Source organism: Periplaneta americana, chromosome 17 (assembly GCF_040183065.1).
Source record: "Periplaneta americana isolate PAMFEO1 chromosome 17, P.americana_PAMFEO1_priV1, whole genome shotgun sequence".
In the NCBI taxonomy this organism is placed as follows: Eukaryota; Metazoa; Arthropoda; class Insecta; order Blattodea; family Blattidae; genus Periplaneta; species Periplaneta americana.
In genome coordinates, this window is record NC_091133.1 from 115,574,694 (window position 1) to 115,718,872 (window position 144,179).

The 144,179-nt window shown below is 35.3% G+C and overlaps 3 protein-coding genes across 16 annotated transcripts in view; all 3 read right to left on the bottom strand.

Annotated features, from left to right (window-relative positions):
* Nucleotides 1-9,027: 9,027 nt before the first annotated feature.
* Nucleotides 9,028-31,139, bottom strand: LOC138693103 (uncharacterized). Its single transcript, XM_069816733.1, has 3 exons — nt 30,863-31,139; nt 29,401-29,559; nt 9,028-19,905 (listed from the first exon to the last, which is right to left on the bottom strand). The coding sequence occupies exons 1-3, from the start codon at nt 31,022-31,024 to the stop codon at nt 18,964-18,966; spliced, it is 1,263 nt and encodes a 420-aa protein (XP_069672834.1). The 5' UTR covers nt 31,025-31,139; the 3' UTR covers nt 9,028-18,963.
* A 6,296-nt stretch (nt 31,140-37,435) lies between these two features.
* LOC138692858 (ileal sodium/bile acid cotransporter-like) lies at nt 37,436-117,354 on the bottom strand. Of its 7 annotated transcripts, none has more exons than XM_069816149.1 (8): nt 117,142-117,353; nt 84,994-85,621; nt 66,847-67,021; nt 57,962-58,224; nt 52,841-53,027; nt 52,252-52,429; nt 45,704-45,745; nt 37,436-37,673 (listed from the first exon to the last, which is right to left on the bottom strand). In XM_069816149.1, the coding sequence occupies exons 2-7, from the start codon at nt 85,597-85,599 to the stop codon at nt 45,718-45,720; spliced, it is 1,437 nt and encodes a 478-aa protein (XP_069672250.1). In that variant the 5' UTR covers nt 85,600-85,621; nt 117,142-117,353; the 3' UTR covers nt 37,436-37,673; nt 45,704-45,717. The 7 variants fall into 7 exon arrangements, with proteins under 7 accessions (XP_069672250.1, XP_069672247.1, XP_069672249.1 ...); XM_069816146.1 differs by having other exon boundaries at nt 37,436-38,127; XM_069816148.1 differs by having other exon boundaries at nt 45,708-45,745; nt 117,142-117,352.
* Nucleotides 117,355-135,749: 18,395 nt separating this feature from the next.
* The window catches only part of Arms (Ankyrin repeat-rich membrane spanning), a 240,880-nt gene continuing 232,450 nt past the window's right edge, over nt 135,750-144,179 (bottom strand). For 7 of the 8 annotated variants that reach the window (XM_069816810.1, XM_069816808.1, XM_069816814.1 and 4 more), the window contains one exon: nt 135,750-144,179. This exon is cut by the window's right edge and continues 1,908 nt beyond it. The gene's annotated coding sequence lies outside the window, so the exon portion shown is untranslated. The other variant, XR_011330235.1, reaches the window with a different exon arrangement.

Here is a 144,179-nt window from a genome sequence, read left to right on the forward strand (position 1 = left end):
TCTAACACTCAACCAGGAATAAAAACTGCGTTACAAAAAACACTACAAATTTACAAGGTACACTACAATTTTACACACAAAACTGAAATAAGATAATAATAATAAAATGTAAACAACAAATAAGAAGAAATCAGACATAATATATAACATACAGAAAGGGAGAAAGAAGCATAATAAAATGTGAACAGCAGGTCAAAATAAGTGAGGCATACAAAGTATAAAAAAATAAGATAATTATTGATAATAATAATAATAATAATAATAATAATAATAATAATAATAATAATAATTTCTTGTATGCGAAATAAATCACAGTATTTTGTTATTTTATGCATACGGTAGTTATTGATGCAATAATAATAATAATAATAATAATAATAATAATAATAATAATAATAATTTATTTAACCTGGCAGAGTTAAGGCCATATGGCCTTCTCTAACACTCAACCAGGAATAAAAACTGCGTTACAAAAAACACTACAAATTTACAAGGTACACTACAATTTTACACACAAAACTGAAATAAGATAATAATAATAAAATGTAAACAACAAGTAAGAAGAAATCAGACATGATATATATAACATACAGAAAGGGAGAAAGAAGCATAATAAAATGTGAACAGCAGGTCAAAATAAGTGAGGCATACAAAGTATAAAAAAAATAAGATAATTATTGATAATAATAATAATAATAATAATAATAATAATAATAATAATAATTTCTTGTATGCGAAATAAATCACAGTATTTTGTTATTTTATGCATACGGTAGTTATTGATGCAATAATAATAATAATAATAATAATAATAATAATAATAATAATAATAATAATAATAATAATAATAATAATTATAATAATAACAATAATTTATTTAACCTCGCAGAGTTAAGGCCATATGGCCTTCTCTAACACTCAACCAGGAATAAAAACTGCGTTACAAAAAACACTACAAATTTACAAGGTACACTACAATTTTACACACAAAACTGAAATAAGATAATAATAATAAAATGTAAACAACAAATAAGAAGAAATCAGACATAATATATAACATACAGAAAGGGAGAAAGAAGCATAATAAAATGTGAACAGCAGGTCAAAATAAGTGAGGCATACAAAGTATAAAAAAATAAGACAATTATTGATAATAATAATAATAATAATAATAATAATAATAATAATAATAATAATAATTTCTTGTATGCGAAATTAGTCACAGTATTTTGTTATTTTATGCATACGGTAGTTATTGATGCAATAATAATAATAACAATAATAATAATAATAATTTATTTAACCTGGCAGAGTTAAGGCCATATGGCCTTCTCTAACACTCAACCAGGAATAAAAACTGCGTTACAAAAAACACTACAAATTTACAAGGTACACTACAATTTTACACACAAAACTGAAATAAGATAATAATAATAAAATGTAAACAACAAGTAAGAAGAAATCAGACATAATATATAACATACAGAAAGGGAGAAAGAAGCATAATAAAATGTGAACAGCAGGTCAAAATAAGTGAGGCATACAAAGTATAAAAAAATAAGACAATTATTGATAATAATAATAATAATAATAATAATAATAATAATAATAATAATAATAATTTCTTGTATGCGAAATAAATCACAGTATTTTGTTATTTTATGCATACGGTAGTTATTGATGCAATAATAATAATAATAATAATAATAATAATAATAGTAATAAAATAGTGCAGTACAGAGGGTCGTACTGAAAGTCATGAGCAGCATATCGCTATAATTTCAATTTCAACAATGTAACAAAAACGATTATATGATCATAATCTACAGACTTTACACTATGTATTGACATTGTGACGTCATTAACTTCTATCATGTGACCACAGAGAACGTTTGCAAAAGGTCGACAATGGTGGTTCGTTTCGACAGCGTGCTGTCATTGAATTCCTTGTTAAAGAAGAAAAATCTGCTGCTGAAATTCACCTCAGACTTCATACGGAGATGTGTGCATGGGCGCCAGCAGTGTTAGGAGATGGGTGAAACATTTCGAAGATGGGAACACGAGCATCCAAGATGAGCCTCTTAGCGGTCGCCCTAGAACTGTCTCCACGGAACGCAACAAGGAAAGAGTTGATGAGTTCTGGGATGCATTTTGGTTGAATTTCTTGAACCTGGACAGACCATAAATGCTGTCCGCTATATTCAGACAGTTTTGAAGCTCCGTCGTGCATTTCGCGAGAAACGCCCTGAAAAGATCATCCTGCAACACGATAACGCGTGGCCTCACACTGATCGTGTCACCGTGAAGAAAATCAGAACATTTGGGTGGGAAACTCTTCCGCAAACTCCCTACAGTCCCGACTTGGAACCCTCCGACTACCATCTTTTCGGTTCTGTAAAGAAGCAGCTGCGATGCCAACGCTACGAGACTCTGGAGGAGATCCGGAAAGCAGTGCATCAGTGTCTCCGGGAAGATGAAACGGACTTCTACAGCAAGGGAATTTTCAAACTTACAGAACGGCGGGAAAAATGTGTGCAAATAAATAGGGACTATGTTGAAAAGTCACAGAAAAGTCTGTAGATTAAGATGATGTACCTGGTTTACCTAAAAAAAAATAAAAATTAAGATTTATAACATGACTTTTAGTATGACCTTCGTAGTAATGAATTATGTAACACGTGGTTTGAAGGAAGACAAAATAAGAGTTGATCTTGTAAAAGAAAATATACAAACTGGAGTAATTAATCATTTATCAACAAGTATATCATAAAATAAACATGACAACAGTTTTACATACGTAGTCAGAGGGACGCGTGCGTACCCCTAGGGTGATTTTGCTGTGAAAGTTATAAACGCCGATGCTGTAATCGAGGTCAAAATTCTATCAAATCCATTAAAAAAACTGTTTCTTTTACTGTTAATAGCATTATTATTCGAGGACCATGGGGATCAAACGGACAGATTGTCGTATAGCACTGATGAAACTCCCTTTTAGGTTGCTAAGGGCATATTTATTGGAACATGTCATATGTAAATGGAGAATAAAGACTGATGTATTAAAAATTATGTTTATTTTATTCCCAAAATAAAATTCTACGTTTAAACAATAAAAGATACACGTAATATGTTTATAATTTTACAGACTTGCTAAAGCTAAACCGTAAAATACGGATCGGGACATATTGGAAGTGAAATGCGTTAATAAATGCGACCTCTTCAAAAATGCAATCCGTTTTGATCCATCTATCACGGTTTAGGAGTTTGGATCATTTTCTTCGGCTTTGGCTGAGAGCATGACGTAATAAACTAAACAACTGAAAGCATGTCTACAGGAAGCACTCGCGCAGAATATATGAGACTTTATAGGATAAGAAAATGTGGAGAGAAGGATATTCCCAATCTAGTAATAGGGTCTTCAAACGATGAAAGAGTAATACCGAATACTATTTGATCGTCGTATATTTTGTAGCAAGGAGGCCATGACATAATTTCTTCTTCACACATCATTTCTAACTCGGAAATTCAGTAGAATCACTTTCAATACACAGTATGCTACGTGTATATGTGACCAGACTACCACGTGAATTGAATTCTTAAATACTGTGTCATAAATTCTGAAGCTGGTTAAATTGTGTTTGTTGTCTGGTTTGTTCTCATGAGAGAACGTCATTGGTCAATTATACACATATAACAGAATGCCTAATAACGACTTTGCATATTGTTATTGAAATACATATCGATATGCATAGCCATCTCCGTTCTCGGTTTATTGTGAAACAAAAATCTTCACTTTCACGTCCTCCGTTTCCAATTCTCGTTCTCAATTTTTTTGTGGACCATCCTTAAGTTTTCATTAACAATGGAAATTTTGACGTTAGGCCTACCACAAGACCAGAAATATATCCGTAAACAGTTTACTGCAATCACGGAGAACCACATGAAACTGCAGTCAAATATGGTTGGTTGGTTGGTTTGTTTCTAATGCCAGGCGTTTGACAATAAAGTCACTTGACCTCTTGCACTCCAATATTTTTCAAAGATATTATCATGGCCAGCCACTGAAGCACAGATTTTGAGGTGTTCCGAATCCATTTCTTGGTTTGAGTTGCACAATGGACAGTTAGGGGACTGATATATTCCAATTCTATGCAGGTGTTTGGCCAAACAATCATGGCCTGTTGCCAATCTAAATGCAGCTACAGACGATTTTCGTGGTAAATCGGGAATTAACTGTGGATTATGATGCAGAGAGTTCAAATTTTTTTCCTTGAGATTGTGTTATCAAATTTTGTTTGTTGAAGTCAAATATTTTATGTTCGTATAAGTATCAATTAGATTCGCACCCGGATGCCCAACATGAAAGGCCAACGCTTTGGTTTCTCGTTAATGGATTTATTAGCAATTGTGCTCAATACAGCAATTTATTATACTACAATCTACTCAGTTCAAAACCTGTGTCTTCATTAAAGCATAATTAAAATATCTATTGTCATCACGATTAAATTTGTTTTTACTTTTTATTGAAGAAGCTCCATGCTGGCTGCTTACTGAGAATGACTTTAGAAAAAGACGCACAAGTTCCTCAAAGCCCCTCCCGACATGTGCACCAAACAAAGCCCTTCGCATCAAGAAACCAAGCAGATTAAAAATAAGCCCAGCTACAGAATTAGAAACAAAATATCGAACTTATTTATAAATGTCTCGATGTTCAGACGCTGTTTATTTACGGACACAAACCTTTTACATGATGTATGACTACAAAGGACTACTATATAATCTTTCCAAAGGTCTTTTGCTGCTATTAGATAAATACCGTAGTGTACTCTTGAATTTATTTATAACGTTGGGATGGGAACCACAACTGCCCACCGTTGGAGGGATGGGCGAGTAAAAACATTATCCTTTTTAGGCCACATCCTGAATTCATCAGTTACCGCGACTTGAACAATTACAAACACGCAGAATCGTCTGTCTGATTTTCAAATACTAATTTGAGTCATTACTTCCCCTTTACGTGAAGGTAAAGCCAACTCCATTATAGGCAAAATCGGCTCAGAGAATGGTGGAAGGTTGAAACGGCCCACAGACGTAACGATCGGTTCTACAATCCGTCGTACAATTATTGTACTTAGTTCGATGGTTTGAACTACAGAAAAACAAATCTAATGCCGCTCTCGCTCGCTATGTTCATTGTACTTGTCTTTCGAGACTCGTCTCGTAACTCTGTGCGCTTCGAGTCTCGCTCATCATTCTCGAAATAGCATTTGGTCGGCGCGGAAAGATTTCGTAACTTTGAATAACATACACTGAAATAAATAACATTAGAGGTTTTTAACTGATACAAAACAGTATCTTAGTTATCAAAATGTTCTGATTCTATTATCAGATATTATCTATGGTGCCATAAATAGAAAAAAAAATTCTCAAATAAAATTTTTGCATTTCTAAGAAACATAAAACATAACGTTAAATAAAGCGTTAAGAGTTTTTTACTTGAGATTGTATACTTGATATCAAAAAAAAAAATCCTAGCCTTTTAATAAGGGCCCAGTAATTAAATAAAGATTGGGGAACGGATTATTATACACTGAAATGTAGAGATGGTTTCAAACAAGCTACTTGATTGTGCATACATTTATATAACAGTTGCCAAAACAGATAAAAGTTCAGTCTGCTATAAACAATTGTGACGATTCAAGGCTGCTTGACGTTCGAGAGTTGATCACTCCCGAAGTCTTGAACATTTGCTTACAAGCAGCAATCAATGACAAGGCAATACTGTTATTTGGGTTTTCGGCTTTGCAAGTGCTTTAGTCTTGCTTTCTCGATCGTTGTTCAACTCTAGTTTGAACGATAATTGCAATGTGTGCTGTTGCAGTAAAACCTCCAGTACGTCCAGTCGAATTGGATAGCAGTATGGAGCTTCCATAAAATCTGTCGTACTACCGGCATATCGAATGACAGGTTGCAACGTATAGAGGTTGTTACCACTGATAATAATATTTGTAGTACAATTGCACATCTCTTATGCCAGGTGCTGTGAATAGCTATATTTATCTTGGCACAGAAATTAACTAAGAATAATATTAGTGTTGAAATAAAACGAAGAATATTTTTAGCAAATAGAACTTTATATGGACTAAGGAAACATCTTACATCTCAACTAGTAACAAGAAACACAAAGACACTAATGTATAAGGTGCTATTGCGACTAGTGTTGATTTACTCAGCAGAGACATGGTCGATGACAAAAATGGATGAAAAGACTCCGGGTACTGTCTTCGCGCTACGAGTTGGCGCGGGGAGTAGATAGGCGGGACGGGGGAACTTTACGCTACACTCTGACCTGAAAACTTCGGTCCACTTACTTGGCTACAAGGGAACGGAGTCTGACATAAAAGATCCCGCATCTTCGGTGTTGTCGCTATGACTGTCATTATCACATTTTTCAAAATTGCTGAAATATGATCTGCCCATGATAATCGTCTATGTTCCAGCCGTGTATATTAATTCGAATCTCTCAAAACAGCCATTAGCCCCACCGCCCTCACCCTGATGGACAACAATGAGTGTTCTGGACACATTTATGGTACGATGAAAGAGTAATGGAACGGAGAAAAATTTCTCTCCGGCGACGGGATTTGAACCCGGGTTTTCAGCTCTACGTGCTAACGCTTTATCCACTAAGCCACATCGGATTCCACCCCGGCGTCGGACAGAATCGTTTCAGTTTTAAGTTCCAACTCTTGGGTTCCCTCTAGTGGCCGCCCTCTGCACTACGTCATAGATATCTATGAACCTAGGACTGAGGACTATATTATTATCAACACTATTAACACGAAAAGCAAAGGATAACTAAAGCAATACAAAGATTTGCGGTATACTGAAAACAATCGTCCTGTTGAAACTAATAAAACACTACAGTAAAAACCCCACTATTATTTCACAAAGTCGCAAAGACTCATAGACACGTGCAGTAGATGTTTGTGGAACAGGAATATTGCAGTGAACAGCGCGGTGCGCATGCGCGACTGTTTCCCCTCCGCCCCGTCTAAGTACTTCAGCCGCCTTCTCCTGGCGTGACAACAGTATATTTGAGAGAAGTTTTACGGCTTATATTTGGACCTGTGGAGGAATGTAATGTATAGAGGAGGTGATATAACCATGAGCTATATAAACTCTTTAAAGAACTAGATATTGTAGCAACCATAAAAATCAAGAGACTACAATGGGTCGGACATGTGTTGTGAGTGGACGATAGAACTATTAAGAAAGGGTTTAGCATCAATCCGGAAGGAACAAGGAAAATTGGAAGGTTGAGATAGGAAGATAATGTGAGAAAGGACATACAAATCTGGGAATAAGGAACTGGAGAAGAAGAGCTCTGTTGAGAGAGGAATGGAGAAAGCTTCTACAGAAGGCCAGGCCTCACATAGGACTGTCGTGCCATTGTTGATTGATTGATATAGGCAAAATAGTTGCTAGCGTGTTGTGAAGTCAGATTATCTTCATAAGCCTATGAGTTTCCTGTTGCCAAATATCTTAGGATAACCTTCCCTCTGCAGTTATTAAGTCCCTCATTATCATATTTTGCTTTGTAATTTTGTCTATTACTAAGTTCAATAAAGTGCTGAATGTTTCGCTATCCATTCTGGGTTAGGAATCACAAGGGCTGAGTTGTAGGTCACATGAAATAAGCTGTAAATCATAAGAACAGGACAGCAAATCACAAGAACTAACAAGCAAACATTCTGATGGGAGCAGATAAAAAAGTTAAATATTTTTCTTCCACCATGTTAATAATGTCAAAAGAAGTGCTTATACAAATTTTGGCCACTCGACCGCAATTACAAGGCTATCCAGAAAGTGATTTTCCCTGGGGCTGTTTATAGAAAAAAACACAATTGCATGGAAATATTTATTGAAACAGATAAAGCAATTGTTGCGCTATTTGTCAACATATCCCCAAGTCGAATTGAAACATTTGTCATACCATGGGATCAATTTTTGTGTCTTAGAAATCAGCCGCCTCAGATCGGAACCAGCGTTTGACTGCGTCTGCACCTCTCTCTGTCGATCCCATGATATGAGAAATGCCTCAATTCTGATGAAAAATATGTTGAAAAATAGCTCAAAAACTGCTGTGTCTGTTCCAATAAATTTGTCCAATGAAATTGTGTTTTATTCTGTTAACGGCCCCTGGCGAACTTATTTTTTTAAGGCCCTCGTAATTGCGGTCGAATGGCCAAAATTTGTATAAGCACTTCTTTTGACATTATTAACATGGTGGAAGAAAAATATTTAACTTTTTTATCTGCCCCCATCAGAACGTTTGGTTGTGAGCTGCAGAATACAAAGATTGGGTTATGGATCGAAATGCGTCAGACCATGAATAAACTCTTCACTACAGTCATATCACAACAATGAAATTAAACAAAATGGAACTCTCTGCATCATAATCCACAGTTAATTCCCGATTTCCCACGAAAATCGTCTGTAGCTGCATTTAGATTGGCAACAGGCCATGATTGTTTGGCCAAACACCTGCATAGAATTGGAATATATCAGTCCTCTAACTGCCCATTGTGCAACTCAAACCAAGAAATGGATTTGGAACACCTTAAAATCTGTGCTTCAGTGGCTGACCATGATAATATCTTTAAAAAATATTGGAGTGCAAGAGGTCAAATGACTTTGTTGTCAAACGCCCGGCATTAGAAAACAATGAAATTTAGCATTTTGTATATATACTCGTACAAACAAAATACAACAACAACAACAACAAAATATAAACTGCTAAAATATGATCCACAGTCTGTAGTGACTGATCTCTTTTGCAGTCTTGAGGGTCAAATTTGATAATGTTAAAATTCTGAGTCACCTTTCATCATTGTTTCAGGTACAAACCCACAAGGGGGCTGAAAGAACTTCAATGCAATCAAATCAGTAGCGTAAGCACTTTAGAAACTGTACTATAATGTAGGGAACAAACATGCAAATTATTGTGAAATAAAAGAGAAAACAGAGTTAGTATTTTGAATATGTATTTCTAAAGTGGTTGATTATACAATGAAATATTCACTTTCTGAAGAATGTCAAGATACATAATTTTACACAAATATACATTTTTTTGGTAGGCACAGGTTCTTTCTCTCTCTAAAATACAGGTACATTATTGTTTTCTTCCAGTCTATATTTACAATACTGTAATCTCATTTTTTTTTTTAAATTAGCACATACCTTTTAGCGTGAGTTTAATACAATGTATTTTCAATATAATTATACTGTCAATACACTAAGGGCCATATTCATAGACATTCTTAGCGTGGGCTTCAGGTGGATGATCAGCGAACTAACGTTTTTCATATTCATAAACCAGTGTTAGCAGTACGATATGATATGAATCCTGTACAAGTAATCAGTCGATAGCCGGGGCTAGTTTAGCACGCTCGTAGCGAAATGTCTATGAATAGCACCCTAAAAGATTAAGTACTGAATTATACTTTAAGTTCTCAAATTTAATTAACGTAACTAGCCTACATAATACTAATGAATAAGTTTAACAATTTAAATGGAAATACTTCACTATCACAAATGAAGTGTTCCACTCTAGAAATAAAACAGCAACAAATACTACGCACTTTATACACTCCTTGTCTAGAAAAATAAGGGCTAACGTAACACTTTTCACTGATATGTTGCGATTATCATTGTAAAAATATTAAGTAGAAACAAATTGGTTACATATATATATATATATATATATATATATATTTGTAGAGAACATTACACTGAAATATATTGTATTGTCATTATTTAAATAAAATTCACAAGAATTAATTTATAAAACAATTATTTCTGTTGTCTAAGAGCGTATTCCGAATCTCAGCGCTGAGCAATCTGATGGCAGCACGGTGCTCCGAATTTCACCGATGACTTCACTGATGCTCCACTAGTGTCGCACCGATGCCATCAGCCTCCAGAGGTGGTGGCAGTCTCCATCAGCCGCCATCAGTGAATCTGATTGGTTCTTGTATAGGGCGGGAATTAGCAGACGAATGACATCGTGCACTGTTGTGTCATGGCGGTGTGTTCTGCTGTATTGTTTGTAATGAACACAACTTAAAAATAAAATATTAATGGCTTATGAGTGAACATGTCAACGGACCAGTTATTACTACCGGTTCAAGAAATAAATTGTTTATGCTCTCTTTTCTTTGAACGAGATGGCAGTACGGAAATTTCGCAAAATTTTGCTAGCGTAGCACAGACAACAACTTATACAGTCGCCATGACAGCCATCAATCCTTCCAGCAGTTTTGTTCCTTATTTCGCTGCAGCGTGACGTCATTGTTGTCCACCGGTCTGGTGAGATTCGGAATACGCTGTAATATTTAAATAGCTGAAGTTAAATTTATTACAGTATTTTTAAGAGAATCAGTTATACAATAAAATAGACATACTGATCTCTGCAAGATACATGACAATCATTATAAACTTGTTCGATCTTTATCAAGTAGTTAAAAAATTCAGTGCAATGAAAGGAAACATTTGAAGGATACACGGGAAAAACGATCAAGGTCCATCAAAAATCGAAATTGAGTTAATAATGCTATCTTATAGTGGAAAAGAAGTACTATCATGTGGTCTAGCTAGTAATAAGAAATCATGGTTCTTGACATTCCACTACGTCAATTTAAGTGCTTAAACTTAAAAATTCGTTTTTCTCAAAACTTTCTAAAATGGACCTTGATCGTTATTCCCGTGTACCCTTCATTTGCGTAAGAGTATCATTGTTGGTAAGGTAAGATATATCATGACTTCCCAGGAAACATTAACAATCCTTCATGTGCCTGCCCCCACTGATTGCAAGCCGATAACCATGGTGAACGGGTATCAGGAAGTTTGCAATAAATCTACCTACAGTTTGTCACTAAGTTATTACTAATAAACACTTAAAATAGACACTAACAAACACTTAAAAAGTCTACCTGCAGTTTGTCGCGTAATTTATTGCTAATAAACACTTAAAAAAGTAACGTACAGTAGAACTTATATTATCTGTGGTAATGAGGGGGTGCACTGAATGGTTAATCTAAAACATCAGCTAATCTGTACTATAAAATATTTTCATAAATTAAGTGCATAATACTGTTTCGTAATTTGAAACTACTACCATACTGCAACCAATGGTGTCTTCATACTACACGCTACACTATACAATATTATGCTGCTTATCTATACTAATAATAAATCTGTAGCCAAAATTTTTCTAGTAATTTTCGATTTTCCAAAAAAAATTGGTGTTAACATGTATAATTAACCATCCTGAAACCGAAAATCGCTTTTTTTAAATTTTTGTTTATATGTCTGTCTGTATGTTTGTTGCCTTTTCACACGATAATGGCTGAACCGATTTATATGAAAATTGGAATATAAATTAAGTTCGTTGTAACTTAGATTTTAGGCTATATGGCATTCAAAATACTTTATTTAAAAGGGAGGTTATAAGGGGGCTCGAATTAAATAAATCGAAATATCTCGCTTATTATTGATTTTCATGAAAAATGTTACATAACAAAAGTTTCTTTAAAAAGAATTTCTGATAAGTTTTATTCTACACAAAATTTTGATAGGACTGATATTTAATGAGATAAATGAGTTTAAAATTACAATAACAATACCAGCTAAGGCGCTGTACTGAAATAAAAACAAATGACTTCGTCTATAAGGGGCCTTGGACAACAACAATCGAAAGCTATTAAACATAGCCTATAGAGAATGTTTCTGTGTTTGTATGAAGTAATATCGGAAGCTTATTAATTGTTTAATTATTATTTCACCATTGGAAAGTGTAGTTTCTCTAGATGGACATAATTCTACAATGTTATTACAGTAACTTCTGAAACATATAGCAAGTAATATAAAGTATACACATTAAAACTAAATGATATGTCAATCTTCATTAAACTATGGTTGCATGTAATAACAATTAAGAAACATGTTAAAGGAATTGTCATTGCATCAAATGATTGCTCTCTGGACCAAAATGACCGCATTTTAATTATTTAAATACAATTTAAATTAAGTAACATATTAAACGATTTATCCTTCTATCAAACACGAATGTTCCCTGGATCAAATGCCCTATTTTAATTATGTAATTACTTTATATTTATTTCTAACTGGTGCAGCGGAGTGCACGGGTATGGCTAGTAACTAATAAAAACAGCAAAATACAATAACATGTAGCATTTTATCCTTGTTCCAATTTATTAAATCACACACATCTCTACTGCCAATCTCGTATTCTGATGCGAGATGAATCGCATAACATATCCCCCCCCCCGCCACATTTTGCATTGAATGATTAAATGATACATAGGTTTGCAATTGTGTGAAAGTTCTTGGGATCATTTCTTTGGGAGCAGATAGAGAATATTTTACAACTTGTGGAAAACACCCACAAGTAAGTGTTTCTACTGCCGCTAATGGTAGCACTCTTACTACATACTGTGTAATGGCAAAGGTTGATAGTAAACAGCATACTGACATAATGTACTGTGCTTCATATTTTTCTGCAGAAAAAAAAAAAGAGAGCAAAAGAAAGACAGTCAGATAATCCACCAATCAGTTAATAGGGTGACGGATAATCGAGGTTCTAGTGTAAAAGTAATTGACTCAGTCATATCAAGCAAGGGTTTTAACTTCTGTTACTTTATACCTGTTCGAAGAGAGCCATAGGAAATTCCCATTTGCTGAGAAAGACGTGAAAGTGATTTTCTAGGGGAATTTTTCAGAGAATGTCCAATGTCATCTAGAGTTTCTTCTGTGAGTACTGTACATGACTGTTACGCATTTTATCAAGAACACTTCCTGTTTACAGTGGCGTAGCGTCAATGTAAGCTAAAAAGCTCAGCTTCCCCAGTTAATAATAATTTCATAATAAACCTGCAATCTATGGACAAAATTATTTATTAATTTTAATAGAATTTATATTTACGCGTTAAATATTGTGATGCGGCAGCTCAGGATGATTTGTGATTCAGCAGTAAACAAGAAGCCTGCACACACCAGCTTCCAAGCAGACTGGTTTCTTCTGTGTAATCCACCCCGCAGATTTTCCATCCCTTTCTAACTTAACTATCCTGGTCGCAAGGGTAGCAAGAAGCTAGCTTTGACATTGAAAATAAGTAGTTTCCGAGTTATCCCTTTTCGTCAGTTGTGTTCAGTTGAAGTGTTAGTGTGCATTGCGGCTGATATAATAAATAATGAGTGAAATAACAGTTCCTGACACCAATTTACTTGAATTTTTTAGGACAATTCTATTATCAAGATTGACTTACGAACAAAAGTGTGATCTAAAAAACGAATGACCGACTCGCTTGCTGTCAATGAAGGACACAACCAAAAGACAGATGCATACTTACGTAATGATACTAATACTGTATCTATTGACCGTTAATATTGTGATTTCTCTAAGTATGACAGGGAGTGAGCTAATGTTACACGTATACGTGTCTATTTGTTAGAGATATGTGTAAACCGTGAAATCATATTTTACTACGTACCATTTGAGGTCATGCCTTATTGGTGTTACGAGGTTCCAACCAATCTTCGACTGCTGACTTGACATTGACTACTGTTTATTTTAAGACTATATTCTTGTAATACGTCTTCTCATATTGCATGAAAGACAACTTGAATTAGCTTCCCCTGCTCAAGATTTCATGCTACGCCACTGCCTGTTTCACGGAATTTATTTACCAATCTTTGAATCGAACTTCGATTTGGAACTCGGACACCGACGAATCTCTCTTGAAATAATCCCCTTACAGCACAAGACGATTCTGTACGCATGTATGAATCATACATGAATACTCTTTGGGGAATAAAATACCTGAATTGAGCCAGATTAACTTAATTAACACACTGTATTACGTTGCCTAAAGAACACGTGCTTATCTTGCAAGAGTACAACTCACACTGATATCTGACACAACCTTCAGGCACAGAATTTATAACTGGCTTAACAGCTGGTTCCGCCGACTAGCTATAAGCTGTGAAAGCTCGGGCACGCAAAGGATTGTTGAACCAGTATTATTAGCACGATCAAAATACAGTACCTCTCTATTATTTTCATCAAAGTAACTGGTTTACCTTTCCTTTACATTGATTGGTCTTTCTTGCCTGGAACTATTTATGCGTACTTGCCATGTATGGAACCTTGACTAAGATACTGCTATCATGTTATAATATCACAAAACGCAACACGAGAATTATGTTGCCTGAAACTATTCACTGAAAATAATTAAAGCTTAGGTAAGGTTATATTAAGTTAGTGTATTTGTAGATTAGGGTAATCTACAATATTTTTACTTTTCAGATAATGTACATTACCACAAATCCGGCAAGTAAATAACATTCATAAACAGTTGCGCGCAAAATAGACTCAATATCAACCTAGGAAAGGGAAAGTGTTTCAATTTACACATTGGAAGTTTAACACACTAATAACACACAAACTGCTGACTCATCTTTATTTGTAACAATGGAAATCATCCATGCAATTTGTAAATGTTTGAATGCATTTATATATAAAAAAATGAATTACAAGAATGAATGTCCAGGATATCATTGTGGATTGCTTGGAGATTCGATCATTAGAATGGTATGGACATACAGGCACAGTCTAGTATATACAGTCACGAAGCTTGAGTTTTGAGGGTGCTAGAAACAATAGACTGTGACGGTACTATTTTGCATTGCCTGTAATGAGGCAATATTAGCGATCCTAGTGGTGAGCAACTCTCTAATGTTTGCATATTTACTACGTATTGAGCTTCGCAACTGTATATACTAGACTGTGATACAGGTATATAGCAGATGTCACAGGAGAGATTGTCCAAGAAGTTGATAATCTGGTTCCCACATAGATTTAGGAAAAAAGGACGTCCAAGATTTGTATGAAGAGGAAATATTAAGAAGGCTGTGAAATCCAGAGGAGAACAAAGAACATAGAATATATGGGAAGACTGTTCACAATGAAGAAGGAAATTATACGGCAATGATTAATGCGTACAGAAGCCTTTAAAAGTAAGTAATTACAAGAAATGAAGAACTAAACTGTTTTAGAAAAATTCTCTCCAGGAATGTGCTTGAAGGGAACAATAAAATTTGCATCTTAATACAAATAAAATTATGTTAATATGAAGAATAAAGCAATTCAACAGCCAACCAACACTTGTGTTGTCAAAAGAAAAATGTTATATGCAATACATAAGTGAAGTGCAATATTTTTACTGTGATTATATACAAGACTACATCATGTAACTTTTAGACATAAACTTCAATGCATCAATATCCATTAGATCATGTCACAGCTTTATTGGTGAATCTTATGGTACGATAATATTATGTGATGGATTAAGATTATTGCTTATACTGTTGTTTCAGTGCGTGTGTATGTAGACACATGCACATAAAAGGAGGACAGATAAATTTCTCACCTGACTCATTATACACAACCATGCTAGATACATTTATCATACAGATGTTCTTGGATAAGCCTGTATGTTCATACAGATTTCCACATGCACACTTACTAGAAAATAAATACCTACGCCATAACTTGCTAGAAAAGGATCATACCACAGTCTACTATATACAGTCGCGAAGCTTGAGGTGTTTTTTTGCAAATCTCGCGATAAAGCGCTCCAAGCGGTTAGCAACTAGAAACAATAGACTGTCCATGGTCGACTTTGGACTTAGAGTGGACTGAGTCGTATTTCCATCGAGTGCTAGGTCGTTGCGTATTTCGCATTGATGCTCGTGAAGAAAAATCCTAACATCTATTTCTTATTTTACTTATAGATGCAAAAAGTGGACAGGAGGGAAGATCTGACAAAGAATGAAGCATATCTTTATAATAATATAAAGTTTTGCTCTCTTCATTTCGAAAACACACAATTTATGAATGAAAACAAAAATAAATTAATCTGGAATGCAGTTCCAACTTTATCTGATGTTTCAAATAAACCTGTTCTGTTATTACCTGCAGCTGAGAAACAAAAGCTTTGCACTAATTCTACGTCTGTATCAGCTGATTCCTTGAATAATTGTACATTTTCAGACAACTTAGGCCTACTTTTTTTTTTTCAAAGGATATGTTTTTAATTATAGCTGTTAATTTTGTTGTTATTTTTATTTGTTACTTTACTAGAGACGTAGAAAAAGTAAGTCTGTTACAATAAAATTTATTGATCACGTTTTATTTCCAATTCTGGTGTGATTATTATTGCTTAACCTCATCCCACTTTGTTAACTACGTAAGCCTACACCACAAGTACTGGTACACGTAAGTTACTCCCATTAATTCATATTTCCATTATTATTGTTATTATATTATTGTTGTAAAGGGAAATGCAAATTAATATTTATTGGTTTCATAGTTCATTATCGCTATAATCTTGAATGAGTGAAGCGATTATAGTAAATTTCAGTTCATTTTGCACAAACAAAAATAATATTAACCTATTTCTTGCAGGTATCTTCGAGTTTATGGTGGAATTTAATATACTTCATTAAAATAATAAATGAACTTTATCCATTTAATATTTCAATAATGGAAGGAAGGTGCTAATTTTTCCAAAAGAACATGACAACGAAAGTGTAACATATTTTGTCATCTACTAGGAGAGATCTGTGATGATGGGGCGATAGTAGCGATCCTAGTGGTGGGCAACTACCCATGTTTGCATTTTTACTACATATTGAGCTTTGCGGCTGTATATAGTAGACTGTGACCATAATATGTTTGATATGGAGGGTCTTCTGAAAACGTACTGGCCATCAAATTCTGATAAAATTAGTGGTAATATAAAGAATTCCTGGAATAATGGCATGGGAAAATAAACTATGCCAAAGAAAACCCTGCTGAAATACCAAAAATTCCATTTGGTGTTGCTCATATCCCTGGTATAAGAATAAGATGCCTTCCCGCCATTTACTTTAGGGTAGAGATTTTGAGAACAGTGAATATGCAAAATTACCGAATGACATCAGAAATATTCTAGACAATGAATGTATTACAGTTTCATTAGGTACCAGATAATGAAATACACGTGGCATAATGAGCTTTTAATAATGGACACCCAACAAGCTTGGAGGGGGGGGGACATTCGTCTGCTTGTCTGTGATGAGTGAAAAATTTCAGTTGATGAGTGAAAAGATTCTGATTTTTTAAACTGCGATTTAAGTAGTTCGATCATAATGGCTAGTGAAATTTTTGCGTGACTGGTAAGGCACTATAAAATTTTTAAAGCCCTGTGCATAATATAAAAAATTTTACTCACAACTTTCAAGTTGTATATTTAGGAAAGCAGTCAGAAAAATTAAAGTAGTAGTAGGTATGATAGTAGTAGGTAGGTTGAAAAGTGCCAGAAAAATATTGAAATAATTTCTAAAGACAACATTATGTTAGAAACATTTTAAAGAATAGGCCCATACTTCAAAATTATGTGACAAAAAACATTTTCAAAATAAGTATAAACATAATTGTCACACAATTGTACATACACTGATTTCACCTTTCTGATACTCCTACTTGTCTTTAGTTTAATAATTATGATGAAGATCTGGAACACATTCTTTTATACTGTCCATTCATAAACCACAAAAGAAGTAAATTGAAATCAACAGTACCAGTTGCAGAAGACACAGCCCTGCAGTATATATTGACTACACCCCAATTCTGGCTACTAGCAACAGGCACCTATAATGAACACCGATCAAAATACTCTTTATTTCTCATGAAAAACAAGAACTAAAAAGACTACAGTGGACCTTATGTTGTCAGCAAATAGCTGGATAAATTAAGAAGATTGATAGTTTCATTATAATTGTCAATGGTGGAGCAATGGAGGGGATATGTGGGTAAGACTTACCTGTCTAAAAAATTCAGTATAGTTTTTACTTTTTTTTTACCAAAATTTCCAGCCTATAATTTATTTTAATGAGATGACAGAACTTCAAAGTCACTTCACTATAATAATAAAAATAACAAAATAAAAACTGTTGCGATAAATCACAGGAAACGAATTTCTTTTTGTATAGGAAGCAATTTCAACATTTTTTATGAATCAAAACACTTTGAAATGGCTATGGTATATTTAAGGTACACTGCCTTTTTTTTTTTTAGGGGGATTGAAAGTGGTCACCCTACCCCATTATCACCTGGCTTAGTTGCCTCATGAGTGATGTCTTATTGGTATCACTTATGAAGTTCAAACCTGTCTTTGGGCAGTTGACTAAACAAACAAAAAACCTTTTATTAATATATTTTAACATTATTAAGTTTTTTTTTTTTTTTTAAGAATTTAAATTTTATCATATTTTTTTTTTTATTTAAGCAAAGTTGAAGTACCAATGTACAAAAATTATCAAATAAGGAGGAGGGGGAGGCAATCATATTTTAAAAACCATATCAATTTAAATAAATGCCCATAAAAACCATGTGAGAAAACAAAAAGTGCCATATCTAAATTTTAAAAAAATTCTGACCTCCAAATGCAAAGAAGTTTTTTTAAGTCTCGTCCACAGCAATATAAACCTTGTCTATGAATTCATGTCATGTTATCCATCAATGTGTTTCACAAGTAATGCACAAACAAATACACACCAACACATCTGAAAATGTATTATTTTTCATTTACTTATTTTGGCCGAAATTTAAGGAAGGGAAAGTGCATATTTAATAATACAAAGTTAGAGGTACAGGAATGTAACAAATAGGCTGGTAGTGAGAAACATTGGTGAATACAATCCCTTGAAATTTTTTAAAATTAAATTTTACAAAGATCAAATATATATTTTTAATGTAATAATTAATTTCCACCTTTCCAACTTGGCACTGTCCATAAACTTACATGTAATGTTTATATCATTATACCTTTTGCTCAAAGTTCAAGTTCCACTCTGTGATTTTTTGTCGCTGCCTTCTTCTGTCTGATGGTATTTCAAGAAACATGGTGATAAACAGAGACCAGGCTTGGAGGGGCAGACCGCACAGCGATATTCCGTCTGTCTTGCAAGGTAATACTTCAGGCACATCACACACCAGGTATTTCGGTTCGAGAGTTTAGAGGACTTGTCTCGAGACAGATAGTGACCATTTATCTTTGCTTCCAAGAAACTTTTAGGCACCACTTGCGGAGAGTTTGCCGCTTTGATGACTGTCTTGCTGCTGGGCTGGTGAGCCCTTAACTCGTGGGCACGGAGCAACTCGGCAGTGGCCCAACACGAGTGGCACTGCTTGCACCTGTATCTACCGTCCAGTTCTGCTGATTCTGAGGGATCTAAATCCCTTGCATCACCGTCATCAACACATTTCGACTTCTTTATGACACTTGTAGGCATCTGTACCAAATCTGGTATGGGATTTCTAATTTTTCTTTTGCAGTTACTGGTCGGTTTTTGAATACAACCATTAACTTTACTATCTAAGTAACTCAACACTTTAGCATTGCTGACCTGTACTGTCGGTTTTTGAATACAACCATTAACTTTACTATCTAAGTAACTCAACACTTTAGCATCACTCACCTGTATTGTGGGTTCTATGGCAAATGTATGTTTAATACCTCTATCAACCAAGATATCATTGATGGAGGCCTCGGAAGGCAGTGGATGATTCTTGACTGCAACTTCGGATTGCTGCAGAGTTACATCTGATTGAGTAAGGCCATTGTGGGTGTTGGTCTGGCTACTGATGATGCCTTCTTCATCAGATTGTATCTCAAATAATTCTGGCTCATGCAGACCGATATCTTGAGTCTGTTCATGTACTTCAATGAACTGCAATTCTCCATCACAAGAGTTATCTGCTTCGTAGTTTGTGTAAGAAAACTGAAAAATAAGAAAGATATTATAAAATATTTATTTATAATTCTACAATATGGTGGAATTTCGATTATCATTATTTCTACTAACTGTTCTTCTATCTATACAGTAGAACTTGAGTTACACATATTCTGATTTGTATGTTCTTACGCACAGATTTTATGTAATTACATATTTTAATGATACATACTTATGCACAAATAAAAGACAAATGTTGATGAGATATACATGTAGGAATCTTGTCCATAAATTTTATTTTACATTTTTTTCTACATATTTGATATAATATTACATATTTCACACCATACTACATAATTTTACATATTTTAACATTACTGCAGAATATATAATAAATAAGACTTTATAATAATAATAATAATAATAATAATAATAATAATAATAATAATGATAGTAATAATAATAAAATAATAATAAATAATAATTTCTCGGTTTATTTTGCGTTTATACTTAATTACCCAATACCGTAGCAAGAAATGAAAAATAATTTGAATGCTATTGAGCTAAATAGTACAGTTAATATTTGAGGAGAAAAATTCGCTCCGGCGCCGGGGATCGAACCTGGGTCCTTGGTTCTACGTACCAAGTGCTCTGACCACTGAGCTACGCCGAATTCAATCCACAGCATCGGACCAAACCCTCCTCCTTCAATGTTTCCCTTTGTGGCCTGACTCCAAGTTAGGCATATATGTTGACGTATATGTCCAATGTCAACTGCCATTATATTAGGAGCGCACTCAGCTGAGTGACTTGTTTGACCGGGATTCCGCAGTTAAGTGCACAGTAATCTGTACAGACGTATGCACTGAAGCTATGAGAATATTATAGATTTATTAATTTGTCCTACAGAATAATATCTGTATAATTGACAATTAATATCTGAGGAGAAAAATTCGCTCTGGCGCCGGGGATCGAATCTGGGTCCTTGGTTCTACGTACCAAGCGCTCTGATCACTGAGCTATGCCGAATTCAATCCACAGCGCCGGATCTAAATTTCCTCCTTCCTCCAGCGCTGTGGATTGAATTTGGCGTAGCTCAGTGGTCAGAGCGCTTGGTACGTAGAACCAAGGACCCGGGTTCGATCCCCGGCGCCGGAGCGAATTTTTCTCCTCAAATATTAATTGTCAATTATACAGATATTATTCTGTAGGACAAATTAATAAATCTATAAATAGTACAAGTTCGATGCCGCCAACAATGACTCATTTCAAATGTTTTCCTTTCTTGTTCTCAAAACGCATCAGAATTTGTAGCAGTGTTGTTAACCAGCGAGGGAGTAATCGGTGAGTGTGTTTCAGTAAGATTTAATGATATATTGGAAAAGAACCCAGGAGGACACACAACTTTTCTGCTCTATGCAAAATACTTAAAGGTAAGTGTGTGCAGATCCCAGAGGAGATTGATCCGAGCATAATTCCTCATCTGAAATACGCTCCAGTTACTTCATGTGAAGTTGAGAGGTCATTTTTCATTTATAAGAACATTGTGACAGACAGAAGGCAATCTATGACCGCAGAAAATAATATGGAAAAATAATTAATTAATTGCGCCTCCAAACAATAATTAAATGAGGTTGAATCACGTGTGCACCTGTATAATTTTTTCAGTTCTGTTTTCTTATCAGTGTGCAAAAATACATCTAATAAGGCTTAGATTTTAAGTTACATATATTTTATTTACTAGCCGTACCCGTGCGCTCCGCTGCACCCATTAGAAATAAATATAAAGTAATTACATAATTATAATAGGACATTTGATCCAGGGAACATTCGTGTTTGATAGAAGGATAAATCGTTTAATATGTTACTCAATTTAAATTGCATCAAAATAATTAAAATGCGATCATTTTGGTCCAGAGCACTCATTTGGTGCAATGACAATTCCTTTAACATGTTTCTTAATTTTTATTACATGCAACCATAGTTTAATGAAGATTGACATCATTTAGATTTAATGTGTATATTTTATTTTACTTGTTATAGGTTTCCATTGAATTATGGTAATAACTTAATTTTAACCCTTGTTTTCTACATATTCAGTAAATGGCGCCTGGCCCACTATGGTTCTGAACCCTTCAAATAACTTATATTATATAATATTACATATTATATTATATTATATCAGAAGTTACTGTAATAACATTATAGCATTATGTCCATCTAGAGAAACTACACTTTCCAATGGTGAAATAATAATTAATTAATAATCAAATCGGTTAATTTAGCTTCCGATATTACTTCATACAAACACAGAAATATTCTCTGTAGGCTATCTTTCATAGCTTTCGATTGATGCTGTCCAAGGCCCTTATAGACGAAGTCATTTGTTTTTTAATTCATTACACGGCCTTAGATGGCAGTTATTTTAATTTTAAAATTCATTTATCTCAAATATCAGTCCTATCAAAATTTTTCAAGGAATAAAACTTATCGCAAATTATTTTTAAAGAAACTTTTGTTATGTAACATTTTTCACAAAAATCAATAATAAGCGAGGCATTTCGATTTATTTAATTCAGGCCCCTTATAACCCCCCTTTTAAATAATGTATTTTGAATGCCATATAGCCTAAAAATCTAAGTTACAACGAACTTAATTTATATTCCAATTTTCATCGAAATCCGTTCAGCCATTATCACGTGAAAAGCTAACAAACAAACAGACAGACAGACAGACATACATACATACAAACAAAGATTTCAAAAAAGCGATTTTCAGTTTCAGGTTGGTTAATTATATATGTTAGAACCAATTATTTTTGGAAAATCGAAAATTAACAGAAAAATTTCGGCTACAGATTTATTATTAGTATAGATTACATATTCATCTACATATTTTGCCATTTTTAGTTACATATTTATATACATATTTCTCATTTTCATATTACATAAAATTTGGACTTAGTTATTATGCACAGATTCTGGTAAAATTACATTTAATAACATATAAACTTATTCTGAATTGTACATAATTGATTTATGTAGCATGTATGGGCAAATCCAGAAATGCATATAGAGTGTTAGTTAGAAGGCCGGAGAGAAAAAGACCTTTGGGGAGGCCGAGATTTAGATGGGAAGATTATATAAAAATTGGATTTGAGGAAGGTGGGATATGATGGTAGAGACTGAATTAATCTTCCTCAGGATAGGGACTGTTGGTGGGCTTATGTGAGGGTGGCACTGAACCTCCATGTTCCTTAAGAGCCATTTGTAAGTAACACAACTGATTTGTACGTAAATCACTTTTGTAAGAAGTAATTTTTTTAATAAAATCTGAAATTTTTAATCTAGTTTGTTTCTTTTGATATGCAATAAAGTTTAATTTTAATTTCACATGATTTGTCTTATGACTTTAGAATATGTCTTCTTTCGGAGATAAAATGTTATTAGTGATTTTTTAAGCAGGTAAATGAATTGTGAGTATAACCTGTGTAAACAGGGTGATTCAAGACTCTGCAACAAACTCTGGGGATCAATAGATCTCGCAATGAGTATAATTTTTTGTAAAACAACCCATGTTCTCCGATGCCTCGTTTAGGAGCTAAGCGACATCGGAAAAAAGACAGGTTTTAGTGACATTCACAATTATGAAATGAATAATTTTTCAAGTATGTTTGCTGACAAGTTACAGGTGTTCAAAGAGTCTACCCTGAACCTGATTACATTACACCGTCGTAGCAGTGGTTATTGCCCTGTGTCGAATTTGATCAAAAGCAGTTGGGCCTAATACTCGCATAGACGGTTTCTCTCTGGTGTCAATTCAAGTGGTTTATTACTTCACATGTTCCAAACGAAAAAGAAGATTAAAGGCATGAAGTCGGGTGATCACGCCGGCCACGCAACAGATCCGGCTCTCCCTATCCATTGCTCCCTGTAGATGTTGTTCAGATCTCCTCATACAACCAGGTTGAAGTGTGTTGGGATGTTATGTTGAATCACATGTCCCCTCACATCTTGAAGGGTACATCCTCTATGAGCAGTGGAAGTGTGTTCCGAAGAGCGCTCCATTCAAACAGGGCAGCAAAATAACAGGACACTTGTAACCTGTCCACAAGGGTAGGCACTTGAAGAAACAAATGAATAATTAATTTCAAAATTAACTGTAAATGTCACTAAAACCTGTCTTTTTTTCGATGTCACATAGCTCCTAATGAGGCATCGGAGAACATGGCTTGTTTTACGAAAAATGATCCTCATTGTGAGATCTATCGATCCCCAGAGTTTCTTGCAGGGGTCCTGAATCACCCTGTATAACAATTAGAACAATCATCAGTGAATATAAAACTTGGCAAATTAGCAGTGTATTGTATTGTATTGTATTTATTAACATTCCATGGTATTCATACATGCTTACAGCTAGAATATGGAACAAGTCAAAAAACTTAATACTATTATAAAGTCTTAATTTATAGTCACAGTCTAGATGAAATATATACAGACGAGATTTACAATATAGTCTACTAGTACAACACATAGTTTTAGTATCAATTTCATGAAGTGTTATTGAATGTCATGAATTCACCTAGAAGGCGTGAGAAATTAGGTACTTCTTTAATTTGGCCCTAAATAATTTTATGTTTTGAGTTTCATTTTTTATATCCATAGGGAGGCTATTAAAATTTTTACTGCCATATAACACACTCCTTTTTGATAGCACAATAGACTTGCCGATGGAGTATGAAAGTCATTTTTTGACGTGTATTTATGCTATCAACTGTTGAATTAGTTACAAAGTTTTCACGATTACATACGAGGAAGATTATTATTAATGAAAAGATATACTGACAAGCCATGGGCATTATTTGTAGTTTTTTGAAAATAGTCCTACACGATTCCCTAGATTTGGCACCTACTATTATTCTAATTACTCTTTTTTGTGATAGAAATATACTGTTACTATCTGTGGAATTTCCCCAGAATATTATTCCAAAACTCATTATCGAGTGGAAGTATGCAAAGTATATTGTTTTTAAGGTATTGATATTTACTATCTTTTGCATAGATCTAATAGTAAAACAAGCTGAATTTAGTTTGAGGGTAATTTCTTTAATATGATTTTTTCAATTTAACACATTATCGATTTTTAAGCCAAGAAATTTGGTTGTTGTTGTTTCTAACAGGGATCTATTTCAGTGTCTGAAACAAGTGAAGTAATGAACGCTCCTGATGACATTACAGTGAAAATGAAGCATTTACAAATTAAACACGAGATATGATAGTTATTAAAATGTTATGGCATTTATTAAGCTTTTCTGTTAAAGTATTGTAAGAAATTTAAAGGATTCTGAGTAAATTAAATCAATGTAAATAGTTCTAAGGGGTAATACTTCTTACAATACACACTGCGAGTTTGTTCAAAATTATACCTTAGAAGAAAGATGTTTACATGGGGAGAAAACTGTCACTCTAACGTTGTTTTAAGTAATTCAGTTACAGTCATTTGGTAACTGTTGGAACAAATTAACAATGATAATCTAAGCTGCAACATACATTAAAATTAGTACAGACTTGGTTAGGAGGATGTGAACTTCACTAGATCAAATAATAACCAATGTTACACGTGAATGATTATGATGGTGTATAAACAAACAGCAGTTTTCAATTTAGCCAAGACGATGATGTTATTTCTTTAACAGCATGCTACAAAGATGATTTTCTATTGTAATATAAATCATAGACTTTGCATGGCAATGACAGAGCAAACACAATGATAACAGGACTTACATTCCTTCTGTCAATCATATCCTGATCGCACTGTACCTAATATTAGGTTAAACATTAGTATAAAAATAATTTTTGAGAAATATGCTAAAACAGAAGGCTTCTTAACAAGTTCAAGCCTGTAAAAGAATGAAGAATTTCCATCCTGACTACGAAAACAGCACATTTGATTCAGATGAATTTGTGAAGCCACTACTATCACCACTAATAGCATGTGTAACGGCAATTCCAACATAAACAACTGTCACTCAACTGCAACCAACTTGGAAGTGTGTCAAAATTGAAACACGGTATTGACAAGTGATGCAAGGTTAAATCTAAACCTTGTTCTCATGTCATCTAAAAACTGCGATTAGAATGCTTTTATTTCAATCTCAAATGTAAACAACTTTCTCAGCATTATTTTTGCACTATTGACTACAACTGCAAACAGAAGTCAGGATCTGCAAAATGTTAATAAAATGCAACATGTTTGTGAAATAGAAAAAGTATGTCTACATTACAGAATTCTTACACTGTTTTCATATTTATCATGAACTTCATTTTGTAGGTTTAAGACTGAATAAAACGAAATCAAGCAAAAAAAAAAAAAAAACCATTATGGGGAAAAAATAGGTTTGAACCATAAGCTGAAATACTGTACTGTAAAGATTTACTGGAGAACTCTCTATTATTAATCATGATGTTGTCAACTTGGAGGAATTATACAGAGTTACCTAGTTAAAAGTCCCGCAACAACCAAAACTGTTAGCAGTTATCACGAACTAATGTTGAATATGGCCACAAAGTCATTTAAATATGCGCTCCTGCATATATGACTTGTATCGTCTCAAATGCAGGAAGTAAGGCCGTAAGAGCATTACGAGAGGGGTTCGGCCGGCGCAGTGGATCATGTTCCGGCATAGCTCAGTTGGAAAGAGCACTCAGCGTGCAGAGCTGAGAGGTCCTGGGTTCGATTCCCGGTGCTGGTACGAATTTTTCTCTATTAAATAGTAATAATACATATTGGCTATTTCATAATAGCCGTGTAGTATTCAATGAGGTGGGCGAGACCTCATATAAAATGAATATGCGATGTATTAACTGTTAGCAGTTGTCACGAACTAATGTTGAATATGGCCACAATCATTTAAAATATGCGCTCCTGCATATATGACTTGTATCGTCTCAAATGCAGGTAGTCAGGCCATAAAAGCATTACGAGAGGGATTCGGCCGGCGCCGTGGATCGTGTCCCGGCATAGCTCAGTTGGAAAGAGCGCTCAGCGTGCAGAGCTGAGAGGTCCTGGGTTCGATCCCGGTGCTGGTACGAATTTTTATCGTATTAAATAGTACTAATACATATTGGCTATTTCATAATAGCCATGTAGTATTCAATGAGGTGGGCGAGACCTCATACAAAATGAATATGTGATAACCAAAATAACTTTTGAAGCATGTGGTTCAGTGACATGAAACTTGATATGTGGGGATAACCATATAGGCCTACTAAGAACTCAATAATGGTATTACCGAGTTTTTTCTACTTCCGGTTTAACAGGAAGTAACTCCAACTCTCTTATTTTAAATGGAACACTATATATATTTATTTATTTTTGAATAAAGCTCATTAAGAGCTTTCAAAAAGTACCCACACTTGATACTTCTGTACAAATTCAGTGTTGCTAAATAAAAATGGAAGTGGTGCAAGATATTCCTAAAGCCTGGTTAAATCATTCCTTAAATGGTTTCTATGAACGAGTGACACATTGTAAAGCAGCTGAGGGCTACCAATTTCAACATATAATTTAGAAGGTGAACTAGCTTTGTTTTGTTTTTGTTAAGGAAGGAGTATTTTATTATTTTAATATTCGAACACTTTTCTGTTTTCTTGACTTAGCAACACTGAATTTGTACAGAAGTACCGAGTGTGGGTACTTTTTGAAAAGCTCTTAATGAGCACTATTCAAAAATAAAATAATATATTGGGTGTTCCATTTAAAATAAGAGAGTTGGAGTTACTTCGGTTAAACCGGAAGTAGAAAAAACTCTGTAATACCATTATTGAGTTCTTAGTATATGGTTATCCTCAGATACCAAGTTTCATGTCACTGAACCGTATGCTTCAAAAGTTATTTAGGTGGTGCAGGACTTTTAACTAACCCTGTATAATGAATTAGCCTACAAGTAGAAACTTCAGCACCAACAATAATTTCTACATTTATTATCGTTTCTCTTTATGCTAAAATAATTACCACAACAGAATATAAACACAGGCACTGTATTACCAAAAGTAGCCACAACACTAAACATGAATGTTTCGTCCTCTTTCTTAATAGTACATTATGCAACGAGCCTATAATGATAGTAATTAAGACGCAAGTATGTTTGTTTATGAAACGAGCGCAAGCGAGTTTCATAATTTTCATACGAGCGTCTTAATTACCATTATAGGCAAGTTTCATACGACTTTTTATGCTCGACCATATTTCTAACTTGAAATTATTCAGAAATATTCATTTTATTTGTATCTGACTGAAGATCGGAAGTGACCTTGTGCATAGCTCGTATATTGTGAGATGTGCGCAGACGCGAAAGTATTGATTTTTTCCGAGGAACAATAATGTCATTGACCTTGATGTAATGTAAAGAATAACATGAACTAATTTTGATATAACCTGGAAATTGATTTAGAATTGAAAAACGAGATGACAAATTGAATTTATTTGAATATTATTTACAATTAACGCTAATTATTATAGTAACAGAACATAACCTTCTGCGACAGTATTGGATTTCCAGCCTCCGTGACGTTTCCCTCGTTGTCTTTCGATTGCATATCCGAGAATAATCGAAAGCCTGAACTTTAATGAATAGGTGTACTTTAATGACATGCATTAAAGGACTGCTACCAGGTGTATAATTACTATATTTTGGCATGGTCGAGCATAAAACATTATAGGATATGCAAGTACTTTTACTTTTGAGTAGCTATCACAACCTCAAAAATGTTTTTTCTGAGTTATAGGTTTCTTTTTTCCAACAGAAGTCCCCCCTCTTCAAATGCCACCAGGTTGTCATTTGACATTTCTGGTCTTTCCTGGCAATGGCTTATTTGGTTATCACAGCCATAATTTAACTACACAACAATTCAATCTACGCAGAACATATCACAAACTCCAATCACAACTACAGCAACATGGACACTGGCATGAAAATACTACACCTCCAGCCAAAAAAAAAACCAGAAACTGGGCACTCTAGAACAATATGAAATTTACAAACATACAAAAACACACCTACAGTATATCCTGAACACACAACCTTTTCGACACAATTATGAAGATAGAGCAAGACCTTCACTAGGCTTTGGACAATCACTTCAAAAGTAGTCAGCCAGACAAAAAAGTTATAAAGTTAATCAGTAAAAACTTTTTAAGTAAAGTTTTTGAGAATAAATAATTAATTAATGGCAATCCACCAAATTCAGTTTAATCTAAATCTTCTGGTCATCGTTCAAGTTCCTTAAAGAGTACAAGTAATTTAATTATACCATTCACTACACTTTTAATTATTCTACATACCTAGGTAAGTTACAGTTGCTTTTGAAATCTTTTGCATATCAGTAATGCTGTGATATTGTTTCAGTGCCTAACCAATGCAATTAAATAACATTTCAGTGTCATTTGTTTTGCCGCATACTGTAGTTTAATTACTTGAAGCAAAGAAACATAAAAACTAAATACTAATGAGTATTGCAAGTTATAGTAAAAATTTGTACTAACCTGGCACATGTCTGGTTCTGACTTCAATTTTACTTTTGAAAAACATTCCCGTAGTATAAGATCTGTCTTCTTGCATACCTCTCTAAATTCATAATACTCGTTCACTTTGTACAAACATCGGAAACAAATCAATGTTGGCAAGTTACGTTGATCGGTTACCTGAACAAAAAATTAAAACAACTGTATAAAATAGAACCAAACAAAATATTATTTTATAATAGAGCAACAGGATATCCCACAATTCAAAGATATGCGTTACTGAATAATAATAAAAAAAAAACTACAGGTGGTAAAATTTAACACCTATTTCTGTGATTGTTAAAACTTTAGCCTGTATCTAGTTACTTAACCAGAATTTTCAAGTCAAAATATATTATGAGAAAGGACATCCTTTAATTTTTAATTCTTAATTTCCTTGTATGTAAATATAGCATATCTTTGCCAGTTTATTTTGCCGTATATATCATATTCGTTCACAACTTCCAAGTGAATCTGGGTCTCTCGAGCAGAAAGCCATTGCACTAATTCAGTCAACAATGCACCATTCTACAGCTTTATAGTTAAATGTACCTTTAATAAAAATAACAGTAACCCTTTAAGATAATTATGTAGGAACCATCAGCCAGACCACCATATTCTCGCAATAGAGGTCCAGGGCACATACTTTCCCGATAACAGTGTAAAGAAGCTGACAATATATTACAAGGAAAAGTTGAAAATTTAATTAATATATAACCTATGTACTGGTATATGTATGGTAATTATGTGCCCTGGACCTCTATTGTGAGAAGATGGCCTGACCAATGTTTTACTACATAGGCTAATTAGGCCTACACAAGAAACAATACAGTCCATGTCATAGATTAAGATAGTGTAGGATAGATAACTCATGGGCTTTAGACCACTGGAACTTTTAAGACTTTGGTATACTAGTTATGTCCTGGTTATCACTGCAGTAAGGTTAGGTTAGGTTAGGTTTGTTACTGAGCGTGTACCTAAATGGCGAGTAAATTATGAGCATTTTTGGACAATTTAACAATTATAAATTTGGTAAACTTCGCCAAAGAGGTACATAATTGTAGCAGTATTGGTTTCAATCGACTATAATAACAAGATATGAATCAATCTTAGATAGGAAGGCCCTACCGGTAGGCTACTATTGCAGCAGTGGTCTACCAACTAAGGTTATCAATAGTAATTACATATTAATGCTAGCTACCAATATAGAATTATCGTTTCATCACATAAAACTGAACATCCAGAAGTTTATGAGAGTTGATGTTAATTAACATTGCATTTTCTTTGAAATTCAAATCGACACCTTAGGGGTTACAAAACCTATCAAGAAGGGATACCGGTATCTTCCATTGCGGTCTTATAAATACTATTACGCATTTGCGTACTTCATTACTGTGCAATGAAACTACCTCTGCAGGTTCATAACAGATAGATCTTTACTTACATCCACTGAAACACAATGCAGTATTCTCTCTGGCAGCGAGACGTCACTTTGGAGTGAGTTTTCACTTGAAAAAATTGATAACCTTGGTCCTACGCTTGATAAACAAAGGCGGCAATTATCTTGAAAGTCGCTCTCGCTAAAATCTGTTTTAGATTCACACATATTTTCGCCTCAAAATCACAAAGAGTATTATAAATATAGGAAGAAACTTTAAATTAATACTATCCTTGTACTGTGCGTTTCATATACCGGATATACCGTCTTTTGTCTCGCAAAATGCCACCTATGACCAATGAGACGAAAACGTCTTCAAACGCCACTTCCTATTCGTTATGAACATGTAAACAAGGAAGCTGATTGGTGAAGTTCTGACGTAACAGATTCGAATTTTCTGTACAAAAGCATACATTTCTGCCATCTCTTTACAGGTTGCTATAGTTTCCATTCAACACCAACTTCGATGGATCCTCGATATGTGGTCCATCATCGTAAGCAACGTCCATCATACAGAATCATCGCCGTAGCGTTGTGGTCTTCAGTATCATGCCTGGACTTGCGTTACGGAATGCGTGCTGGTTGGAGTCGTCATAGGGGAAGATATTTTGTCATGAAATATCGGCCAGTGTATGATTGGTGCTCATCCACCATCATGATGAATTTGGGGAGCTATGTAGCGAAATTCAGTCTAAAACAAGCTGTAACGACTGGGAGGACTATCGTGCTAACACTTTATCCTCGTACTGGTTGAATGAGCGTTCTTCACCTTTGCTAAGACAAGTGAACTTGAGGCCAGCAATCGGCTGGTTGGCCAAAGTCCTGCATGGGCCGTCTCACCACAGATTATAATTATTCAGAATCATTGGTGGTATGATGATGATGATGATGATAATGATGATGATACGGCAAAATAGACTCAGGGACAAAAAAACCGGACACTTCTATATTTGAAATGATGAAAGAGAGATGGAACGGAGAAAAATTCTCTCCGGCGCCGGGATTTGAACCCGGGTTTTCAGCTCTACGTGCTGACGTTTTATCCACTAAGCCACGCCGGATACAATCCCGACGCCGTTTAGAATCGTCTCAGATTAAGCTCCATCTCTTGGGTTCCATCTCTCTTTCATCATGTGATGACGCAGAATATCTGCGTGGAAATATCATATGTACTTCGGTACATCAAAATATATAAAATATATACTTCTATATTTGCTTGCATTTTGTTGCCAATTATTTCAAAATGAAACAAAACCCATTTAAACAAAATAATTTTTCATTTAGCACTTTATATGACAACATTTGAAAAAAAAAATCACTGATGAGAAAATTTACAAAAAATGACAAAGGGCGTATAACTATGGCATCCTTTGGTCTATCTGTTTTTTCATTTGATGGTGCCTTAAACATTAAAAACTCTTTAGTAATGGGTATTACCCCCTCTGGCTTGAATAACTGCATCCATACGTCTTGGCATGCTCTCAATTTGGTTAGCAATGTCTTCTTGAGAAATAAGTTCCCATTCTTCGCCAAGTGCTCGCCTCAACTCTTGTAATGATTTTGGTCTCGGTCGTCTATTCTTAACACGCCGTCCCAGCATACCCCACATGTGTTCAATTGGGTTCATGTTTGGACTCCTTGCTGGCCATGGAAGAACATGGATTCCCACTTCTTGGAGATAATCTCCGACCGCATGGGCAATATGCGGCCGTGCATTATCATGCATTAAAACAAAATTATCGCCTACAAATTGGCCAAATGGCACAACATGATCAGCCAAACATTAATTTATATACCTATCAGCTGTTAGTCTTCCATTTTCAACAAAAACCAACTCTGTACGAGCATCTGTACACACTCCTGCCCAAACCATCACTCCACCACCTCCATACGGCACATTTTCGGAAATGCAACATTGTGAAAATCGTTCTCCCCTCCTTCTCCAAACTCTTTCACGTCCATCAGGTGAGCACAAATTGAAACGGGACTCATCGGTGAACAGAACACAGCTCCACTGTCCATTTCTCCAATCCCTGTGATCATTTGCAAAACGCAGTCGTTCAACTCGATGCATCCTGAGAAGTCTGGGACCAGTTGCAAGTCTACTTGATATCAGTCCACTTGCTTTCAACCTCCTTCTAACTGTTTTGGCCGAAATTGGGCGTCCATGCATGTTAACAAATTGCTGGGCTACACTAGTAGCTGGCAGGTTGCGCTCCCTAAGAACTCTCAACACCATATACCTGTCTTCATTTGGATTTGTAGCTCTTGGACGACCCGAACCTGGTCTTCTGGTATATTCTAGGGTCTCTCTATGCCGTTTTATGGCATCATGGGTTGTGCTTCTAGCCATATTCATAACATTTGCAATGTAACATACACTGCGTCCATCATCATAAAGGGCTACAGCTCGAGCCACATCTTCAGGTCGCATCTTGTTTTAAGACAAATGTTACAACCCCACTTAAAGTCAGAAAATGTAAAAATAAAGAAATAATGAATGATAACAATAATGAAGCACAAAATGGTTGAGACAAAATTGTTATAGCTGAGACTCCGAAAGCAAAATTGGAATATTTGGTTGTAATGGCTTGTTTATAAAACAAAAAACAATCAACAATGTATACACGTCTCCATAACAACAGATGGCTACCATAATATTGTATGAGAAGATAATGTTTTGCAAAATACCAGCAAATATTAAAGTGTCCGTTTTTTTTTGTCCCTGAGTGTATATTGGTAGCAGTTCAGTATTGAGGCACCATTTTTAGGAACACAAAATATCGCAAATGGAGTTTCACGTCATAGAATTTTGACAGTTGCATGATAGTTTGTATACCGTACTCCTACTATTTTAACTTTTCTTTTGTGCTGATCAAGTAATGTTTTCTGTATAATTCGAATCTTCTGACCATGAATATGACAATAAAAAAAATAGTCCGTTACTGGTATGGACTTCGAGAAAATTAAAATTTTATATTAATAAATTATACTACCCTATGTAATGGTAGTAAATATGAATTACTCACCATTTAGAATATCAAATCTTTCGTCTTTTGCATTTTCTTTTGTTTCAGGCATCAGACATCACGAGCTGCAGTCCAACAATATTCTGTTATGTAACATATTGGTACTCTACTGTTCTTGGTATCTTTTTTTCATCACCGAAATTTTTTTATAAAAGAGCTCAACATGCTCGTCACTAACATCATCACAATTCTCAGGAAAAAGTCAAGATGGGAATGAAGGAAGTGAATTTTCAAGGACATGTTACAATCCATATTTTCATTGATCAACTTTACAACTTCTTTACTGAGTTAACATTAGAAAATTACCTGGCTGGCTAGTTTCGAAGTGGTATTCCTCACTGTCCAAAGTCTAGTGAAGATCCCGCACTATCTTCTGGGTTTCTGTTCTGGTGGAGTGTGTTCATGATTGTGTCGAAAAGAGTGTATGACACCATAGAATTTTGCACCAGTTTTTCATAATTTTCATTTCTATGGTTGTCAAAAAAATTTAATACAATTTCCTTAAAAGCAAACCAGGTGACTCTGTCATTTCGTTTCAACAAAAATTCGAAATATTGATCTTCCATAATTTCTATAATTTGAGATCCACTGAAAATTCCTTCTTTTATTTTTGCATCATTGACGTCTGGAATTTTTTCTCAGATAAGCTGAAATGCCTCACTTTCATGTTTCATAGCTTTAACAAAATGTTTCATTAATACTAGCTTAATGTGTAAAGAGAATAAAATTACTTTATTCTGAGGTACATATTTTTCTTTCCTGGCTCTTGTGATTGTCGTGTTGGTCATACTTTTATTTTATACCAGTAATGTGATTTATATAAGGGTATAAAGGAATTTAAGAACGGATATCAGCCAAGGGTAAACGTGATCAAGGATGAGAATGGTGACTTGCTTGCAGACTCTCCATCAATCCTAAACAGATGGAAAAACTATTTTGCGCAACTACTAAATGTACATAGGCCAAATAGAAATGATCGGGACGAAATTGAAATACAAACTGCTGAGCCATTTATACCCGAACCCACACTTTCAGAAGTCGAAATTGCGATAGAAAATCTGAAAAAGTACAAGTCTCCAGGTATCGATCAAATTCCAGCAGAATTAATACAAGAGGGTGGAATTTATAAACTTGTACTTGCTATTTGGGAAAAGGAAATTGTACCAGAACAATGGAAGGAGTCCATAATTGTGCCTATTTTTAAAAAGGGGGACAAAACCAACTGTGGTAACTTTCGAGGAATATCACTTTTGTTGACGTCGTACAAAATTTTGTCCAATATTCTTTTGAGAAGATTAACTCCGTATGTAGATGAAATTATTGGGGATCATCAGTGCGGTTTTCGGCGTAATAGATCGACTATTGATCAGATTTTTTGTATTCGACAGATAATGGAGAAAAAATGGGAGTATAAGGGTACAGTACACCAGTTATTCATAGATTTCAAAAAGGCTTATGACTCGGTTAAGAGGGAAGTATTATATGATATTCTTATTGAATTTGGTATTCCCAAGAAACTAGTTCGATTAATTAAAATGTGTCTCAGTGAAACATACAGCAGAGTCCGTATAGGTCAGTTTCTATCTGATGCTTTTCCAATTCACTGCGGGCTAAAGCAGGGAGATGCACTATCACCTTTACTTTTTAACTTCGCGCTTGAATATGCTATTAGGAAAGTTCAGGATAACAGGCAGGGTTTGGAATTGAACGGGTTACATCAGCTTCTTGTCTATGCGGATGACGTGAATATGTTAGGAGAAAATACACAAACGATTAGGGAAAACACGGAAATTTTACTTGAAGCAAGTAGAGCGATCGGTTTGGAAGTAAATCCCGAAAAGACAAAGTATATGATTATGTCTCGTGACCAGAATATTGTACGAAATGGAAATATAAAAATTGGAGATTTATCCTTCGAAGAGGTGGAAAAATTCAAATATCTTGGAGCAACAGTAACAAATATAAATGACACTCGGGAGGAAATCAAACGCAGAATAAATATGGGAAATGCGTGTTATTATTCGGTTGAGAAGCTCTTATCATCCAGTCTGCTGTCCAAAAATCTGAAAGTTAGAATTTATAAAACAGTTATATTACCGGTTGTTCTGTATGGTTGTGAAACTTGGACTCTCACTCTGAGAGAGGAACATAGGTTCAGGGTGTTTGAGAATAAGGTGCTTAGGAAAATATTTGGGGCTAAGCGGGATGAAGTTACAGGAGAATGGAGAAAGTTACACAACACAGAACTGCACGCATTGTATTCTTCACCTGACATAATTAGGAACATTAAATCCAGACGTTTGAGATGGGCAGGGCATGTAGCACTTATGGGCGAATCCAGAAATGCGTATAGAGTGTTAGTTGGGAGACCGGAGGGAAAAAGACCTTTAGGGAGGCCGAGACGTAGATGGGAGGATAATATTAAAATGGATTTGAGGGAGGTGGGATATGATGATAGAGACTGGATTAATCTTGCACAGGATAGGGACCGCTGGCGGGCTTATGTGAGGGCGGCAATGAACCTTCGGGTTCCTTAAAAGCCATTTGTAAGTAAGTATGTAATGTTTATCTCTGGCATGACTCTCCCATTCACAAAGAAAACAGCAAAATTTTGCGAAGTCTAACTGCATTTCAAGAAGCAAAGCTACCACCTTAAAATATGCACATATAAACCATTCAAACTTCGAATAGTAAATGCACTGTCGAAAGAGTTTAACATTTTTGTACGTTCCTATAATTTTTATGGTATAAGCTACGTATTGGGACAGATGGAAAGACACTGTAGTTATGAAGGCGAACAGCTTTTAAACTAGTTTTCCATGAATCTAATCTAGGAACACTCGTCAGTCTTATTGGTCATGTCGAAGATTGCGTTCATAAGGCTATCAATATTATTGCAAAAAAGAACATCTTCATCGAATAAAATGGAACATAAGGTTTATGTCGAATACGAAATACTCTATTTTTCTGTCCACTACTCTCGTATATACCGAAAATTCTTATCAAACAACAGAACTGTTGTAATGAACTCATTTGATATCCTATTGCAATTATTAAATTCTTCAACTGACGCTGTTGTTACTTCATTTTTGTACCTGTAACACTTGTAGCAATAATGCCAGACAATGAGAATTTCTTCTTACCATATTCATAAAATGTGTAAATTTATTAAAACTGTTAAAATTACCAGTATTGTAAATTATAAAACTAAAAATCATACAAACCTATGATCAGGAAGAAAAAAAGAAATTGGTTGGGTCACTGGTTGAGAAGAAAATGCCTAGTGAAGAATGCACTGGAAGGAATGGTGAACGGGAGAAGAGTTCAGGGTAGAAGAAGATATCAGATGTTAGACAACATTAAGATACATGGATCATATGCGGACTCTAAGAGGAAGGCAGAAAATAGGAAATATTTGAGAATGCTGGGTTTGCAGTGAAAGATTTGCCTTTGGGCAGAAAACTATGAATGAATGATGCAATTTATTATCAAATTGGAATTTTATTGACCATAATCAGGATTAGGACTATTATTAAATGTATTATCTTGCTCATATATAAGTTATTTATTTATTTCAAATGGCAGGTAGGTACCGGTACATAGAAATTCATCTCTGATCCATAACACATCTTGCTACCACTATCAACTATAGAGTTTGCTGGTGCTTGGTCAAGCTGGGCAGTGTTGTGGGTGGTGTCTGTCCATTTCCTCTCCTTGGCTGCAGATAACACAAGATGGTTCAGTGCAGATGCCAAACTGATGTAGGTGCCCCAAAGGACGAGACATCCCTGGTAGATAAGAAAACCTCTTGTCTGAGGTCGATCTGTTATGTTGTCAGTTAAATTAATAATATTTTGACTTCACAATGGAATTTGTAATTAGAGATGTTTTTAGCTGCTGGCATAGCTAAGTCAGCTAAGGTGCTTGTCTGCTAATCTGGAGTTGCGCTTGGGCGTGGGTTCGATTCTCGCGTGGGCTGATTACCTGGTTGGGTTTTTTCGAGGTTTTCCTCAACCGTAAGGCGAATGTCAGGTAATCTGTGGCGAATCCTCAGCCTCATCTCGCCAAATATCATCTCGCCGTCACCAATCCCATTGATGTTAAATAACCTAGTAGTTGATACAGTGTTGTTAAATAACCTAGTAGTTGATACAGCGTCGTTAAATAACCAAGTAAAAAAAATAGAGATGTTGCATTATCATTAATTTGCTCTGTACTTTCATATTTTTGGCCTTCACAGAGCTGAAAGAAAAATAAAATAGCGTATATCAACAGATCTTAAACACATTACTCAAAATTAAGACAAGAAAAAATAAGTACCGGTAGGCCTACATGCATAAATATTGCAAAAACAAGTGAAATTAGAAAGAAAAACAAAAGTAAAATGAATAGCATGTAAGTAGGCCTATTTGTTATGTTTAATATTCGTCAATTACCGGTAATTATTACTCTTGGAATTCTATAGGTAAGAATTAATGATTACGACTCCTGGAATGCTATAAGCAATACGGTATCAGTAATTCATGCTTTAGATCATTGTAATCTTATTCACAGAGACTTAAAGGTTTATTATGCAAATTCATTAATTTTTGACGTAGCTTATAAACACATTTTATATCTATGTCAATAATTGATTAAATGGCGATCTTACTCGTGTTAATTATGTAAGCATGTGTGGCTTACAGCTGTTTCGGTGCTACTTGACACCATCCTCAGAGCCTACTAGATCTCGGAGCCATCTCAACTTCACTGCCTGTTGTGTGGGTGCGTTCGTGTGATGAAGAGTTGTGTCAAATAGTGTGCGTGTTCTGAAATTGATCTGTGTGTTGAGAAATTGATTAGGGTGTGTTTTAGTGTGTCTGTATATTTCATATTGTTCTAGTGTGTTGAGTTTTTGGTTTTTGGGTTATATTGTGTAGGATTTCCATGTCTGTATTTATGTTATTGTATGTGTGGTTAAAAATTCAACACACTAGAACAATATGAAATATACAGACACACTAAAACACACCCTAATCAAATTCTCAACACACAGATCAATTTCAGAACACACATACTATTTGACACAACTCTTCATCACACGAACGCACCCACACAACAGGCAGCGAAATTGAGATAACGCCGAGATCTATACTTGTTTTTCTGAAAGACGGGACATGACAGTTAAGCGGCCGAGCTTCGAACTACAGTACCATGTTGCCAATATGGACTACCACGCTACCAGCTGATGGAAGCTAGCAATTGTCGTTAAGATGACTGACGTTAAAACATTGACAATTGACGCGAAGGTAAGAAAACAATACAAAAATCGACAGAGAATCAAAGACGAAATGTACCAATGCTAACATTGTGTGCACAATAAATGTCGCCAAGAGAGCTATTAAGCACTCGCCATGTAGGAACTGTAAGTTTGGCAACTCAACCGTTGTTACCATAGCAACAGGCCTACCACGCTATGTGACATGCAGTTGTTTTTCCGATCGCAACGCTCCTGTCATGTCCCATCTTTCAAAAAAAAACAAGTATAGTAGGCTCTGAGGATGGTGTCAAGTAACACCGAAACAGCTGTAAGCCACACATGCTTACATAATTAACACGAGTAAGATCGCCATTTAATCAATTATTTATATTCAAGTGTTAAAAGTAGTGTACGAAAGATTCAACATGGAATATCTATGTCCTTGCAGATAAACATTTTTAAATTCTCTTCCACATAAAAACGCATGCACATTTATAAAAATGATGACTTTGAATGTATGGAGCTTTAAAGCAATACTGGTAACTTAGTCCCACAACCAAACACACGCCAACCACCACAGAACTAGGCTACTATCATGGTGTTTAAATGTTTAGTGTGTAGTTAAATTTTTAATTGACTACATACGAATAATAAAATCAATGCCAGTAGCTCTTTAATTAGTTAGCCTACCGATAATGAGTAGGCCTAGTTCTTGTAAATGAAGTTAAGAGGTATTTCGTCTGGACCACAACCTTTTATAAGCATATTTTGGGTTAATTTGATGGAAAACAAAATCTGTCATAACATTATATTTTAAATAACATGTCATTAACTTGCAATCTCATGATACAGGAATCGTGAACGATCTCAATAGTGTTAAATGAACACAAAAACAATTAAGTTACCTTCTTATGCTACAAATACAGCAATACTCGTCTAATTCAAAACAGACTAATATGAAAAGAGCACAAGATTAGTGCCTACAAAAAAAAAAAAAAAAAAAATCTGATTGAGGTTCTAGCTGATATATACATCTAAGAGCATTCCAGCAATAAGTATTGGGTTATTCTTTGATTCCTGGGTGGCATGGTGCTTGAGTGACCGTCGGCAACAGGGCCCTTAATCTCGTGGCGCTTCACATGCATGCTTATTAATCATAATATGTTGTATTTAACATTAATTTATTGGTGTCACTTGTGAGGTTCAAACCAGTCTTTGGACAGTTGTATTTCTGTCTCCCTCACATAAAAACGATGGTTTATAATATGTAAGGTACACATAAATCATCCACTCTTTTTTTTTTCTTACTAAGTAAGTCTATATGGAACAATGCCACTATTAAGTTTTTCCAAAACACAAAGAAAGTTTCCTCCAGAACATGGGGATCCCATGGTATGTGGTCTTTAGTTGCTGGTGGTAGTGCTATGTACCATGGATTCTCCCCTGGTCTCATGGCACCGAGTTTGAGCGACCACAATGACTCCTACATTAAAGTTACTTACTTACTTACAAATGGCTTTTAAGGAACCCGAAGGTTCATTGCCGCCCTCACATAAGCCGCCATCGGTCCCTATCCTGTGCAAGATTAATCCAGTCTCTATCATCATATCCCACCTCTCTCAAATCCATTTTAATATTATCCTCCCATCTACGTCTCGGCTTCCCCAATAGGTCTTTTTCCCTCCGGCCTCCCAACTAACACTCTATATGCATTTCTGGATTCGCCCATACGTGCTACATGCCCTGCCCATCTCAAACGTCTGGATTTAATGTTCCTAATTATGTCAGGTGAAGAATACAATGCGTGCAGTTCTCGTTGTGTAACTTTCTTCATTCTCCTGTAACTTCATCCCGCTTAGCCCCATATATTTTCCTAAGCACCTTATTCTCAAACACCCTTAACCTATATTCCTCTCTCAGAGTGAGAGTCCAAGTTTCACAACCATAAAGAAAAACCGGTAATATAACTGTTTTATAAATTCTAACTTTCAGATTTTTTGACAGAAGACTAGATGATAAAAGCTTCTCAACCGAATAATAACAGGCATTTCCCATATTTATTCTGTGTTTAATTTCCTCCCGAGTGTCATTTATATTTGTTACTGTTGCTCCAAGATATTTGAATTTTTCCACCCTTTCGAAGGATAAATCTCCAATTTCTATATTTCCATTTCGTACAATATTCTGGTCACGAGACATAATCATATAACTTACTTTGTCTTTTTGGGATTTACTTCCAAACCGATCGCTTTACATTAAAGTTACCAAATTTTTTTTCACAATTACTGGAGACGGATATAGACATAATGAAAAACTACTTTTAACATTACTACTAGTTTTCCATCCACCTGTATTGTTTGTACACAATTTAAAGAACTGAAATACTCATTCTATTTAAGTTTTAAAATTAGGCCTATTCATTCTACTTACATACCAGTACTACTTAAACCACTGGTATTTTTCAGAAGACGGAATTTTTAAGCAGATCATTTCTGGATACCGGTACTAATTTTTCAGCAAATATCTGACAGGCCATGTTGAAATTGGTTCTGGTAACAAGCATACCTCGAATAGTTTCTAAACTCATTCTGGATTTTTTATATGTCCACATCATGTTCATAAAATTCTCCACTGAAGCATTACTTCCAGGAAGACATAGATATAGTTCAACAAACTTCTAGAGAGTTTTGCATAGGGAATTATTTTCTCAGATAAAAATTAAAAAATTTTCATTTCATTTTGAGAAAGGAGCAGCATTTTCTTTGTTTCACATTTATATTTTCTCTGAAGTCATATTTCTTCAAGCAGTAAATTTCATAAAATAATTTATCTTCATCCAAATCAAGCCATCTATACTTACTTACAAATGGCTTTTAAGGAACCCGAAGGTTCATTGCCGCCCTCACATAAGCCCGCCAGCGGTCCCTATCCTGTGCAAGATTAATCCAGTCTCCATCATCATACCCCACCTCCCTCAAATCCATTTTAATATTATCCTCCCATCTACGTCTCGGCCTCCCTAAAGGTCTTTTTCCCTCCGGTCTCCCAACTAACACTCTATATGCATTTCTGGATTCGCCCATACGTGCTACATGCCCTGCCCATCTCAAACGTCTCGATTTTATGTTCCTAATTATGTCAGGTGAAGAATACAATGCGTGAAGTTCTGTGTTGTGTAACTTTCTCCATTCTCCTGTAACTTCATCCCGCTTAGCCCCAAATATTTTCCTTAGCACCTTATTCTCAAACACCCTGAACTTATGTTCCTCTCTCAGAGTGAGAGTCCAAGTTTCACAACCATACAGAAGAACCGGTAATATAACTGTTTTATAAATTCTAACTTTAAGATTTTTTGACAGCAGACTGGATGATAAGAGCTTCTCAACTGAATAATAACACGCATTTCCCATATTTATTCTGTGTTTAATTTCCTCCCGAGTGTCATTTATATTTGTTACTGTTGCTCCAAGATATTTGAATTTTTCCACCTCTTCGAAGGATAAATCTCCAATTTTTTATATTTCCATTTCGTACAATATTCTGGTCACGAGACATAATCATATACTTTGTCTTTTCGGGATTTACTTCCAGACCGATCGCTCTACTTGCTTCAAGTAAAATTTCCGTGTTTTCCCTAATCGTTTGTGTATTTTCTCCTAACATATTCACGTCATCCTCATAGACAAGAAGCTGATGTAACCCGTTCAATTCCAAACCCTGCCTGTTATCTGAACTTTCCTAATGGCATATTCTAGAGCGAAGTTAAAAAGTAAAGGTGATAGTGCATCTCCCTGCTTTAGCCCGCAGTGAATTGGAAAAGCATCAGATAGAAACTGACCTATACGGACTCTGCTGTATGTTTCACTGAGACACATTTTAATTAATCGAACTAGTTTCTTGGGAATACCAAATTCAATAAGAATATCATATAATACTTCCCTCTTAACCGAGTCATAAGCCTTTTTGAAATCTATGAATAACTGATGTACTGTACCCTTATACTCCCATTTTTTCTCCATTATCTGTCGAATACAAAAAATCTGATCAATAGTCGATCTATTACGCCGAAAACCGCACTGATGATCCCCAATAATTTCATCTACGTACGGAGTTAATCTTCTCAAAAGAATATTGGACAAAATTTTGTACGATGTCAACAAAAGTGATATTCCTCGAAAGTTACCACAGTTGGTTTTGTCCCCCTTTTTAAAAATAGGTACAATTATGGACTCCTTCCATTGTTCTGGTACAATTTCCTTTTCCCAAATAGCAATATTTTAAGAAAAATAATTGACTGTCTCTTCAAATTTTTCCCTTTCTGGAGGAGATTTTAATAATATACATTCCACAGATATCTTGCGCATGAATAATCCAGGAACTGAGATATTTAAGAGAATTTTCATAAAATTCACAAGAGACAATGAAATATTCTTGTAAAATAAGAACCACTTCTTCTGAAGATGCCAAAATTTGCTTTATTAATGATGGAATAATGTTCTGTTCTTTCCAGGAAGTCAGTTTTTCCACCAACCTCGATAACATTATGGATGACTTGATTACTGTTATATTCTCATCTTCATTTTTGATTATGAAAAAGCGACAGTGTTACATTACAAAAATTCATCCACCGCAATGCGTAAGAATCATTAAACCACATTAATAATTGACACTGAAAATCTGCAGATATCTGGGTACAAATTATTAAATCCGGCGACAAAAAGCAAAAATCATGTAGGCCTACTGGACAAAAAGCAAAATTCAGGAACTGTCTCTAGGAAATGGGGACATCTGGTAACCTATCTAAGAAGTGTCTAAGAAGTGTTTATTTTGGTTTTTTTCATAGCATATTGAAGTATGGAATCCTGGTGTGGGGAAACAGCAATAAACTTATTGAAGTCCTACTGATTCAGAAGAAAGCAATAAGAATTATCACAGAAGTACCAAGCAAATCACATTGTAAACCACAGGAGTCCATCCTAACAGTTGTTAATGAATATATTCCCGAACTCCTTCTTTACATCTAGAAAAATCTTTATGGCTTCACCAGTAGGATGGATAAACATGAATATAATACTCGTAATAAAGAAAAACTGGACATACCATTTTGCAGACTATCCAAAGTTAAAAGTAGTCCTAACATGTTGGGTTGTAGGATGTTCAACATGTTACCACAGGAAGCACAGGAAGTGTCACTTGACATATTCAAAGTCAAAGTGAAAACGTGGCTTCTTAGAAACCCATTCTATTCTGTGCAAGAATATTTTGAATAAAAAAATCAAGCTGTAGATATTTTTTAGGTTTCTTTCTCTGAATTGTATTATTATTTTGTAATATATTAGGAAATTCTCATAAATTGTTAAGTTCATTCTTGTTTTATTGTATATAAACGGAGCAAATCAAATAATATTTGTGATCAGTGTGTTACAATTTTCATCTAGATATTAGCCTATTTTTAATAATCTCGACTCTCAATTGTAAACTCTAAGGAGTATTTGTGATCATTTTGTTTTATGTTTAGTGTTGTAATAGAATAATTTTCATTTTTGCACGATAATTTCACACGTGTAATTTGACAATGTCGTTAGCTTTTGCTATAACGACAGCTAATAAATACTGTACTACTGGGTGTTCAGTTCAAAATGTGTCTTGGCTCGCTGTATGCCGTCATGTGGCTAGCTGATGAGCCTAGAGAATTCAGTCTTCCTACATTTCCGCAGCTCAGGTGTATAATCTAAGAGGCAGAGAAGTTGGCTAGCAAGTACGGCGTTCATTCTGAAGAGTACGTGCCAATACGTACGGTAACGCAGGTAGTGGCAGGAATGTGAACTGTTTGGAAATACGTACTGTCGGGATATGGGGAGAGGGTAAAGACGATTACTTACGTATTTGTTGACATTAACTTCGACGGTCAACATGGACACGGAGCATTTGATTTGTGTTGTGGAATGTTACCGTATGCAACCGATGATAACAAATACCCTGCGTACGACTTGCCGGCGCAAAACACAGTTCGAAAGAGGTTATGGTAGCACACAGACCGTACAGACCGCCATCTGTTGCTACGACGTTCAAGTTATACCGTACATGTTCTCAAGTTCAGATTGAAGAACGCCTTAAATAATAGGCAACTTCTCTAACATATAAGCTGAAACTCTCTTCAAATCGGTGACCCAACAACAGTGACGTCATGACACACTTTGAAATGAACACCCAGTATACTATACTACCTTAACCTATGTAGAAAGATGAAGGGATTCTCCAGGCTGTAGGGGAGTTCAGGGCAGCCCACAAGGGAATCTGTAGAGTGGGAGGACCTTAGGGCATGCCCATCATTCCATCTCCGGTAGCACAATAGGACCATCCAAATGGTCTACTGTATGTGTGAGAGCAGTCCCAGCCTGTGTCCTTCCCCTTAAGGCTGACTAATATAATATTAAAATAGATGTAATTTACACACTGTATGTTGATTTTAATTATTTCTTGTGCTCTATAGTTTTAAATTAAACAAGTTTCACTGTAACCTTACACCTTCAACCCTGACCATTAAAAAATATTAAATACTGTGCATGCATTTCTTACCAACCCTGGACTATTTAACACTGATGGAGGTGTGACCGGTACCTGTATAATGGAAATAGAAGGATTCGCTTCAATAATAAGCGCACAAATAGAGCATATTAAAAAAAATTCTCACTGTGGATTATAAACTACGATCACTGATTAACTTTATATCTTCTTTACTGTGTTAATACGAGGAAATTACCTGGCTGACTAATTTCGAAATGTTATTCTTCATTGTCCGAAGCCTAGTGATGGTCTCGCACTATCTTCTAGTTTCCTGTTGTGTTGGGGTGTATTCATGATTGTGTCGAAAAAGGTGTGTGTTTTGAAATTGAGTTGAGTGTTCAGGATATGCTGGTGCTGTGTTTCTGGCATGTCTGTAAATTTCATATTGTTCTATAGTGTCAAGTTTCTGGTTTTTTGGCTGGATGTGTAGTATTTTCATTTCGGTGTCTATGTTGCTGGAACACGGAACCTATCACAGCCGTAACCAAACTACACAACAATTCAACCTACGCAGAACATACAAACTGTTGTTGTTTTCTAATGCAAGGCATTTGACAATGAAGTCATTTGACCTCTTGCACTCCACTATTTTTCAAAGATATTATCATGGCTAGCCACTGAAGCACAGATTTTGAGGTGTTCCGAATCCATTTCTTGGTTTGAGTTGCACAATGGGCAGTTAGGGGACTGATATATTCCAATTATATGCAGGTGTTTGGCCAAACAATCATGGCCTGTTGCCAATCTAAATGCAGCTACAGACAATTTTCGTGGTAAATCGGGAATTAACTGTGGATTATGATACAGAGGGTTCCATTTTTTTCCTTGAGCTTGTGTTATCAAATTTTGTTTGTTGAAGTCTAAGTATGTAGATTTAATAAATCTTTTCACAGAATAATACCGGTACGTAGATTTAGTAACAGGTCTGTAAGTAGCAGTGCCGCCCTTCTTTGCTAAAGCATCCACATTCTCGTTTCCCAGGATTCCACAATGGGATGGTATCCATTGGAATACAATTCTTTTATTGAGTGATTTAATTGAGAGAGCATTTTAGTTATTTCTGCTGTTTGAGATGAAGGTGTATTTTTTTATTTTATTGGGTTATTTTACGACGCTTTATCAACAGCTTAGGTTATTTAGCGTCTGAATGAGATGAAGGTGATAATGCCGGTGAAATGAGTCCGGGGTCCAGCACCGGAAGTTACCCAGCATTTGCTCATCTTGGGTTCAGGAAAAACCCCAGAAAAAACCTCAACCAAGTAACTTGCCCCGACCGGGAATCGAACCCGGGCCACCTGGTTTCATGGCCAGACGCGCTGACCGTTACTCCACAGGTGTGGACATGAAGGTGTATATTTAGAGACTATTGATAGAATAGCTGCTTTGTTGTCTGACAATGTAACTGCATTCTTAAATTTATTGATGTGGCATGGAAGATTCCTGGGACTTTCACTTACTGCAATGATTTCTCCATCAAAACTTGTTGTTCCATATCCAAGAGAGCTATAAAGTGAGAAGAGACGGCATGTAACACCTGCACAAACTCCAATCACAACTACAGCAAAAGACAATGATATGAAAATACTACACATCCAGCCAAAAAAAACAGACACTTTGACACTCTAGAACAATACGAAATTTACAGATATGCCAAAAACACACATCCTGAACACTCAACTCAATTTCAAAACACACATCCTTTTCCACAAAATCATGAACACATCTCAAACACAACAGGAAACCAGAAGATAGCGCGGAACTTTCACTAGGCTTTGGACAATGAAGAATATCACTTCGAAACTAGTCAGCCACAAGTTAATCAGTGATTATATAAGTGTTACAAGTGTATATAGATCAATGAATAAACTATGATATTAATACAAAGACAATACATCTTCGTTATATACTACGTAACAGGAGGAAGCAAGAGGATTACAGGATATGTTATGTTTTATTTAACGACGCTCACAACTGCAGAGGTTATATCAGCGTCGCCGGATGTGCCGGAATTTTGTCCCGCAGGAGTTCTTTTACATGCCAGTAAATCTACTGACATGAGCCTGTCGCATTTAAGCACACTTAAATGCCATCGACCTGGCCCGGGATCGAACCAGCAACCTTGGGCATAGAAGGCCAGCGCTATACCAACTCGCCAACCAGGTCGACTGGATTACAGGATGGCAACTGGAAAGATATAAATGAATGAAGGAAGAAAATTTAAATTGCATGACAACTGGCCACAGGAAGATTTACAGTATTTACATGTTTACATTAAAAACCTGCATGCTACGCTATGTAATATATATGTATACATTTTTAGATCAGGCCATGATTGTTTGGCCAAACATCTACATAGAATTGGAATATATCAGTCCCCTAACTGCCCATTGTGCAACTCAAACCAAGAAATGGATTCGGAATCTGTGCTTCAATGGCTGGTCATGATAATATCTTTGAAAAATATTGAAGTGCAAGAGGTCAAATGACTTTATTGTCAAACGCCTGGCATTAGAAAACAACAACATTTTTAGATCTCTTCATTCTGAACAACATTTTTTTTAATAATCTATTTACTGATAAGCGTGTTTAGCACTATACAGATCACTTCAAAATTAAGTAAACAAATATAAATACAATGTGTGACAATGAATTGAGAGCAGCCTAGAGAGGGCTTCTCGGTGAACAAAAAATTGTTATAAGAATATACATAGGCCTACTGTGAAAGGTTGATGTGATAATTTGATCTCGGATTTTTAGGCACTTTACGAATTAAGGATTCTGATTAATAATATGCTAATAAAACAATCGCGACAAATCACAAAATAGAGTTCTAATAGCGAAATATGAACACATTAGCAAATTATTACTATTGCGTCGTTTTATAGCGAATTTCATATTCTGAGTTTTTTTCGGATTTTTTTCTTTTGAATTTGTTATACAGTAGAGCATCAATTATCCAAACATTGATCAACCGAAACATCGGTTAACCAAAAGCGTTCCAGTCGGCAAATTCAAATTTGTGCATAGAAGTTGTGTGTAGAAGTTCCAGTAGTGCTGTTCGCGAGATTTGGCTGCGAAGAAAAGAGTCTCAGCTCTGAAGAAAAAAAAAAAATTGGACTTATTTTCCTAAACTGTAGGCCTATTTTAATGGCCATTTAGAACTTGTGAAACTTGGCTAGTCAGTTCTCTATTTTATTTGTAAGATGTGTGATACAAAATATATATCTACAGTTTTGTGTTTAATATCAGTGTTTCTTTGTTCCATACTGCTCCTAAGACACCAGTACAATTTGTTTTTGTAAATGATCGGTTATGCGAAAAATCAGTTATCCGAACAAATTGTTTCGGACATTACATGGCATTTCGGGTGTTCTGATTACATTAGTGAACTCAAAAGACGGAGAATTCAACATTTCAGTAATAATTTGAAAGTGTTAGTTTGAGGGCTGCATGTTTTTTTTTTCTTTTTTAATGAATGTGTTTTAAATAGTGTCTCAATCCAACAAATATCGTCTATTGGCCATACCGCACCTTTACCAGAATCCAACGAACCTTTAATGTTAATTATTTGGAAAGTAATATTCATACTGAGTTAATACTCCAATTTCAAAATAATTGTATTTTCCAAAATTTACGTTAATCTCCGCCAAGAGTACAAATCAATCTCCAACAATCTCTGCCGACATATTGATACAGAAGACAAACAACAGACTGGAAGACTGAAATCATCACTGGATTTCACTGTAGAAGTAATTGTTGCCAATGTTTTGGAAGAAGACAGACGGATGACATGTGCAGATACAGACCATAGGAAACTGTGTCCAAAAATTCGGCAGGACTGACTACAGATATTGGAGTCTGGTGTGCTGCTTCTCTACGATAATACAAGATTGCAAATCGCCGAGCCAGCGAATGCCGTATGACCGATTACAAGTAGGAAATACTCCCTCAGTCAGCCTACAGTCCGGATATGAATCCACCTGGCTATGATATTTTCCGGGAAATGAAAAATGCACTTTAGCGTCAACTTTTTGCAATTTTAAATGACCTGACTACAGCTGTGACTCAACATATCCGACACCTAAACTTCAAAGGAGAATTAAGCGGCATCCAAAAGCTATCACAATGTTGGGAAGCAGTCATAATTAAGGAGCGGATTCCTATGTAATTAAATATTATTTTTGAGTGTGATAAAACACAATTAAGAAAGTAAAAAATTCCGAACATGAAATGTCAAGTTTAAAACCCGAATTTTATTTCACATAAAAACACATATTTTCACAAAAAAATATGTAAATGCATATTTTCAGGAAATCTATTATAAACACATAAATCTTGGAGTTTTTTTACGTAAATAATTTTTTACAAGAACTTTTAAACATTTTAAAACTAAAGCAATTATGTCACTCAGAAGTACGTTAACTTTTTAAGAATTCTTGGTTGCTTCGTGTTTCCAACTGTTGTGTGGTGTATCCGTGAAACATTTTTACATTTTTGTAATAGTATCGCCTCAAAGTTCTGAGAACTGCTAGGCAGCATATCAGTGTTATTATTAGAGAATAAATTAACATGGACATGGAGGAGAGATCTTGCAACACATAATTAGGAACGTTTATTGTTGCTGAAAATGATTTCATTCCACGCCTTGTTTGTGAAACACAACAGATAAGAACTCGGGTATGAACATTATTAAATTTAAACAAATCTCTCGCCTCTCGCTAATGTCCATCAAGTGAGGCAATACATCTTGTTGTGATTCCCAGTTACCGGGCTTCGTCAATCGATATCCTTCAAGATATATTGAAAGATGGTTGTTTAAAAAACGATTTGGCTTTCCTATCAGCAAATCTAAGCTTTTTGTGAGACACCATAAAAAACTCGAAACATCCAAAAGCCTGTTGTCTGAAACAAGGAGGTGCGTGCCGTGAAAATTAAACTAGACTCACTACCAGGTTCAGAAGTACAAGTACTAAGGGACAAATTCCAGAATGTGTTTGGGAAAAACAGTGGATATAAAAAAATGTGTAAAGTTGCTCCAGTATTGGAGGGTGTGCCTGTAGGTGAAATTGACGGTGTTTGTGTTTGTGACATTCCTCTCTTTAAATAGGCAAGTCTGACGTCCTGTGATGTGGAAAGATCGTTTTCACAGTATAAGTCGTTGTTCAGAGATAATCGGCATGCATTTGTGATGGAGAATTTGGAGATGACCTTTGTTGTTCACTGCAATTCTCGACAAACTACTAGCACTCAAGTGTGGTGGGTGAGTACCTAGTAACATTTTTTTTTCAAGCTAAGTAAGGTATTTTTTATCATATTTAAAAGAAATGTTTTTTTATTTTTAGCAAATATTTTCATACTTTTTAACACACAAAAAAAATAAATATATTTAAATTTTTAGCACATAAAAATCCGCTCCCTAGTCATAACACTCCAAGGGGACTATTTTGACCGATCTTGATGTAAGTGGATTGAAAAAATAAAACGCATGCCAATGAAGCAAGTTTCTGCATTACTTCTGGGGTCATCCTCGTATTTTTATTTCTCAATTGGGACGAAATTATTGAAATGATAATAAGAATATTTCCATATTAATGTTGTCACAGAACACCAATGAACAATGATCCGGAAGTAAAAAACTTTTGTCAGATACTGAAAAAAGAATTGTTCTATGTCCAATTTGTTGCTATGAAATGTCTTTAGTAATGAATCACACTCTTTATTTTTGACAAAAATAAATTTATTATTAAAAAAACTGTAAAAGTTTGAGTTTCATCTACAGGAAAGTAAAGTTATCAGGTATCAGACATTTTGTAACACAGTAGGTTCCCAAAAATATGAGTCAACTAGTGGAAAATATTGGAAACTTTAACAAAGAAATGACAATCGTATTTAAAATACCTTTTTTATATACTAGTAATAAAGAAACACAAGTTTTACTACTTTTTCTGAAACAGTAACCATTGATTAAAGGTAATTGTATTGTATGTCATGGATTAATATATCTAAGAATACTGATGTCTCACTACATATTGCTACTTGTACTACCAATGAATGAACTGAAGGATCTTTTGATTTTCCCATCATAAAATGTATCTATTGTTTAAAAAATCGAAACACTTAAAAAATTAAAACAGTGTTAGTTATTTCTTTGAAAGACCAATTACTTACTTTAAGCAAGTTTTAAAACTGTTTAGGATTTTTTAAGTGAAAAGGAACCTAAAAGTATTAAATACATTTTGTTTAAGAGAATTACACATATCACATAGATAATATAAAATATTTTAGGCTAAGATTGGCACAATATGTAAAGGCAAGACAAAACAGAGTACAAGTCCAAAGGATTATGAAACATTAAGTGGCTTTTACTCAGATATAAAACTCAATTTTTTAATATAGATTTAAAATGCTATGTCCAAGAAAACTGTAATGAATTTAAAGAAACCTTTAAATTTCGATCAGAATTAGGAAGAATAATTAAAACTTTTGTCAGTTCATTCATAAGTACCGTTTAACAGGATTATTTTCACTAATCAATGCAATGCATTCTGAACTTTGTTTACTTTGTAGGGCCTATGACAAAAGGTTCTGTGGTGCTACATGTAGCCGAAATTGCCTTCTCTTCCTCGTCTGTATTTAGTTCAAATCCCTTCGTCTTGTACCATCTTGTTGAACATCGGTGATAGATGTACATCACCATTAATGGTAGCGGAGTCATAATTGCAACAGCAACTGGAACAACTGAAAATAAAAGAAATATATATATATATATTTGGTAGGTTATTTTACGACGCTTTATCAACAGCTTTGGTTATTTAGCGTCTGAATGAGATGAAGGTGATAATGCCGGTGAAATGAGTCCGGGGTCCAACACTATAAGTTACCCAGCATTTGGTCATATTGGGTTGAGGGAAAACCCCGGAAAAAACCTCAACCAGGTAACTTGCCCCGACCGGGAATCGAACCCGGGCCACCTGGTTTCGGGGATAGACGTGCTAACCGTTACTCCACAGGCGTGGACAAAAGATATATATATATATAATACAATACTATATGCTACACATTCACTTTCCCTTACACCCTTGCCCATTTATCAATCTTTTGTAAATTTTATGTTTTAATTTCCTCTTGCTAAATGTTTAATCTACTTACCAGTTGTCAGATCAGCTTCAGGTTGCCCAAGAGAAAATCGAAGCAGGAAGATAGCTATGCCAGTATTTTGTATCCCAGTTTCTATCGATATTGCCAAAGTATCATCAGGAGACTGATTACACAACCGGGAAAACAGCAAGCCACAGAGGTATCCAAGCCATGGCAAGCCCAAGCCAGCCACTAAAATCTGGGGACAAACAGAAAGTGTTACTATACACTAGAATGGTTGTCTGGAAAGCAAGAGAAAACGGTAAACTATTTAATGCTTAAAAGTTCTCTGCATCTAATATTCACTTCATCGTGTTGCTGAATTCTGGAAGCAATCTGAAATAGTGTCTCTCCTTCCCTTCAACAAATAATTTGTACCGTAATTATTATATAAGATTATTACAGGATTATGCCAACAATTTACATAAAGCTATGCTGAGGAAAGGTAATGGAGAAATGGTAAGATTTTTATTTTTTGTCCAATGTCATGATGGATGCATTTTGAAGCAGTATCAGTGGTTATGAAAGTTATATTCAATTAAGGTTTATCTTAATTAGTATCGGTCAGTGGCGGCTCCTGCATATTTCTTAAGAGGAGGAAAGAAGTTAAGAGCGCAAAATGACACATTCTTGAGAGAAACAAGCTACAAATTAGCCTACATGCATACATGTAAGACCAGGTAGTGTTAGGGTTGGCCTTCCCTTTTGTATAGCAATAATCTGTTTTTGTAAACTGAGTTTCCTAAATTGTCCAAAATATAATATGTTTTCACTTCCATTAATTGTTGAATAATTGCACAAATTAACAATTACAAGGAAATTCACAACCTCGCAGCATTTTTCACGCACACTAGGCCTACAGCATCACACGTGTTGGAAGAGACCAGCTACTAACACGTAACCGGAACCGTTTTACGGAAATGGTAATGAGAAATAATATGTTAGGAAAGCGAGAACACTGCACCCACCCACGTGGTCTGTGTTACCACATGTACATTTTACAAGTTCAGTATCAAATGCTTTTGAAGAATATCAGTTCTCGTAAAGTCATACTACTATTATTGTTCAAAGCTGCCGGTGACCGATTAATTTTTTTATGTTAAAAATAATGTAGTTTGCAGTACCTTCAATTTCAAATATATTTGTACAAAACTGACAACTTGGCTGTTGTCCTGTCTAGTAGACAATGAATGGAAGTGAATTTCAGAGAAAAAGATCTGCAATACTAACTTAGAACTACTTCCTCTTTGTTCTATATAAATCCAACTTCAACTTTCAAATATCCTCGAAAGTTTCAAACCATGAACATAGCTTATATAAAGTGCAATGAATAATATATTTTGATTTATAATTAAAAAAAAAAAGTTTATATGGTGTCTTTCATAGCTTTGCGTTAAAACTGTTTTTATTGTGTCTCCTCCTAGATGACGTGTTATAGTCTAGTTGAATGCAGTATCGTTAGATGGCAGCGGTAGCGAGCTTGCTGCAAGACCAGTCAGTTTCTATTTCCCGCCCATGCGCTGATTCAGAGGAGGATCTCCTCCCTTTCCGTCCATTTACTTGCTTTAAAACTCTGCTTCTTTCTCTGGCCGCTAGCGCGCTGTTGTCTATGTGTGTTAACTGCAGTAAAGGAGGAATGGATTGACTTTCCTCCACACAAACAATCTCGCACCCTTCTCACAGTTTTCTAGCAGCACATGAGTGTGCGTGGTTTAAAACTCGATCAACCGAGGTTTTCTTATAGCTGTGAACTTAAAAATTATCGAATCTTCCTCGAATTTCAAGGCATGTATTTCATTTGGTATTTACTTTCAAAAGAAGAAAAATGTGAGGAGGACGTTCCTCCCTTCCCTCCCCCGAGGAACCGCCACTGGTACCGGTACAAATAGTTGACAGGGTAAACGTAAGGAAGAAAGGAAATATAATATGATAATAAAAAAAACTTAAATTTAAATAAAAGCCACAATAAAAAGGCTATGATAATAAATTCATCTGGTGGTCAAGAGAGTTCAGTGTTGATGACCAGGAAAGGAAGAAAAAGATATTATTTACAAAACTGTCGCAGAGAAAAGGGCTTATAATTGAAGGGAATCTGAATTGGAAAAGTGCAATCTTACTTTATTTTTGAAACTAGATAATGTCCGATAGTCTCTGACATGAGTTCCAGAGATGAGCTGCAGAGACGGTGAAAGATGAAGAGTAGGAGGATATTCTGTGTTTAGGAATGGAGAGTGTGATATGGTGTTGTAAGCGAGTATCTATTGCGTATGAGAACAAATGTTGAAAACGAGAAGCTAAATAGCTAGGGTTAGAGTTCTGAGTTCTGGTTGTTTAAAAGATAACGTTCATATCATTTTACTACGAATAACAATATTTATGATATTTGTGCACCATGCTTATCACTAAAGTTAATACCTGTAGCAAATATAGAATCAGGCACCTTACAACACATGTTAGCATTACTTATGTTCAGTTCAAAGACTGGTGCTGTAAATTTTAAAAGTACAGAATCATCCGTGCAATGTTATGAATCAGAATCATGGACTATAAATAAACAAATGATAAGAAGAATATATGTCACAGAAATGAAGTTTCTGAGGTTTGTGGCTGGCTACACGATTATAGATAACAAGCGCAATGAAGATATACCAGTATGTAAAATTACAAATCTTCAGCTTGATTGTTAAAATAGAAGAATATAGGGAAAATGATATGAACATGTCTGTAGAATGGACAGTGATAGAATATGTCTGAAAATTATAAACTACATCCTTAGGCTGGTAGCATACTGCATCGAACATTCTGTCTTGGACAGGACAATTTTGTCTCGGACTGTTCAATGTGACGGTGATTACATACTTTCATATATAAGGCTGCAGCATACTGCATCTGGCATTTGTGTAATCACCTTCACATCGAACGGTATGAGACAAAAAATGTAATATGCTGATGGTCTTACAGGAAGAAAAAGGCAAGGTTGACCTTGGAAGAGATGTGGTCGGCAGCTTTGAGATTGGAGCCAGAATGGATCAATGGTCCAGACCTTGATAGAAGAAGAAGAAGAAGAAGAAGAAGAAGATAATGGTATTTAGCCTACACTTCTCTGATCAATCAATCAATCTTCTTAATGTATCCAGCTGTTTGCTGACAACATAAAGTCCACTGTAGTCTATTCAGTTGTTATTTTTCACGAGAAATGAGGGGTATTTTGATCGGTGTTCATTATAGATGCTAGTAGCCAGAGGTGGGGCGTAGTCAATATATACTGCAGGGCTATTTTACCTCTGGAGAATTTTACACTGAGGGACTCCATGAACCATAAGCAGTGAAAAATATAGTGGGACTGCGTTGGTGTTAACGCAGCTTATGTGGGTACCTCTTTGTTACTTGTTAGCTTAAACAAGTTTAAGCTCCTTCACCACGACAAGGTGAGTACCCACGAGAGGATACACTTCTTTGATCTAACAAGAAATGTTAAGAATTAAGTCATTACTCTGTGAGCAAAGAAGAGTTAGTTTCAAATAGTTACCAATTTATGCTGTGAATAGAATTTTGTGTTAGGTATACAATTAAACATTTATTGGCAATTTTCACGTTTTCTTCCCGTCATATAAATACACCCTGTTCTTTAGTTCAAGAGTAAATTCACAATTCACACTTTTCAGGAAAGTTGTAAAAGCTTAAAAATGCAATATATATTTTAAAAGTTAGTTGGGAGTGAATGTAACAGGATGCAGAAAATAATGAAGAAAAAAAACGAAACTCTTATAGTGCAAAGTAATGAATGGTGATAAGAATTATAGGAAAAGATAGTATGATATTAGTTAAAAATGTAAAAAATAAGTAGAGAAATGAATAAGCAGCATAGTAAAATCACAGAAACCTGCAGAAAAGTATATTCTATTATCCATGTCCTAAAAAGGATAAATGTTCATCTCCCCTCTTGCTTAAAAAAGTCCCTTGTGCAGACACTTGCATTTCCCTATTTCGACTATGCGGACATTTTACTGACTGACCTCTCCAGCGACAACAAAATGAAACTTCAACATGCTCATAATTTGTGTGTACGTTTTGTAAGCAATGTTCGTAAATATGATCATATTACCCCATCCCTGGAAGCAATAGGTTGGCTTAAACTAGATAAGAAAAGAAATTTACATTCACTTCTCTTTCTCTTCGAAATCTTGAACTCTTCTATTCCTTCGTACCTGTCGTCTCGCTTCACTTACCTTTCTTCCCACCATAATCTGAACACACGCTCTCGTCATGAAACAATACTAACAATACCATCCCATCGCACCTCCTCATACTCATCTTCTTTCACAATAGCCCTGCCAAGACTCTGGAATTCGCTACCTGCTAGCATCAGGGACTGTCGAAATAAAATTGAATTCAAACGAAAACTTACTAGGCACTTGGTCAGTAATTGATTACTTGTAAATAGTTTCTTTAATCTATCACAAAATACTTCAATATTCAGTAATTTCATCACTATACAATTTTGTTATTCTAGATTTAATTTGTAATTCAGTAAATATAAAATATTCTTTGTTTCTCTATGATAAATTATCTAGCTTTAATTATTCAGGTAATCTTTTCGTACTTTGATTTTATTGTAATTGTAAATTTAATACTAACTGTAATATTATTTGTAATTGTAATTGTAAATTTAATACTAATTGTAATTTTATTGTTGATATTGTAGTTGGAATCTCCTGGTAGAGGGGCAGAGAAGGCCTGACGGCCTTATCTCTACCAGGTTAAATAAATAAATACTACTAATACTACTAAAATTAATAAATGAATAAATGTTACTAGATGATAATGAAAAATAGAATTGAAAAATAAATATTATTTAGTAGAGAAATAGGAGATAAGTTCATGATTGGTATAAAGCAGTGACTAGGCATAAAAACTATATGTCAAGGGCAGGAAGGGAAGCATAAATGTACGTTTGGTATGAAATTTAGGTATAATAGTGCGTTCGCAAGAAAGTGTTTATGTAATAAATGTAATAATCGTGGCACCCTATGCAAAATTGTGAGGTCCACATTACACGAATGTAATTTTTAAAATTATATATACATACATATACGTATTTATAAGAGAAATGTACTCTACATTAAGTCTCACCTTCCAAGTAAACAGTTCAAATAAGTACAGGTTGGTCACTATAGCAAATATGATGATAAACAGGATTAAAAGCGCGGAGAATGGCTTCAGAATTCGAACCATTATTTTGCTCACACGCGGCAGATACTTCTGTATCAGGAAGCCCAAAGCCAAAGGGATAACGAGGCCAAATGCAAACGATCCAATTCTTGAGTAAGGAACTCCAAGTTTATCCTGCTGGAAGATAACATGGCCCAGCGTGAAGATCCACAGTGGCATCATCGCTGTAACAGAATATGATTTAAATCAGAAAGCAATACATCTAAACTTGCACGAAATATATTACACAAAAATGCACAGACAACATTGTACAAAAAACGCTGATACAGTTTCTGCCAAAAAGGCTATTTATTAATGCAATGATCGTCTAATACAGCCACATACTGTTTCATGGCAATATCTTATTCTATTCTATTCGAATTCAGTATTTGTTAGAGTATCTATTACCTTAACGAGAAAACAAGTCACTGTGATGCCACTTCTTCATGAGGAATGAAGAATTGACAACATAGTTTTAAGGTACTAGTACATGATATTTTGTGTGTACTATCTGCAACCTTAACTTAATAAGTATCACATATCTTGAACTTTTTTTTATAACATGGCAACTTTTATTCGCGTTTTTTAAATATAAATCTAGTGTTGAGATCCAATCTTGAATTTAAAACAAAATAAAAGGAGGGGTACCGGTATATTTAAAAATAACACTTTATATAGGGTAATTCATGAGGATTTACCGTCACTTACGGAGCTGATTTCCGAAGACATTCTGAGCAAAAAAGTCATATAAACATGTGTCCTAATCTCAATATTTTCAGAGTTACACTAATTTGAAATTATTTGTAAAATACCATTATTCTTTAGTTTTAAGGATAAAATAATATTACAGATCAGGAATGAACTATTCAGGAGTATCATTTCTTTAATTAGCTAGTATTCTGAAGCTAAAAATGAGTTGTGAATTCAATAGTTGCTTCGTACAGATGATTTTCTTTTTCTATTTTTAATTACAAAACTACATTTTTCTTACTCATTTATCACAATTGCTACATATCACGTCACTCTTCTAAATTCTTCAAGACTGTACATTAGGACGCATAATTAAACTGTAAAGAATTAAGTTGCCAAAGTCGTATGATTCGTAACAATTTTGTGATAAGTGTGTAAGAATGATGTAATTTTCAGTTAAAAATTGAAAAACAAAATCTGTACAAAGCAATTCACAACACATTTTTAGCTTCAGAACATTAGCCAATTAAAGAAATTATACTTCCGAATAGTTAAATCTCTATTTGTAATATTCTTCTATCCTTAAAACTAAAGAAAAAAGGTATTTTACTAACAATTTCAAATTAATGTAACTCTAAAAATATTTAGATTAGGACACATGTTTATATTGCATTTTTTACTCAAAGATCTGTAAGTGGCGGTAAATCCTCGTGAATCACCCTGTATAGTATAAACTGTATCATAATTATGAGTGATGTCATTACGCAGAAATTGAATTAAATTAATTCTTGATATAATTATTTATACTGATAGTAAATTTACTATTCAAATTTACAGCAGTAAGAGTTAAAGTTATGGTCCATTTTGAATCTTGCGTACACTACTTTTAACACTTGAATATAATTAATTAATTAACTAGTGGACTTACTCATGTTAATTATGTAAGTTTGTGCGGCTTACATAATTAACACGAGTAAGTCCACTAATTAATTAATTAATTAAAGTTATGGATTCAAAATTTCTATGTCTAAAACTAAAGTAATGGCTTTCATAGGAAAATGTCTAACACAATTAAAAATTACATTAAATGATAGAACAATTTTAGAACAAGTTTCTGATTTCAATCACAGTTGAGTCTGGAGTATCTGGACTATATGGGTCAAGGGTAATCCGGATAAGCAAAAATCTGGATAATATGGAGGGTGAGAGTGCTATGTGGTTTTTGGTTCTGTAATCTTAAAGCAACAAAGGTTGAACCCAGTACTGTAGAAAGACGTTACTCATATGTACATAATGAACGATTTTTTATTCATAATGCAGTACAGTATGTAACCGATTTTAAAAAACGTTGTTATTGTTCAATACTGTAAATACATCAATCAAACTCCTGTATCTCCTCATGAGGAGCATAAGGCATTCACAAAGTGCCTCCATCGGACCCTATTTGTAGCCAACTTCTTCACTTCGCTCCATGTTTTCCCCTCCCTAGCAATTTCCTCCAAAACTGTTCTCTTCCATATATTTTTTGGCCTTCCTCTTGTTCTACTACCCTGGGGGTTCCAATCCAAAGCCATTCTTTCTACTGCTCCATCTTCTTTCCTGATTATGTGCCCTATCCAATTCCACTTTCGTCTTTTGATTTCTATTGTGATTTCTTTCTGATTTGTTATCTTCCATAGTTCTAAGTTTGTGATTATATCTGACCATCTAATTTTTAAGATTCTTCGTAAACACCTATTAACAAATGTTTCTGTAAATACATACACTACTGTAATTAAAAAAAAAAAAGAAGCAATCTGGATAACACGGAAGGTCGGATAATTGAAATCTGGATAATCGGGACTCTACTGTATTTAAGACTGTCATACCACTTATTACCATGATGAAGATTTAATTACTTAAAAAAAATAACATGAATAATTATTATAGCTAGAAATTGAAAAAAAAAAAAAAAAGAAAACTAGAAGAGATACAATATTAAAATTCTACGAAGTTGTGGCGGAAACAATATTGCTATATGAAATTTGGACATTAAGAAAAGGAGATTGGAATAAAATCAAATAAGCAGAGATGAAATTTCTGAGAATCATGAAGCATTTTTCTAAATTAGTTTTTCGTAACAGCTTGACATCTTGACTCACAGAGTACCGGTATAGAGAGAGATATAACTCCTAAATTGTCATTAATAATGGTAATAACACGCGAATCTTTGATAAAAATCAAATGCCACAAAAATCATCAACGTAACATGTTACAATTCATAATCAATTTAAGAAACAGCAGTATTTCCTTCATTGTGATCGACTCAGTACACTTTGGACGTCGACAGATTGTGTGTGTTACTGTACATAAGTGTATTGTCCAATTGCACTCTGACTTCCTATGTGGTAGGAAACTAACGTCCTGTCATTAAACGTTTAATCCAACACATACAGCAAGTGGGCATGGACGAGAATGGCTATAATAGATTCCACTGGTAATGGAAATACTATTCTTGGCACAAAAGTCTATCTGTGTGCGGGTGGAACAGGAAGGTGAATCATTGTCACTGTTCATACTAACCTGGTTTTCTTTCATCAACTATGAAAAACTGATGTCAATCAACTCATACTCTCGAACAATACGGAACTCTGAGAGGTCATCTTCAAGAAAACAAAATAGTAATATAATTTTTAGCCCAAGCAAATTTTCGCGGGTTGTTTCACAAATCTATAAAATAATAGTACCTTACAGAATCTGTAAATTATAATAATTGAATACCCCCTCCCCCGGAATAAGGGTATAAGTGCACAGGGAAACCATGCACCGTATACCCTTATTCTGGGGACGGGGATATTCAATTAATACACAGGAAATATCCGTTTTCAAGGATACACTGAGGCGAAATTTGATCAATTTTATTTTAAAAAATCGATTTTTCGTTTTTAACATTAAACAATCGTATATGGTTCAGAGAATCTCTCCACGAATTTTCATGCAGATACGTCCATTCAATCAGCTGTTTCTGCCGTCATTTGTAAAAAAAAAAATTGCAAGCTCTGGTCCTTTAAACTTTATAACGCAATTTTCTTCACTGACTAACTCTTAAGTTATTTAAATTAATAGAACAATATGAAATATGCAAATTCAGCTCAGCTTTTAGGAATAACTCCCTGTAAAGTTAATTTGAATAATTTCGAGGGAAAAATTGTTCCGGGGCCGGGTATCGAAACCGGGACCTTTGGTTAAACATACCAACGCTCTCCCACTGAGCTACACGGGAACTCTACCCGACACCGATCCAATTTTTCCCTCTATATCCACAGACCTCAAAGCGGGCTGACAACAGTCAAGCAACCAACATTTGAGTGCACACTAACTCTGTGTGACTTTAAATTGTGGTTTTCTGTTACGTACAGTGACGTGTATTATGCAAATTAAGCTTTCAGGAATAACTCCCTGTAAAGTTAATTTGAATAATTTCGAGGGAAAAATTGTTCCGGGGACGGGTATCGAAACCGGGACCTGCTTGACTGTTGTCAGCTCGCTTTGAGGTCTGTGGATATAGAGGGGAAAAATTGGATCGGTGTCGGGTAGAGTTCCCGGGTAGCTCAGTGGGAGAGCGTTGGTACGTTTAACCAAAGGTCCCGGTTTCGATACCCGGCCCCAGAACAATTTTTCCCACGAAATTATTCAATATGAAATATACACACACTAAAACACACCCTGATCAAATTCTCAACACACAGATCATTTCAGAACACACACACTATTTGACTCCACTTTTCAACATGCAAACGCACCCCCACAACAGGAAGCGAAGTTCGAGATGACGCCGAGATCTAGTACGCTCTGAGGATGGTGTGAAGAAGCACCGAAACAACTGTAAGCCACAGTTGCTTATGTAAATTAACACGAATAAGTTTGACAATCAACAAATCATTTAAATTAATAAATAACAACTTTACTGTGTTAACATTTTAAATAAAGGTCCTACAACTAGGATTCAACAGATGATGTAAAACACATCGAAACTAGCCAGTCAGGTAAAATAACATATTTATTTAAAATTTTAACACAGTAAAGTCGTTATTTATTAATTTAAATAGGCTAACTTAAGAGTTAATCAGTGATTATACAGTGAGGCTAGTTGGAGATGCTCGGTTTTGCAGGAGTCGTTCTCCACCAAGGTATGGCATGATCATCGTCCGCATTCTCGGCGCGCAAGCAATGAATGACACTGTAGTTTCCCTTTAATTGTATTGTGAGAAGTAAGTTGGCGGTGAAAGCTGTAATCTTAAAAGTCCACGTTAAGTTTAAAGTGCTCCGTGCAGGCTATTGTTGTAATGAGTTGACTTATTAATTACGTGAACGTACTTTTCTATACAATATACTGGGTGTTCATTTCAAAGTGTCATGACGTCACTGTTGTGAGTCAGCGATTTGAAGCGAGTTTCAGCTTTTATGTCAGAGAAGTTGCCTATTAATCAAGGCGTTCAATCTGAACTTGAAAACGTGTACGGTATAACTTGAACGTCGTAGCAACAGATGGCGTTCTGTACTGTCTGTGTGCTACCATAACCTCTTTCGAACTGTGTTTTGCGCGGCAAAGTCGTAGGCAGGGTATTTGTTATCATCGGTTGCGTACAGCAACATTCCACAACACAAATCAAATGCTCCGTGTCCATGTTGACCGTCGAAGTTAATGTCAACAAATACTGTATGTAAGTAATCGTCTTAATTCTCTCCCCATATCCCGACAGTAACAAAAAAAAACTCACCTCAGTATATGTTTCCAAACAGTTCACATTCCTGCCACTACCAGCGTTACCGTACATATCAGTAAGTACTCTTCAGAATGAACGCCGTACTTGCTATGCAACTTCTCTGACACATAGGTAATACACCTCCGCGGAAGTGTAGGAAGATTGAATTCTCTAGGCTCATCGACTAGCCACATGACGGCATACAGCGAGCCATGACACACTTTGAACTGAACACTCAGTATACATATGCAAATGAAAATCTTGCGCGGCGACAAGACGCAAATTTCGGGAAAAGTTCCCAGAAAGCTATTCCAGCTGTCAGCACATCAGTTGCTCCTGGTGAGCGAATTCCTCGCACAACACAAATACCTGTCCTTCCACAGCCACCATGTTCTCCAGATCTTACTTCAGCAGATTTCTACTTATTTCCAAAGGTCAAATCCCTACTCAAGGGACGGCGGTTTGCGTCAGTCGAAGAGGTGAATATTCATGCGACAAGCGCTCTGCGAGAAGTGATCAAAGATGGGCCGCAGGAATGTTTCGAGAAGTTGTACGGACACTGGCAGAAGTGTGTTACTGCCCAGGGGGGCGTACTTTGAAGACAGCAGCAGTAGTAGGTTATTTTAGACGCTTTATCAACAGCTTAGGTTATTTAGCGTCTGAATGAGACGAAGATGATAATGCCGGTGAAATGAGTCCGGGGTCCAACACCGAAAGTTACCCAGCATTTACTCATATTGGGTTGAGGGAAAACCCCAGAAAAAACCTCAACCAGGTAACTTGCCCCGACCGGGAATCGAACCCGGGCCACCTGGTTTCGCGGCTAGACGCACTAACCGTTACTCCACAGGTGTGGACACTTTGAAGGCGGTGTTGTGTAAATGGTTATATGCAATCTGCAACAAAGGTATCTACACATGTTTGCACTGAGTCTATACGCCTAGAAAGTAGGTCACATACCACACGGACAAGGCAGAGAAGTTGCCATAGAGCATGGGGTTGCCATCCGAAGTTCCGGTACTTTCTGACTCTACTAGTATGTATCTTTTATATACATTCTCGTGTCCTTTCTGAAGAAGATTAAATTCTCCACGGGAAATGTGCCTCATAATCTCACAGCCAACTAAAGATTTCAGTAATGCTAGATGACTGAATAAGAAGGATAACTGCAATAGTATTTTGTACTGGTAACTAAATTGATCTTCCTGGACCGAGTTTGAAGGTGTAAATAATTCTACTTTTACTACAGGGGCACTTGTAATATACAAGTCATAATTCCGGATTATAGGATGACAGACGAAATTTTTTTTTTAATTTTAGTTAGTTATTTTACAACGCTTTATCAACCTCTTAGGTTATTTAGCGTCTGAATGAGATGAAGGTGATAATGCCGGTGAAATGAGTCCGGGGTCCAACACCGAAACTTACCCAGCATTTGCTCATATTAGGTTGAGGGAAACCTCCGGAGAAAACCTCAACCAGGTAACTTGTCCCAACCGGGAATCGAACCCGGGCCACCTGGTTTCGCGGCTAGACGCGCTAACCGTTACTCCACAGGTGTGGATCCACGAAGATGATGAATAGCAGAATTGAATTTGGAAGGTCCGGTAAATTCCGCGCCAAACCCTCTCATTCCAGCCAGAGTTCTTTCAAGTGCCATGAACCCACGAAAAGGGCCTTCCAAATTTACATATTTTCTAAAGGAAGCCACGCTAAGGAATTTCCTCGGCTGTTGAAGTACGTCAACCAAGATCAACAAATTAAAATTATTAACAGACCTTTTCTCTGTGTTCATAAAGAATGAAATGAGATAGCAACTAATATCGACTTGTAAGAAAGCTATACAAAACAGTTTAGAGAAATTACAGAAAGAAAGTTGTTTCCATTCTCCGTGGTCAAACTCCTTTCGTAGAGTTCTTAGAATGAGCTGCACATTGTCAGCCACATAATAACAGTAGTGAAATGTTAGAACTTCACCTTGACACAGTTCTGTGCAAGTGTAATTACTAAAATGTGCGATCATGACTTGGCAATAATAAAACTACGTTCTCTTGCAGGCACACGGGCGAGAATTGCGGTACTTTTTGTCGTAGCAGATAATTATAAAAGAAAAGGCAATACCGTAAGCAGTGGCGAAGCTAAGGTGTACATACTGGGTAGCCTAAATAAATCTGCTTACCTTATATCTTTTTATACAGCAGATGTTTCTCCGCTTTTCTATCAAATGTTTTGTGACACAGACCTCACAAGATGATGATGATGACCACTCATTTTTATTCCCAAACAGAATACAGGCATAAGAATATAATTTATTTCTCTCAGAGTACCCTGTTAGCTAAGGATATTTCTTATACCTTGAAAATTGAAATTTTCTATTTTGTCTTCCTCCATCCGCTATTTTAACATGTAATTACGTCGATCTCCTATCTTTTTATGCATATTTTGTTTCATACATCCAACCTGAAAACGATTTCTCTTTTAATTCTAAAAATAATGACTTCAATCTTCTCTCAGTATGAGCCATTTTACATAAAATTAATATGTAGCATACATGCATGCACTTTTGATTAAACTAACACTCAACAATACAGTGCATTCACAGAATACTAATATAGCGCAACATATTATTGTGAAGGTGATGCTAGCCACGTTTCGTATTGAGATGTAGCGAATAAATACCCCCTCTCCGGTCCACCCTCAAGCTTGCGAGTCAAGTCGTAGCCATGCATTTAGAGGCTTCTGTCACAAGCCTCGCACTGAACTCTCCATCCTGGAATGACTGCCAACAGTGACCTTAATATATGGAAGGTTCGAATGAAACCAAGTATTACGATGCATCGTTATTACCAACTTATAGGCCTACCGTTACTATGTATAACTCAAAAGTTTTTTAAGAGCTTCGCCACTGCTTGTGTTTACCGTAACATTTAAGAACAATTCTTTGCTCGGCGGGAAAAGGCACATAAGTAAAAAAAAGTCGATTTTTCTGTTGTACCTATTCACATAAGTCTAATATTTTTTCTAATTTTTTAAATAATACATTTTCTTGTATTTTAAATTGAAAAGGGTCTTACTTTAACATACATGAATTTCACTATTATACCTATATTCAGTTAAGAGTAAATTAAAACGAAAGTCTCTCCTGAAAAATTATTATTTTTTTTACTTATGTGCCTTTTCCCGCCGACCAAAGAATTAACAGAAACGATCTCCAAGAGTCCTAGAAAACTATTAAGTAAATTATTCTGAAATGTTTTAATGAAACATTACAATCACATTAAATTCCTTCACGATGATGTTGCGTCTACCTTCCTATTAGGCTACATGCACTTCGGTTGCCTTAATAAAGTGATTAAAAAGTCTGATACTTACCGAAGGCAGCAAAGGTACTAATTGTTGTCATCGTAATGCTGAGATTAAGATTTCCTCCTAGAATGTAGGTCCATATATTGGAAGCGCCACCTGCAGGGCTGACTCCAGTGAAGAACATTCCCAGTTGCATGGGGACAGAGTCGGAAAACAAAGCTTTCCCCAGAGCAAAACTGAGCTGCAACATAATGAAAATACTACCTTAAAGGGGGGCGAATGAGAAATAACATTATGTCACTGAATTGCCTGTAACTTTCACGTATTTTTTTTTTCAGAATTTTATGAATAATAGTTTCTATTTTTTCAAATTTTTTATTTAAAAAGTTAAGAAATGATGAACCTTTTTTCTAAAAATTTACTGAACACACTGGAAAAAGAGATGAACTATGGGTAATTTGACGGCCATACTAGTACACCTTTTTGGTTCCACCATTTCAAGCTTATGACCCAGGGTTGGTCAGATCCTCGCAATGTCAGTTGTAAGATGATTGCGCGCACGGAAACATGGTCAAACATGGAAGTGTGTAGTGTGATCCGGTTTTTGTGTCTAAAGGGCACTTTACCAGCAAAAATTCAACGTCAAATTTTTTAGATGTACGAATGTCATGTTACGGAAACGGCGCTTCCGGTGGGAAGTACTGCACCATTTCCCTACAGCCCAGACCTGGAACCCAGTGGTTTTCATCTTTCCGGGCCGTTCAAGAAACACCTAGGTGGTAAGCGATTCAACACCGATATGGTCGTTCAGCAAGCTATCATGACGTGGCTTCAAGGACTTGACTCAGATTTCTTCTATGTCTTGGTCTGCCGTTAGAACAAGTGTTTTGACAAGCATAGTGACTATGTTGAAAAGTAATGCGTACTATAGTGCCCTACTACTGTGTATCAATATATCTGCCTGTGAAATGAAGTTCGACCATGAGAGCTCTTGTTACAGTCCGCGTCACCGTTTTTGGCGTGTGAAATAAGTAATGGAAACGTTAAGTGCTAGTGTCTTACCTTTACCGCAGTCAGTCTGACAACTGTGTTTGACAAATGGCTGATGTTACGTGTATAGGAAGTGGTACCATTCTCAGCTGCACTAGCAACATGCTCACAAACTGGGCGCTATAATTTACGACCCACGCCAAAAACGTTGGCGCCAGCTGTACCTTACTTTTTGAAGCGCCTTCGTATTTGCTCTACAAAATCCTCCATCACCTCTCCAACGTCTTCCGTTTTCCTAGAATACTTACTTACTGGCTTTTAAGGAACTCGGAGGTTCATTGCCGCCCTCACATAAGCCCGCCATTGGTCCCTATCCTGAGCAAGATTAATCCAGTCTCTATCATCATATCCCACCTCCCTCAAATCCATTTTAATATTATCTTCCCATCTACGTCTCGGCCTCCACAAAGGTCTTTTTCCCTCTGGCCTCCCAACTAACACTCTATATGCATTTCTGGATTCGCTCATACGTGCTACAGGCCCTGCCCATCTCAAACGTCTGGATTAATTTCCTAATTATGTCAGGTGAAGGATACAATACGTGCAGTTCTGTGTTGTGTAACTTTCTCCATTCTCCTGTAACTTCATCCCTCTTAGCCCCAAATATTTTCCTATGAACCTTATTCTCAAAAACCCTCAATCTCTGTTCCTCTCTCAAAGTGAGAGTCCAAGTTTCACAGCCATACAGAACAACCGGTAATATAACTGTTTTATGAATTCTAATTTTCAGAATTTTTGACAGCAGACTAGATGACAAAAGTTTGTCAACCGAATAATAACAGGCATTTCCCATATTTATTCTGCGTTTAATTTCCTCCCGAGTGTCATTTATGTTTGTTACTGTTGCTCCAAGATATCTGAATTTTTCCATCTCTTCGAGGATAAATCTCCAACTTTTATAGTTCCATTTCGTACAATATTCTGATCACGAGACATACCGGTAATCATATACTTAGTCTTTTCGGGATTTACTTCCAACCCTATCGCTTTACTTGCTTCAAGTAGAATTTCCGTGTTTTCCCTAATCGTTTGTGGATTTTCTCCTAACATATTCACGTCATCCGCATAGACAAGAAGCTGATGTAACCCGTTCAATTCCAAACCCTCTTTGTTATCCTGAACTTTCCTAATGGCATATTCTAGAGCTAAGTTAAAAAGTAAAGGTGATAGTGAATCTCTTTCCTAGAATACACATTCCAAAATTCAACTAAAATGCTGTTTTTCTCAAAACCCATTAACAAAAGACCACATTGATGTTAGACTTACACGTTTAACTCACTACGTACCCGCATTCATCTCTCAAGAGGACCCTATTTACTCCTCTTCCACTCTGTATACGGTCTGTCAATTACTCGTGAATTGAATAAGGGATCTTCTAGTTTGTTCAGTAGGAGCAAGTGCAGATTAAGTAGCGGAAATTAACGTGGACAACCCTAGTCTAATGCAATTCAGCGTAATGACCGACATCTAGCATTGCATGAATAAGTAATATGACCGCTATCGTCCGACCTTTCTTTGACCTTAATTTACATTGTAATAGTTTACTAACAAAATTAATGCGTTATTTCATATTTGTGGCTACCAGGTACATCTCACGAATTTGTGATCTAGTTATACTGTATTTAATGTGCAACACAGAATGTAACTGAAATGTGTACATTGAACTCTGGGAGCATAAATCTAATCGACATGAATACCGTACTCGAAGACAGAAGTCTACTTTCCCATTAATTGAGCCTAAATATCATACAAGTGTAGCTCTTAAACATGGTGCTAGTTTCGGCCCAAGACTTTATAATAAAATTACAAACCATTTTCCAAATTTGAAATATTTTAAAATTGAACCTTTAAAAAAAATTATAAAATTATTCACGATATATAATATCAACAAATGTGTGTATTTTTTACCCTTTATTTCTGTCGACTATATTCTGTCCGATCGTCAATTTATATTAAATGTGTTTTTTTCGCTCTTTTTCTCTTTCTTTTTTTATTTTGCTTTTGTGTGTTATTTATCGGTTTGAATTAAGTTCATCATCATCATCATCCTTCACGAATTAGGCCTCTGTAGACCTGTTTCGGCCCCATCTAGCAGTCTTCTAAAAGGTCTTCCTGGTCGACGATGTCCTTTAGGTTTATACTGCATCATAATTTTTGGGATTCTTGAATTTTCCATTCTTCTTACATGATCTAGCCAATTGAATTTGTATCTGCTGATTTTTTCTTCTACTGACTCTAACTTACTTCTAATTGTTCTAAAATTTCTTTATTCCTTCTTCGGTCTAAAAGAGTATATCCTGCTGTCCTCCTGAAAAATTTCATTTCCGTTACTTTGATTCTGTTCATGTCTTTTTTCTTTAATATCCAAATCTCGCTTCCGTGTAAAAGGGAGGGTAATGCTAGTGTATTATATATTTTTATTCTTGTAGATTTTTGTACTAATTTAGCTTTTAATGTATTGTTTATTATTCCTAGAATTTGTGTAAATTTGGTAATTTTCTTCTTCACATCTTTTTCATTTTGATAAGATATTTCACAACCCAGATAATTGAAATTTTGCACTTGTTCGAGGCATTGGTTATTGTGTATTATCTTACTTCTGACTGGGTCTTGTCCTAAAAATGCCATTACTTTTGATTTTTGTGCTGAAATTTCCATCCCAAAATCTTTTAATATTTTATTTAATGTATATAATCCTCTTTGTAAATTATCCTCTGAATTGGAAATTATGACTTGATCATCGGCATAGAGTAAGGTATTTAATTGAATTAAGTTAATTTCTGTATTTAATAAACTGTCCTTGTAAATTTTATGTTATATTATTGGCTAAGACCTCACCGTACACGAGCCTGGCTCTTACGGTAGTGGCTAGAAACATTTTTGTTTTATAATTTTAATTTATACTTGTTTTGCCTACTAGCTAGCTAGTTAGCTAAATTTCTCTCATACCTAGATAGAAAATATGTTCTATGAATAATACAGATCCGGAAATGCTTCCTTGCGGAATTAATTAGAGACTATCAAACTATAGCATTGAAATAATTCACAAGATCATTTTTTACCAAACAATTTTTTTGATATTCAAAATTTATATTTATCTTAGATTTCTTAATCTGAAGAAACAGACCTACATTAGAAAACGTCAGAAATTGTCTGCTGGCTTCAAATGTGGAATATTCTAAACGTTCAACGGTCGGTGGCAGGTTTGCCCATCCGCTCATTATCAGTTACATAACTTGATTTATACTGCCGTTCATTCTGGAGTGAGCTGCGTCTTTAGCTATGCTGGGTGTTCATTTCAAAGCGTGTCATGACGTCACCGTTGTGAGTCAGCGATCTGAAGCGAGTTTCAGCTTTTATGTCAGAGAAGTTGCCTATTAATCAAGGCGTTTAATCTGAACTTGAGAACGTGTACGGTATAACTTGAACGTCGTAGCAACAGATGGCGGTCTGTACGGTCTGTGTGCTACCATAACCTCTTTCGAATTGTGTTTTGTGCGGCAAGTCGTACGCAGGGTATTTGTTATCATCGGTTGCGTACGGTAACATTCCACAACACAAATCAAATGCTCCGTGTCCATGTTGACCGTCGAAGTTAATGTCAACAAATACGATAGTAATCGTCTTAAACCTCTCCCCATATCCCGACAGTAAGAAAAAAAACTCACTCCAGTACGTGTTTCCAAACAGTTCACATTACTGTCACTACTGGAGTTAGCGTACGTATCGGTAAGTACTCTTCAGAATGAACGCCGTACTTGCCAGGCAACTTCTCTGGCACATAGGTTATACGCCTCTGCGGAAGTGTAGGAAGATTGAATTGTCTAGGCTCATCGGCTAGCCACATGACGTCATACAGCGAGCCATGACACACTTTGAACTGAACACGCAGTAGTTCTAGCGCACAGGCGGCCTGGGTTCAACTCTTGGTCAGGCCTGGGTAGAATTTGTGGTGCAGAGGAGTTTTGTCACGATACTCCCTCATCCCTCCTTCATCCCAACAATACTCTCCACTTGCCCCTCATTTCATCTATAATCTGTAATAGTAAAAATAGGCTGGGGTGAAGTGTGAGGGAAGTAGATGCTGATCTAGGTTCTAAGGGCTTGGGGTTCCGGGATCTGGATTCGGGCTAGTCAGTAAATGATGGGATCAGAGCCAAGGAAAGATAGCCCGCCTGTCAGCATCGGATTCACGAATGTCACCCGGACCATCCGTCGAATTTAGACAAGCATCGGATATAGGGCGTACAATGAACCTAAAATTGTCCATCCCGGATCCAGACATCACAAAATCAATCAATAATTCTGGAGTGGTAAGAACTTAAGGCCTGGGCTAGCAGTTGTGTATTGGTTGTTGCTATAACACAGCAGTAGGCCTACCTAATAAGAAGAGTACATGTTTTCAGTATTTTTGTTCGTATGGTATAATTTTAACGTTAAACTTTTAAGCGGAACTCTATGAGATTGTCCCATTTTCTTGTAATAAGATGACGTCACTCGTGACATCATCGAAACAAAAGTTTAGAAGCCTAAGTGGTTTTCCACGCGGTCCTCGCCCTATTCTGTATTCAGTGCACCTGGATGTTTTCTACACAAAATTCATGGAAATAGGCTACTGGGTATAGACCTATAATTCATTTATATCCGACCAGTAACTTACATCATGCTAGGGCTTTAAACAATTTATTATTTATTATGGCTAACTAATATACAAGGTGGGTCAAAAGTTGCTTTCCCCAATATTCATTTTTAGGTTTCACACTTGTACACATATACAGATGTCATAACTTGAAAGCTGGTGTAATAAGTAGTAGGTTGACAACCATGTTCGTGCGTCAACTGTTTTTCCGATTTACAATTCATGTTGGGACTAATCAGCTAAGCCTCGTGTTAATAATATATATCAAAATATAATTAATTATTTATTCCGTCTTATGGCTTAAGCATTGAATTACATATGAAAGGAGAACATTGATGTATTATTTCTGTATTTAGTCTTAATACTAACGTTTTCGCCCTTTGTAGGGCATCTTCAGGTACGAGATATAACAAAATATCATCTAAAATCAATTACAAAACATGCTTTACATTTGGAAATGACATGACTTGAGTAATATGGCATAGTGACAATATTAATAATCCACAGCAACATTAAAATATCCTGTCAAAATATTAAAAACAAATTTAAAACGATGTGAATTTGCATAGCTAGGAAGTAAAACTGAATACGTGAGGTTGGTATGTTTTTCCGATGTCATGTCTTGAAAACAGCCCTCGTTTTGTCGAAATGCAGTTGATATGGCAACAGGATGCAGCACCACCTCATTTTGGTGTAGGAGTGAGGGTCTTCTTGAATCATCAATTCCATGAATGGATTGGCCGTCGTGGCACAAAAAAATGGCCAACTAAATCAAGCGACCTGACGCCATGTGATTTTTCGCTGTGGGGTGTCCTGTTTTTGCTCAGAAACCGCAGGATCTGATCTGCATCAGTTGCGACAGATGATCGAACAGTCATTCGTGAAAATCTATTAAAATCGTGAGTTATGTTCTGCCATCTGTAAATCAGTATCTGAACGTTGTGAATTGTGTATCGAGAAACAGGGCCCCCATTTTGAACAAAATCTGTAAAGGAATGTGTAGTCAAATGTAAATTGAATGTAATTAAATGTAAGGAAGTGTTTGGGGAAAGTCACTTTTCACTCATTCTGTATTATAAGAAGGAACTTTTTCTTTTTCTTTTCACATTAAGTCTTCAGCTTGTTGCGTCCACTGATCAATGCTTTGTAAGCGTATCTTTCCATCTCAAAAAAAAAAAATAACTACAATAATTACTATGAGATAAAACGTTGTATATTACACGTGGCTAAAAGTCCATTAATACCTCAATCACAAATAATGGTCAATTTTAGCCACTTATAAGATACGTAACAGTTTAGCCATAGTGACTCTTAATTATCCATGTTACAATAATACTGTACATGTTGAATCTTTCGTAAACTACTTTTAACACTTGAATATAAATAATTGATTAAATGGCGTTCTTACTCGTGTTAATTGTGTAAGCATGTGTGGCTTACAGCTTTTTCGGTGCTTCACCACACCATCCTCAGAGCCTACTAGATCTCGGCATCATCTCGAATTTCGCTGCCTGCTGTGTTGGTGTGTTCAATTGTTGAAAAGTGTTGAAATGTGGTGTCAAATAGTGTGTGTTCTGAAATTGATCTGTGTGTTGAGAACCCAAAAACCAAAAACTCAACACACTAGAACAATATGAATTATACAGACACACTAAAACATACCCTGATCAAATTCTCAACACACAGATCAATTGTTGAAAAGTGTTGAAATGTGGTGTCAAATAGTGTGTGTGTTCTGAAATTGATCTGTGTGTTGAGAACCCAAAAACCAAAAACTCAACACACTAGAACAATATGAATTATACACACCCTGATCAAATTCTAAACACACAGATCAATTGTTGAAAAGTGTTGAAATGTGGTGTCAAATAGTGTGTGTGTTCTGAAATTGATCTGTGTGTTGAGAACCCAAAAACCAAAAACTCAACACACTAGAACAATATGAATTATACAGACACACTAAAACATACCCTGATCAAATTCTCAACACACAGATCAATTGTTGAAAAGTGTTGAAATGTGGTGTCAAATAGTGTGTGTGTTCTGAAATTGATCTGTGTATTGAGAACCCAAAAACCAAAAACTCAACACACTAGAACAATATGAATTATACACACCCTGATCAAATTCTCAACACACAGATCAATTGTTGAAAAGTGTTGAAATGTGGTGTCAAATAGTGTGTGTGTTCTGAAATTGATCTGTGTGTTGAGAACCCAAAAACCAAAAACTCAACACACTAGAACAATATGAATTATACAGACACACTAAAACATACCCTGATCAAATTCTCAACACACAGATCAATTGTTGAAAAGTGTTGAAATGTGGTGTCAAATAGTGTGTGTGTTCTGAAATTGATCTGTGTGTTGAGAACCCAAAAACCAAAAACTCAACACACTAGAACAATATGAATTATACACACCCTGATCAAATTCTCAACACACAGATCAATTGTTGAAAAGTGTTGAAATGTGGTGTCAAATAGTGTGTGTGTTCTGAAATTGATCTGTGTGTTGAGAACCCAAAAACCAAAAACTCAACACACTAGAACAATATGAATTATACAGACACACTAAAACATACCCTGATCAAATTCTCAACACACAGATCAATTGTTGAAAAGTGTTGAAATGTGGTGTCAAATAGTGTGTGTGTTCTGAAATTGATCTGTGTGTTGAGAACCCAAAAACCAAAAACTCAACACACTAGAACAATATGAATTATACACACCCTGATCAAATTCTCAACACACAGATCAATTGTTGAAAAGTGTTGAAATGTGGTGTCAAATAGTGTGTGTGTTCTGAAATTGATCTGTGTGTTGAGAACCCAAAAACCAAAAACTCAACACACTAGAACAATATGAATTATACACACCCTGATCAAATTCTCAACACACAGATCAATTGTTGAAAAGTGTTGAAATGTGGTGTCAAATAGTGTGTGTGTTCTGAAATTGATCTGTGTGTTGAGAACCCAAAAACCAAAAAGCCAACACACTAGAACAATATGAAATATACAGATACACTAAAACACACCTTGATCAAATTCTCAACACACAGATCAATTTCAGAACACACACACTATTTGACACCACATTTCAACAATTGAACGCACCCACACAACAGGCAGCGAAGTTCGAGATGACGCCGTGATCTAGTAGGCTCTGAGGATGGTGTGGTGAAGCACCGAAACAGCTGTAAGCCGCACATGCTTACACAATTAACACGAGTAAGAACGCCATTTAATCAATTATTTACAATAATAATTACAAATATTTATAGTCTACTTTTATTAACTGAGAAATAAAATTTCGAAAACAGAGAAGAATAAAACTTCAAATGTAATATACGTTTTAAGAATCTCCTTCAATTCACTATCTTCTTTGGAATTCACATTTTTCACTTATTATGACCTCATCAAACAAGTGAGATTCAACAATGTTTGATTTGTTAGAAGTTTGGTTCATAGTATGGATCGTTTTATTTTCTCTCAGAAATTTATTACATTTCTGATAGTTTTTTCAGAATTTATTAATTTTGACCCCGTCATGTTTCCTGAGCTATCGAAAACTATAAACAGTACAAATTTACTGGGATTTCTAAAGAACGCCAATATACAATAGAATGGTACCTTTACTTGTGAATGTCTGGTGTTGGTGAAGGTGAAGAAGCAAGATAGCAGCTTGTAAAACTTCATGTAATTACACGTAAACTATAACTTCCTGCTTTTATGTGAAGGACGCGTCAATCATATTCTTTCAAGGTAGCATCAACAGTCCGGCAATAAAAATGAGTAAAACACATCTTCAACCTTCCTCTTAATACACTAGTAACGCTTACAGCCGTTAGGTATTACCGGAATATATTCTCAAAGAAATAATTCGTGCCCGCTAACTTAACGAGTAATAATTATTGTGTTGTCTATGCCATTATAGTTAGATTAACATGTCATTATACTTAGATTAGTCGGTGGGCATTGCTAGTTCCAAACTCAGACACAGAAAACTGAAAGCTTACTGAAGCGAAGTTTATAAATAAAGGCATCTAAAAGAAGTCCGCCGACTTCGCTTTATGAATAGCGCAAGCGATCCTCATTGAAACGGTCCATGCTTCGATTCCCGGAGTAGACAATGGAAAAGATTGATCGTTCGTCACGAGTGTAAGTATTTGTTCCTTGCTATGCACTGTCCCGTGTTGTCTCACCGGTGAGTCTGTCCCGTTCTGACACACGACCAGGGAGACCCATAAGGTGTCTCTCTTTAATGTAGTGTTGGTCCAAAAAATATACAGTATAGGCTAAATCCACATCTACACCGCATTGGATTTTAAGTCAATATCAAAGGAGATAAAACATGACAAAGAAAAAAGAATATAGACTACAAACGAAATACACTCAGGGACAAAAAAAACCGGACACTTTAATATTTGCTGGTATTTTGCAAAACATTATCTTCTCATACAATATTATGGTAGCCATCTGTTGTTATGGAGACGTGTATACATTGTTGATTGTTTTTTGTTTTATAAACAAGCCATTACAACCAAATATTCCAATTTTGCTTTCGGAGTCTCAGCTATAACAATTTTGTCTCAACCATTTTGTGCTTCATTATCGTTATCATTCGTTATTTCCTTATTTTTACATTTTCTGAGTTTAAGTGGGGTTGTAACATTTGTCTTAAAACAAGATGCGACCTGAAGATGTGGCTCTAGCTGTAGCCCTTTACGATTATGGACGCAGTGTACGTTACATTGCAAATGTTATGAATATGGCTGGAAGCACAACCCATGATACCATAAAACGGTATAGAAAGACCCTAGAATATCCCAGAAGACCAGGTTCGGGTCGTCCAAGAGCTACAAATCCAAATGAAGACAGGTATATGGTGTTGAGAGTTCTTAGGGAGCGCAACCTGTCAGCTACTAGTGTAGCCCAGCAATTTGTTAACATGCATGGACGCCCAATTTCGGCCAAAACAGTTAGAAGGAGGTTGAAAGAAGTGGACTCATATCAAGTAGACCTGCAACTGGTCCCAGACTTCTCAGGATGCATCGAGTTGAACGACTGCGTTTTGCAAATGATCACAGGGATTGGAGAAATGGACAGTGGAGCTGTGTTCTGTTCACCGATGAGTCCCGTTTCAATCTGTGCTCACGTGATGGACGTGAAAGAGTTTGGAGAAGGAGGGGAGAACGATTTTCACAGTGTTGCATTTCCGAAAATGTGCCGTATGGAGGTGGTGGAGTGATGGTTTGGGCAGGAGTGGGTACGGATGCTCGTACAGAGTTGGTTTCTGTTGAAAATGGAAGACTAACAGCTGATAGGTATATAAATGAATGTTTGGCTGATCATGTTGTGCCATTTGGCCAATTTGTAGGCGATAATTTTGTTTTAATGCATGATAATGCACGGCCGCATATTGCCCATGCGGTCGGAGATTATCTCCAAGAAGTGGGAATCCATGTTCTTCCATGGCCAGCAAGGAGTCCAGACATGAACCGAATTGAACACGTGTGGGGCATGCTGGGACGGCGTGTTAAGAATAGACGACCGAGACCAGAATCGTTACAAGAGTTGAGGCGAGCACTTGGCGAAGAATGGGAACTTATTCCTCAAGAAGACATTGCTAACCAAATTGAGAGCATGCCAAGACGTATGGATGCAGTTATTCAAGCCAGAGGGGGTAATACTCATTACTAAAAAGAGTTTTTAATGTTTAAGGCACCATAAAATGAAAAAACAGTTAGACCAAACGATGCCATAGTTATACGCCCTTTGTAATTTTTTGTAAATTTTCTCATCAGAGATTTTTATTTTTTTCAAATGTTGTCGTATAAGGTGCTAAATGGAACATTATTTTGTTTAAATGGGTTTTGTTTCATTTTGAAATAATTGGCAACAAAATACAAGCAAATATAGAAGTGTCCGGTTTTTTTTGTCCCTGAGTGTAGTATTATTAGAGCAGTAATAGCATAATACCACAGTCTAGTATATACAGTTATACGAAGCTCAATACGTAGGGAATATGATCCATAAATAGTTGCTAACCACTAGGGTCGCTACTATCGCCTCATAACAGACAATGCAAAATAGTAACTGCACAGTCTATTGTTCCTAGTACCCTCAACAACTCAAGCTTCGTGATTGTATATACTAGACTGTGACAATACTGTAATAGGCCTATTATAATAATGAGTGATTTTTAAGCTACGAGTATAAAGGTAAGCGTTCACTACATCGTATCGCACTCCTCGTACGAATCGCACGCAACGGATATTTTAAGTGCAGTGCGTTCACTGTAACGGCTCCATCTCATCGCCTCATCGGATTCCCCTATCAGCTGTTTAAAACATGACGTCGTACGATATTGACATTGCTGAAAACAGAGGCGTTGAGGTTAGGTCTATTAATTATGACTGTTAGCGAATAAGAATTTGTAATTGCTTCATGCGTCTTAATTGAAGAGGAAGAAACGAAAGAAATATTGGTCACATAATATAGGCTATATGTAAGAAATGACTTGATTACTGTAATGGGAACGCCTCAAATTATATAATTCTTCGCAATTTTCTACAAGCGAAATAAGATTTCCGTCTGCCATTTTGGCGCGACACTGAACATGGCACAGCATAATAGTAACAGTTGACCAATTAAAATTGATTTATTAAAGAAGGCCATGATCGCACGCATCGGAAAAGTTGCTCATCCGAGAAACGTGGACGGATTTGCCAAGAGGCGATGCGTGCGATACGATGTAGTGAACGCGGTTACATAACAATTACAGCAAAGATAGTCTTTTTCCGATCCGTGCGATTCGTCCGATGGGTGCGATACGATGTAGTGAACGCTTACCTTAATAAAACAAAAGAATAATATCCAATGGAAATGGTACAAAGCAACAATGTCGGACTAAAAATCTGGCAACGATTTAGATTGAAACCTTACCAGAATACACGAACCAAAACCAAACGCAGCAAATAAAATTAATAAAATAACAAAAGAAAACCAGTCGAATCTATGCAACCAAAAAACCTAACAACTCAACACTTCCTAATTCAAGCAAGCAACCAAATTGCTTCGTAGTCAGTAAATCTACATTCACTTCTCGAAGGTGGATTTCCATGACCTTCCATGAATAAGTATAACCGAGAAGTCTCACAACAGGAAAAGACAGTTTCCTTTGACAACAATCGCAATATGTAAACCATACTTTCACAATCTCCGCTGACATTGAATAAGCAGTTGAAAGTTCTTCAGCAGACATAAGCAAATAAAACGCTCTGAAGAGGCGTTTGCGGAAGTGTGCTCTCACTACTGCAAGAAAATCAGTACTAATAACACAATAGTAAACCACGACATTTTCCTGCTTAAAGTTCGGCTTGAAGTTATGAAAGCTAGCTATACTTTCAAGACGTGACAGTACAGGGGAAGAATCATAATTTATTATTCTTCGGAGTCAAAAAATATAGTTGTTTTGACAACAAAACGACGAAAGAAGAAACCGACTTGTGTGTTTTGCTTTTACAAATAAACGAATGGGCAACATTTGTTAGTACTTTACAGCTGTTAGCAGTCAACTTCATTCATGGCTTACAGCAAAATCTAAAATTATCGCAATGAATCTAAATTAATAAGATGTGGGTGGATAAGCAAGGTTTGATTGTGATTCCACATCGCTTTTTGACATGAAGATTGAAAACTGAATTGGAAAATATTTTCAATTTATTGAGCAAAATACAGCTTAACCACGTGTCCACCTGTATGAGAACTGAAGCAAGGAGATATCTCAAAGTAATTAATAGTAATAAATCCGACAGGTATACGATAGTGAGGAGGATAATAATTGCAGACTGAAGGTTGGACAGATCAGCTTTAAACGTTTTCCTTGGAGACGGAACGGTCTATCAAGACCAGTAGCTGTGAGCGCCCTCGAACGAAAGGAAGACTTGTGAACATACACGTGTTTATAGTGTGTCAAAATAGCACGTCCATTTATGGATTGACTGCCTGGCAATTGTGAAACAATAAGAGGCATATTATGTCCATTTCCGTAGCAGAGAAAGGCATGTGAACGACGTGACGATCCACACGTCCTAGTTCTGTTCACACTCAACTCCAAAGACAAATGCAAGTCGACCATCGCAAAATAATTTGAACAGACAACAAAACTGACTCCGGTTCAGATGTTGCGAAACACTCTCCTTCTAATTTCAATTCAGCATAGCTTTCGTAACCCATATATATTACATTCGTGAGTAACAGCTAAATTATGTGTGAAAGTAGACGATATACCAAATCGACTAAATTAATTTCGGTCTACATGCTAAGAAGTGTCCTGATATTTACAAAGTGAGTGATGATAACTGATAAGTCACAATTGTACACACAGTTTATCTTTATTGAATACCATAATTATAATATATAGGCTATATACATATTATATAGGCTATATAATTATAATTGTAATCATGACTATTATTATTACTATTACTATTATTATTATTATTATTATTATTATTATTATTATTATTATTATTACTATTAGAGAGAATATCATCGAAATGATAGCCGTCCAAATCTTGGATTTAAAATATCGGCATCCTAATCAATTCAAATGAACAAAAAAGAAAATGTAAATTAATGTTAAAAAATACATAATGAAATTTTAAAAAAGAATATTCTGCGACAAGATGTGGTAATTATCAAAACGATAAAAATGTTTTGAAAATAAATAATATACATTGAATATTATAAAAATGAATAGAGATGGTGATTGATGATGTTCAATAAAGATTTTAAAATGGTTGATGCAATTGTCTGAAGAGTCTTATCAGGAACCTTTAATTTTCTGAGGATCTTCTATGTAAATTTGGGAATTGTTCCTCGCGCACCAAACATAAGTCCAATGACATTCCAATCTTGAATATTATATTTATGACTGAGATCATCACAGCATGGAAGGTAAATAGCGCGTTTCTCTTCATGTACCTGCTTTGGTTGATCTTCATTAATTTCGAACCTTACAGCGGGCTCAAGAATGAGACCAGTTTTTTTTTATCTCGGTCAATTATTATGATGTCAGCACGCCGTGTAGATCCTTCCGTAGAAAGACATTGAACTTCCTCATATACTTCGTATTCACCATGTTCCCTTAATCTGTTAGCAATTATTGAGCGAATTGTTATGTCTGTCAATTCGCAGTAATTCGCCCTGAGGGCAGAAACCTAGCACGTGGGGTAACGTTTCATGCTCATTGCATTGCCTGCAATGGGTATTGCTAAGGCTTCTACCGGGGAGAGATCTAACTGCGATGACATTGGTGCTCATTTTAATGGCCTCGGTCCATTGGCCACAAGATAGACTTTCTTATTGCTAATCCAGGTGTTACCTTTTTTCCAGTGAGAGTAGAATGTAATTCCTTTACCTTTCCAGGTAATACGCTCCACTGATTATAAGAAGTGACACGAAGTTGTTTACGGATGTTACATGGATTAATGGTTCCAATATCGTTGACATTAATTGGTAATTATTATTATTATTATTATTATTATTATTATTATTATTATTATTATTATTATTGGAAATGAAACCATCTGTCTTTCAATAAGAGTGACCACAAGGATCCAGAAAACAGATTCATACACAGAAGTTTACAAGGAAACAATGACAAAATATACAGGATGTAAAAGATATAAACTGAAAAAAAAAAAAAAAAAAAAAAACTGGAGATAGAGCAAATATTACTGAACAAAAAATTATAATGAAATTTTTCTGTACGGTAACTTTTGTGGTTTCCCTTAAAAAAAATGTGGTGACATCCTTGTTTACAAATCAGGGTAATCTATTGTCTCTTTATTGTGATGGTGTTAGCGTGTGTTGGGCGGAAGTTGATTGCGCAATGACGTTGACATTTACTCGAACAGTAAATATTAGGCTACTATCAATCCTAAAAACATTAAATTTTAGGAATTAAAAACAAAAATGGAAGAGAAAACAAAATTTCACTACACATCATGTTAGTACACCGAGATGTACAACTTGTATAATTTTGGCAGTTTATATCGTAGAATATCTCTCAAAAGAAAATTTAAGAGAAGGTAAAATTATATTAATTGAAATAGAGATGAAATTGCAATCTGATTTTCAATAAATGCGAAGCTATTAGGTACAGCTTTTGAGGTAAGCAGTAACTGTGTGAATTATTGCAAGAAATAATACAAAAGAATGCAAAAAAAAAAGTGATTTCATAAAATCACATGTAAATGTTGAATTTGGAATTCGTTTTATTGAAAATACACAACACGTTTTAAATTTATATTGGTAAAATAATTGTTGGTCGCTCCTAGTGGTCTAGGGGTAAAGCGCTCTCCTCTAGATCCAAGGAATGCGAGTTCAAACCCGGCTGGGATCTGTGGATTTTCGGAAAGCAAAAATCTGGAGTGCAAGTCCTCCGGGAGGGACTTTAAGTCATGTGTCCCGTGTCGGAGTTTTTCCGGCACATTAAAGACCTCAGGGATAAATTTCTCCTCTCTCGCGTTCTAGTAATACCATAATTGCATACTAGGTGGAGTTCGAGGCGATTGAGTTTACCACTTGTTTCTCTGCCTCTGACGGCAAATACGTGTAGACTTAGGTCTACTAAATTCCTTGCAGGTACTGAAATCTCTCGCCCTGTGTATGGGACCTGTGTCCACGTAAGTTAATGAATTTGGGGAGCTACAATGAGCAGCGAATTCCCGTTTCGTAAGCCAGTTATTACGAGTGAGGGGATAATCGTGCTGACCATACGTTACTCTCGTATTTGTTGCATGATAATTCATCTCTGGTGAGGCAAGGATTAAAATAATATTCAATTTCTTTGTCATTTTATATAACAGAGTACAAAAGAATGATTAGTCCTTTTGTAAATAATATAATATGTTCTCCATTGGCATAGTTCTTCCTCTTTCTATGTAAAATTAAAAATACACTTCTTACTTTGAGTCACAAGGCCGCACGTGTGTGAATCGCGCTCGACCCATCAGAAAGTACGTCAATCAGCTGATCGTAAAGCACGTCCAGGTTTTATGAGACTGAGTGGGAGTAGACGACTTCCATTCCATGTCAGTGTTATAGCAACGATCGTCTTGAAAGCAGAAGAAAAAAACTGCGTAACTGTTGCAAATCGAACTAACGATGTTCATTTGAGCTTCCTCGTCAAAATTATATTTAAAAATAAGTTCTATACCGCAGCTCAAACTTACGCGAAAGAGGGGAGGGCGGATTTACCTTCACCCACTTTTGCGGAGCTATGACACGTTCATGCACTCCTCACGGTTACAAATCTCTCTAATATCGCTTTCTTACAGTGATGGCTTCATTTAAGAGGGGAGCTACATCATTGGCCTGGAAAAATTGAGTGAAATGCATTTGTTTTATATCTCAGCTACCATAAAAGCTGAATGAAAAAAACCTTTCATGCTTAATATATTACACTTTATAAAACAATATTCAGAATATTAAAATAGCTAACAAATAACATCAATTTGCATTTTTTTAACCGTAAAGCATTTACATAATAAATATACAGTTAAATATCTGCATGATCCTTTTACTGGAATGTTTTAAAGACCTACATCAACAACATAGTCGAGGATCTTTTACCTATTCCTTCAGGAAATATTTTGTTTTCTTAATCGTTAACTTACCTTTAATATTAAATTTTCTAAAATTTTAAAGAAAAAAAAAAATCCTCAGTCGTTACCTTCAATATTAAATGTTCTACAATTTTAAAGAAAAAAAAAATTCCTCAATCGTTACCTACAATATTAAATTTTCTAAAATTTCAAAGAAAAATTTTTTTTTTTCCTCAATCGTTACCTTCAATATTAAATTTTCTAAAATTTTAAAGAAATTTGTTTTTTCCTCAATCGTTACCTTCAATATCAAATTTTCTAAAATTTTAAAGAAAAACATTTTTTCCTCAGTCGTTACCTTCAATATTAAATTTTATAAAATTTTAAAGAAAAAAAATTCCTCAATCGTTACCTTTAATATTAAATTTCCTACAATTTTAAAGAAAAAAAAAATCCTCAGTCGTTAAGTTACCTTCAATATTAAATTTTCTAAAATTTTAAAGAAAAAGAATTTTCCTCAATCGTTACCTTTAATATTAAATTTCCTACAATTTTAAAGAAAAACATTTTTTCCTCAGTCGTTACCTTCAATATTAAATTTTCTAAAATTTTAAAGAAAAAAATTTTTTTTCCTCAATCGTTACCTTCAATGTCATTTTTTTTTATTTTAAAGAACATTTTTTCCCCATTCAATATTAAATTTTCTAAAATTTTGAAGAAAAAAATTTTTTTCCTCACTCGTTACTTTCAATATTAGATTTTCTAACATTTTAAAGATTTTTTTTCCTCAATCGTTACTTTCGATATTATATTTTCTAGAATTTGAAAGAAAAAATATAACTAAATTAGGCATAACAAATAAACGTACAAACAGAAAAGAAGTAGAATAGAAGTCAAACTTACCACTGGCATGATAAGGAACTGGCAGAGAAATCCTATAACTGGTCCCAGGGGCCTCCGTATAGTTTTCTTGAACACAGACCAATCTAAAGCACATCCGAAGTTGATATAGATAATAGAAACGAGGATAGCCACACTGTATGTGAAAATCTTGTCAATAACTCTTTCTCGGCGCACAACTTTCACTGGTAAGGGGTTCGATTCCTTAATAACACTATTATCTCTGACATCCTTTAACTGCAAATGTACGTTCGCGTACCCCAAAAAGTTTCCACTAACGTTGAAGGCAGAACTCCAGTTACTTAGGTTCGAAATATTTTGAGTCTTCAATATAAATGTCTTGTCTGCAGGAAGAGGGGACGCCACACCTTCATTATTAGTCACTATCTGAACCACTCCGACATCGACTTCGTGTTCCGCCAGCTCTGCGTAGAAGCGCACAGTTGAGACGGTATCTATCGGCAGGAGGAGTTCCGCTGGGTCAAAGTTGACGCCCCACGACTTGGTCCTGTTCGTGACGTGGGCCACGACGCTCGAAGACAACATCCACAGTGGCCCCAGCAGAGTGGCGTACATGAAGAACAGGTGGAATGGCCACAGTGGACACATGATGTCGTCGAATCAAACAACTCTAGAAACAGGAGAGAAAAAAAAAACATATTAGGTAGTACGGAAGTGAAACCTGTTCAAGACGGAAGTGACATGGTCCTAATTTTTTTTCCGTTGTGGACAGGTTTCCGTATTATTCAGGTGTGACATTAAAATGGAATATTTTGTCATTCATATACATGAAAAACAAAATAGCATGCCGCAAACTGCAAGAAGTACAAAATATTCCATTTAACACTCAACACATTAAATCAGCTTTCTGTCGCTCATTACGTTGGTGAATCATCTTGATTAAAATCTCATTTTCTGTATAAATATTATCGTAACTCACTCATTAGTCATTAAACATTACTAAAGTTTACTAATCTCATTCTATTTAATATCTAACACTATACTCTAATACTGTACTGCATATCACTGCACATTATTAATTAATTGGACTAGGAGCCATCTATTAGAAGCCTTGAATTCTGGTTTATTTAATTTCTTTCCCAGTTCAATAGCTTGCTTTGCAGAATAGATCCAGAAATTGACTTGTTCTTTGAAAGGTCATGAAGAACCCACTCCCACAACAGTTCATTTATTTTCACATAAACAGTTGCTTGCTGGTTCCTTTTATGTCACCAATATTGGCCGCACGTCACTCACTCATTATGATCTTTATTTTTTAAAGTGTCACACCTGAGTTTTCTACAACTGTACTTCAGTATTATTTCACATAGACTTTGTTTCTAATTTTCCTTTGCCTCGATAACTTTTACTTCATCACTTAATGTTAATGCCACATTTTATGCAACTTTTTTTTTTACCTGGAAATCACTACACTTGCGCTCTGTTTATATAGCTACGACAGTATACCTTATTTTATTTCAAGGAGTGCAGTTCGGTGGCTCCTTTGAACACCCACTTACAGATTTATGACTTCATACACAAACAACTCTGACAATTCCATCCTGTCCCCTCGTCCCAACATTGCACAGTTGCCACAATCCTGGTGACCTTCGAAATTATGCAGTGAAACTGACGGGATTCTTGAAATTCGGAAAAGATGCGGCAACTCTGCCTCCACGTGGATTTGACGGGCACCTATCAATTCTTCTGAACGAGGGTTGTGATTGGTTACTAACAAGAGAAGACAATATTTCCGTCAGAGTAAGGAAGACATTTATTTATGACAACCAATTATAGGGGGCAGTAGATGGTCTGTCGGCAAAGTCCTTTCTAAAAAACTACACTCCATGAAAAAAAAATAAAGTATATACAGGTGGGAAGCATTGAAAATCTTTGAAGGGACTCGTCTGCCTAGTCAACAGGGTAATAAAATTTATGACCGACAGGCCAACACACCCTCGTACCCTTTAGAATTTTGCAAATAAAACTTGTTTTTATCTTAGTGACCTACATATTTCGTATATTCCTTGAAATTACACAATGTTTCAAAATATAGTTACAAAATATAGTATGTCCAAAATATTGTTTCCGTTTTGGACAGTAGCAGACAGTTTCGTTTCCGCGTTGGGCAGTTTCCGTTTTATTCAGGAAAAATTACACATAATACATACAAATTTCGCCGGGACCAATAAATTGTTCCGAAATAGACAGGATTCCGGATTATTCAGGTTCCGATTTGAACAGGTTTCACTGTATATCAAAAGTTAAAAACTGTGGCATGAAGATGATGCATACTTTTTCATTGTACTACTTTTCTTACAAATTTCGTAACAATTCAGTTGCAGATTTCCTACACGTTCAGTAAAATACGGGAACGTCCCTTTTTTCGCTAATGTCTATTAAAGTAATTCTGTCCCTCTCTCTTTAAAGTAAGTTTCCTAATTACTCCAGGGTATTTTAATAATTTGTAGTATCGGTATAAGAGAGTAAAATAAGATTTTATCCGCGAATGGAAATTTCAGCGCCCGAGACGAAGCCGAGGCTGATAATTTCCAAGAGCGCATAAAATTTGTTGGTTAATGAGGGTGGTAATAATCAGAATCTTATGTTATTTATTCGTGGAAATACCATGTCTGGAGCTCCCAATATTAATGGTACTAATCAGTTATCGAACCTCCAATTATAATTGGTATTACCATAAAGAAAATTATAATGAAGGCATGGGCAGTAACAATTGAGTCAGGAATTTGAAAAAGGGACTAAATCCGAAAAAGTAAATTTTAAGAAAACAACAAAATATATTTTTGTATGGATATGAATGTATAACAGTCCAAACATGTTGATACACAATTTAAATATGTACTTTCTATAGAACTTGGTTTCTTTTAATTCTGAAATCCAAGAAGAGTGTATGGAGAGCCAGAAACGGCTATAAACTCAATTAAAAAAAAATATGGACTCGGTCCTTTCTGCAAATTCCTGATTCAATTGCATTATAGATTTGATCATCTCCGTATATTATCTTTAATTTTTTATTTAGTTCCGATTTTTGTTTTGTAATTTATTTAATGGGGAAAATAAATTACTTATCATTTTCAATTTATAATTTTATACTAATTATTTTTTCTGTTAATAATTTAATTGGAATATATGAGAAATAATTTACAGAGCTAAATAATATGAATATGATAGGGAAGAATATGAACAGTATTAATCATCTTAGAGGTATTACGCATTTTATCCATTAGTGGCATCTAAATTGAGACTCGGAATCCAAGAGGGGCCCAATATTTAATCACTTTCAAAATTTATTTCTCATGCAAAATAATTAGTAGAAGCTTGTTGCCATGGTTATATGAAAAGATGTAATGGAGATGTACTTACGAAACAAAACATAATTAGTCAGAGTAATTTTGTAGCAACAGCAAACATTTTTTTCAATTTCGCAAACGTTTGATCTAATGGACTTGGGGCCCTCTTGGATTCCGGGTCTCAATTTAATTTTAAATTGTAGGTCTTTTCTTTGTAATGTGTCGTCTGTGAAGAAGTTAAAAATGAATAAAATTTATAGATTTTATTGTTGCTAATGTGTTGGTTGTCATGCAGAGAGTGATTCTAAAATAATTTTATGTTCGACCATGCCGAAATGTATTAATTATACACCTGGTAGCAGACCTTTAATGCATGTCATTGAAGTACACCTACTCATTAAAGGTCAGGTCTTTCAGCCAATGACGACTCAGGTTACAACTGTTCAGCCAATGACAGGTCAACTTTCTACCGTTATAAAACCGCAAGTATCGATTATTCTCGGATATGCAATCGAAAGAGAATTAGCGAAAAGTCACGGAGGCTGGAAATCCAATACTGTCGCAGAAGGTTATGTTCTGTTACTATAATAATTAGCGTTAATTGTAAATAATATTCAAATAAATTCAATGTTATCTCTGTAGGTTCTTATGGCCTAGCAAGGTCAATGTGCACATCTGTTCCTCGGAAAAAAATCAATATTTTCGCGTCTGCGCACATCTCACAACATACGGGACATTGCTCCAGGTCAGATACAATAAAATTAATAATATCAAGTTAGAAATATGGTCGAGCATAAAAAGTCGTATGAAACTCGCCTATAATGGTAATTAAGAAGCTCGTATGAAAATTATGAAACTCGCTTGCGCTCGTTTCATAAATATCCATACTCACTTCTTAATGACCTTCATTATAGGCTCGTTGCATAATGTACTATTAATTCATTGCTTTGAGTTAAAACTTTTAATTCACTGCTGTGAATAAAGCCATTGTTTAGATTGTTAAAGACGGTGAAATTAAGACCAATTTAGATACCAGTCATGAATAAAATAATTATGCTTTAAGTGTAAACGTAAGAAAATTATTGTATTGTTGCTCTTGTTATTTTCTTTAACAATTTTATATTTTCAGTTTGTTCTGTTTTTAATGTATGAGTACTAGAGTTGAACAAAACTAACTGCCGCTCTCGCTCGCTGTGTTCGTTGCATTTGTCTTTCGAGTCTCGTCTCGTTCTCGTGCGCTTCGAGTCTCGCTCATCATTCTCGAAATAGCATTTGGTTGGCGTGGAAAGATTTCGTAACTTTGAATAACATACATAATTGAAATAAATAACATTATAAATGTTTAAATGAGACAAAAAGACAAAACAGGACAGTATCTTAGTTATCAAAATGTTCTGGTTCTATTATATATTACCTATGGCCATATAAATAGGAAAAAATTAATTCTCAAATAAATTTGCATTTCTAAGAAACATAAAACATAACGTTGATATCTTTTTAATTGAGATTGCACACTTGATCTCAAACGTATGAAAAGCAAATTCCTAGCCTTTTAATAAAGGCCTAGTAATTAAATAAAGACTAGAGAACGGATCATTATACACTGAAAGGTAGAGGTGATGTTTAAAATAGACTACTTGATTGTTTATACATACATAACAATTGCCAAAGTAGACAAAAGTTCAGTCAGGTATAAACAACTATGGCTGCTTGACGTTCGGGACTTCGGGAGTGATCAATCTCGGCGTCTCGAAACACTCACAAGCAGTCTTTACGTCAACGACGCGACGTATGGAACATTGTCGTGCGGGTTTTCGGCTTTGCAGGCGCTGTTAGTCTACTGTCTCGACCGTTGTTCATCTCTAATGAGTAATTACATAACATTTCTCATTACAGTTACCCGTTAAATAGTTCTCACTTCTATCAAACTTATACTTTTTATTTGAAGTTACATAATAATTTAGTTTCAATGTAAATCTAAGCAAATGAATGTATTGCCATTATTTTCTTCCTTCTTTCCATTAGACTTAGCCTATAACGTCTGTTTATTTTAAATATTTATGATTTATCCATTAATTTAACTTGTACGTTTACTTATTTTAATATGTATAATTGCGATTACTTCCATGTTAACTATTGTGTACTGCTCATTAGGATGAGAAATTGTACTCTTTAGGACTTTGAGTGCAATAAAAGATATAAAAAATAATACAAATAAAAATTAGTGACTCAAAAAACAAAACTGGGAATATCAGCTGCTATTTTAGTATAAATATCAGTTTCCATTACTGTTAGTGACATCGAAATTCGCTACATTGGCAACATTGCACGTTAACACTGAATGTACACAGTATTCTTATAGAAGCATACTGCTTCCAGATCAAACATTGTTGAATCTTACTTGTTGGATGAGGTCATGTATATTGTGAAACATTTTCTGATTCCAATAATATAGCGAATTGAAGAAAATTTTTAAATCAAAACGTTTAGATGAACCACCACTACCACCACCACCACCACCACCACCACCACCATCACCACTACTATTAAACGATTGTTATCTAGATCCCAATTCTGTTCAAATACCTGGCCTTAATAATGCGACACTTGTCTGAGGAGAGCCCTTTCATTGAAATATTTATCAATGCAGTTCGTTACCTTCAGCACAGTGAAGCCAGCACTGACCTTTGTGTTTCGGCTGTTAGCTGGAAAACAATTGAATGAACTCTGCATCAGTCACGGTGCGCAGACGAGATCCTGCTGTGCTCGAGAACCTTCTACTTCTACTAGGACCTTGGAGGCAACGTGACGTAGAACGACTCCGTCATTTAAATACGAAGCAGGCTCAGCATTTTGTAATCTCAGACTGACTTGGTGTCCAATTAGACTAATAATTATGTAATGTTACACATAAACGTATCGTATGTTACATAATGGGGACCAACGGGCACTGTGTTGAAGGAGAAAGCTTTAATATGCAGCCTCATTCACTAGATATGAAACTGACTAATATCCCACGCGAAACTATTTTCTTCTGGCGATTTATTAAGTCTTACAAGGTAACTATCAATAATATTCTTCTGCGTACTCTAGACTACTAACCTTATCAGTAGAGATGGTAGATTTTCTAGATTTTCGCAGTCACGATAAATGCGAACTGTATCTAAATGCTGTCAAAAATGTAATTTTATGTTTAAAAGCATGTTAAGTAGTTAAGTAGTTAATTACTGTATTTTTAATCCGCCATAAGTTGCTAAATTCAAGCAAAATGCATGTGTTTCTGGGAAATAAGAGCGGAATTACATTTTATGAAACTTTTGTGTTTTTGTAAATAAAAAATCAATCTATGTAAAGGCTTCGTCACATACAGGTTCTTATTCTTTTTTCACTGGTCAACTTTACTACTTTTTTTTTTCAAATAATTAGGTAATTGTAAAAGCTAACAGGTCGGGGGGGGGGGGTGTTAGCTTTTACAATATCAAGTTTTTCTGCACTGAAGCACGAACTTTTGCTCAGAATGATAACAATAATAATAACAACGAATAGAGTACGACTCCAATTCTGTGAATGGTTGTAAGCGTACTATGACTTAGTAAACAATGATGATGCCAGTTCAGTTCAGTTCAGTTCAGTACCGAGCACATCACAGACGGTAAGAGATGTCTGTCAAGCGGACGTCTTTAAATATGCAACATAAACTGCAAGACATTCCTCGAATTGAAAATGGCCAAAACTTTAAACGTATCGCAAATAATTACAATATTAATGTTTCCACGCGATTTATAATGTCGCTGCCTGGTGGGCTAAAATTTCCACTGAAACTCTAAAGAAAAATACATATATTCATATCTGAGGCCTCGCAGTCCTCATTGAATAATAATCGACTATAAGTAGCCATACAGTAAATATCTATTAATTTGAGAAAAATTTGTTGCGGCACCGGGAATCGAACCCGGGACCGCTCAGGTATAAGCGCTGTGCGCTCTTTCCATCTGAGCTATACCGGGACAGCTAGAATAATTTACTTCTATTATATGAAGTCGAAAGGGCGACTTTTCATTCAAGTTGATGATTATTGTGATTGGTGTGTTTAGTAATTACAAACATTCTGAAACTAAGGAAGTCTTGTCTTGTGTTTATATTAAGTATTTCCAGAGCGAATATGACAATGCAAGGAATGGAAGACAATTTCCATTAGTCAGGTTTTGGAGACAACATTTAAAACGATGGGAGTGTCTAAAATTGCGGTATACTAGTTAGGCTATATGAAAGAAAATGACCTGGGAGAAAAATTGAAAAGCCCTTCCACAGAACGTATTCGCGACCCTTCTGTTACAACATTGGACACAATTAATCAGAAAGATTTAAGACGGGCAGTACTTGTTTTATATAAATAAAGAAGGCTTTTATACCAATTTAGACAACATTTTGCAAGAAGCTCGCAGAATACGAAACACTACAAATTAAAAATTCACGTTCCTCAATGCGGGAAGTATTAAGAGATATTGGAGTCTAGTACAGCAAGGGAAGCCAACGAGAACAAGGAGAATAATGGGAACATGAGATGAAGGCAAATACAAGAGCAAGAAGACAAGGAGAACTGGGGGAGTACGAGGACAGGGGAATACAAGGAAAACAAGGGATGGTCAATTCTCTATTTCTCAAGTTTCGCTTCCATACCTAGTGAAAAAAGACGCAGTGTTACGTCAAAATGTTTACTCTGGAATTATAGTGTTCCGAAATTAATATTTATGTTACTAATTCTACAAATAATAGTCTCTTTCTTCCTCACGGTAATAGGACTAGACTTGCTACAGCTAGATGGACATATTTTAAAGCAGGTATTTCATATATTATTCTCGGAAATGTGTTCGAATAGGCCTATATAAAATATAACTCGTTGCAAGAATGATTGCCGATTTCGAGAGAGGCATTGGCGCTGCGTTATACGATACGATCCAGTGTTTATGCTTTAGTTCGCCTACTGGCCGCCGGCAATCATTCGTGCAACGAGTAATAATAGTGATTGATTACAAAAACAATAACTAGCCATACTGGTTGTAAATCTGGTAGGCTGTTAGCCTTGGACACCGTTACCGTATAGAAGAATTTCTAGCCTTGGTTGGCTACACGAGAACGCAAGCAGTTCGACACCAATTCCAGTATAAAATAATAAACTACTTAAATTGATTCTATCTTTGAAAACCCGGTATGATAAGAATGGTAACAGTAAATAAAATTACTTCATATTTAATATAAATTACAGAGAGATTTTGAAACGGTAATATGATTATGTACAACAGAGGTGAGCAACTAGCGGCCCGAGAAATCCGTTCATGTGATCCGCGACAAGATTAACAAAATCGAAATATTTATTAATAGTAGATTTGGCCACGGATTTCTTGATAATCAGTCTTTTTTTCTGACAAGTTACAGTCCTATATTCTTATAAAATAAACCTAACGTAAAACTACGTAGTTTTTTCTGTAAACTGGAAGCTTCTTGCATCTTTATTTTTATTATCTCTCTCTCTCTCTCTCTCTCTCTCTTGTACGGAGGAGGGACCCGAAGGCTTACACTGCAGCCTGAGGCTTATTGTGCTTACTACTCCTATTCTGTGAATGACTGAGTAGTCGAACGGCCGCGCTCTTGTGCAAATACAGCACGCCGCACCGTGAACTAAACCCGGGCTGATGATGATGATGATGATGATGATGATGATGATGATATGTGAATTAATGATGGCGAAATGAGACCGAGGTCCAATGCAGAAAATTACCCAGCAATTCTGCTTCAATCGCTTGAGGGAAAACCTCGGAAAAACCCAACCAGACAATTTGTCCCAACCAGGATTCGAACCCGGGCCCGCTCGTTTCACAGCCAGAAGCGCTGACCATTACTCCACAGCGGTGGACTACTTGTATCTTACTAAACTTTGTATAAGAATGGCGGCAGTAGTAGAAGCCTAGATCATATATGTAACAGATAACTCATCGCTATGTTAAAATCGGCAGCACTTTGAAGAGAACAACCGCCAGGATCGCCACCCTTTCGCCGTAAACGAACACGAGATGGCAGTACAGTCGCTAATGCAATTCAAATGGGAATTATGACGTGACTCCTTATGTAAAAACTAGATGGCAGCGTAGTAAACCTGACAAAAGTTGTCAACATCAAAGCCTATACGTCGGACCTATCCGGGTATATATGATCTAGGGTAGTAGCCTATGTATAATAGCAGCGATAATAATAATAATAATAATAATAATAATAATAATAATAATAATAATAATAATAATAGTTTATTTTTAGTACAACATCAATGATGATCTTTTGTTAATTGTTATATAATTGCAATGCAGTTTGAGGGTAGAAATTATATTTCGGGGGTATGCTAGCAAACAGATTGAATACCACACAAGTAGAACAAGAAAGTCGAGGAATATTATGGGCAGTAATAGTAATAATGCGTTACAAGAGCGGTATGTTGAAGTTTTCATGTCCGAGAATTGAAAGAAAACATATCGCTCGTGTATCGTACATTATTTTGTGCGAAGATCGTTTATTACATACCTGAAAGAGGAATTTCTAATTAGTTGCAATGAAATCTCCATCTTGGTTTCTGTTCAATGACGGCAATTTTGGAAAACAAAAATATCTATCTTCAACATTGTTGCTTTAAAATTTTTCTGTGTTTACTATACTCCAGCAGGCCGTGATATACGTCTGTCTTTTTTTCCCCCCAGTCTATAAATGCGAACTTAAAACAAACGGCTTCCTTAATGTTAAATGCATCACGAAATGCAGTAACTTTAGTGGAGTTGTAGAGTTTACTTAATTTTTGCAAATATTTAAAACCAATAATTAACAGTGCAATTTAGGTGAAATTGCAGTGGTAAGTTTCCAATTTATAATTATTACTATATATATTGAACGTCTCTAAAAATAATATGTTAAAATCCTAAAGCAGTAATATCAATATGTCACTTAAGCGGTAAGAAGAGGGAAATTGTTATGTGTGTTAGGTTGGGAATACTGAATGTGGAATTTTAGACTTTCCGCGGATTGGTTTTGTGCGGAAACCAAGCAAATACGCACGATCTCGCACAAAAATATTTATCATACTGGAATGAGTATGAATGGTGCAGATAGCAACGGGAATTACTGCACATTATGGTATCCTTAGTATAGTCCCAACAAGTGAGTGAAATACATCATACGGTGTCAGGAACTCCCAGTTTCTGACATTATAGGCTGAATGGCTGCAACGAACAGCTTAAGAATGTTTGTAATAACTACAGTTGAACATAATACACATCCGCCCAAACAATTATTATTGATTTTCATGTAATTTTAACAGTATTACTCATTAATAAGACCTCCCTCAAAGAAGGTTGTATAGCACATTTTTGACAAATGTTGAGTTTCTAGTGGTATAAGGTTGTACATCAAAGAACTGACAATTTTTTCTATTTTCTGTAAAAATCATACAAATGTGATATACAACCTTCTTTGAGGGAGGTCTTCAACTTTCCCTGTCGATGTTGGTGACTGCCACTCTTCCCAATCAACTCATTTTCCTATTAGGTAGAACTTTCTCTTGTTTGCGTGACAGCTACAGAGGTTAAAATGGTATTCATGGAAATAGCGCAAGTACATAGTTATAAGTTACACGTATAGCTGCAACCCGTATGGGAAAAGTAAACAAACTATCTTTTTCATCAAGTGACTATCAAAAGTCAAAGCAAGTGCAGCCTCTATGACCTAAATTTTATGTCAAATTATATCTCAATAGTGATCAGCGTGTCCGACTGCGGAACTAGCGGGCCCGGGATCGAATCTTGGTTGGTGTAAGTTGCCTGGTTGAGGTTTTTTCAGAGGTTTTCCCATCCATTAAGAGCAGATGCAGGATAACTTTCGACGCCGGATCCTGCGTTATTTCGCCGTCATTACCACTTTTATCTTTATCCATCGTGCTTACTTTCACACTCATATGTCAGGGGCGGCTAACAGAAGTCCACCTAATGGGTGCCTGAACCTCCGATCAGGTTTCATCATCAAAATCGCCAAAAAGTAGGCAGAGGCGCAAATGGTTACACGTGGATATGTGTGGTGTTAGTAAAAAAAAAAGTATCTCCTGAATTTAATAGACTATTAATAAAAAATGGCATGTGATTAATTAAATCTCTGTAATTGCTTGAAACGTTTAAGCTGTTCACAATTCTAATTGTCAGCATAGTTGCGATTAACAGAAATGATTGGAGAATGCTGGGTTTGCAGTGAAAGGCCAGCCCTTGGGCCGAAAACTATGAATGAATGAGTTGGGATTATAAGGAATTATATATTATATTATATTATATTATATTATATTATATTATATTATATTATATTATATTATATTATATTTGTTATTCGGTTGAGAAGCTTTTATCATCCAGTCTGCTGTCAAAAAATCTAAAAGTTAGAATTTAAAAAACAGTTAGGTTATATTACCGGTTGTTCTTTATGGTTGTGAAACTTGGACTCTCACTTTGAGAGAGGAACATAGGTTAAGGGTTAAATACTTAAAAGGTCAAAATACAACAGTGTTCATAAGTGAAGATTAAAAATAATGGAGATAATTATTACAGTTGTCTGAACACTATTTATTGATAAAATAAATAAAATAATAAAACTGGTTAGAAACCATACATGTTTCGGGGGCTATGCTCCCCCATCTTCAGTGGTTGTACCACGACTACGGTGTAGATGTTCTACCGCGTGTCGTATCTTAAAGAGACGTTTGAGATGGGCAGGGCATGTAGCACGTATGGGCGAATCCAGAAATGCATATAGAGTGTTAGTTGGGAGACCGGAAGGGAAAATACCTTTGGGGAGGCCGATAAGTAGATGGGAGGATAATATTAAAATGGATGTGAGGGAGGTGGGATATGATGGTAGAGAGTGGATTAATCTTGCTCAGGATAGGGACCAATGGCGGGCTTATGTGAGGGCGGCAATGAACCTCCGGGTTCCTTAAAAGCCAGTAAGTAAGTAAATAAGTAAGTATCATATTATATTATATTATATTATATTATATTATATTATAATATACTATTATGCATTTTGTAATTAACTGCATGATTAATTAGAAAATTAGAATGAAAATGTGCGTAATCTGGCAATAGCGCTTCGCCGGCTCACCTGCGAATACACACACGCACTCAAGAATAATATTAATGAATAATGTTATTAAAATTACATAAAAACAATAATTGTTTGGGCGGATGTGTCTTATGTTGGACTTTAGTTGTTAGAAACATCCTTAAGCTGGTCCTTTGCACCAATTCAGTCTATAGTGTCAGAAACTGGGAGTTCCTGACACCGTATGATGTATTTCACTCACTTGTTGGGACTGGATTAAGGACACCATAATGTACAGTAATTTCCCTTTACTCTCTACATTACTGATACAGAAATAGAAAATAATGGTGGTAGAGGATACAAAACTACCGCAAACAATTTTTTAACAATTTAACAATGCTGTATCAATTACGCGATTATCTAGCGTTGATATATTGGTAATAGCAAAATGTTATTTTGGTGATGAGTTCTAGGATTCGTCATGGAATAATCCAACATTTGCATTACAGTTGAAAAAGAAAACCTAGGAAAAAACCCAGCTAGGTAATAGTCCGAACCCCTGCGGTGGCTGAGTGGTCAGACCTCCGGCCTGTCCCGGTTAGGTCTGGCATTTTTCATTGAAAAATCCATAGTGACACTTGTGATGGACAAGGTCGCATTTGGGTTTTTTCTCGGGGTTTTCCCGTTTTTCCTCTATTAGGCATCTACATCATTCCCTCATAATTTCTCAATTTCCTCATCATTCCATAGCATTCACCGATCGCCTGCTGGCGACGCACGGAGGGGGCTGGCCTAGGGACGAGGGGGGTTGCCTGCTCGAAACCTGAGTGTAGTAAGCAGGTATGGGTTTGGGAATGCGCCTAGCTTGAAGGTTAGCGAAATAGTTCGTAACAGGTCGCAGTGCTGGGCCATAGTGTCCCTCTCCCGTAAATTCCATTCCATTCCAAATAATAGCTCGAGTGGGATTCGAACCCACGATCGGGCTGCAGCCTTGCAGCACGAGTCCCGCTTACTAACGCTAGACCACGCCGACGACCTTCCTGCATAACTATAATTATTATTCATATTACTGTAGAATTGAGGACAACTTTGTCTATTTCTTCAATATCTTTTTTTTCCTTTTGACCAATCTCAGAGACTGTACATAGATAGGGTTACCATCCGTCCGGCAAAAGGAGGACATGTCCTCTTTTTTAATCATTTTATCCTGTCCGGCAGGCATTAAAAAAATTGAAATGTCCGGCATTTCGCATTTAAACTAGAATTAATATGAATATTAAATAATGTGCGATATTGTGCATAGAATATCTAAACAAATAGTGAAAACCTATGAAAGAATTTAACTGCTTTCAATGGTTGAAGCTGGAGCACATAAAAAAAAACATAAAATATGATGACCTATTGACATGAATTGAATTCTTACACTCTAAAAATGCCACTATTCATGATTCTAAGCTATTTTATCAATTTTATTCTGCAATGCACAAAGATATGCCAATCAAGTTAATTTTGACAATGATTTAAGTTTATCTAAACAATGGTGCAAATTCTTCAATTCCAGTAGTTCTGAAAGTATTGAGACTTTCTCAGAACTCTTAAAAACATATCAGTTCTATGTATTTATCCCAAGTCACAATGGAAGTGCTGACAGAGCACTTTCCATATCTGCTCAATGGACAAAAGAACGAAATCGCATGCTAACGGAGACAGTCAGAGGTATCATTATGGTGAAATATAATTTCAAGTACATGTCCTGTGAACAGTTCCATAGTTATTTGTTACAAGATATAAGTTTGTCTCTTCAGGCTCTTGTGTACAAAGTGGGCTCCACCGATAAGTAGGGTACAGATGTAATACTGATCCAGCTACTAGTGAGAAAACTAACTAAAGTGAGCCATTGTTTTTACCTTTAATTTTGTTCATATCAATTTTTAAAAAGTCCTCCTTTTTCCAGCAATGTCCTCTTATTTTAGATTCCATGTCCTCCTATAGAATTTCTTCTCATGGTAACCCTACCCATACACATTGCAATCACGAATCGATAAATAGTACATTGTTAGTGTGTTCACTATACCAAGAAATATACCCCTTATAGAAGCAATTAAATCGAACCCAAGACTGCTTGTAGCCTATTCAGAACGACACCGCCTTGGGACAGTAAAAAGTGGCTACAAGACAAAACGACACAACTTCACACCTACTGGAAAGAGGTTCAAGTTCACTTGTTTCGTTGTTACACTATCAATTACGTAATACACGAGGCGATCAAGGACACTATAATTTTAATCTGGTATGGTATGAGGGTAAATATCAAAGTGAACCGACTCACCTTTATTACAAGTCACGAGCCGCCGCTGCAGACTGCATAAAGTTCTTAAAAATACACGCCGCGCCGGTCGGTTCTTGCACCACGACGACACTCAATTCCATTCTGAGCTTGCAATGAGGGTCGTGCTCTTCATTGTGTACGCACGCTCAGAGCCTACTAGCGACTTCCGCCACATGGCATCACAGCATCCTTCAAATGACAGCGAATCACGTGCACGCCACTCAAAGACGGAAATAAAGTGGTGAACCGCGTTCAGGAATTGATATTTAGAGGAACTGATATGTTATGGTTGGCTAAGAATCAACATACGTAACGCTTAAATAATATAATTACGAAATGCATTACGAATTTCAGTAGATGTGTTTTTAAAGTGTACAGTTTTGTACGCATATCGTTCTCATTATTTAAATCTGTGTTAAGAGGACATTTTTATCTTCACATTATAGAGTACATGTGAGTGTGTCCAAAAGCAGTTTCTGTAGGCCTAAATGCTAATTAAAAACTGCATTTTCATGTTGCCAGTGTTTCCAACACACAGACTACATTCAATATTGTTAACTCGAGATTTCAAAAGTTGCTGTAATCTTGTTCCAAAGTAGCTAGACTGACCAGGAAAATCGCCAGATGCTTCACGTCACAATCGAAATACACGTTCACAGCACAATCTGTTGCTATCAATACCACGTCATCAGACATCTCTGTACTCAAGTTCTTTCTCAATAGCCATGGCCAGCTTATGGAATTCGCTGCCGCTGGAAATGAGGGGTAGTCTTAGTCCTCAGTTGTTTAAAATTAGGTTGTTTAGAAATATTTTAAATGCAAAGAATTAGTTTTTAGGTATAATTTTTATTTATTTATTTATTATTATTATTATTATTATTATTATTATTATTTTACACAGTCATTACTTTATTTTTCCATTAACACGTACATCTAGGTAATTGTCATTGTCTCAATGTAACACGTGCTGTGCTGATCATACTAATTCTACTATTCCTTTAGTTGTGAGATTATATTAATATGTATTAATTCTTTTTTTTTTTTAGTTAATACTTGTATACTAGAATGTATTTTCCTGTTTGTGCTTATGTATTCCGTCTCTTTTTTTATTATATATATTTTTTATTATTGTTATTTTAAAGTTAATACTGTTTGTGTATATGTATTCAATCTCTCTTTTTTACTTAATTATGTTTATTATTATTTTAAAGTTAATATTTGTATACCGCTATGTATTTTTCTGTATGTGATTTGATCCTGGTTGAGTGGAAGAGAAGGCCTGATGGCCTTAACTCTGCCAGAGAAAATAAAACTATTATTATTATGATTATTATTATTAAAACTATTATTATTAAAATTCACATTTAGTTCATACACTAATAAACCACATGTTACTAATATTCATCCTTTCAGTGATAGTGCAATTGAAGGGCTCAGAGCCAAAGGCGACCAACCCACAATTTTGTATTGTTCATTATTAAGAATTTTTTTTCAAAATTATACATTGTTGTTATAGATTAATATTTTTTTTTTTGTATTTATTCAATGTAGAACAATTAAAATAAATTGCGAAAACAATCATTTTTGTCAGGATCCTCTTAACTTCAACTCTTATTTACTCATTTTGTAATTGTGGGTTAGTCGCCTTTGGCTCTGAGCCCTTCAATTGTTTTAAAATATCTTTTCGTACATAACAGACAAAGGCTGCACAATGAATTATAATTTAGAGATTCCTAGTTTTCGCGAAATATGGGTTTTCAGCTGATAAAAGCAAATATTTTAGTTTCAAGACCTTTCAGGTCAAAATATCGTATACGCGAAATTATTGTTTTTAGTAAATTTATTCAAAACTAGCCGTACCCGTGCGCTCCGCTGCACCCGTTAGAAATAAATATAAAGTAATTACACAATTAAAATAGGACATTTGATCCAGGGAACATTCGTGTTTGATAGAAGGATAAATCGTTTAATATGTTACTTAATTTAAATTGTATTTAAAATATTAAAATGCGATCATTTTGATCCAGAGACCACTCATTTGGTACAATGAAAATTCCTTTAACATGTTTCTTAACTGTTATTACCAATTATTTTTGGAAAAGCGAAAATTAACAGAAAAATTTTGGCTACAGATTTATTATTATGTTTATATTATATTATATTATATTATATTATATTATATTATATTATATTATGAAAAAGTGTGTTGTTAACGGATGTACTCGAATTAGAAAGTTTTTAATTTGTTGTGGGAGCTCTTGAATCTCAGGAGGAACAACTTTCACAACAGCGCAACATAATCTGCTTGGCTCATTACCCAATTTTTTGCATTGCATTTATTGCATATGTATTTTATGTATTTTAACACGATTCAATTGAGCATAGTTAAAATTTGAATTATAAAATAATGGATTGCTAAGCTAACGTACTATTACTGCATACTAAATCAATACACTTTCGTTGTTCGTTAATTTTCTGAGATAAAAATGAATATGTTCATAAACATTATTATAAGAAATACAGGAAATGAATATACAGAATAACCTATCAAGTTTTCTGTGCATAAGAAGCTGTTTTAATCTTACCTGTCCTCAATTCACTCACAAGTTACTGTAATAATATTATAGCATTATGTCCATCCAGAGAAACTACACTTTACAATGATGAAATAATAATTAATTATAAAAATCGGTTAATTTAGCTTCCGATATTACTTCATACAAACACAGAAACATTGTCTGTAGGCTATGTTTCATAGCTTTCGATTGTTGTGTCCAAGGCCCCTTATAGACGAAGTCATTTGTTTTTTATTTCAATACACCGCCTTAGATTTTAATTTTAAAACTCATTTATCTCATTAAATATCAGTCCTATCAAAATTTTTCAGAGAATAAAACTTATCAAAAATAATTTTTAAAGAAACTTTTGTTATGTAACATTTTTCATAAAAATCAATAATAAGCGAGATATTTCGATTTATTTAATTCAGGCCCCCTTATAACCCCCCTTTTAAATAATGTATTTTGAATGCCATATAGCCTATAATCTAAGTTACAACGAACTTAATTTATATTCCAATTTTCATCGAAATCGGTTCAGCCATTATCGCGTGAAAAGGTAACAAACATACAGACAGACAGAGAGACAAACAAACAGACATACAAACAAAATTTTCAAAAAAGCGATTTTCGGTTTCAGGGTGGTTAATTATATATGTTAGGACCAATTATTTTTTGAAAATCGAAAATTACCAGAAAAATTTCGGCTACAGATTTATTATTAGTATAGATAAGTGTTTTTCACAAGAACATTTGAATTTTTAACTGAATTTTAATTCAAAGTGTACAAAGATTGATGTACAGTTTTTTAAATTTATAATATTGAAACTGTATTTATTTACTGAACTTTGAATTTTTTTTATTTTAGTAGGTTATTTTACGACTCTTTATCGACATCTAGGTTATCTAGCGTCTGAATGAGATGAAGGTGATAATGTGGGTGAAATGATGGCGAAGTCCAGCACCAATAGTTACCCATCATTTGAGTTGAAAAAAACCTCAACCACGTAACTTACCCCAACCGGGAATCGAACCCGGGCCACCTGGTTTCCCGGCCAGACGCGCTAACCCTTAATCCACAGGTATGGACTGAATTTTGAATTCTAATATTGAAACCGTATTTCGAGTGGCTTTATTTTTAAACATAAAGTAGAAATAGCCTGAATGTTTTGTGATGTCTATTAGTTTATATTATTCACACGCAGGTTGGGAGACTGTTACACAAATTTCTGTACAAAACATGTAAGAGCCCGTAGTAAACTATAAGGGTGTTATTCATAGACATTTCGCAGCACGCGCTACGAGCGTACTAAGCTAGCCCCGGCTATCCATTGGTTACTAGTACAGAATTCAAATCATATCCTATCCCTAACACTGGTTTATGAATACGAAAAACGCTGATCATCCACCGAAAGCCCGCGCTAAAAATGTCTATGAATACTGCCCTAAGTTTGTTAAAATGTACAAAGAACCCTAAGATGTCCTTGATTTCTTTTCGGAATATACAGTAATGTATTTTGCATGATGACAGTCAAAATTACATATTTTTTAAACCTGAAATAATATAGAATTTATATTTTTGTGCCAAATATCATCAAAATTAAGCAAATTTTTATATACATTTTAAGATTTTTATTCACCCTAAAATATGTTTAATATTACAATTCGCTTAATGATTATCGTGCATCATAGCGACTCGTTACATTGCAGTCACTGGATAAAAATGGCGGGTTTTAGTTTTATTTGGTTTAAATAATTTTGTAACTAGTCTGTTAAGTTCATGTATCACTTATCTCAACTAATTCATATAATTAATTGATTATGTACAGTAGTGGCAAAAAAACCCGGACCGACGGAATAATCAGTCCCCGAAATGAGCCACTGCGCATGCCACGCCCGCATTCACAAGATAGCGAGTAATCCATTGAAATTGTTGTAGTTTCAACTGCTGACGTAGCCCATTTCGAAAGCCATTAGAAGATAAGCTGGTAAAATTCATGTTCTGGGAATAATAAATTAATTAAGTAGTAAAATATCGCTGCAATCGAAAAATATTGGGAATAAATTTGAATAAGAAAGAAAAAAAAGTTTCCTTCCCATGCAGGATTCGAACCACGGAAGTCTTAGTTACCAGTCTATCGTGCTGTCACTGTGAACACGGCTCTGAAATCAGCTACAAGGATCGGTCCGGTTTTTCTTTCTTTCTTTTTTTTTTTTTCTTTTTTTTTTTTGTGCCACTACCGTATTAACGCAAACATTTATACGATATCTTAGAATGAACAAAATCCCTAATTTTAGTATTATAATGTAAATGCATAGGCCTATTGTTATATACCAGCTGATTTCGTTCTCAGAAAAGATGTGGTCTAGGCACATAAACAAGGTCAAGGTCATGATCACAGCTGCACAGAGTGGGCCGAGAAGAACCCACTTAGGAGGATGAGGAATGGATATTGTTGTGTTCACATTTCAGTTCTTTATCGTCGAAGAGCAAAACATTTAACAGTAAATTACTAGAATATAAGATTAATTAATGCGCAAATCTGTGCAGAGTTTACAATTTCCTTAACTGTTTCTGTCTTTCAAATAATAACAGCCAGATTTCTAGCCAGTCGCTGATAGCCAAAATCTGTAACAAATCGTTCTCAAAAAACGCCAGATCTAGATATAAAATCAGACTTGCCAACAATGACTACGTTGGAGATCAGAAAGAATGGAGCAGTTGGTAACAGGCTACTCTTGTAACAACTTGCGACTCTGGCGCAAATATCCTTGTTATCGCAAGACTACGCACTCCGTAAGTTGCAGCGCTTGCAGAAGCAGCATGATTATAATACTGAAGAGTGTGATCGGAAAACGCGTTAAGTCCATTTTATGAAAGGACTGTGCTAGTGTTTTTATCCACCGCTCTACGGACTACCTTATTCTCAAACATCCTTCTTTGTTTCTCTCTCAAAGTGAGAGTCCAAGTTTCACAACCATACAGAACAACCGGTAATATAACTGTTTTATAAATTCTAACTTTCAGATTTTTTGACAGCAGACTAGATGACAAAAGCTTCTCAACCGAATAATAACAGGCATTTCCCATATTTATTCTGTGTTTAATTTCCTCCCGAGTGTCATTTATATTTGTTACTGTTGCTCCCAGGTACTTGAATTTTTCCACGTCTTCGAAGAATAAATTTCCTTTTTTATATTTCCATTTCGTACAATATTCTGGTCACGAGACAAAATAATATACTCTGTCTTTTCGGGATTTACTTCTAAACCTATCGCTTTATTGCTTCAAGTAAAATTTCCGTGTTTTCCCTAATCGTTAGTGAATTTTCTCCTAATATATTCACGTCATCCGCATAGACAAACAGCTGATGTAACCCGTTCAATTCCAAACCCTGTCTGTTATCCTGGACTTTCCTAATGGCATATACTAGAGCGAAGTTAAAAAGTAAAGGTGATAGTGCATCTCCTTGCTTTAGCCCGCAGGGAATTGGAAAAGCATCCGACAGAAAATGGCCTATACGGACTCTGCTGTACGTTTCACTGAGACACATTTTAATTAATCTAACTAGTTTCTTGGGAATATCAACTTCTATAAGAATATTATATAAAACTTCCCTCTCAACAGAGTCATATGCCTTTTTGAAATCTATGAATAAGCGATGTACTGCACTCTTATGAAAGTTACTCAACGTTAAAAAGTCATTCGCTAAAATTTGTGCTATAATTTCATATTATGAATTGCTAAACCAACGCATAATTCGGAAATTCTACTGAGTCAGGCGTCGGAAACAATTCCACGAATTTTTATAGCTACTTACTTTATATTAGAATCCCGGAATTTTCCCTTTGCTTTCTACCCGGGTTACAGGAATGACAGTATTTTATGAATAAATGGTGGGATGACAGCTAATAAAGCGGCAATATGCCAAGAAAATCCGTCCCGACGCAGTATTTGTCCACTACACATTCCACTTGGACTAACAGGAATTTAAACTTGGGTTACAAGAGTCGAAGAGTGCCCATTAACGACGCGACAATAATCAATTATCCTTTTAGCAATAACAAAAACACATGAATTTTAATTCTTTCCACATTTTTCCTTGCATAAGCTTGTAGTGATTTTTAACGCCAAGCTCACAGAAGTTGAGAAGTGCAAAAGAACGATGTGAGAAAAACAAAAGGACCCAATTGTGCCAGTTCCTGTAATAAGAAGACGTGTAACATGTGAAAAACTAACACACTTGTTTGTATGTTTTGGAAGTATCGTATTATGTTGTGAATATAATGTACAACTCTGTTCCGATAAACTGGTGATGTACTGATCGATTAGTACAGATAACTGTTAATTTTACGATACGGCGACCTTGTTCATGGCCTATAATTGACATATCATGTAGTTTATAGTAACAAAGCTTATCATAGACGGGGAGGTGGGGGCAGAAGGCTGACGAAGCATGTAAGTTCCGATAAACAAGCATTTAATCCCTCATAATTTCATAAGCCATTCTCTTGTTTTTCTTACACGACGCCTATTTTAAGCCACACCGACTACGAAGTAAATAAAATATAAGACTACAACGCGAAATTTGTGTATGTTTAGAGTACCCAGAACCATCACAAAAAAAAAAAAAAAAAAACGGGGCACTCAGCACAAATCTTAAAAATTAAGCTTTGGTGCGTATTTTCTATCGCGGTTATTCATGTTGTCTTTGATCAGATTAAAACAGAATTAAATAAAACTAAATGCTAGGCTATTATTAAAAATGAAGCAAGTTTGCTTAAACGCAGGGATGTAAAACTAAACCCCAGCATTGGCATACGTCACAAGGCGAATTATATCATTCATCCCTTCCCTCAATACCACTGATCATTCACATGTTAAGGTAGAGCGGGTTTATAGTCACTGTCTAGTGATGGAATTCAACGAAATGTTGTTCGAAATATACCAGTTTTTGAGCAATGGGAAAATGAATACTTCTGTATTCAAAGCAATCACAAAGCACGTGTGAGTTCTGTGTTTGGTTCTACATACGTTACGTGAGTAAATATTCTCTAAAATGAACTTCAATAAGAGCGAAGATCGCTCTAAATAGAGCGAAGATCGCTCTAAATTGACAGATGCACATCTGATTTCCCTCCTCAGGCAGTAGAGCCTAATGTAACGAAACTGGTGAACAAAAAAAAAATAAATAAATAAAATAAAATAAAGAGATGTGGCGCACGTTGTAGTTAATTTTGTTGTTTTTTTTTTTTTAATTTAGCGACGCTCGCAACTGCAGAGGTTATATCAGCGTCGCCGGATATGCCGGAATTTTGTCCCGCAGGAGCTCTTTCACATGCCAGTAAATCTACTGACATGAGCCTGTCGCATTTAAGCGCACTTAAATGCCATCGACCTGGCCCGGGATCGAACCCGCAACCTTGGCCATAGAAGGCCAGCGCTATACCAACTCGCCATCCAGGTCGACTCATTGTAGTTAAAGCTAAGTTAATTACAAGGATGAGAAATTATGTGTTTTAGTTTTTATTATGAGATCAATATAGTCAATTTCATTTAAAAACGAAATCATGAACTTTTATACTTTTAAAAATCTTATGAATGCTTTAATTTTTACATACAATCGTATTATACAGGCTAAATACTAATAAAATGATAAGGTATTTAATGTGATTGTTTATATCGATATGTTTTGAATGGAATACTTAAGCATTTCTATTCATGACTAAAGTTTCCCTCACCTGCTAAAACTACAACGAGAATATGTTTTGTTTAAACATTTACTATCATAAGTTCACTTTAACCAATTGAATTTAAATGAGAAATTGTGCATTCAAGTATTTTAAATCTTTTTTCTTATATTTAAACGTATTACATTCGTTTATATACAATTAGACATGTAATGCATTTAATCCGATTTTCTTTGTTACGTTTAGTGTTATAAGTATTGTGGTCGGAAATACTTTCGTCATTTTGTTCGTATCAGTTTGTTGTAATCCGCCACAGCTCAACATTATCTGCATTTCCTGCAGGCAGAATTATCATTACTGTTGGAGGACGTTTCTCTTCTTTTCAGACAAGGCATGTGGCTGCAGCAAGATGGTGCACCTCCACACTTTGGCATTTTAAATCAACAGTTTCCACATTGATGGATTGGCCGAGGAGGTCCAGTGTCTTGGCCGCCAAGATCACCAGATCTGTCTCCATTAGATTAAGTACCTACTTCCTTCGGGGGAACATGATATCAGTTGTGTATGCTGCATGGTCGAACACAACGGTCAAACTTCTCAGGAACATAATGGAGTGCGATGAGAAATGATGGCAGTGTTATAATGATAGCGTAAACACTCTTACAGACAGAGCTCAAAGATGCCTCGACAACCGTGGTGGTCATTTCGAACCTCAAATGTAACAATTCAAAACGTATGTATATTCCTCAAAACAAAATTAAAATTGCAAGTCAGTCACAAGTAATAAAATTATTAATTTAGAATTGTGTCTTCTGCAGATATCGTTGTAATTCGGACTCATGTTGATTATAACTTTTTTGCTCAAAATAATCCCAGGATCACATAGGTCAGCTGTGGACATTCCGCTGCGGGACACCCTGTATTTCTCAATCAGTCTTTCCTTAATATTTTTTGTAATTACAGCTACTGTAGTTAAACGCAACTGCCTGAAAACAGATTCAGTATCAACCTGTGATTGCCATAATTCTTTTGCGTTTCTTCCAGAAATTACTCAAAATGCTATCGTTTAAAATTGTGCAAACTTAATTGTATGTCAGTATACTTCCGACTTCAGTATAACGTAATCAAAATTGTTTTGTAAAATTGTTTTTATAACATTAATACAACACAATTTTCGCGTAGTTTCAGACCACAAGACCGCTCCTGGGCGCTGCGTAAATCCAAGCATGATGCTGCATATCTATTCCAACGAATTTCAACGATTCATAATTATGCAATAACTATTTGTAACTGCAGTCTCATGATAGTTATCATGTAAAAGGTCATAAGAAAATAATTGTTTCATATCTGAAAGGACTGTATACGCTGCAAAACCTTCATTTTAGACTAATTTAATTTAATATGTTACCATTTTTAAATATGTACAATCATTAACGTTTTATCTTACATTTATATTTTATATTTTAATACAATATAGTTAATGTAACCCATTGCACATCAGTATAACAGTGATCTGAAGATGGTTTACAAAACCGAAAACGTTCATCAAGTAGAATGAAATAGAAATATCACATTATTATATAAGATAAGTTTATGACGGACTTAAAGAAAATATTGTTAAAAAAAAAAGAGTCTCTTAATGCACTGAAATAATTCCCCCCTCCAAGCGATGTTAACCAGAAATCAAGTTTCCTTATAAATGCATTGATTTTATCTCTGGCTGTTATGTTAACATCTTGACCTTGTAAGCTATTATTAAAACTGTTTGAGTGTTAGAAAATATATATAAGCAAGGAAAGCCAGTCTGAGAAGCGAAGGAGAGTTGGAAAATAGATCTGCACATTCCGATTTCTGTCTTGCAGGTACCGGAACATCACAAATTTGATAGTAGTCACTGGTTTTAAGTAAAGTTATCGTTGTTTTCGATTTTACAGGATTTGTATTTTTCGTTGGCAGATCACTGGCTGAGAAGAAACTGCCTACCGATGGATGAACTGGAAGAAATGGTGAACGAAAGGAGAGTTCGGGGCAGAAGAAGAAAACAGATAATGGGCGACATTAAAATATAATAAACACCAAAAATAAAATGTGTTGAGATTGTTCACATGTACTTCGAAGTTCACCCATTCTCTTCTTTCTTAACATAAGATAGATGAACACTATGAATGTTTTGGCGTTGTTGGCTTAACAAGGGCAGTAGGAAAACATTCTTGTCGCAGGCGGAATTACGTAGAATCCACAACTGCGACTTTCAACGAAAATAAGCTTACAGATATAAATTACCGTGCAAGTTATTAGATAAGACGTACCGGAAATTTTAGACTCAAATAACTAGACAAATAATACAGCAAAAGGAATAATCTAGGCCTATATTTCAAAATGTGTAGAAAATTATACCAAGTTTTATTTCCTGTCTTCTAAGTCAACAAGTGAACACTATTTGTGGCTCTGATGACATCAAGGCAATACTCGATTTTCCTCTAAATACGCTGAATCATACCAGGCATTATGGTTGATGACTCGCCGACGATCCTTGGCCACCAAGTTACAAATTTTCTGCGTGTAAACATTTTTACGTAGAACTACGTCTTTCTCTCACTAGCCACGCAGGGGTAACTTCAGAATCGAACGTCACATATAAATGCAACCCTCTTCTTCTCTTCTCCTTATTCTCCATATCTTTTTCTTGCTCTCCTTGCATTTCCATTGTTCTCCCTATCTTTTCCATGTTCTTCTTGTTCTCATTGTCTTCCCCTTGTTCTCCTTGTCTTACCCATATTCTCCTTGTCTTTCCCTTATTCTCTTTGACTTTTCCTTATTCTCATTGTATTCTCCCTTTTCTCCTTGTATTCCACTTGATCTCTTTGTCTTATTCATATTCCCCTTGCTTTTCCTTTGTTCTCTTTGACCTCGCCTTGTTCTCATTGTAGTTGCTAACCACTAGGATCGCTACTATCGCATCATCACAGACAATGCGAAATAGTACCGGTACAGTCTATTGTTCCTAGCACCCTCAACAACTCAAGCTTCGTGACTGTATATACTACACTGTGATACAGGCCTACGTCTGTATTAAAACATGTGGGAATACTTATCTGTGGAAAAGTGTTTAGGTTTACATGACGTAGGTAAGTACGCGTAAAATATAATATGGAACAGATGCATTATATGCAAAGTCACTAAAAAAGGTCAACGGAATTAGCGTTTCGATCAAATAATGATCGATATATATATATAGTTTTCATTATGTTGCTAACCAATCAATATTGTTGTAAATTAGTTTTAATCATAATCATGGCGGCAATTTCGAATGCTATAGTTAAATATAAAAAAGAAGTGGATCAAATTGTCCCTCTTGATTTAAAATGTAGGCCTCGAAATGGAAATTATGGAATTATAAATAAGTTGTAAACTTTTTAGTTGCTTTATCCATGAATAAAGACATGTAGGCTATGTTTATGGTTTTTTATGCGAATATGGTTTATTTAGGAGTGAAATGTTTTGCGAAACATGTAAACCTGGGATGAGACTGAAGAAATTTAAAAGTAAACGAGATGAACTCCTGTAGAGATGTCATTGGAAATGACAAGGTATTAAATGATAGACACAGGAACGCCGTATCGTGGCACTTTGTGAAATCACTCGGATAACGGAGAAGATGAAACGGAACATCTCCAGTGAGGTCCATGGTAAATTGCTAATTTTACACCAATTTTGTTTTTAATTCTTTGGTCCAGGGAAAATACTAGTAAAAATGTGTTTTTGTGAAAGACTAGTATTTTCCCTGGACCAAAAATGCAGTATAAATGGAGTAGAATTAGTATTTTATAATATATCATAAAGATTACTAATATGAACTTAATTTTATTGTTGTATTAATACCAATGTTGTATTGTGTGAAAGTTTAATGTTTCTGTGTTTTAAGTTTAGCTTTGGTTTGTTTCTTTAACTTTATTTTGAATAAAATTTAATATATTGTATAACAAAGGTGACTAATATGAGCTTAATTTCATTGTTGTTGGTTTTATTAAATTATACATGTTTATAGTACTATGTATTTAGTTTTGTTAAGATGGCATACTTGATATAATAATCGAAAATATACAATATATAATCGATACTATGGAATACTCGGGGTGGGTCCTATAATGCATCTGTTCCTATAATGTGATTGAAAACGTGAGGTTTGTTAATTTTTAATTATTTTCAAACTTACACTTAGCATAAATAGCTTAAAATTAAAATAGTTCTTGACACACATCTGAAAGCCCCATTGAGGGAGGAATGGGGGAATTTCACTCCTCTTGGCCAACCCCCTGAATCCATCACTGTGTCATATCGATTTGTTAGGTCTCAAGTACGCAGATTTAATAAAAGTTCAGTTTCTTAGAAGACAAAGGCAGGAGTCTATCCCCTTAGCAAGTCAAGAAGGCGCATATGGGGCATGGAGGTAGTCTACATCTCCATGCTTTCATGACCTCGGTACTAATGAGGTGGTGTACTCCGATCGCCTTCTACTGCCGGGAAAGACCCTTTACTCAATTTATTAGACAGAAGGCTGAGTGAGACTGTAGACTATTCTGGAAATTTTGACAACGAGAAAGATTCTGCCGCCACCACCATAGCACAGGCACTAACTTCGAGGGGGGGGGGAGCAAGGCACTTTCTGCCCCCTCAACTTACACAGCCCCTTCTCAATAAAATTAATAGAGGGTCTCGCCCCTCCAAATAATTCGAAGTGAGAATCCTTATGTTAAAAGAAATAATTTGTTTTAAATATGAATTAGAATATAAGCTAAAAATGGTTATTTCAAATCCACAGAGAGGGCCAGGTGTCGCAATGGACATGTTAGTGACGCAACTAACAATCCACATTAATTTGTTAATCACAAAACGGAGGAAATTAAAAAAAAATGCAATATATATATATATATATATATATATATATATATACATTAAGAATTAAGACTATATATATATATATATATATATAATTTGAACTGATAATGGAAATTACGGAAAAACAGCTGAACGGATTTTAATAAATGACCCCTCATTTTGAAGCTTGGAACCCAAAGTTTTTCAGAAAAACAGTAGTTTTCAATGAAATGTCAGTTTTCCTACATAATTTTCCTATTTTCCAAAATCCATCTTTCATCAGTTTTGAGAACTAATTGCATTTCAAAATAAAACAAATCACACACTAAAATAAACAATAGGCTATTACACGAAGGCCATGACCTGCAGGATTCCTGACATATTTAGAGTTCAAATTCAATTGGTTATTAAAAGCTTTAAGACTTATTACAAATAATTTACAGGTCTGATCCTGCGATGTGTAATTTTCTGAGTACAGCTGTGTATTGGATATTAAAATCTACAAAGTTTGAAGTGGTTTCATGACTTTATTACCATTAGAAATTGATTATTATTATTATAGTTAATGCCATGATGTTAATATATAAACTAAAAAACTTGCGTAAAATAATAATATTGTTATTAAAAATCGAATATTTTTATAGTTATTAATCAAGTGGGGTTGGGTCTTTTTCATTTATTTAATGGCGGTGTGGTGTAGATTCTGTATTGGCTCGAGAGAGCGCAAAAATTACAATTCCTAAGGAAAGACGATATTACTTACTGATAAAATAAGACTCCTAGAAAATTTTGTAGTCTCCCGATCATTTCAGCAAGATCTCTTAGCAGGATAAAATGATTTCACCCTCACACATTTCAAGCTCTACATGCAGCAGCTATGGAGTACGTTTCATTATTATAGAAGCTAATAACTTTCAAAATGTCTGGTATTTATGATTGAAAATAAATCAGAAAAATTTTTATTTGAACGTCTAATGAACTTAGTTTGCAGCATTTGCTGCACAAGTCACTAGTACATAAGAAAATAAAACGTGAATTGTAATTTTTGTAAATATTTTATTTTATTTCAAAAATCGTAGACTTCTCTAGGAAAGAACCAGAAAACTCCTTAGCCACAGTACAAACGAAGGTACACAAAAATATTTATTATTATTATTATTATTATTATTATTATTATTATTATTATTATTATAAAAATCAATATTATCATTATCACAGCAATGTCCTATTTTAGTATTACTCCCCACAAAGCGAAAGTTTTATCTAGTCCTCACATTCATACAGACCTACCATGTGTTCTCTGGGTATAGGACTTAGGGATTTAACATTGCCATAAACAACCCATGTTAAAAAATGAATGAATAATTTAATCAGTGGGTATATTTAGAAATTAGCAGGCTTTGACGATTTGTAAAACAAGAGAACATCAGACTTTAACCTACAGTCACGAAGCTTGAGTTGTGAGGGTGCTAGGAACAATAGACTGTGTCGGTACTATTTCGCATTGTCTGTAATGAGGAGATAGTAGCGATCCTAGTGGTTAGCAACTATCTATGGATGCATATTTACTACGTATTGAGCTTCGTGACTGTATATACTAGACTGTGCTTTAACTTAGTAATCATAAATGATGTTCTTCTGTTTTACAAATTGACAAAGCTTGCTAATTTCTAAACATGGCTCACTGATTAAGTTATTTCTTCATTGTTTTTATACATATCGAGGTTTCTCCAGGGACGTGCGCAAAGGGAAGTTACCACGGGTTTGAACCCTCCCTTGAACATTTTGAAAAAATGACATATTTAGATTTGAGTATTTTTTTTTATCCATAATCGTTACCCCATCTCTAATTTTTCACTGTCAGAGTAACAAAACCTACATCGACATAAGACTTAGTCCTCCTACCCCTCCTTCAATATAATCCCTGTTTGGTGCTGTGACACGTTCGAATTGTAACAATACTATCTTCATTATAGAGAGATCTACCGCCTAGTACCGCCTTGTAATAAAATGAAGCTGACACAATATGAAATTTAACTTGTTGCGAAACGTATTGAAAATGTTGTTTTGACAGTTTTGTAGTGCAGATATTGTTAAATACTGTGCACTGTCGATTTTAAAATCATTTTAAGAGCGGTATTCACCCGTTCGTTAGAGTTCTGAGTTGATTGTAAAACGTATGTTTAACGTTTTGTAAGTTATATTTCTGCAGTTCTTGAGAAAAGTGACATAAGTCAGTTTCCACAAATGTTTTTTGATAATTTATTGACAACTTACGGTACATCTGCTCGCTTGGAAAAAAAAATACACAAGTATTTCTCCCATTACAATAATTCATACAGAAAAAAAATCAAATCGACATAAACCTGTCTAAGTTGTCAATAAATTATCAAAAAAAGGTTTGTGGAAACTGACTTATGTCACTTTTCCCAAGCACTGCAGATTTGACAGTTCATATTTTTTATATAAACTTCACATTATCGTTCCGGGTCCTTTGATATGTGTAAACGACTACAAAATTAACATTGGCAGATGTTTCTTCGTAGCCGTAGCGTGACGATGATGTTGCGAACTTTCTTTCCGGAACTAGTTTCACATCCCCCTGAGAAAATTCAGCTGATAATAATAATAATAATAATAATAATAATAATAATAATAATAATAATAATAATAATAATACTTACTGGCTTTTAAGGAACTCGGAGGTTCATTGCCGCCTTCACATAAGCCCGCCATTGGTCCCTATCCTGAGCAAGATTAATCCAATCTCTACCATCATATCCCACCTCCCTCAAATCCATTTTAATATTATCTTCCCATCTACGTCTCGGCCTCCCCAAAGGTCTTTTTCCCGCCAGCCTCCCAACTAACACTCTATATGCATTTCTGGATTCGCCCATACGTGCCACATGCCCTGCCCATCTCAAACGTCTGGATTTAATGTTCCTAATTATGTCAGGTGAAGAATACAATGCGTGCAGATCTGCGTTGTGTAACTTTCTCCATTCTCCTGTAACTTCATCCCTCTTAACCCCAAATATTTTCCTAAGAACCTTATTCTCAAACACCCTTAATCTCTGTTCCTCTCTCAGAGTGAGAGTCCTAGTTTCACAACCATAAAGAACAACCGGTAATATAACTGTTCTATAAATTCTAACTTTCAGATTTTTTGACAGCAGACTAGATGACAAAAGCTTCTCAACCGAATAATAACAGGCATCTCCCATATTTATTCTGCATTTAATTTCCTCCCAGTGTCATTTAAGATATTTGTTACTGTTGCTCCAAGATATTGGAATTTTTCCACCTCTTCGAAGGATAAATCTCCAATTTTTATAGTTCCATTTCGTACAATATTCTGGTCACGAGACGTAATCATATACTTAGTCTTTTCGGGATTTACTTCCAACCCTATCGCTTTACTTGCTTCAAGTAGAATTTCCGTGTTTTCCCTAATCGTTTGTGGATTTTCTGCTAACATATTCACGTAATAATAATAATAATAATAATAATAATAATAATAATAATAATAATAATACACAACATTTTAAATACCGATAATGTAAATTGTAAACAATTTTAGTAATGACCCCCTTCTTGACAAAATTCTGCGTACGCCATGTAATGTTAAATCTCTATGTCTCATATTATCCAGAAACACACACGGTAGGCACCTACAGTTTTAGATAATTATTATGTTAACATAAATTAACTTGCGTTTAATTTAAAAGAGGACCGCACATTGAAGAGTACATAACATAAACCATGTGTATATTTCATCTTATAAATTTTCCGATAAGCTAGTTACAATGTAATAAAGTTTCAATGGACAGTCTGTGCTAATCTAGTTATATAAAATAATTTTATAATTATATAATATATAATTATATAATAAACACAGACGGTCCATTGAAACTTTATTACATATGTGTATATTATTTTGTTTGTAGTAGTAATGTATACTATATTCCTACGTCATAATAATTAGTAACCAAGCAACAATCAATTGTGGAGTAATGCATTGAAACAGAGGGACATCATTTCCAACATAATATGCTGTAGCTGTCTATGGCTGGTCCTCTTCTAAATATCTCTCTGTATTTTTACGTAGGTCTAGACATGCAATGTGTCAAAGCAATGTGAAAGTACGACCCATATTGCTTCTTAAAAATAAATAAATCTTAACGTATATTCCTGGATTTAGTGGCACATAATGACGTAATACGTTGCAAATGATGCCTACACAGCATGGATTACTTACCTCTGAATCCAGAAATGAAATCCCTTCCTGAAGCACTTGGTACTGAATGTGTAACCACACTTTGACACGAGGCACTCACACGCTACACGCAGCAGATTTCTCACGAATGCGTGTCCTTCCCCAACTTCAGAAGCGAAAGGTGAGGAAATTTCTAACCTACATGGCGTTATACGTGCGCTCGGAACCGTGCATTCTGCAACTTTCACGTTGATATTCTCTATCACACTCTCCGCGCTGATTGGTTAGTATCTTACTGAGCTCGCTCAGCCATTGGCGGGTCAACGAGGAGGAGAAACAAAACTGAATCCTGTCAAGTTGGTCAGTTACGTAACTCTGTGAAATTGCGAGTAAGCCGGTTATTATTTCCAGCTCTAACATCGATGCCATTTCCTTAGCAAATCGGTAGAAAATAGGCTTATTATAGCTGACTCTTCATCAACATAGTTTTATCAAAAACTCATTATGCTGCACACAATGCATGAAATATTATTTCCGCTTTCTCGTAACGCAAAGTCATTACGAAAAACTATTTTAGAAGCCGCTATTTTAAGTGCTTCGGAGGACTTGAAATGCATCATGTATTATCGTCAATACATATACAAACGGTTAGCGCGTCTAGTCGCGAAACCTGGTGGCCCGGGTTCGATTCCCGGTCGGGACAAGTTAAGGCTGGTTCACAATAAACCGGGAACAAAAACGACAACGAGAACGAGAACGGAAATATTGTTAAAATAAATGCATTTAAATGTGAGTATCCACAATTAACTATTGTGAATGCTCACATTTAAATACATTTATTTCAACATTATTTCCGTTCTCGTTCTTGTTGTCGTTTCCGTTTCCGGTTTATTGTGAACCACCCTTTACCTGGTTGAGGTTTTTTCAAGGGTTTTCCCTCAACCCAATATGAGCAAATGCTGGGTAACTTTCGGTGTTGGACCCCTGACTCATTTCACCGGCATTATCACCTTCATCTCATTCAGACGCTAAATAACCTAAGATGTTGATAAAGCGTCGTAAAATAACCAACTAAAATAAAAAATAAAATACATAAACAATGCACATTCAGAGAATGCAGTTTTTATTGCTTATTTAACGACGCTGTATCAACTACTACATTATTTAGCGTTTGGTAATAGCGAGATAAGGCCGAAGATCCGCCATAGATTATCTGACATTCGCCTTACGATTGGAGAAACATCGGCGAAAAACCCAACCAGGTGATTAGCCCAAGCGGGAATCGAACCTACGTCCAAGCGCAACTCCGGATCGGCAGGCAAGCGCCTCAGCCGACTGACAAGTAAACATTCTGATGGGAACAGATAAAAAAGTTAAATTTTTTTCCTTCCACCATGTTAATAATGTCAAAAGAAGTGCTTATACAAATTTTGGCCACTCGACCGCAATTACGAGGCCTTCCAGAAAGTGATTTTCCCTGGGGCAGTTTACAGAAAAAAAGCAAAATTGCATGGAAAGATTTATTTAAAGAGATACAGCATTGTTGCGCTATTTGTTAACATATCCCAGAGTCCGTGGATACCCAGAGTAGCGCAACCGGCCGCCATTGTTATTCCATTTCAACACGCTTGGGATATGAACATTTAAAGTAAAACTCAATTTAGGCCAATGTCCGTGTCCCTTAAAATTAAGAATATTTTATTCTGATTTGGGCTACATAAGCTACATTCTTTCCTTATGCAACTGTATACCTACGTCAAATAGCGCGCTGGAATAACAATGGCTGATTTTCGGCATTTCCGGCGCAAAGGATTGCGGTACTCTGGATATCCACGGACTCTGACATATCCCCCACTGGAATTGACACATTTGTCATATCATGGCATCAATTTTTGTATCCCTGTGTCGTAGAAGTCAGCTGTCTGGGATCAGAACCAACGTTTGACAGCAGTCTGCACCTCTCTGTCGAGCCCATGATATGAAAAATGTCTCAATTCCGGTGGGGAATATGTTGAAAAATAGCTTAACAATATTGCTGTGTCTGTTCCAATAAATTTTTCCAACGAAATTGTGTTTTCTTTCTGTTAACGGCCCCTGGTGAACTTATTTTTTACGGCCCTCGTAATTGCGGTCGAGTCAATATGCAAAGGTCTCCCATCTCGCGGAGTGTCTCAGGGTCGGTTTATCGAACATTCGAGTTGTTTGTAATTCTTTGTGGGTGGACGGCAGGAGTTACAGGAGCTCTTGCAAGGACTCGTTTATCATCGTGTAGGCCTACCATTTAATTGATAATTCTTCCTCTCTCAGTACATTCAATCAATCAATCATCCATCATCCATTGAGTGGAAGAGAAAGCCTTATGGCCTTAACTCTGCCAGCGAAAATAAAACATTCTATTCTATTCTATTCATTCATCCATCCATCCATCGACTCACTGATTCATTCATGTATGAATTGATTGATTCATTCAGTGATTCACTGATTGATTGATTAATCATTGATTCATTAGCTGATTCATTCATAGATTCATTAATTTATTCAGTCATCCAGTGCAGGTATTACAGTTGGGTACCTTCAAGGGCAAAAACATGCTTCGTGAAAGTACAAGCATTTGAGCTTCAGAGTACTTTTTTTTCTGTTAATAACACTCTATCTTCTAAAAAATGATTTATTAATGAAATAATAATGCAGATCTTTAGAGTAACTCCCTCTTACTTATCTGTCCGATTACAGTCTTTCTCGGTATCATAACTTAAATACTCGGTCACAATATGATAACACGCTAGAAATACCACTGCACACATCGTCTCTTTATTCTTCATCTTTCACTGTTGCTGCTTCTCGTCACTGGAATTCTCTGCCGCCTGAAGTCAAGGGCTGCCGAACTTTAATTTCCTTTAAATGTAAATTAGAAAAATATCTTATGATGAGTTGCCAGACCTAACGCGTTGCAAATATTTAATGGAATGTGTTCCACTGCATTTTTTTTTAATTTTTATTACCTAAATCGTGTTTATTTATCACTTAACGCCAATACGTATCCCACTGTGTTGTTTTTTATTATTAATCTATTTTTTGTGTACATTTTATTCAATTGTCGGTTTCTGGTTTAATTATGTAAATCCTACTTAATTGCAATCTAATACTAATATGTATACTAATGTGTTTATTTTTATTTTTACTGTGTACATTTTTTATTGAATTATCGGCTTCTGTTTTTATGTGATTCGTATTTGATTCTAACAACATTAATATGTATTCCACTATGTTTATTTTTATTTTATGAGGTAGATTTTATGTAACTACCTCTTTTGATCTCATTATGTACCTAAATTGTATCAGTATGTAATCACTTAATTCCGATCCAGTTTTATGTTCAACTGTGTATGCAAGTTTTAATCCTGGTTGAGTGTAAGAGGTTAAATAAAGCCATTATTATTATTATTATTATCATTATTATTATTATTATTATTATTATTATTATTATTATTAATTAAAAGGCATTATATATTAACAACAGTTACTGTTTTAGAGGTATGAATTTTGAGTTTAAAATGTAACTATTATACTAGAATGTAGGCCTAGGTACTTATTTGCCTTTCTCTTTAGTAAGTAATTGTAATTTATTTCATTCTTGCATTTCTTTACGCATCAGATTTCATATTCTGCATTACACTTATTTCCTTTGTTTTTACCAGTGTCTATTTGCTCATTTATGTATCAGACATGAAGATAAGTGTTTAAAGTGTCCAATCAAGACCTATATCAAGCAAACACATTTTTTAATAAGACGAAGTAAATTTCCTTCAATTGTTACTCCGTTTGTGTACTCAGAAAATGTCGGTTTCATGCATAATGAAGTGCGCCTGGTGTACTGTCTACCAGGTTGAAAATCGAATATTTGGTCGGTTGCCCTACGTGTTTGTTCTGTCTATCTTGCTTTTCGTTTTCGAAAGCTTCTCCTTGCTTTAGGTATAGACTGTGCATGCTGTGGTGTATTATAATTGCTGGGTGAAATAACCAACCATTCCTTCTAGACTTATAGCTCTTCTTTGATTAGATTATTATTTTATAGCTGCAACCGTTCTCAAAATTGTATCTTTTTAATCTGAATACGTATGAAGTCCTTTTTATGACCAAGACTCATACCGATACGAAATCGACACCGATATACCGTTTAGGCGATTGAAGAATTTTCTACCATTTTCCACGAAAAAAAATGTTAGTGCAAACACTCGTGACGCTCCACTTCGATTACTGTGATATTCTGCTTACTGATCTAAGCGTTACTTCGGCGCAGAGACTACAACGTGTTCATAATATGTGCGTCCGTTTCGTCTGCAATATTCGCTGGGCTGATCACGTAACACCATCCCTCGAAATGTTGTCCTGGCTCCGTCTAGAAGATCGTAGGAAAATCCACTGTCTTTCTCTTCTCTTTCACATATTGCATTTCTCCACTCCTGTCTATCTTGCGTCTCGTTTTCAAAATTTATCCACCCATCATAACCTAGACACACGATCACAACATTCCTCAATATTATCCATTCCCTCCCACCGAACATCCTCATATTCATCTTCTTTCACTGTGGCTGTTCCTCGACTTTGGAATGCCCTACCGAGTAATGTCAGGGACTGTCAGACATCAAACCAATTTAATAATAGGCTAACGAAATATTTTTCTAACAATTCTTGTTAACAATAATATCTGTTTCAGGTTTCTCAATGTTTAATGGTTATACATATCACAGATAAATATCTAAATTGTCATTATTATTATTATTATTATTATTATTATTATTATTATTATTATTATTATTATCATTATAACTATTTCTTACCAATGTTTATTATTGTCACACTAACATTACTTATCCAACTTTCATTATTTACTTTCATGTTGTTTTACGGTCTAGATATTAATGTAATAACTATGTAAGCAATTGTAATCAATTAGAATTAGAGTCTGGCTGAGCGGAAGAGAAGGCCTACTGGCCTTAGCTCTGCCAGATTAAATAAATAAATTTGTTATTATTATTATTATTATTATTATTATTATTATTATTATTATTATTATTATTATTTGGTTGTGTGTCAATTCATCTGGAGAAGTCCAAGTATATTTATGTATATCCTTATGGGGGAATGTTGTACTTTTGACAATTAAATTTTTCGATGTGGCAAAGTTGACTAATCTAACCGTGAATATGTTAGGAGAAAATCCACAAACGATTAGGGAAAACACGGGAATTTTACTTGAAGCAAGTAAAGAGATAGGTTTGGAAGTGAATCCCGAAAAGACAAAGTATATGATTATGTCTCGTGACGAGAATATTGTACGAAATGGAAATATAAAAATTGGAAATTTATCTTTTGAAGAGGTGGAAAAATTAAAATATCTTGGAGCAACAGTAACAAATATAAATGACACTGGGGAGGAAATTAAACGCAGAATAAATATGGGAAATGCGTGTTATTATTCGGTTGAGAAGCTCTTATCATCCAGTCTGCTGTCCAAAAATCTGAAAGTTAGAATTTATAAAACAGTTATATTACCGGTTCTTCTGTATGGCTGTGAAACTTGGACTCTCACTCTGAGAGAGGAACATAGGTTAAGGTTGTTTGAGAATAAGGTGCTTAGGAAAATATTTGGGGCTAAGCGGGATGAAGTTACAGGAGAATGGAGAAAGTTACACAACACAGAACTGCACGCATTGTATTGTTCACCTGACATAATTAGGAACATTAAATCCAGACGTTTGAGATGGGCAGGGCATGTAGCACGTATGGGCGAATCCAGAAATGCATATAGAGTGTTAGTTGGGAGACCGAAGGGAAAAAGACCTTTAAGGAGGCCGAGACGTAGATGGGAGGATAATATTAAAATGGATTTGAGGGAGGTGGGATATGGTGATGGAGACTGGATTGATCTTGCACAGGATAGGGACCGCTGGCGGGCTTATGTGAGGGCGGCAATGAACCTTCGGCTTCCTTAAGAGCCATTTGTAAGTATTATTATTATTATTATTATTATTATTATTATTATTATTATATCACTCTACAAAACTTAACTGCATGTCTTTGAATGATTTCTACGTTATTTATCGGGCCGCACAGAGTTTCAAACAGTTGGAGAAATGAAATCTCAATGTGCTGCTGAAAACTCAAGATACTTTTCGCTAACTGTAACTGTTCATCCATTCCTTTCAAGTAATTGCAGGTCATCGTAAATGGCGAAATGGAAGCAATCTTGAAGAGGTCGTAAAGGGTACCCAAGAGGCCAATCCTGTTCACGTCAAGAGATCTAAGTAATATGATACCTGCACGCAATATTGCGGGCCGTCGAGGAATCGATGCTTTAATGTAATTAAATAATTTTGCAACAATATATCAATTATTGACCCGAAGGGTAATCATAAGCCATAAAACTCACTGAAAACATAATGGAACATCACGTAGAGATACAATATGGTTAGTATCTCAAAGAAGCTTGTTCATCTTCGTCAATGTAAAAAATCTCAGTGGCTTTTTTTAAGTCTCCCCTCTCCTTACGATTGGTATTGTACCGAGGCACATTTAACTAATAATGCTTACTGTTTAGGTTATTTGGGGCTAAGAGGGATGAAGTTACAGGAGAATGAAGAAAGTTACACAACACAGAACTGCACGCATTGTATTCTTCACCTGACATAATTAGGAACATTAAATCCAGACGTTTGAGATGGGCAGGGCATGTAGCACGTATGGGCGAATCCATAAATGCATATAGAGTGTTAGTTGGGAGGCAGGAGGGAAAAAGACCTTTAGGGAGGCCGAGACGTAGATGGGAAGATAACATTAAAATGGATTTGAGGGAGGTGGGATATGATGATAGAGAATGGATTAATCTTGCTCAGGATAGGGACCAATGGCGGGCTTATGTGAGGGCGGCAATGAACCTCCGGGTTCCTTAAAAGCCAGTAAGTAAGTAAGTTTAGGCTATTTATTTCATGGGCAATATTGTTGACCATGTTTTGTGAGAAGATAAGCCATTTCTGTGTGGGTTATTAGCAGAGCTAGAAGTTCGTACCAAAGCAGTAGATTTCAGTTGAGTACAGCGAGGAGTATAGATATCACCCGCACCTCGCTACAGATGATACAAGTATGTTCACATAAACAACGCATAGTGGCATTCTCTGGATCTGTGTAGAGTAGTCAATAGTTTGAAGAATATTGTTAATTTATATAAGTATTTATTTTTTAGATTATGAACAAAGTGAGCTATTCTGTTATTATTGTATGATTTACGTAATGTGAATATTATGCATGATTTCACATTTGTTATTAAATAATTAAGCAAACAGGAGTGTGTAACACGTTTATTTTTTCCCCCGATTATTCTTCGTTAAATATTAACGTCTCGTTCTGCTATGCATTCGGTTGCGTTACAGTCCAAGTTCAACATCGGAATTACGATACGAACTTCCTAACTGTCATTACAATAGAAACGAAAAATTTTCTTGAAAACAATTATGGTTTAATATTATGTCCCACATACGAGATACACTATTAGATTCACAAAGTAGTTGTTCAACTGATGATAGTAATAAATACTGTATCATATTTCAGATTTGCTCCAGTAACGTCTTGTGACGTAGAACGAATATTTTCAGAGTAAGCTACAGATATTGTTTTTTTTTTTTCTGAATCTATAAGAAGTATTTCTTGTGATAAAATGAAAATGTTCATTATTATTTTGTTATAATGAGGCTAGAATCATAATGGTATAATTGTATACTTTATATGGTATTTTTATATGTATAGGTAAGTTATTTTAGATTGGGAATTACCGGTACGAAGTTTATAATTACAAATATGATTGTTTTTTTATATTATTAGTTTATTGTTTTTTTGTTATAAAGCCGTAGACGATTGGACCACAAGTTTCGTTACCATCCGGCTATACATGTTTGTCGTTCTGGTTTAATGACATTGAGAGCTGCACTATTACTTTTCATTCGGTAGAGATACAGTCCAAGTTCACACAACGTAACAGTTTCTATACCAACTTTTTAGCTCTGGATTTCTATGACGTCATATTTTTATCCTGGTCCCTTTTTAAAAACTTAAATTAAAGACATTTCTAGTTTTTCTGAACACGATGATACGGTTTTTATTGGTCACATATAGGCTTTGACGGCAACAAATTTTATAAATATCACTATGCTGCCATCTAGCTACTGCATAAGAAGTCACTTATAACTCTCATTTGTACTTTTAATAAAACATCTTAAAACTGAAAAAAGATTGAATTGCATGGAACAACTGTATTTCCACTTAGCGGTCGTTCCCAATCGACGGTGGCGATTCTGGTGGTTGTTCTCTTCCACATGTTACCGTTTTTAACATGAGGATGACCAATCTGTATGTGATCAGGGCTATTACCCAGCCAAGACCACATAGATTCAATGCCCATAAAACTTGTAAAATATGTTTTTTTTTTTATTTAAATAAAACGTTAGAATATTTACGTTTAGAGCCTTATCTATGTCTTATACAGGGACATCATTTTATTTTTACTAACATTTTTAATATTAACCTAGCTATATCTTTGGATTAAAGGTCTAGAACCGGAAACACCGCTTGCTCCCCTTTCCAAGACTGGAGTTCGATGATACTGGCGTAAAATACAAATCACTTTACTAGGTATAGGAGGGAAGAAAAGTAGTTCGTCCATTTATGTAAACTAGGAAATATCGCAATTTTGAGTTTAATAATTTTCATTAGGTTTTTGTTTAATCAAAATACAGTAGGCCTACTGTATTAACACTTAGTGTTTTTACTCACGAATTGAGCTATCCATGCGGACGTATTAATTATGTAGTGTATATTGTACTGTTACAGCACATTAGCGTACAATATAGAGAATGAAGTTAAATTGAAAAATAATCATAATGTGGATATTTAAACATAGTTTTTAAAATGGTGGTCGTTCATTTCGATACAGGCTTCAGTTCTTTTGTGCATATTTTCGCACTATAGACTATTGTACCTAATTCCAATTACCAGTTTCGTCCTTCGTACGAGTAACTCATGTTGAAATAATTCTATATCTAGTCTATAAAATAGTACTTTACGTACTGTAAATTTAATCTTCACTTCTGTCCGATCCGAAAAGATAAAATTACTCAGAAATGCTATCTACAGTACTGTCCGTTCAAGTAGTTTTGTCGCAGGGTCGTAGAAAGGGAGGGGGAAATCACGTGACAGTTAATTACTTAACGAGGCCCTTTTATTTAAGTTATTTTAAACAGTTGTATAATATTACGTAGACGTCCAATTCCTAACAGAAATTAATGTTTTCAGAAAAGAGCTAAGACAGCCCAGCTACTAGACTTTACAGAGGGGCGAACAGAAGCAGGTGGGGGAAACCGGGATGCGACGTAGGCAAACGGACGACAGTACCTGTGCGAAAATATGATTCAATATTGAAAGCTCTTTCGTCACTGGAAAACGCGAACATATTTCTGGAATGCACTATATTCACTAACTCAGTACTGCATACGCGGCCTTGGTTCTGTGTGGAGAACGGCTGGAAGTTTACTAGTAGAAGGGGTGGGAGTGAAGTACATTCAAAAACTCAGGTACAATAAAAATTGAAGTACAAATAAAATGATGTCCCTGTACTAATAATAATACAAATATTTCTGAAAAATACTTTTTCATTGGAATTCCCAGTTTGCACGGAATAACTGTGATGTAGAACAGACTTGAGCTCCGGGCCCTGGGACTTATCATTCGTTCGAGAATGTCAGGCTCTCTGTCAGGGCTGATACAGTGTAGCCCACATGCCAGCATCGGATTCACAAATGTTATCTTTCGGACTTGGACGACCATCTCATTCATAGAGTGCTAAAGCAAGCTAAGTCTAAGGATCTGTTCTGGGTTCGTTCCTCGAAAAGGGCAAGTCAAGTCCGTTGAAGGTTGTTTGTATATTGACGACCGAAATTCCACACACACTTTTCTGTGGTAGGGCGTCCAGTCGCGACGGTGGTGTTCAGAAATGTCAAGATCCCCAAGGTTATGACACTCCCATTTTGTTCTTACATACGAGTTGCGATAAAGGAAGGCCAACGCCTTGTTCACGGATATCCTGATATCTACAGCCCGGATTTTTATGTAATTACATTTTTTTCTCAGTATACCTATATCTGTCTGAAAACTTGAAATATTGGCGAGTTAAGCTACTAAACCAATACATTTAATCTTAATACCTACTACATATTTTATATATTTCGCACATAAATACATATTTTTAAGGCAATTACATATTCTTACATAAAATTAACAACCACGTCAAATGTTTAATTAAACGCCTCGTAAAGATAATTATCAATTTTTCAGTACAGACTAAAAAGAAATTATGAAAATATTTATACAATTTTAAACTCAAAGTTGTCAGTATTTAATGGGATACATTATTTCTGCATTCAGGACAGAATAAACACTTAGGCCTAGTATAACAAGCAACTCAGTGCGGCTAAGCGTTGAGTCGTATTGAATGAGGATAATAATACTTTTATGTATGATATTCTCTCTAGGATTCTATCCCCCCTCATCAGAAATTTTAATTCGCACCCTGGGCCTAATTATGTCTTCTTTGGTCTACATCTTGTACATTATGAAACTAATCTGTGTTTAATGTAACTGCGAATATAGGTATTTTTAAAAGATTCGTATTATCTATTGGGGTCAATAATGATTCTCAAACCTTGACCTTACACATAGCTGCAAACAAAAGTGATAAGAGCTATTAACACTATTCCATATTAAGCTAGTGGTTTCGATGTAAAACACAATTTTTCTATATTCGTAATCTCTCTGACAAGCTCATTATAATAATGAGCGCTAATGAGAATACTCCAAGCTGAGGCTATCAAACATTGAAAACCAGTTGCTCATAATACGGAGTTCTTATCAGTCTTTGAGACTGAGTCATAGAGATGGGTAAAAAATAACACAACAGTTATTTTGGAACTGTTCCGGTCTCGGAACTGTTGCAAAAATGAACAGTAGGTCGGAACCTCCTGTTCCGAAATAACAGTGTTCCGACTCCGAGCTGCTCACTTGCCCAGCTGTTGCGGGCTCGCAGTACCGCGTTGCACAGGGTATGTTCCGACTCTCTCGGAACTGTTGCAAAAATGAACAGTAGGTCGGGACCTCCTGTTCCGAAATAACAGTGTTCCGACTCCGAGCTGCTCACTTGCCCAGCTGTTGCGGGCTCGCAGTACCGCGTTGCACAAGGTATGTTCCGACTCCGAGATAACAGTCGGAACGTCGGAGCTTGTTCCGATGAACCGACAGCTGCAGTTACACTGTTCTCGTTGTTCTTTATGTTATACTTGGAACTTCGTTGGATGAAGTTGGTACTTGAAACTCTCACGTGGTTGGAGGGGGGCGCATGGAAATTGAAATCCTTGCGGTGGCGCGAACTTTAATATCAACATTTGTAAGACTGGCCAATCATCTGTAATGTTATAGTAAGTATTTAATAATCTGTAATATTCATTCCCGCTTTATGGCTTATTTCACCATTAGTTGACTAATTCTGTTTTATAAACATTCTACAAAGTCATAAAGTACGCATACTATTATTAATTCATTGATCAGCTGATTCTATACAAAGGTTAAAGTCGTAAATGGTAATGAGTGGTTTAGTTACAATGTCTGTATGTCGTTTGTTGAGGTTAAGTCTGACAAGCACAAGTTTTTGTGCTATCTTCTCTGTTATCAAAGAACGACAAAAATGTTGTAGCATTATTTGTTGGAAACTACCCATATAAGTACTGATTTGGAGAGCGAGGTTTAACGCGAAGTTTAAATTACACTTTGGTAAAGATGCGATTCCAACATTTTACTAACCCACCGCGGGGTTTCCAGGTTTCAGTACTGCCAATATATATCTTTTTTATTTATGAAATTGTAATATTTATTATTATTATTATTATTATTATTATTATTATTATTATTATAACTGCATTAAGAAAAGTAAAAATAAAAATTAATGATTTGTTTTTTTTATTATGTAATAGAGAGAAGAGAAATTACATACCATATGTTTTAAATGTTATGTTATTTTTTTTAGTTGGCTACTATGTCTTTATAACTTTATGTACGAAAACAAAGTGTTGTATTCTGTCCTTGTAGTCAACAGCTGTTTAATTACTAACATTAAGCTTTTGAGTTCTGTCCGCATGCACAGCAATTTTCCAAAATCGATTCGCATGTGCATTGCAGTGCCATCTATAGATAAGAATATGTACTATGTCATGCCTATGAGTGCTCCAGTGTGAGCAGCATGGTAAAGAGGGAGGGTACTGTACCGTTCGTTTGAACGACTCAACGACTCCGACTCATCACCACTGGTGACTGTTATTTCGGAACTGTTATTTGGAACATAGTATTTTTTCGGAACCGGAACAGTCGGAACTGTTCCGGGAAAAGAACAACTTCGCCCATCACTACTGAGTCATATCGAGTGCACGGAGTAAAAGAGAAAAGTTATAAATACATAATGTTCGATGCGCTTGTAATTAACTCATTTACACCATAGTGTACGAGAGGAGATAATTTTATGGGCTTGTCCGCAAAACTTTAAACATGGTTAATACCAAGCGTACTATTACGAAACATGAGTGAAACAGTCGCCATATACATTATTTTCATCTAAAAATTGACAAAATTATTTCTTATCTCACCTTCTTACGAATAACAGGAAGAAACTTCATATTCCTTCTCATATTTTAAGGTTAAGGAACATAACTACAAAAACAATTGACACATGAATTGAAACTGACATTTCTTCCTATAGATGTCGGAAGTGGAAGTGTCACCAATCTAGTAGTTCTATAATCAAATTCTGGTGGTTTTAATTAATTAATTAATTATGGTTTATTTAACGATCCTCGCAACTGCAGAAGTTATATCAGCGGCAAGCCCCTACAGTCTCGGCTGCGCGAAACGAGAAAACCGGGGCAAATTGAACGCTGCGCTTGCCGCCATATTGTTGGAGAGCAGACGCATAATAGCAATACGTAAATCACGCAAATTAACGCTGTGAGGATCTAAAATTGACAGATTATGGCCATTTTCGACATTTAACGTAAAATTAGGACGAAATAAACATATTCAAAGTTTCATTGATATGCGTTATAACATTAAAGAAAAGAAAATACGTACGCAGCAATTTATAGAAAACATACTCATACATCCATAAATAGGCCTACACAATACACATTATAGCTTGTACAATTTTACGATAATCAGCAAATTTTTAGGTTTCAGAGAATCTAAAATTATATTAACATACATTACTCTTAGATCACAAGACATAAATATATGCACCTTGATTACACAAGTTCTTATTATAATCAAATTCTTAAGTGAAATAAATATGTGATAATCAGTATAGACTTGTTGTTAAGTTTTAAAGAATCGAAAATTATATTACCGATACTTCTAGACCACAGGACATAGGTAATCTGGCAAAATATAGTGTGCGAAGGTAGCCAAATTACATTGAATTCATTCTTCAATTGATCTGTATAGCGCTAAATGCGCTGATCGATCAATAAATCATTAAAAAAAATCTTCAATAAATAAAGGGAATGCTATCAATTATAAAAAGTATCGGTACCTAATACATTGCAAACAATAGGTAATTTGAAGACCTAAAAACTAAACAATCACTTTATGCAAGATAAAAAAAAAACACATTTTTTATGTGTGGATTTTTTACATATTGTATTTTTATTTTAAATAAATAAAATAGATATATTATCATTGCTTGCGGAGTGATGGTACATAATTTTTATGCACATATGTAATATCAATAAGATGCCATTCCTTGCTTTTGTTAATAAAATATATGTCCGGCAAAATGTAAAAGAGTTATTTATATGTGAACTCTGAATCATAAGTTCACAAAGAAGGCTTAGCTATTATAGCTATTTATTTATTTATTTATTTGTTTATTTATTATCTGTATATTTATTTATCCATATATGGATCTTGAATGAAAGTTTATAATCTTGCAGATAAATTCATTTACATAATAAAAGCAAAAATTTATCTTTCCACTAATGTTTTAACATATGATGTGTAAGTCTAAATAATTCACTCAGTGTGACTTCTCTACAGTCTGATAAGTATTCTTCATTGTCGTAAACTACTGATTGATTTTAATTATATTAATATTGTAACAACAGAGATAATATTATATCGTACCTTTTGCAAATGGCTTGGAAAATTAAACAGGGATGGTATTATCGCCACGCTCTCATGGTTAACATTCGGCAGGTCTTTGAGCGGCCTCATGCACTAACATTCGGCAGGTCTTTCAAATTTAATTGTATTATTGTTTTTAATTTCTTCCATTATTAAATGACACTTACTTGTCTAATCCACGTGGACTAAAATCGAGGTTGCAATGTCTTGTGCTGAGGACGAACATTAAGGTATGTGATTAAAATTATTATTAAAGAGTTATTATTAAGAGTTAAGAAAGCCAACATAAGAAACTAGTGCTTATTCTTATCGTGGAAGTAGACGTGACAACGTGACGCTTAGAGTGAAACCTACAGAGCAACAATCGGTCGGCAAAATTATGTTTTAAAAGCACACCGCACGTTATTGTATGATGCCGACATGTTAAGCATGAGTCCGCGGCGATAATATATCATCTTTCAAAATTCTATTGCCATTACTTTCACACTGTTCACTAAAAACACCCGAGACAAAACAAAGGACAAGTATGACAATCGTGTTTACCGCTCTATTTCCACCAGTAGCATGGCGGCGTAAACATGCGCAGACTGGTTTCAATTTTGGACAGCACACCAGCGCTCTGTGTGAGTCTAGTATACTATTATAACGTCTTTGATCAGCGGCGCCGGTGTGCCGGAATTTTGTCCCGCAGGAGTTCTTTTACATACCAGTGAATCTACTGACATGAGCCTGTCGCATTTAAAAACATTTAAATGCCACCGACCTGGGCCGGGATCGAACCCGCAACCTCGAGTGCAGAAGGCCAGCGCTATACCGACTACACTACCCAGGCCGACTACTGGTGTTTTGTATACCTGTTAGGACTGAATGCCAGTAAGAAATTATTTTTTAAATTATTTATGGTAAAAATATGATAATTTTTGAAATTAGAAAAATAAACTTCAGTGATAAGTATTTGAAAGCAGTCTCTAAAACTACGTTAGGAAGTCGATTATTGGCTCATGCAATTGATTGGAGCGTCCACAATGTTCAACATGGTGCGAGATTTCTAATGTTTGCCCGTGCCATAAATGTAGATATCCAACGTTTCGGAGCTACATACACCTGTTGCAAGCATAAATGTTTTATCATTGTTTTTAACAGTTCTTGCACAATCTAATACCATAAATGTACGGTACCTAATTTGCACTGAAAATATATAAATTAGAAAGTGGTGATATATTATTATTATTATTATTATTATTATTATTATTATTACTACTACTATTACTACTACTACTACTACTACTACTACTACTACTACTACTACTACTACGACAATTTTAAACGTGTCTGGTGAGAATTTGGTGTTATTCCAACACGAGTAAGTTTGGTGGAAAACAATATCTGTTGGTGACACTGTAATGTGGCCGTGGTTAGACAGCGGCGGCATATTCTGAACTATTTGAATGAAGTTAATTGTAACTGCGTCATATGTTCGATTTACGGATACTTCAGGGGTACATGTATATCAGCTTTAATCAAGATGTAAAAAAATTGTTGATAAATAGGCTAACTCACTTTTCTAAAATTCTCTACGAGCGAGAATTTGAATTTAAAAAATCTGCGTTCCAGAATTACACAAAATTTTCTCTAGTTTGGTATCCATGAAGGTATTTAAGCACGGGCCACATGTAGGGTTGCCAGATGTCTCGATGTGACGGGACATTCCCGATTTTTAGGAAACTTTTCTGTGTACTGCTCATACCTGTCGCGGGACGCAGAATGTCCCGATTTTAAATATACTGTATTATCCATTCCTAAGCGGAATTGAAATTCGCGGAAGATGCAGAACAAATGCAGCACACATCGTCTTCAGACTTTAGGTATAGGCCTATGCAGATTTAAAAGAATACTCTCCTACCATTTTAAGTCTGTATTTTGATGTTTATATGTTAATCTTAATGTTAGCTTACTTAACGAAAATGTACTTTTGTTCTTTTATAGGGCTTATTAAAATATCACATTAAATGACACAATATTGTAAATTATAACAAATGTAATGATAAATGTTCATTGAAATATTGAAAATAAATTAATTATCCTATACATACATAGGTCCCGCGCGTGGCATCGCGGTCTAAGGCATCCTGCCTAGGACTCGCGTTACAGAATGCGCGCTGGTTCGAGTCCTCGTGCGAGAAGAAATTTTCTCATGAAATTTCGGCCAGTGTATGGGACCGGTGCCCACCCAGCATCGTGATGCACTTGGGGAGCTACGATAGGTAGCGAAATCCGGTTGCGAATGCCAGCTATAATGGCTGGGGGGATCATCGTGCTAACCACACGATATCTCCATTCTGGTTGGATGAGCGTCCATCTCTGCTTCGGCATGTGGGCGTGAGGCCAGCAGCCGGCTGGTCGGTTTAGGCCCTTCACGGGCTGTAGCGCCACGGATACATACATAGGCTACACTAAATTAATACATTATTATTAATTCACTTGTATATCATTTGCAATAAAATGTTCCTCTTTGATATTTTTTAAAATCTGACAACTCTAGCCACATGGCCCTGGCCCAGGGCAGAAATTCGTAGGGGCGGCAAAATTTTGAAAAAAAAAAAAAAAAAAAAGAGCTGAAAATAAATTTCAGATATTCTCCTAACATACCCTTTTTTTATATTTTTTTTGACAGTTAAATGCCTAATAATATTTGCATAAGTTATTGGCACTTGGTGGGAGGCATAAATTGTTTCAGACCTATAGCCGTAGTATTACTGAACTACGGGGCTATGAAGGGAGTATTAAATAATATTTCAAATTAACCAGTTTCCGTGGTGTTATATTCTGTGCAAGACGTGTATTTCTTTAAAGTGTGCTTCAGTGATAATTTATTAATAGTTTATGTTATATCGGATAAGTGAAAAATGTCTCGTGTGTTAACAAAACAGACAGTTTCTGCTATATTTGTGGTAAGTTCGTTCCAGTTAAACAAAAATGCAAATTAACCCCATATACTCAAAAAGCATAGAATTATATTTCAGGTGCAAAGTAGGCGATTTTGTTAAAAAATGGACCTCTAATATTTGTTGCAAAACTTGTACCTCAAATTTACAATACTGGTTAAATGGAAAAAATCGAGCTATGAGGTTTGCCGTTACCAATAATTTGTACGGAACCAACTAATCATAATACAGACTGTTACTTTTGTTTGACTCCACCAGTACAGGGTATGACATCTAAAAGCAAACATACAATCTATCAAAACATTCCATCAGCCATCTGACCAGTCCCTCACAGTTCCGAATTGCCTGTGTCAAAACCTCCGATTAATTTTGTATATGATTCTTCTTCATCACCCGAAGAAGAAGCTGGTCATTCTGAAGCCTTCGAATATGGTACAGTACGAAAGCAGTTTCTCAACAGTGCATCATTTAATTCCCCGAGAATTGTGGTGATTTTAGTAATGAGCATGGTGAGCGCTTTCCTCAAGAAATTTCAACTATGGAAAAAAGATACCAAGGACAGTGGAGTACCAATATGCTAGCAGACTATTGTTGGACTTTAGCCAGTATAAAAGAAAATGCAGAAAAAGAAAGCTGTGATCTTCTGAACAGTGAGTATTTATTGTCATCACCGGTGTATAAAACAGTATTTTGAATAGATATACCGTAAATTCGAAAATTTCTCAAAAACCGTAACAAACAACTGTTTTTTATTATCATATTCGTATTCAGGAGATTCAAATTATATAGAAAACATGTATCACGTGCCCAGCACAAAGAAAAGTTAAAATATAAATAATTGATTAAATGGCGATCTTACTCATGTTCATTATGTAAGCATGTGCGGCTTACAGCTGTTTCGGTGCTATTCGCCACCATCCTCAGAGCCTACTAGATCTCGGCGCTATCTCAACTTCGCTGCCTGTTGTGTGGGTGCATTCGTGTGATGAAGAGTTGTGTCAAATAGTGTGTGTGTTCTGAAATTAATCTGTGTGTTGAGAATTTGACTGGGGTGTGTTTTAGTGTGTCTTTATATTTCATATTGTTCTAGTGAGAAATATACAGACACACTAAAACACACCCCAGTCAAATTCTCAACACACAAATCAATTTCAGAACACACACACTATTTGACACAACTCTTCATCACACGAACGCACCCACACAACAGGCAACAAAGTTGAGATAGCGCCGAGATCTAGTAGGCTCTGAGGATGGTGTGGAATAGCACCGAAACAGCTGTAAGTCGCACATGCTTACATAATTAACACGAGTAAGATCGCCATTTAATCAATTATTTGTATTCAAGTGTTAAAAGTAGTGTACGAAAGATTCAACATGGAGTTAAAATCTGTTGTGCAGTGTTATTGTTCAGGAAGAGGAAATACAATTTTATAGACATAATTTTAAAAACATTTTATTTAATCTATGTACATATCTCAAAACTAATACACTTTACCACTGAAAATAACATACCACTTGTATTGCTAATGAGGCACCGTCTGAAGCCAGATCACATTCACTGTAAGGCAGGTTTGGTACTACACTGAGTTGTTGTAATACCATTACAGCTGAGCTCATGGAAGAAATACTTCAAAACACACTGATTTAACTGGGTTGCTAACGAATGAATACATCTTTAATCAGGTCCAGCAGGTACTGAACTATAGAGCTCTTATTAATCTCATCTCACAACCAATTGAGATGGTATGAGTTCCCTTTAATTTCAGATTTAAACAAGTAAAATAATAACGTTATACAACAAGTAACATTTATTCTCTGATCTAAATCAAGAAAACTGCGAATATTTCAGACATTTTGTATATAAATACCGGTACACTAGATATTTTGTACCTATTCAACTGCATCATGTGACATGTAACTGAAATCAGTCAGTGATTAAATACACACATCAATAAACATACATGTGGACACATACTTCAACTATATGTTTATGACTTTTCTTCAGAAAAGAGGCTAATATTCTTTCATACATTTTATCATATTTAAATGCTTAAGATAGCTATCTATTAAAACAATGTCTCTTATTTGATATTTAAGGAGAAAAATTCACTCCGGCGCCGGGGATCGAACCCGGGTCCTTGGTTCTACGTACCAAGTGCTCTGACCACTGAGCTACGCCGAATTCAACCCACAGCATCGGATCGAATTCTCCTCCTTCGATGTTTCCCTTTGTGGCCTGACTCCAAGTTAGGCATATATGTTGACGTATAATATGTCCAATGTCAACTGCCATTATACTGGGAGCGCACTCAGCTGAATGACTTGTTGGCCGGGAATCTGCAGTTATTATGCACTGCTAGCTGAGAGAATATTATAGATTGGAGTCAGGCCATAAAGGGAAACATTGAAGGCGGAGAATTCGATCTGGTGCTGTGGATTGAATTCGGCGTAGCTCAGTGGTCAGAGTGCTTGGTACGTAGAACCAAGGACCCAGGTTCGATCCCCGGCGCCGGAGCGAATTTTTCTCCTCAAATATTAAGTGTCAATATTACAGATAAATTCTGTAGGACAAATTAATACAATCTATAATGTCTCTTATGTCTCAATTTTTTTCTGTAAGCAAATGTGAAATTGACTCTTTTGTTAGAATCACACAAGTTAAATGCAAAATTGTACAGAGTGTTCTGAAAAAATGTTCCAATATTTGGAGAGGAGGTAGTATGCATAAAAACCAAGAAATAAAAGTCCTACAAACATGGGTCCTAAAATTACCATCTTCTGAGAAATGAGCAAATGTTTACCATTACTATAAGAGCAACATATCTTCTACTGTGAGCTCTTTGGCAATAAACAAATGAGGAAATAGAATGCAACCATTTGTCACTATGTATTACAAACCGTGAAACCTGTTCAAATTGGAACCTGAATAATCCGGAATCCTGTCTATTTCGGAACAATTTATTGGTCCCATCGAAATTCGTATGTATTATGTATAATTTTTACTGAATAAAACGGAAACTGCCCAACGTGGAAACGGAAAATGCCTGCTACTTTTAAAAACGGAAATAATATTTTGGGCACACTGTTTTAATGTAAACTATATTTTGAAACAGCGTGTAATTTCAAGGAATATACGAAATTTGTAGGTCACTAAGATAAAAATAAGTTCACTTTGCAAAATTTTAGAGGGTACGAGAGTATGTTGGCCTGTCAGTCATAAATTGTATTACCCTGTTGACTAGGCAGACGAGTCCCTTCAAAGATTTTCAATGCTTCACACCCGTATACTGTCGTAGCTAGACAGAGCGCAAGCGTAGTGATTTCCAGGTAAAAAAAAAAGTTGCATAAAATGTGGCATTAACATTAAGTGATGAAGTAAAAGTTATCGAGTTAAAGGAAAATTAGAAACAAAGTCTATGTGAAATAATATTGAAGTACAGTTGTGGAAAAGTCAGGTGTGACATTAAAAAAAAAAATAAAGATCGTAATGAGTGGGCAGCTTGTGGCCAATATTGGTGAAATAAAAGGAACCATAAAGCAATTGTTTATGTGGAAATAAATGAACTGTATTGAGAGTGGGTTCTTCATGATCTTTCGAAGAACATGTCAATTTCTGGATCTATTCTGCAACTGGCAAAGAAATTAGATAAGCCAGAATTAAACGCTTCTAATAGATGGCTCCCAGTCCAATTAATTAATAATGTGCAGTGATATACACTACAATATTATAATATAGTGTTAGATATTAAATTGAATGAGATCAGTAACTTTAATGTTTAATGACTACCGGTAATGAGTGAGTTACGATAACATTTATACAGAAAATCAGATTTTAATCAAGATGATTCACCAACGGAATAACCGACAGAAAGCTAATTTAATATGCATAGTGTTAAACGGAATACTTTGTACTTCTTGCAGTTTGCGGCATGTCATTTTGTTTTTCATGTATAAGCATGATAAAATATTCCATTTTAATTTCACATCTGAATAATACGGAAACCTGTCCACAACGGAAAAAAAAATTAGGATCATGTCACTTCCGTCGTGAACAGGTTTTACTGTATCAAGAGGATGCTTAAGCAGATGACAGTACGTTAGAGTTCATAATCGTACTACTGCAGTAGTATTACTGTACCAGTCAGGTAAGTTAATTTCGTATCTGTAATACGTAGTGACAAACGGTTGCATTCTGGTTTATTTGTTTCTTACCAAAGACCTCAGAATGGAAGATATGTTGCTCTTACAGTAATGGTAAACATTTCTCAGAAGGCAAAACCATGTTTGTAGGACTTTTATTTCTTGTTTTGATGCATACTACTTCCTCTTTAAATATTGGAACCTTTTTTCAGAACATTCTGTATATGATAAAGAAAGAAAAGACATATACATCTGTGGACTGAGGTGAACCTAAGAATTTGGCATATTTCCTTAACTTATAAATAAAAAGAACAATAAAAAAGGTTACCTATGTGCACTTACAATACCAATTTAATGTCCAATGAGAAGCAAGCAAGCGATTAAATAACTTGTGCGTGTTCATTCAGTCTACTGACAAGATAAAACCAGAAACATTTCTGATAATCTAGTACACAAATTCGAAATTTCACAATAATTAGTCTGGTATAAATATCTCTCACTCAAACATTTTTTGATAATTTTTATACAGAATATTTATGATTAGAACTCATAATAATACTGATGAAAAGTTAACCAATTTTTCAAATTTTACCATCCATAACTTCCCTTCAACACACACCAAATATGTTACCTTTGCCTTGTATTCAAAACGATTTATTTAACTCTCAAAATATAACTCTGTCCTTACTACAGTCTTTAAAATACAGGGATGGACATTCTTTGTGCATATTTCCGTTGACTTGTGGAAAAATTCTGGTATCATATTTACGATAAAGACATTTCGTCATTCCAATAGTAAAGTTGTAAACAGTGACATTGCCAGTGAGTTTGCATATCGTGGCTTTTTTAAACTATGAATAGGCTTTTTTTCTGAGTGTTAAATTTTATTGTATAATGTGATCACTCATGAACTGTTTCTTTGGTCGCTCATTTTCTTGGTATTACACTATCACTAATTATAATCGTAAAGGAAGAAGTAGTCTGGTTATACCTGTAATTGTGAATTCGCTTTTATGAAAATGAGATGATACAGGTTTTGTTTGATGATAGTAAAAGAACACTATGGTAAAATTACGTAACAATTAGCTGCAATTAATGTTACAATGATGTACCGAATTACATATAATGTTTCTGTGCAGGAATTCTGCATTACCATATAGGGAAGAATCAGTAGAACGGAGAAAAATGCAGAATTACTGCTCCCTGTAAAGCTGATTTGAATAATTTCAAGGGGAAAAATTGTTTAAAAGTTTAAAGGGCACCTAGAGCATGCAACCTTTTTTATTAAATGTCAGCTGAAACAGCTGACCGAAGGGTTCTATCTGCATGAAAATTTGTGGTGAGGTTCTCTGAATCATAATATACAATTTTTTTAATGTTAAAAACGAAAAATCTAATTTTTTCAACAACATTATTAACAAAATTTCATATCAGTGTATATTTATTAATGTCATTAAGTACAAATAAAATAAATAAAATAGTAAAATATATTACAATACGTTTACCTTCATTTTAGATTAAATTTAAATGAGTAGGTCTATTACAAAAATGTTGATCAGTAGACCCTGGATTTCCATGCAAATGCATGTTTTTATATAAGCTCCTTACACTTCTCAAACTTTGCAAATATTCGTTTTATGACTTATCATTCCAAATAACTATACTTTTTCCGTGCATGTTTTCATGTTTTGGCTTTTTTTTGGGGGGGGGGGGAGTAAATTAATTCATAATGCATATTTTGAAGATTTTAGATTTAATAGCACATATTTAGACTTTTCATTTTATGAATGTTGCTTCATAGAATCTGGTATTTCCATGTTATTTGTCTATTGAGAAAAAAAAAATAAAAGAAAGCTACCGGTAATGTGGTTTCATGGCACCCTACCTGACAACTAGTGTTTTGGACTTTCCACTAAAACACTCCAACAATTTTTGTTTAATGTTAAAAACGAAAAATCTAATTTTTTTCAACAACATTATTAACAAAATTTCATATCAGTGTATATTTATTAATGTCATTAAGTACAAATAAAATAAATAAAATAGTAAAATATATTACAATACGTTTACCTTCATTTTAGATTAAATTTAAATGAGTAGGTCTATTACAAAAATGTAGATCAGTAGACCCTGGATTTCCATGCAAATGCATGTTTTTATATAAGCTCCTTACGCTTCTCAAACTTTGCAAATATTCGTTTTATGACTTATCGTTCCAAATAACTATACTTTTTCTGTGCATGTTTTCATGTTTTGGGTTTTTTTTTTTTGGGAGTAAATTAATGCATAATGCAGATTTTGAAGATTTTATATTTAATAGCACATATTTAGACTTTTCATTTTATGAATGTTGCTTCATAGAATCTGGTATTTCTATGTTATTTGTCTATTGAGAAAAAGAAATAAAAGAAAGCTACCGGTAATGTGGTTTCGTGGCATAATACCAAACAACTAGTCTTTGGACTCCTAACAAACTAAAAACACTCCTTTTGTTACACTGGAATTTTCAACTCCCAATTCTACAAACTGGAGGCCAAAATACTGAAAGAAAGGAAGGCAGAAGCAGCATGCTTGTAAACATCAATTTAGTATATTTTTATGACGAATTATGAAGTGCTATAATGCAGTGGCGTAGCATGAAATTTTGAGCAGGGGAAGCTAACTCAAGTTGTCTTTCATGCAATATGAGAAAACGTATTACAAAAATATAGTCTTAAAATAAATAGTAGTCAATGTCAAGTCAGCAGTCGAAGATTGGTTGGAACCTCGTAACAACAATAAGGCATGACCTCAAATGGTACGTAGTAAAATATGATTTCACGCTTTACACATATCTCTAACAAATAGACATGTATACGTATAACATTAGCTCACTCCCTGTCATACTTAGAGAAATCACAATATTAACGATCAATAGATAGAGTATTAGTATCATTACGTAAGTATGCGTCTGTGTTTTGAGTGTGTCCTTCATTGACAGCAAGGAAGTCGGTCATTTGTTTTTTAGATCACACTTTAGTTCGTAAGTCAGTCTTGATAATAGAATTGTCCTAAAAAATTCAAGTAAATTGGTGTCAGGAACTGTTATTTCACTCATTATTTATTATATCAGCCACAATGCACACTAACACTTCAACTGAACACAACTGACGAAAAGGGATAACTCGGAAACTACTTATTTTCAATATCAAAGCTAGCTTCGTGCGAGCCTTGCGACCAGGATCGTTTAGTTAGAAAGGGATGGAAAATCTGCGGAGTGGGTTACACAGAAGAATGAGTGAAAGAAACAAGTCTGCTTGGAAGCTGGTGTGTGCAGGCTTCTTGTTTACTGCTGCATCACAAATCATCCTGAGCTGCCGCATCACAATATTTAACGCGTAAATATAAATTCTATTAAAATTAGTAAATAATTTTGTCCATAAACTGCAGGTTTATTATTAAATTATTATTAACTGGGGAAGCTGAGCTTTTTAGCTTACATTGACGCTACGCCACTGCTGTTATGGCTCCTGTTAGAACTGCAAGAGGAGATTTTGTGTCAAAATGGTTTGAGGAAAAGTAATGTCTAAGAACGAACGGTGATGTAGCCTAGTTAATTATGATTGTTGTAATAAAGACGTAAGTTCTTGTGTATTTTGGGGCTTGTGATAGTGTCGTGGTTAAGGCATAACGCTGCAAAGTCTGAAGATTGAGTGTTCCATTCCCGATGAAGTCATGGTCATGTAGAAATGCAAAAGACTTACAATTCGGCCTCACTTTGTCCCAAATTTCTTCACTTAAGTATGCAGCTGTCACTTCTTGTAATGCAGAAAGATCATTTTCTGTGTTCAAGAATGTGCTTCAGATAAACACATGAACTAAAGTGAAGAAAATTTGGAGAAATTAGTTGCAATACACTCTTTCAAAATTAAATGAAAATGTAACAGCCCTAATGTAGAACTCAATGTAGTTGGTGCATATTTTTACTGTTTTCTCGCGAGATAAAAATTTATGTACATTTAATATGTGATATTAATATGTTCAAATTATTGTGTTATATTTTAAAATATATTCTTTTTAAAAATTCGCGATTTAACAGACTTTCGATTTAACGGATATCCATTTGCTCCCAATAGTCTGTTAAATCGAGGGTTTACTGTCTTGACAATTGCAAAGGAAACTGTCAGGATAATTTTCTTACAAGTTAGCACAGTTTACACACATATGCATCTGGTCGAGGGTTAAGTGGCATAACCTTATTCCAAGATTTTGCAGTAACATGGATTTTGAAACTGTTAGGAATAGGCCTACTAAGATGTATCCTGGAAACTTAACCGTTACGTAGATTCGGTTATAAAATATCAATGCAGACTACCGACAATACCAAATTACATAGGTTGGATAAAAAGTAATGGCAACACTGCTGTCACGTGATGATGGTGCGTTCGAGAGTTGCCAGCTGTGTGGACATGAGCAAGGACTGTTAGATGAGTTAGTGCAGCCAGTGGCGACAGTACTCTGTCAATCTACTGCAGTGTGTAGAACACTGACTTTCATCGGATAGTGCGAGTGCCCTAAGACAGTGTTTACAAAACTAAAGCAACGTTCCTGGATCAAAATTGAAGTGACACGAGGTCGTAGTGCACAAGAATGTTTTCAGGGACTGCATGAAGCATATGCTGATGCAGTGTTGCCATATCGCACAGTGGCATGATGGGTTAAAGCGTTCCGGGAAGGCAGGGATGTGAAAGTGATGTTCACTGTGGCATATGACATTGATGGGGTAATACTGCACCACGTTGTACCTCCAAAGCAGACGGAAAACGCGGACTACTGGAACATCCACCGTACTCACCCGATATGATCCATGTGATTACAATCTTTTCACCAAAGTGGAAGAACCACTGCGAGGGACCCAGTACAATATCAGAGATGAAGTTATCCGTGCTTTAGGGCGGTCAATAAGGAACATCAACAAAGATGGACGCACTGATGGTGTACGACGTCTTCCAAACATTTGGCAAAAGGTAATAAATAAGGGGGGCGACTATATAGAAGGTACGTAAATGTTGTACCCCTGTGAATAAAGCCATGTCAGAAATATAGAACTGTTGCCATCACTTTTTATCCAACCTTAGTATAATAAGCCAAAACAACTGTGAATATACAAAGTTATGCATCTGTGGATATACTGATATTATCGACAATGATGTACACTGAGCATGGAATTTAGGCTGCTACACACCACCCTGTATCTCTATAGAAATGCACTCAGGATCTTGATTTGAGTACGATGTCTGTATTTCATTAGATTGACTTTCATCTGTTTACTAATTTAATAAAGATTAGTACATTCTTGGCACTTCCTTTTTGTTGTAGGTATTGAATTTTTCAAGATAAAAGTCTATTTCTTACAACACATTTACCTTCAAATGTTTATAATGCAGGTAATATGAAATACAAGAGCTAGTCTAATCTGAACACTGTTTTAATTATAAATTAACAGTATCACATAAGTTGTAGTGGATATCACTACAGAGTACACAAAACTATCTTATTCTGGAAGTATATTTGTAGGTATGCATGTAAAATGCAGTCAAATAAAAAATAAATACATATGGTATGTGCCTTTTGGTAACTGTCTTTCAGTCAATTTATACCAAACAGCTTCATACTATAACAATACTGACTTCTAAGTACAACCACATAAAAAAAAAAGAATTGTCAATTTCAAGAGAAATCTGATAA

Excerpts from the sequence above, each read along its gene's own strand:
- LOC138693103 (XM_069816733.1), bottom strand. The coding sequence starts at position 31,024 with ATGTGTGAATCTAAAACAGATTTTAGCGAGAGCGACTTTCAAGATAAT. Across the intron at positions 29,560-30,862 it reads TGCATTGTGTTTCAGTGGAT|GTAACCGATCAACGTAACTT; the intron begins GTAAGTAAAGAT and ends TTTTTTGTTCAG. Across the intron at positions 19,906-29,400 it reads CAGAACCAGACATGTGCCAG|TTTTCTTACACAAACTACGA; the intron begins GTTAGTACAAAT and ends CTTATTTTTCAG.
- LOC138692858 (XM_069816143.1), bottom strand. The coding sequence starts at position 85,599 with ATGTGTCCACTGTGGCCATTCCACCTGTTCTTCATGTACGCCACTCTG. Across the intron at positions 67,022-84,993 it reads AGTTCCTTATCATGCCAGTG|CTCAGTTTTGCTCTGGGGAA; the intron begins GTAAGTTTGACT and ends ATTATGTTGCAG. Across the intron at positions 53,028-57,961 it reads TTGAACTGTTTACTTGGAAG|ATTTTAGTGGCTGGCTTGGG; the intron begins GTGAGACTTAAT and ends GTTTGTCCCCAG.